The 106,627-nt window shown below is 39.1% G+C and overlaps 1 long non-coding RNA gene across 1 annotated transcript; it reads right to left on the reverse strand.

Moving 5' to 3' along the window:
- Positions 1-5,456: 5,456 nt before the first annotated feature.
- On the reverse strand, positions 5,457-76,886 carry LOC117674603 (uncharacterized). The gene is made up of 3 exons (XR_015731888.1): positions 76,812-76,886; positions 10,352-10,532; positions 5,457-5,766 (listed from the first exon to the last, which is right to left on the reverse strand). It is a non-coding gene; the product is annotated as an uncharacterized LOC117674603 (long non-coding RNA).
- Between the last annotated feature and the right edge of the window lie 29,741 nt (positions 76,887-106,627).

Raw genomic sequence — 106,627 nt, forward strand, 5'->3', positions numbered from 1 at the left:
CTATAATTGATGTTAGTATCTTGATCTGCTCTGTTATGTGAGGGTGTTTTTCTAAGGGGGGGGTGGCTGCCCATTATTGCTACTAATGCTGCATTACTATTCTATTCTATGTTACTTATCAGTGGTGAAATCCAAATTTTTTACCACCAGTTCTGTGGGCATGGCTTGATGGGCATGGTGTGGCTTGGTGGGCGTGGCAGGGGAAGGATACTGCAAAATCTCCATTCCCGCCCCACTCTGGGGCCAGGCAGAGGTGGTATTTGAATCTCAATAATCTGCTCTCGAGAAGACATTCAATGTATTTGTTATCTCAATCTTCTTTTTGTTCAGTTCCAAGGAACCCACATTAACTCACATTAAGGTAAATGTACTAGCAAGACAATAATAACTACAGTTTTCTCTTATCTGATTGTTCTATGTAACAAGTCTACCATTATCCAGCAACTGTAATTTGATTCATTTTAAATAAAGCTCTTAATCTTTTATGTCCACATGCCTTCAACTTTGCCTTGATCCCATCCAAAGGAAAGAAGAAGTGTAAGATGATAACTATGAATAGATCTCAGAAATGCAATTTTTCCTGAAGTAACTCCAGATTTTTTTTTCTATAGAACATTTGTATGATAAATACTTGAGTGGGTTTTAGGGGGGGGGAACTATTTTAAAATTGGTGTGCAGAATCAATCCTATCATGAGACGGAGTGGACTGGCTATCTCAGGCCTTAGATTTTAGGGTAATATTAGGGGTGATATATTGTAGGTGAAGCTCATTTTTGCTATTCAAACAAAATGCTTTTCCTTAGATGTAGCAGAAGAGAATAAAGATTCTTTTCCTTCCCATTAGTTTTTCAATATTGAATGGAGGAAGACTTTGCCTGTCCTGTTCTGATATTAACCTTTGAGTTATTGGGAAGAAAAGCATTTAAATTTTATTATCTCTGCATTCTCTGTGTAATGTAAGTAGATACGGAGTTAGGTTGCTTAAATTCTGCTGCCATCTGGAGGTATGATTAAGAATCAAGGTGTACTTTGATTCAAAAAAGTATAAATTTTAATGTTTGAAATCCCAGTGTTCATTGATTCTAAAGGATCTAAAAGCAACTTATCTTAGGAGTATGTCTGTATGTGTACACACTCACACACACACACATTCTGATATAGAATAGAATAGAATAGAATAGAATAGAATAGAATAGAATAGAATAGAATAGAATAACAGAGTTGGAAGGGATCTTTGAGTCCAACCCCCTGCTTAGGCAGCTACAGCTTTTTCTCCAGAGGTTTCCCACTATGTAGTACAAGATTCTAGGGAACTCATACTTTGAAACACGGGTGAAATCCAGCTGGTTCTGACAGGTTCTGGAGAACTGGTAGTGGAAATTTAGAGTAGTTTGGAGAACCAGCAAATACCACCTCTGGCTGGCCCCAGAATGGGGTGGGAATGGAGATTTTGCAGTATCCTTCCCTTGCCACACCCACCAAGCCACACCCACAGAACCGGTAGTAAAAAAATGTGGATTCCCCCACTGCTTTGAAGCATACCCCACCCTCTGGCCTGGACTCCAGAATATGCACCCACCCATGACAACCTGTCCACCCACTCACAACCCATCCATGGCTCCCACTGACCAGACCATAAATGCCTATGCCCCACCCAATTGCAACACCTGCCAGTCTGCCTGCAATCTCTGTGTTAAAACAACCTTTTGTCTTAAAGAGCCCATGCTCTTTAAGACAAAAACCTAGGGAAGTGTTTTTTTCATTGAGTGGTCCCCATATTTTTCCATATGGGGTCCATGATTGCAAAACTGTTGAAAAGCAATGCATTGGCACCCATACTATGCTCATGTCTCTGAGATCTCACTTAATCATACTATGCTGTTGTCAGACCTGTATTTTATTTGGTTGAAATCCAAGGCTGTATTTTATTTGGTTGAAATCCAAGAACAGCTCAGAAAACTTCATCAAATATAATGGGCACAAAATTTCAGGAACCAGTGATGATAGAAACAGATTTGGGTTAGAAATGTTAAATTTACACAAGCACAAAACCTGAGAGAAAATTTTTATAAAATGTTTTATAGATGGCATTTAGATCCTAAAAAATTATCATGTATGTACCCGAATTTGCAAGCTAAATGTTGGAGATGTGAATGTGATGATGTAACTTATTATCATATATGGTGGACTTGTAAGAAAATCAAGGCATTTTGGATAAAAATTTGGTGGGTGATGCAGAACATCCTGAAAAAAAAGGTTGAAATTTACTCCTCAATTGTTTTTATTGGGTATAACTACGGATTGTACAGCATTGGAGACTAAACTGATTTTAAACTTAATATCAGCAGCTAGGCTGTTGGTAGCGCAATACTGGAAGAAGGACTCTTTGCCTACTATTGAAGAATGGACATTGAAAGTAGCGAATTTAGCGGAAATGGCGAAAATTTCAGCGTATTTGAAGGACTATACACAAGAAAGATATATATCGGAAGGAGATGGATTGATTATATTCAAAATAAGTATCAGACAAGAAAATATCAAATAGCTTATGAATGAATGTTAAACTTTAGAAGTATTATGTTATTTATAGAGGAATTAAGGTTTCAGGGCGGGATTTGGTAGTTTAAGAATAGTTAGGTTAATTTAGCTTATGATTGTTAATTGAAATACCCTGTATTTTGCTCTGGAAAGTCTGGGGGGGAGGGGGGAGGGGAAGGGGGGAAGGGGTGTGGGGGTGGGTGGGGAGGGAAAAAGGGTGGGGGGAATATTGGGGGGGAATTTTCTTTGTAAACTTTTTAATAATAATAATAAAAAAAACTTCATCAAGTTTTCAAGTATAGAGTGATGATAATGTCAAAATTGTCCTTCTTCTCATCTTCTAGATTATACAATTGAGATTTTACAAACAGATGTGCCAGTTGAACTTTGCTGGACTAAGCAAATGATTCAGATAACTTTGGGGTTCTGTTTGAATTTGATGACTTTGGGGCTGTTTGTTTGCTTTTTCAAGAGTAATGGTTTTACCATAAGTTGGCCATACTTACAGTTGGAATTCCCCTTCCTTCCTTTGACTTTTCTTAAATTAGACTTGGCCCAAAGGCTAGAAAAGAGCACCAGCTCTGCTGTATAGTGACTAAACCACTGAGAGCAAAATTAACTTCATAAGTAGTAAATGCAATTATGAAATAGTTAAAGTAAATAAAAATGGATTTTCCCGCCAATACTAACTAAAACAGTGTAAGAGAAAATGACATCAGAAAATAAACTTACTATAGAAAATTATGCAATATATTATATTTCGTAATACATTTATGCAAATAATTCTGCCAAGCAGCTGCTTTAAAAAAAGAAATAAATAAGCAGCTATTCTCCCACATAATATGGGAAATGAAACAATGGGAGTCATTCAGAATAATTGGCATGTCATTGATATTAGCAAGACCAGAATTTAGAATTTCATGTAATACTTATGAAATCAGCAATGAAGCCTGCCCATAAAAATGTATCATGCCCAGGGTCTGATAATTTCAAACCCAAACGAATATGTAACAAGTCTATTGTGACAATTGATTCCTTAAAATGTCCAGTGCAAATACATAGGAAGTGCTGGTTATTCAAATTACTATTTGAAATAGAAAATACATTTTTTACATTTATTGAAAATGGTCTTGTTCAAATATGCCTTTAACTGAACTTTTTCTTCAACAAATATGCTTAAGTGTGTTAAATTACATTACAAATACTTGTGGTTGCAATATTTCAGAACATTAAGTTTGAGAGATTGGAGAAGAAAACATTTTATCAAAACAGAAAATTCTTCTTCAAAATACATATATTTTCTTTTCATTTTTATTTACATCCATTGTTTAGCAAGATTTGTAACCACTGCTAAAATCAATTTCAGAGTTTAAATTCTGCACTAATGATTACTTAATCAGTGGCTCTAAAATGGTCATTTAGGGCAGGGCTGTCAAACTCCTGGGCTGCGGGCTGGATGTGTCACACACTGGCCACACCCATGCCCAATTTAGCAAAGGGGGGAAAAGTCCCAATACGTCACATGATGCTGCCGTGATGCCGTGAGTTTGATGACACCCCTAATTTAGGATATTGTTTAGCTGCAGTAAAGTTGAGACCTTTCTGTCAATTATAATAAATTCCTTGTTTCTGTTGTGGTCCGCCAGTGGCCTGCAGAGCTGGCAGCAGAGTTGGACAGTGAGGAGGTTGGAAAGGAACATGGGCCAGTCCTGGAGTCTGAAGAAGGCTCGGACGAGGCTCTGTGTTGGAGGCAGAGAGGGGGCCAGGGCCATCTGGGAGTTATGTGCTGCCTCTGGAGCCTCCAGAGTCGGACATCAGCAAGGCAGAGGAACAGAAGGAACCTGTTTCCAGTGTGCGCATGCGCAGAGCTGCCAGAAAGCAAGAACAGTTAAGACAAAAGGGACAACTTGGGAGTAGGGCTTGGAGATGATTGGCCCTCCCATAAGACATAAAGGAGGAGCAAAGGCACGTGAGCCTTTGCAGGAAGCAACTTTGTTTGTTCTTGTCGGTTTAAATTCTGAAACTCCATTTTGACTCTGTGCTCTGTGTGGCCTTGCAAAGCCAATTGCCAATTAGGTCTTTGGCAGCCTGTCAACGGAGATAAAGGTGGGTGCTTATCAGCCTTATCCCGAAGGACTGTGGCAGACTTCTGTTGGACTCTTTACCAACTCTTTGTGACTCATTTGGGACTAATCGTGTGCTTTTTACTGTCTCGGGAAGCCTAGGTCAGAACAGTTTCAACATGTTTTTATACCTAAAACTAAGAAAGAACACAAATAGTTTTATGTTTTTACATAGATGAACAACTTTATAAATCAAATCAAATAAAAAAAATAACTAATAGGGCAAATGATAAGTATATATGAATTTTGTATCACTTTTCATATGATTTGGTACTTAATTTTAGGAAATCTATCTGAAACTTTTTTTTTCCAAAGGGATTCCTCTTGTGTTATGTATTTTATGATCAAGGTTCTTGCTCAAATTCTATTTGGTTTTGGATTGTGGATTTTAATTCATGTGTTGAAAAATTTAGTCACTTATAAGTCTATAAGACAACAGTCTCAATATGTAGAATTTTGAGAGCATATTATCAGTAGTCTTACAAAATAGTTGCCATTGATGAGGTGAACAAACACAAAAGCCTATATCCCGGAAGGAAAGCCAAGTCAAAGGCTATCAGGTCTTCTCAAATTTCTAAGTGGCTATTAATGTACCAGAGGAATTGTTGGATATACAATACAGAGACATTTTTACTCCAATGTTGATCATGATTCCTGGGGAAAGAACTGGCTATTCTAGGTATTGTATTTTACATCCTCTTTGCCAAAATTGTCTCTTACACGATGGCCAAATTTTTGCTGTCATCTAAGTTAGGGTGAGTTGTTGTGGATTATAAACATTTTTGAGGCTCATAATGTTATTGAATAATTTAATATTCCATAATAATAGCGTAGTGTAGTATATTGTGTTTGTATATAAATTTAAAAGTAATTGTTTGCTAATTAGTATGGTTAGTTCTTTAAAGTGAATAAAGCATTGTTGTATTTAATTTTAGACATTGTCAATGATCAGCAAATTGCATTGCGATGGTACTAAACCATCACAGCTGCTCAGAGCTCTGTTGGTGATAAACATTAGATATCAAAGCAAAGACATCAGCAGACATCAGAATTGTGAATGACGCAGCACTCTTAGCCTGAATGAGCTCCTCCAGGATTTTGGCTGCTAGGAAACAAAAAGAAGAAATGATTGAATTGAGGTAACTAGGACTCGTCCAGCCGTCTGGGATAATCATTCTCAATTAAGACTTAGGCTATTTTTTGATAACAACAATGACTAATTTAAAGCTGGATTCTTGTCATCACTTTGATTCTTCTAAAATCACTCAGCAACAAAAGAAGTAAAATTCTAAAGTATTTAAATGTAAATGAAATATAATTATAAAAATATTAAGCAATGCCCTGAAATATACCATAAAAGAATATAACAAGGATACATGATAATTTCTAAAATAGCAGTATTTTAACAGATTAACAGAGTTGGAAGGGATCTTGTAGGTCATCTAGTCCAACCGCCCGCCCAAGCAGACCCTACACCATTTCTGACAGATGACAGTCCAATCTCTTCTTGAAAGTCTCAAGTGATGAAACTTCCACAACTTCCAAAGGCAAAGCTGTTCCATTGGTTGATTGAAAGCTTTATATACATCTGCACTTGCATCCTAACACTGCACCCGTTTACTTAAAAATGTGTCTCCTTATCTATTGTAACCAGTTGGGCTTCAGGCCCAGGTACAGCACGGAGACAGCATTGGTCGCACTGGTGGATGATCTCTGGAGGGCTAGGGACAGAGGATATTCCTCTGCCCTGGTCCTGTTAGATCTCTCGGCGGCTTTTGATACCATCGACCATGGTATCTTGCTGCGGCGCCTCGAGGGGTTAGGAGTGGAGGCACTGTTTTATGGTGGTTCTCCTCCTACCTCTCTGGACGCTCGCAAGTGGTGTTGGCGGGGGGCAGAGGTCGACCCCGAGGCCCTCACATATGGGGTTCCCCAGGGGTTGGTTCTCTCTTCCCTTTTGTTCAACATCTATATGAAGCCACTGGGGGAGATCATCCGTGGTTTTGGGGTGAGGTACCATCAGTACGCTGATGATACCCAGCTTTATATCCACCCCGAACCAGCCCAGTGATGCCCTCAACGTGATGTCCCAGTGCCTGGAAGCGGTATGGGTCTGGATGGGGAGGAACAGGTTTCGGCTCAACCCTGTCAAGACTGAATGGCTGTGGGTACCGGTATCTCAATCCGAAGGAGAGGTTCCATCGTTGGCTATAGAGGGTGAAGTTTTACCCCCCGTAGACAGGGCACGCAACTTGGGTGTCCTCCTGATTCACGGTTGAGTTTAGATGATCATATATCAACCGTGACGGGGGGTGTATGCCCAGATTCGTCTGGTGTGTCAGTTGCGCCCCTATTTGGACCGAGATGCTCTACGCAGAGTTACTCATGCACTAGTCATCTCCCATCTTGACTACTGTAATGCTCTCTACCTGGGGCTGCCCTTGAGGACCACTCAGAGGCTTCAGCTGGTGCAGAATGCGGCCGCGCAGGTTGTGATGGGAGGGTCCCGATACTCCCATGTTACACCTCTCCTGTGTAACTTGCATTGGTTACCGGTTGCTTTCCAGGTGAGATTCAAGGTGCTGGTGATGACCTATAAAGCCCTACATGGCTTAGGCCCAGGATACTTGTCGGACCATCTGCAGCCAGCAATGGCTTCCCATCACCTGGTGCCTTCTCCAGGTGCCATCAGCTAGACAATGTCAGCTGGCGGCCCCCAGGATGGATTTATACTAGGTTTCCTACACTGACAGAATGCTTGCCACCTTAGACAAGATAAAGCGAAGGAAGGAGGAAGGACATTTAGACTTGAAAGATTCTGTTACTATAATCTTCTAATACAAGTAGTATTAGCATACATGATGTTCTAGTCTAGTCTGCCTTGAAGAATTGACATTAATCAGTATTAAATTTTAGTAAATAAAATTTACTAAATAAAACTTACAAAACAGATCATACAAAATAAAAGGCATATATCTCTCGCCCCTTCTGTTCAACATTTATATGAAACCGCTGGGAGAGATCATCCGTAGTTTTGGGGTGAGGTATCATCAGTACGCTGATGATACCCAGCTTTTTATATCCACCCCGAATCAGCCCAGTGATGCCCTCAACGTGATGTCCCATGCCTGGAGGCGGTGCAGCTCTGGATGGGGAGGAACAGGCTCCGACTCAACCCTGTCAAGACGGAGTGGCTGTGGGTACCGGCGTCTCGGTTCCAAGGGAATATTCCATCTTTGGTCATGGGGGAGAGGTGTTGCCCCCTGTGGATAGGGCGCACAACTTAGGCATCCTCCTGGATGCACGATTGACCTTAGAAGACCATGTCACGACCGTGACCAGGGGGACATTTGCCCAGATTCGTCTGGTGCGCCAGTTGCACCCCTACCTGGACCGAGATGCCTTACGCATGGTCAGCCATGCACTCGTCACCTCCCAGATCGACTATTGCAACGTTCTCTACATGGGGCTGCCCTTGAAAACCACTCGGAGGCTTCAGCTGGTGCAGAATGTGGCCGTGCGGGTAGTGATGGGAGTGTCCCGATGCTCCCATGTCACACCCCTCCTGCGTGATCTGCATTTGCTACCGGTTGCCCTCCGGGTGAGGTTCAAGGTGTTGGTGATCACCTATACAGTCCTACATGGCTTAGGCCCGGAGTATTTGGCAGATCATCTGCGGCCAGCAACAGCTCCCCATCGCCCGGTGTGCTCACACAGAGAGGGCCTACTTAGGGTCCCATTGGCCAAGCAATGCCGGGTGACGGGCCCTAGAGAGTGAGCCTTCTCTGTAGGCGCACCTACCCTCTGGAATCAGCTCCCCTTGGAGCTCCTGGTGGCCCCTGACCTTCGCTCTTTCCGCCGTGACCTTAAAACATGGTTGTTTCACCAGGCTGGCCTGGACTGAATGGGGTTTTAATGGGAATTTTAGTTTCTTTTATTGTTTGAATTTTAATCTGGACTTGTTGCTGCTTATTGTTGTGAGCCGCCCTGAGTCCTCGTGAAAAAAGGGCAGCATATAAATCCGATAAAATAAATAAATAAATAAACTTCAAATTATTTATATCAATCTCCTCCAACTTGATGCCTTCAGAAGAGTTGGAATTACACTTGTGAAATTTGCAAGAACCATTGACTGTGCTGACTGGTTATTCTTGTAGTTATCCTTTCTATAAATTAGCAGTTTGGGAAGATTTGGTCTGTGTCATATAGAGAGAGAAATATATCCTTATCTCAATATAAAAAGACGACATTTTCTTAAAGAATCTTAGAGAGCTGTAACCATTGATGACATTAGATCAAAACATAATGCAAATGGGAACTTTAGTTCAGCCTGCATTTTGTCTTACCAATCTCCAGTAATAAGCAGGTGGCAGATGTACTTTTGTATTTTTACAAAAGGAATATTAATGTCTCTTCACTCTCCAGATTTAATTCCTTCAATGCATTGCTCAAGGAGAAAAATAAAGCCATGTAAACAAGAGGAGCATCATAAAGAATCCCTGCATTATACCACCAGATTCTTCTGTTCTAAATAATGAGAATCAATTCAGGGCACAACCTGAATCTGCATGCACATTCATTTCACTTCGCAGAACATCTCAGGTTGCTAGTATTAGTGCCTAGTCCTCTCTTGTTTCGATTCTCAAGTTCTTAACGATTTTTCAATCCTTATTTTGATTTACAGAGCTCTGCCATCTATTGGTCCCAAGTGAGATTTAATAATATGAAGCCTTCCATAAATAATAACAACCAGATTGTTCAGCCATTCCTTTGTGTCCAAATGTATATTTGCAGGTGGATAATCAGGATTGCATTTACCAAGCAAGCAAAAATTTAGCCTTTCATGTTACAGATCCCCAGCAACCCAATATAAAATTGTCACCAAAGGCAGACAGCAGGGATTGGTGGGTTGGCCAACAGAGAACATACCAGCCAATTGCATTTGAGCAGGCAGACCAGGTTGCCCTGATTTCAACCATGGAGTGGAAAAAAATCATTATATAAAAGAGGAAAATTCTTGCTTTCCCAAAAGCCAAGAGATGGATTGAGGACAATATACTGTACTCCATTCCTACCTTCCCGAAATGGTTAGTGGCAAGTTATTATGTTGGGGCAAGCAGGAAATATTGATCAGCCCAACTAGGCTAGAAAGCTAGTTCCTGTGATGTGGACATTATGTTCCTGTTAATACATCTCGAAATAGCATTTGCCTTTTTAGCAACTGAATCACACTAATGGTTGTAATTCAACTTGTGGTCTACTAAAACATATTCTTTTGATATGTGCTTCTGTCTAAATTGGTTCCCCCATTCTTCCTTCTTAGTAATAGAGTTTTTGTTCAGTGTTCCAGCTCGCCAACCTTCAATCTATCATGCTACTTTTCTGTTCGGTTCGGTTCAGTTTGGTTCCATTCGGTTCCGTTCCATCCCATCCCATCCTGTTCCATTCTAATCCATTCCATTCTTTCATTTTCTGACCTATAACTTGCTGCATTGGCTGTCTCATTATCACTGTTCTCTTTTCTCCTCTTCTAAACACATTCTTCTGCTGAAAGAGCTTTTATATAATTGGAACAAAGTTGGCCTTGAAGGTTAAAAATCTGTGCCAAAGCGTAATTAGAAGTAAAATATCATATGGAAAGAAAAGACAGCTTTGGCAGAAGCAAGTTCACCTGCTGCAATTTTCCTTACCTGGATTTAAGACATGCTAGTGACTCAATTTCCACTATAGTCCTTTTGTCATAATGTGCAAATTGAAGCTTCTTCCAGGCAGTCATTGTGGACCTTTGTGTCCCAGAGGCCTCTAAAGTGACAATTTGTATAGCCAGGAAATAGAAAAGCAGCAGCAGTTAGATGCACTGCTGGATTGCCTCTGGATTCAGAAGAAAAAGGAGAAAAGAAAAAAAGAATTAAAGATGTTTTATCTCTAATCATTTACATGAATGCACTGAACCAGTTTCACTGGAAAAATGGACACTCCAAGTAAATTCAATGGTGGATTTTCCAGCATGAAAGAAATTATGTGGACACCATACACTGAAGAGGGGGTGGGAGTAGGGTGAAGGTGGCCATTTTTTTCTGCAGTAATCCTGGTGATGCAGTACCATAATATAACCTCTTTGAAAGGCCCTGAACTTTGGTATAGTAAAATAGATTACTTCTATTTGTCACAGCGGGTGGGGGGAGCAGTGTATAAAAGGAAGAAAAGCTTCTCTCTCTCTCTCTCTCTCTCTCTCTCTCTCTCTCTCTCTCTCTCTCTCTCTCTCTCTCTCTCTCTCTTTACATATAAACCCCAATCATACAAATTTAGATGGTATTTCTATCTCAGCAGCTCCTTAACTTTGCACTGGAGAATGAGGCTAAGTTATAAAGGTACTTATCAATCTGGCCTCCCCGCCCAGAAGAATGAAATATTTGGGAGGATATTAAAAAGACAAGATAGAATATTTCCCCTAAAGGAGAAATGGAAAAAAACTTTAAGGGAGGCAGAAACGAGCTCCAATTTCCCTGCTCCAAGCAGAAACTGAGGAGGCCAGTTTATACAAATGCAGATTTGATAATCCATTCAGAAAGATTGGGTCAGGAAGAAACTTCATATAAGCAACACAATAAACAACATAATCAAGCCAGAGGTTGACAAAATTGGCTCAGACAAACACCTAGGATTTGCATTTCCCCTTTCGCCTATAGAGCCAGCCATGACCCCTACATGACCCCATAGGAATCCAGAAGGTACAAAAACCCACCCACTCTAAACTCCATTTTGTCAGCTGTCCCAGAATCACATGTGGCTGGTGGTTCTGCTTCATCAATAAAGGGAACCTTTCTTTCCAATCAGCCTCCAGCCTCCATTTTATTTCCAGTGCCTTTCTCCCATCTTGGAACTGGACCTGGGTATTTCTTCCAACACTATTATATATCAAGAAAGAAGATATGAAGCCTTTCTAAGTTTTGTTTGCCAAATACTAATACTTTTGGTAACAAATCCAATAATTCAAAAGATACAATCAGGGATTACAAATTCACTTTTCTTTTCTGCTTTTTAAGGTCATAATGTCAGCATCTCTACTTCCATAACAGTGAAGAAGTGAATTCAAACTATGGCCCAGAGAGATGAATCACAGAATTAATGTGTGAGTAGGCGTAAGTGTAGGCAGCTGAAATGAGGAGTGAATAACAGAGCTTACAATGTCTATAAGCAGTAGCAGACTGCCATTCACTCAGGATGTTTTGGAACAGAAGCTAAACAAACACAAGCTCTTTTTAAATCTCCCCAGCTACAATGAAAATTATCAGCTAGTTTGCTTTTAATGACAAGATTGGAAAGAGCTCCTTGGTAATAAAATCATGCCCAAAAAGGATTAAAGAAACACTCCGTTTCTACCCAAAGTAAATGCAATCAGCTTGAATGTAAAGGAAAGCCAGATTCATCACAACAATGAGACATACTTTAGTTTCTATTCAGGAAAACAACCATCTGGCGATGATAGCATGGATGTTAAAACAAATAATAGGTAGATCAAGGAGACGAAGACTGTGGTTGAAAAACACTTTGCTTAATTAGATCAGCAAATGTCATGTCAAAATAATCTAGAGTTAGACAAAGGAGATGCCATTTAATTTGAGAAAAGTTTCTGTGTTAAAGATAGTTACAGGCTTATAATGGGAGATTGAAAAAGAAAGAATCAGAATTTCTAATTACCAGAACTTTGAATTGCCATATGTCCAATCTCTTCTGTGTTCTAACCTGAATATATAAATTATCTGTATGGAATCAACCTGGTGGCCGGCCTATTTTGTTTGGCAGTGGTGAGTTGCCCCCGATTCGCACCGGTTCTATAGAACGGGTGGTAAAACTGGTGGGAGACTCTGCCCACTGACCCTCACGTCATCAAAACGCTTGTGCAGAAGAGCGCGTGCGCAGCCCCATTGCAAACCGGTAGTAAAGGTAAGTAGAACCCACCCCTGCTCAAGAGGTATTCATTTTTATTAGGTATAGGACTTTTTAGGCCCAATTCTACACAAAGTGTTTTAAGACAGATTTGTGCAGTTGTGTTGGGAAATATTGTAAGCGCTGCATTAAGGGTCAAATGAAGAATAATTTAAAGAGGTTTTTTTTTTAAAAAAATAAAACTTTTGGGAAATTATAACATAATAAAAAGGGATCACAATTGTTAGGAATAACAAAAAGGTATAATAATGTAATATGCAATGTTTCAACTACTGCAGTCATTTGTTTTAGTTTTAGTATACCACAGCGCCAGTAATATTATGGTTCATGAAGCCTATGTATGCGTATCAGTGGTGAAATCTAAAATTTGTTACTACCGGTTCTGTCGGCGTGGCTTGGTGTGTGTGTGTGTGGGGGGGGGGGTAATATGACTTTGGCAAAGAGGTTGTAAAAAAATGCTTTCAAAAGGCTCTGACAATCCAAGCTGAGTTGCCATATCGGCAGAGGCTTTTTAAAAAACTCAGCTTGGATTGTCAGAGGCATTTAAAAGAAAAAAAAGGTTTTTTTCTTTTAAAAGCCTTTGACGATCCCAGCTGAGCCATGCGATCATCAGAGGCTTTTTTTTTTTTTTTACTTTTAAAAGCATTTTTTCCACTGAAGAGGTTGTAGAAAAAATGCTTTTAAAAGTAAAAAAAAGCCTCTGATGATTGTGCGGCTCAGCTGGGCATGGGATGGGGGGCAGGGATTTATGCTACTGGTTCTCCGAACCACTTGCCTCCATTGCTACCGGATCGAGTGATCTGGTCCGAACCAGGAGCATTTCACCCCGATGCATATACAGAAAATGTGCAAGTGTGTAGTAGTGGCAGATACTTAAATACTTATCAAGGGCTTTATTATTGGCAGCCTATATAAATGGACAGTTGGCAGAGGTGGAGGTCTCGCCTCACAATCAGGAGGCTGTGAGTTTGATCCTAGGTAGAGGTAGATATTTCTCTTTCTGGGCACAATGAGGCTATATCTGCTGAACAAAACTCTGCATTGGTGACAGGACGGGAACCCGGCCAGTAAACACTCAGCTCCATTTAGTTGCCCAGACTCCACCCTGCAAGGGGTTATGGGGTCATTAAAAGACGAAGATTGGTCTCTCTATTATTCTAAAACCAGCAGATATTTATCAGCACAAATTGTCTAGCTCCATCTTGGTTTACTAGCCATATTTTTCTTTTCCATCTCTAGTACTCCAGCAACAGTTCTCCTTTCCTAAGAATTCTGTATGTGTGAATGTATTTATCTATTTCAATCACAGACATAACAAATGTACCACAGATGTAATTTTCTCAGTCTAAGCTTTTCATCTTAATGTACATTTTATGTTCCATGGAGATCACATGGCAGACAGTGCTGAGCTGTATCATTCTATTATACACACTTTATACTACATTTATAGACATCCTAATTTTCCCCTTGATGAAATATTGCAGTATCCATTTTGTAGCAGAATCTGTCCTATTTAGGAAGATGTCTTCCCTGTAATAAGTTGGAATGAAATGGATGCTAAGGTATAATCGTTATACCTTAGTATAGAGAGCTGAGGAGTACAAACAGAAGGCGATCATAACACACTTATGTGCAGAGCTAGGTTTGGAGAAATTCTTAACATTTCTTCACTTTTAACTGATAATGGCAATTTTAGGAAATACTTTACAGTTTTCCCGTGTTTCCTACATCAAAATTGTAGAAAATTATTCTTGCACATTGCAGGATACAGTAATGTTTGCAGCAATCATAGGTCCGTAGGGACTCACATGAGGGTTTGGAGAGCCTGTGGCTTGGGTAAAAAACATCTAGGCTGAACAAACTATAACCAGTTTTTGTTGTTGTTGTTGTTTTTCTATACTGTGCAGGCAGAAGTAAAAAGCAACAAAGTGTCTTTCCTTAACCGCCAGCTAAAAAATATGTGTTCTTGATTATTTGTTGTTAAGCCTTTGGATTCGTTCAAGCTTCAGTACTTCACTTCCAGCTGGAGGGTAACTTATAAAAGAATTGCTATCAATTCTTTTTGAAAATAAAGAAAGCTCCATGTTATATTCGACACAGACCCTGACATAATTTCCGTTCTTTCACGTTGCCTTATCTTGTTCGGCAGATGCTGAACAATTTGTGAAACTTTTGAAGCACCATCAGGTACACACAGAGAGATTGCTATTGAAGTACCATTTTCCCGTGATTTTCTCTCACCTTCCTGCTGTATCTTGATAGCGACACCTGCTCTTTTTAGGGTAGCACTGTGCTAGTTGGGTTTTCAAGTACATAATCTATCTTTAACAGATAAATTTAATGAGGTTTTTCAAGATACAAGCTGACAGAAATCAAATCTCACTGATCTAATTAAATCACTGGCTCATTGATGCAATGGCACCAGAAACTTAATCTTTGGTCTTGTAGTCTGTATTATAAATTCAGAAAAATAATGCCATGACTTATTAATTTCACACTTCGTGACAAGACACAGTCCTAACTGATAGCAAAAGCCATTTGACAATTTCTGTGAGAAGATTTGTGCTTTTGTTGTCTCTCTTCTTTTAAACACCAATAGCTTTCTTCCAAATGTTGATTAGATATACCCCATTGGGATTTCCATTGACGTCAGTGGACTGTATTGTTTGTTTGCTGCTTTGGCTAAACTTTGTCTACAGACTTGCTTTGAATATTATCATATCAATTAAATGTGCAAGCATCCTATGCTGCTGAAGTTAAGAAGGACATCCCAGAGTATTTCGTTAGAAATTAGTACTTCTGAATTCAATGGGACTTGCTTTGTAGAAAAGATTCTTAAAACTGAGCCTAAATTACAAAGATACATCATAAATTAATATCTTTATATTTGCTTCAAAGTGTCTCTATCCATATCTATATGCATGCCCAACCTATAATTATTCCTATATCTCCAATAGGTAGGTAGATAGGTATGTAGATAGTTCTTACCTACCCTCCTAAGGGACATTTAGTGACTCTGAATAAAGGTTTAGGACAGGGGTTCCCAAACGGGGGGCGGGGGTTGTGTGCTCGCACCCCCTGGGGCTGAGAGACGATATTCCAGGGAGTGTGAAAACTTGGGTTTAGAAGTTTCAGAATTATAATGTATATGCATAATAATATGCATATAATTATTTACTTTTATAAGGGGTGCGAGAATATATCAGAAGCATTCTAGCGGTGCAGGGTATAGAAAAAGTTGGGAACAGGGGTGAAATCCAGCAGGTTCTGACAGGTTCTGGAGAACCGGTAGCGGAAATTTTGAGTAGTCTGGAGAACTGGCAAATGCCACCTTGGCTGGCCCCAGAGTGGGGTGGGAATGGAGATTTTGCAGTATCCTTCCCCCAGGAGTGGGGTGGGAATGGAGATTTTGCAGTATCCTTCCCCTGCCACACCCACCAAGCCACACCATGCCCACCAAGCCACGCCCACAGAACCGGTACTAAAAAAATTTGGATTTCACCACTGGTTGGGAACCCCTGGTTTAGAAAATGTTTTAATTTGTTTTGAGATTAGTATTCAATTTAATGCTCACATGATTCTTAGATACAACTGATTAGTATAGCAATGTTGGAAGATACTTTATTTAATACATAATGTTGGTTCAATCACTTCAATATTCTTTATATAAGTCTTTTCTAATTGTGCACTGAAAAAATATGTGGGAATACAATTTCTTTAATTTCCACCAGAATGGGAAATTATTTTTCCCAGTTTTTTAAAAAAATATTTTTACTGACATCACTTCAAACTGGAGTCTTTAACTGGAGATTCCAAGTATTAAATGCAATATCATGGACTCTTAACAGCATTTAACTTCTTACTAGCCTGCATGTTATGATCATTGTTTCAGTTATATCCAATTCCACCTTGGTCTTGTTTCTATTTGAACATCATCTATTTCATTTGGCTTCAAGCCACTGCCTTTAATTTCGAAACAATTACCTGCTAAGTTATCTAAAGAGAACACTCTTCAATAGGGCTATTTTAATGGCAGGCACATTCATGCATAAGATTTGTCCAGCAATATGAACGCACACAACTGTGCCATCAATATGACTGAGACTTGCCAGCCTGGTATCTCAACCCAACACCTACATTTGGAAAAAAAACAAGAACATACACAGTAAATACAATGGCCTAAAAGGGGCGTTGGTCCTACCTGATACGCTCCTTCTCGTTGAGTGGAGACAGCAGCCAGGATGGGTAGCAGCAGCCAATCAGCATGAAGGACTGAGTCTATCAATCACATCAAGTCCCGCCCTTGTTACCGGGCAGACCCGCTTTAGGCGAAGAACTGAAGAGATAGACTCGGCGTGTGGGAAACGAAGAACAGAGTCCAGAAGAAAAAACAAGGTTGAAAGCACCAGACTGAAGAAAAAACACTAAAGGGAGGGTCTGGCTGCTGTCTCCACTCAACGAGAAGGAGCGTATCAGGTAGGACCAACGCCCCTTCTCCATTGAGAGTGGAGACAGCAGCCAGGATGGGACATACCCCAGTTCACTGTCCCGAAGCCGGGGTGGGACCAGACTGGTGCGAAACATCCTCCCCAGAAATGACCTGTTGTAACACCTGTCTACCAAATGCAGCCTCCGCCGAAGCAAAGGAGTCAATTTTATAGTGCCGAATAAAGGGAACAGGTGAAACCCATGTCGCCGCCCGACAAATCTCGAGCAATGAAGCCTGAGTAGACCAGGCAGCCGACGTAGAAGCACTGCGGGTGGAGTGCGCTGTTATACGTGCCGGTCGTGGGAGAGAACGGAGGTCGTATGCCGAAGCAATGGTTTGTCGGATCCAGCGGCCGATTGTAGATGAAGTCACGCGAAGGCCCAGGGAAACAGGCAAGAAGGATACGAACATCGACTCCGAACGGCGAACCCCAGCTGTTCTCTTCAGGTAAATCCGCAGAGCTCGTCTAACGTCCAAAGTGCGCCAACGGCGTTCTCGAGGATGAGTCGGTCTGGGACAGAAATTAGGTAAGATCAGCTCCTGGGAGCGATGAAACACCGAATTGACCTTCGGGATGAAGGTGGGGTCCAGGCGGAGAACCACACGGTCAGCATGAAACACACATAGATCAGAGCGAATTGACAAGGCGGCAATCTCTGAAATACGGCGGGCCGAAGTTATGGCCACCAAGAAGGCGACCTTGCAGGATAACAATCGGAGGCTCGTTGTCCGCAACGGTTCATAAGGAGGACCCATAAGCGAGTTCAACACCAACGGCAAATCCCAGGTTGGATAGCGGTGTAACACCGGGGGAGACATGTTAGAAGCACCCCGGAGGAAGCGGCGAATGAGAGGATGTTGGGCCAAGGATGAGAGAGAACCACAGCGAAGGACTGATGAGATAGCCGCTACCTGGCGCCTCAAAGTGTTAGGAGAAAGGCCTTCCGAGAAACCCTTCTGAAGGAACACCAACACGTCCACAATAGAAGCCTGAAGGGGTGACACACCATGACTGGCACAATACGAGCAGAAGTCACGCCAAGTAGCTGAGTAAACTCGCTCTGTCGAAGGGCGGCGAGAGGCTTGAATAATCTGAATCACGTCGCCTGGAATATTCGCGTCACTCAGACAGCGCCGCTCAACCGCCAGGCGGTCAGATTGAGCCAAGGCAGATCCGGATGGTACAAGGCACCTTGAATGAGAACGTCCTGATCGTGTGGAAGGCGCCAAGGAGGGGCGACTGAAAGAGACACAAGGTCCGCAAACCAAGGCCTCCGAGGCCAGTGGGGAGCCAACAATATCACCTCCGCCCGCTCTGTCAGGATTTTGCGAATGACCCTGGGAATCAGCCCGGTCGGAGGAAAGGCATACAATAGGCCCCGCGGCCAAGGGGATCGCAGAGCATCCGTGGCAACGGCCTGAGACTCCGGGTATCGGGCGAAGAAGAGAGGTAGCTGGGCATTCAGATGCGTGGCAAAGAGATCGATCACAGGAACGCCGAATCGCTGAATCAGACCTTGAAAAATGCGAGGATGAAGCTGCCACTCTGCATTGTCCACATGTTGTCGACTCAGCCAATCCGCCTGAGTGTTGCTGGTTCCAGAGATGTGTTCTGCGCGAATGGAGCTGAGATGGCGCTCCGCCCAGAGACCTAACTTCAGCGCTACAGAAAGCAGGGACTTCGACCTGGTGCCTCCTAGTTTGTTGAGGTGTGCCTTTGCAGTGACATTGTCCGTGAGCACCAGCACGTGTGCCCCGGTCACCAGGTGATGGAAGGCCCGGAGGGCAAGGAAAACAGCCTGCAATTCCAGCCAGTTGATCGGACGGGCGGCTTCTCGGACAGTCCAAGTTCCTTGAGCTATCTGCCCCTGGCAATGAGATCCCCAGCCGAGAAGACTGGCATCTGAGGTGACCACCACTCGTTGAGGCTCGAGGAAGAGGGAGCCGGCCGACAGAGCTGGCGATGTCCACCATCTGAGGGACCTGCGAACAGCTGAGGGAACAGGAATCGGCCTGCTTGATGTGGCCCTGCCCGCCTTCTGAAAAGGTAAAAGGAACCATTGAAGCTCCCGGGAGTGGAGCTGAGCCCAGGGAACAATGGTTATGGCCGAAATCATCTTCCCCAGGAGTTGGGAAAGAACGTAAGGTGAAACAGCCCGACACCTTTCAATTCTAGATATTAACCCTCGCAGACTGTCCTGTCTTTCTGTAGAAAGAAAAACCCTCCCCTGGACAGAGTCAATGAGAGCCCCCAAATGGACCAGGGAAGTACAAGGGATTAAGTGGCTTTTCTCAAGATTAATCGAAAAGCCATGAGAGGCCAAGGTCTCTAGAGTAAGCTGAAGATCTCGAGTAGCCTGTTGTAGGGATGAGGACAGAACCAGAATATCGTCCAGGTAGCAGAGAAGCCGAACTGAACGAACCCTGAGGGAAGCAGCTAAGGCTGCTAGCACCTTAGTAAAGGTGCGGGGAGCAGAGGAGAGGCCAAAGGGAAGGGCCCTGTATTGATAGTGGACCCCCCCATAACAAAATCACAAATAACGCCTATGGGAATGACAAATTGGAATATGCAGATAGGCCTCAGTGAGATCTATTGAAGAAAGGAGATCGCCCCTCCTAACGCCGTCAAGGATGGATTTTAAGGACTGCATCTTAAACTTTCGGTATACTACATACCGATTCAACCGTTTAAGGTCCAGAATGGGTCTCCACCCCCCCGAGGACTTAGGCACCAGAAAAACCCGGGAATAGAAACCCGTACCCCGTTGATCAGGAGGGACAGGTTGGATAGCCCTGATGGAAAGGAGATGCTGTACCGCAGCGTCCATAAGGACACGTTTTTCCGGATTACGAGAAATCGGACAGCAAACAAAGACACTCGGAGGAGGGGAAAGGAATTCAATGGCCAACCCAGATCTTAACGTGGCCAGGACCCATTGATCGGAAATAGATCTCTCCCAAGAGGCAGCAAAGAGGGCCAATCTGCCGCCTATGGGAGGACCGGAGATGCACTTAGCGACGGCGTCGGTAGGAACGACCTCCTCCCCCCCGAAAGGGCCGTTTAGACACGAAGGGCCTACCACGAACAGACCTATCCTGAGAGCCACGGAATCTAGTAAAGTTAGTAGGAGGCCTAGAAAAACCAAAGGAGGAAGACCCACCCGCATCGTTACCTCTAAACTGAGAACGAGGGGTGTAAGGGGAAAAACGGGACTCCCCCCTGCGGAAAATAGGAGCTAAGATCTTCTTTTTGTCTCTCGTTTCAGTGAGAAACGGCTCCAAGGCATCTCCAAACAACCTGGTACCCCCAAAGGGAACCGAGGCTAAGCGCCATTTGTGTCTAGTGTCCGCTTGCCAATGACGCAACCAAATTAAGCGGCGGGCAGCCACGGAGGAAGCAAGAGCTTTAGAAGCGAAGCGGGCGGCAATCAAGGAAGAGTCAGCTGAGAACTGCAGAGCTGCAACAATTTTGTTAAGGTCCTGTTTGATACGTAAATCATCAGGCGACAATTTTTCCTGCAGCTGTCGCAACCAGAGCAGGGTAGTCCGGTTAAAGAATGAAGCTGAGGTTGCAGCTCTAATAGCCCAGGCGGATCCTTGGTGAGCCCGTTGAAGGACTAAGTCCGATCTACGTTCGTCCGGGCGAAGTGCCTCGTCCGGATCCCCTGGAACGTTGACATTAGGCAGTAAAGCGACGATGGGCACGTCGACAGAAGGGATTTGGAGGATGGAGTCCAATTCTGTGGCCACCTGGAAGTTCCTTCGGTCATTGGCCGAGGGCAGGACGGTTGAAGTAGGAGAAGACCACTGCCGCTTCACTGTGTCCAAAAAGAGAGGTGGGGTTGGCACAGATGTAGTTGGTCTGGCAGGTTCGACAAACATGGGATCCAATGAGTCAGCTGGAGATGCGGGCACAGGATCAACGACTGGAGAGGACAAACGAGCCGTAGAAACAGCTTTAAACAGAAGCGACTTGAACAACGATTGCGGAAACAGCCCCGTAAAGGAGGGCTGGTCCGGAGGAAGATTCTCATCATCTGAGAGACCGGAGTCGCTATACTCAGCATCCGCCAAGGTTGAGGGCTGAGTAGAATGAGAGCAGGACGGAGAATCAGGAGCCCTGCATTGCCTCTTTTCAGGAGTTGGCCGTTCCGGAGAAACGGGCGATGCTGACCTCATGGAACCCGCACGGCTGGAAAGGCAGGAATGAGCGGCTAGAGACTTCTGCACCGCCGCATCAATCATGCGTTGTATCTGCTCCGGAGAAAGCTGGCCAGGAACCTGAACAGGCCCAGGTTCAGGATCAGAGGCAGTCGGAGGAGGAGACAGAGAAGAGACCTGCGCAGGATCTGGATCCGAAGAAGCAGGCTGACCAGAGGTCTCAGCGCCCCAGAGATTTGTGGTAGAGATGGTCACTGGACAATCCTGGAGTGACATCTGATCCGGAGTGTCTGGGCGAGAAGGTATTGAGGGTGCTGAGGTCACCCTTACTGCAGGAGGCTGAGAGACAGTGCAGGTAAGATCAGCGCAGGCCTTGTCACATAATTTTTTCAACACTTTGTCCCTCCTTTTTTCAGCTCTGGACATCAAGACCTGTTTATCAGGTCTATGATGGGCATGAGGCTCGTGCAAAACTGGGGATGGCTCCTGAGAGGCCTCCCAAGTTAAAGGTTGATCAGCAGACTGAGAGCCTGAATGCTCACTTTCATTAGCCCCGGCCCTACGGCCGTGTTTCGATTTTGACAGCGCCTTAGGCATAATGGCTGGCAAGGGGCTCACGTGCAATAGCAAGAGGAGCGTAGGAAACTTCACAAGGTCACAAAGTCAATGTGAGCAGGCCAAGACAATAAGGGGGGGCGTGGACAAACCCCTCTGATAAACGTCTGCAAAGTCACAGTGTAGAAGAGCCAGGGGGCGCGAGAGCTCCACAAAGGCTAGTAATAATGGGCAAATTTTAGTCCAAAGTGGCACTTGATGAGGTAATAACAGCTAGGTAGGAAGTACAAAGGAAGTCCAAACAGTAAGGCCACTAAGTGGAATCAGCAGGTCCACTATTGTTGAGATCCAGCAAGTCCAGTAACTTTAATAGTCAAACAGAGGCAGAGCAGAATAAAGGGAGATTTTTGTCAAATTGAGGCCAGAAACGACGAAATTAGCAGTCAAAATGGCCGCCGCCCTCACTTCGAAGTTAAACTTCCTGCTGGCAAGCAGCTTTCAATGTGGAGAGAAGCAAACAAAATGGCCGCCGCCCTGACTCCGAAGCTAAACCTTCTGCTGGCAAGGAGACGTCAGGGGAGAAAGAGCAAACAAAAATGGCCGCCGCCCTGACCCAGAAGCCAAGACCTACTGAGGGCAATCAAAATGGCCGCCGAAGGCTCCGACGATGTAAAATTGCAGAGGGCGAGCGAGGGAAAATAAAATGGCCGGCGTGATCTGCCGATACAAGCAATTAGCCGCCCAATTTGCAACGGGGGCTAAAACGGCCGTAGAGTAGAGCCAGTCCCTCTGGGAAGCCTCCCAGCCCAGGCAAATACACCAGGAAGACAAGCGCCCCCCCCCAGGGGTGCTACAGTTAGAAATAGTGTCCTATCTAGAAGGGCAGTAAAGGGCTGAACGATACCAGAAAGTTGTTAGAAGTCCGAGAGTCGATCCAACTGTTAAGGGGAAAAAGCGGAAAACCGTAGTCTAGAAGTCCGAAGTCAAAAAGCCAGAGAAAAACATCCAAATAAGCTAAATAGCCAGAAACGAGGTAGAGCTAAAGACCCACACGCCAGATCAAGCTGAAGGACTGAGTCTAAAGCGGGTCTGCCCGGTAACAAGGGCGGGACTTGATGTGATTGATAGACTCAGTCCTTCATGCTGATTGGCTGCTGCTACCCATCCTGGCTGCTGTCTCCACTCTCAATGGAGAATGACTATAGTACTACAGGCTTTGAGAGACAAAAGTTGACATCTATCAATTATGCTAGTCTGATGGTAACTTAAATCACTGGATAGATTCTGCAACTTTGCACATTTTTGAATTCCTTGTCACTGGTAAAACACCACAAATCTAGTTCAGCTTCTCATCCAGTGTTCTCCCTATATAGCAAGCTTTATGGATCAATAAGGCTGTACACAGATTATATTTGGATTCCGTTTAAATGCAGTTTGATAGAATTCCCAGACTGAATTGATTTTCCAAACTGACCACATTGATCTATTCCTCAAATCGAATTGAATACCTCCTATTGACCTGACAATTCAGAAAATCAAATCAATCTGAATCAAGTATTTCTTTTGCATTTCATCTTCTCATTTAAAAATGCAGATAGTCTATCTGGAGGACTGTCCATTAATAAGACAGTGGCAAGTGAGGAAAGGGAATTTAATTATTTGTTCTCATGCTATTTTTGTGACAAAGTCACTCCTTTGAAACTGTTCTTTATATTAGGAGAAAAATCTGCTATAATTCCAATCATTTTTCACAATCCCAAAATGTGTGGTTACTTGCATTTCCAAATGTGCAAATCAAATGAAATGTGGACATTTTTTGAGATAGTGATCAGTTTCAGCAACTCAAGGGCTTTAGCATGTTTTCTCTCTCTCTCTCTCTCTCTCTCTCTCTCTCTCTCTCTCTCTCTCTCTCTCTCTCTCTCTCTCTCTCTCTCTCTCTCTCTCTCTCTCTCTTTTATTTATTTATTGGTTTGATTTATATGTTGCCCTTTTCCGGAGACTCAGACTGCTTACAATATGTTAAGCAATAGCCTTTATACTATTGTATATACCTGCTTGGTAGGGCTTTCGGGGGGCCCCTAAGCGGTGTTCTTTTTTATACAAAGTCAGCTTATTGCCCCCACAATCCAGGTCCTCATTTTACCTACCTTGGAAGGATGGAAGGCTGAGTCAACCTTGAGTCTGGTGAGATTTGAACTTGCAGTAATTGCAGGCAGCTGGCAGTTAAGTGCTACTTAACAGCACTTTAGTCCGCTGCACCACTAAGGCTCAGATGTATATAATATCTGAGTGTACATTGAGAATTATGCTGACACATACTAAGATTTTATCACAAATATTTGTATTGGTAGTCTCATGAGATTACCAATGTGCACTTTGATGTACAAGAAAATCAAAAAGTAATTTCATGCTAGAGTTTCATATTGACCCTTCCTCTGCGTACGATGATTGAGAATAATGTGTTCCACCCTTAGTAATGTAGCGTGGAATCAATCCAATTAGAAAGGGAGACATTCCTTTCTTAGGCAATTGGAAGAAAATGAAGAGTTCCTTGTTGTTTGGTATTTAGAGCATCTATGTTTATATACAAATAAAACAGAGTTGCATGTGGCATACTGCAAAGTAATTTGAATTTCCACGATGTGCCACAGGATGGCGCCATACTATTAAACCATAGATTTGATTAATTGATTCCTCCCCTGCACTTTTAGACTGGACAAAATATTTTAATTTTTAGTTTCCAATATTTTCTTAAATTCTGAAAAATAACTTGCTGAAAAGAATGAGGAATAGTAGAGATCACAAACTGATATACTAGATAGGAGAAGCTACATATTGACGATCTACATACAAAAAAAAATCAAGTCTACATATGAAGGGCAAGAAAATTTTATCCTGATACATTAAATGTAACTACCCAAGTTTCATAATACTAATGAATCCACATTTTTAATATATCCCCATTTAAAAAAACAAAAGAAAACAAAAGAAAAAGAAAAACCTTGCATTCTCAAATAATGCTGTTGATATATAAACTAAGTTCAAAATGATTTCAAATCTGTTTTTTATGGCATCCTCTGTCAATCTGAAGTCACTAACATATGTTGGGTCCACAACTCCTAGAATTCTTTCCACCATGACGTAGAGTTCTGGGAGTTGTATTTAAAGCACATCTGGATGTTATCTGGTTAGGAAAGAGTGCTTTGGATCAAGGATATTTCAACTGGGATAATCTGATCCGGGATGCAAAAATCAAGCCAACATCACAAGGCAGCAAGAAAATACAGACCATACTAACTCTCTGGTGTTATAGTTTAATCATCTGAATGTCTGAACCCCATATATGATAGCAAGGTTCCAAATAATATTGACCTATCTGGGATTGGAGCAGAAATTGATTTTTCAGTAAAATGAGGAACTAGCCGTAAAGCTTAAGTTACAGAGAATCAGCTACCAGTAAAGTCAATGAAATACTAGTTATATTATTCACTGTCAAAAAGAAAAGAGGTGTACAAATTACTGTCAACCTCACCAATATGAATAACAATCTTAAATCAGAGACTTGTTGGCAGATAACTGCTTCAACTAGTGCATATTTTTCCAAAACTAGAAGTCTTGAGAACTTAAATTCCAGAGCCACTGTCTGAGATTCAGATTCCTTTGGGCAGGGTGAAGCTGGTATTTCATGTAAAGAAGGCAGGTACCCTTCCACACTTCTATGGATGCCCAAAAATACATGAGCCCAACATATCTCCTAATCCAAATGTATTATCAGGGATGCCAACGTACAATGTAACAAAAGTGTCAGCGTTCCAGAAAGTCTCCAACTCCAAGTAAAAACTCCAAGGCAGGCATTTCTCAAAGTCCCATTTTATTACAGTAGGTATACTGGCACAGTTGGGACAACTCGAATCCGAGTGTTCCAGGTTTTCCCTCAGTAAATCAAAACCCCAAATCCAGCCCCTTCACCCATCAGTCTGTCACATGGTCCAATCATCATCCGTCCCAACTTGAGCCATCCCTGCAACCAGTGGTGGGATTCAGCCAGTTCGCAGCACTTCGGGAAAATTGGTTGTTAACTTTCTGAGAAGTTTGGTGAACTGGTTGTTGGAAGAGATCATTAGGGCAGAGAACCGGTTGTTAAATTATTTGTATCCCACCACTGCCTGCAACCACTCCTTCTCTAGATGCATAAACACCATGACCTTGACCGAAGGGAAGAATGCTATTATGTCTAACTATATTCACCCTCCTAAATCCCCCCTCCTACTTTTCCAGGCTCATGGAGTTGGCAGCGTGGAAGCTTCTGGCGCTTCCAAAGCTTCCAAAGCTGGCTTCCAAAGCTGACAAAAAGAAATTACCAGAAAGTTTGGATGTCTACTTCTCATCAGGAAGTAAACAATACCCCAATCAAAGAGCTAAGAATACAAACAAACTAATAGTAAATAACAGTCTGATCAAGGAACCACTAAGACCACTCCCATCAACACTGACAAGTATAGCCTCTAATCTAGTATATATAATAAGAATAAATCCCACTCCCTTCTAGCACTGATGATGTTATCTAGTTTGGTAATGAAACATCCGCAAGTAAACAACCAAGTTGAGAGAGCACTAAGGTTCATCAATGAGCTACAAATATTCTCTTCTATTGGAATTATGAAAATCAATCCATGTTAATCGAGTGTTCCGTTACCAAAGTAACAACTCAGCATCCTGCAAAAGAAGCTGTGTGAGAATATTATTTAGACAAATACAAACACACTGCAGCAACCCGGAACACCAGAAAAAAGAAACAGATCATCTGTATATCATCTTTGACCAAAATGGATACCAGTGTAACTTTATCAAAAAGTGCTTGACCACTGTAGCATCACCAACACAAGCTATGAAAAGAATAAAACTGCCATACATAGAAAACACTGCAGAAAACAACAGAGTTTTATAATCACATGGCATCACCAACCAAAAGGCTCCAACATATCTTAAGTAAATCAAAACCCCAGTAACTCAGGAAGAAAATACAGTATTACAGTAACTGCAGTTGAAATGGTGTAGGACAAACAGGCAGAAAACTAGCAGAGTATATCCAGGAGCACCAACCAGCAGTCAGAAGATACAATGGAAGTCTCATATTTTCACAATTCATGGAAGACTGGACCATAGTTTCAACTGGAAACTGTGAGCATTCTAGACCAAACCAAATCCAAAATTGCTAGGGAATTCCTGGAAGCTTGCCATGCAGACAAATCAGCCACCAATAGACTCATAAACTACATTTACACAGTTTTCAAAAGAGATAATAATAATAAATACAAAAAAGCTAAGAAAGGAAACAAAAAGACCAGAATACATCCTTGCCAGTATCCAACATCCAGAAAATCAGGGATTAGGACCAGTTGATCCAGCAGAGAACAATAACTAATCAAGGAACTACCAAGGAGAAAATCATATTCTTCACTAACATCGGTAGGACAAGCTATAGTATATAAACAGTGATCAAACTCTACATTCAGTAGTCAGTAATGAAATCTCTGCAGACAAACAACCAAACTCAGAGAGCACTAAGGACTCCACAGTCTTTGCTATCTAGGCAAAGGCTTGTCTATGCTACAACCCCTACATGGATACCTCCTTCTGCCGCATTCTTAACTGCAATAAGCCTTTTGAGATCTGGCTTTGATCACATTTCTAAACATTTTGCTTGTGAATCAGTGATTTGGCCTAACTTGACAAGGAAAGCCATATATCACTCCCTGTGCGTGCGTGTGCACATGTGTGTATAAAGTTTCAAGAGCAGACATTAAATACAAACAAACATAAAAGGGAAATAGAATGACAAAACCCATTAAAAGTGCCAAAAAATAATACATCTAACAAAATAACAAAGGTAACCTCTATCTTTCTTTTAGTTCAGAGATGTTAACAACCCAAACACCCAGTGGTGAAATCCAATTTTTTTTACTACTGGTTCTGTGGGTGAGGCTTGGTGGGCATGGTGTGGCTTGGTGGGCGTGGCAGGGGAAGGATACTGCAAAATCTCCATTCCCACCCCACTCTGGGGCCAGCGAGAGGTGGCATTTGCCGGTTCTCCAAACTGCTCAAAATTTCCGCTACCGGTTCTCCAGAACCTGTCAGAACCTGCTGGATTTCACCCCTGCAACCACCTCTCTCTAAGTCTAAAGAACTAATGCCAATTTATAAAATATTTAAAATACTAAAAGGTATTCATAAATGTTCTTTCCTTAATTTCATCTAAAAGATGGCAAGTTATCAAATGTAAATAACCTTGTATTTAAAAAAGCTATAATATTTCTACAGTCAACTCCAATCTAATCTAAAACCCAAAGTCAAAAGATTATTCTTTTTATCCTGTAAGAAATCTATCAATGGCCTCCAGGTTGTGTGAAATCTAATCAAATTATTGTCTCTAAGCCAAGCCAGAGTAGCAATTTTCAAGTGCAGAATTGCATTTATAATACAGTTCACAGGCTTTGTTTGTCCTACTTGTTTTGTTTCCTTCTAAACATGAATTCTCAGTAATAAATCCGTGGCAAGGTTTAGAAAAGGATAAATATGACATTCAGGGGAAGATGGGATATTCCTATGTAAATAGAAATCATTCACAAAGCAGAGTCCTTCACTTCTTTCTCCACAATGGAGTGGCTATAAAAGGGTCAGCTTATAATGAAAAAAGCAGCCACAAGAATCCAGTGGTATTCAGATGCAAATCAGAAGCAAGGCCCTGTAGCCAAGTGACTTAATACTAGTGTGCAGCTAATTTAAGGAAGAAGCAGGTTGATGGAAAGAAGATGACATTATGTTTAAGGAATGTTGAGACTTTTATTCTTCCCCAGCCTCTTCTGTACTTCTGATTTAAATTGCCTCACACATCGCTGCTGCATTTGCGTTTTAGTTCCTTTGTTCTTCCCCTTAAAACAGATAATTCTTCATGCAGAGTCCTGAGCTCTTGGCTTTTCAGAATATCACAATTTTTAAAAGAGGTACCAACTCTCATTAAGGATGAAGCTTAGTAAGACTTTTCCATTTAGAGCCGGGGTACAATTTTAATTGCATCAAAAGGATCTTAAATTGACACCTTTGTGTAAAGGTTTGGTGGCTTGCACTTCAAAAACAAGCTAACAGTAATCATTAGGTGCTAACTTGTTAAGACAGCATCATTCTCAATAAGCATAGTAGATCATCCCAGCCAGTGGTGGGATTTAGCCAGTTCGCACCACTTCGGGAGAACCGGTTGTTAACTTTCTGAACAGTTTGGTGAACTGGTTCTTGGAAGAAATCATTAGGGCAGAAAACTGGTTGTTAAACTATTTGAATCCCACCACTGCTCCCAGCCCTTCCCAGTCCACTTTTTATAGATTTAGCTACATCTGGAAAAGTGATATAGAGAAAACTATGTCCTTAAATCCTTCTTCTGACTTCCATATTTATAATTATAGCTTGGCTTAGAGAGAGGAAGAGACTGATAAAGAAGAGAACAAAAATCATCTTTCCACCTTCTTAGTCCATTTATAATAGCAACAGCTGATACCATGAAAGTATGTCCAAGAAAAACTTCCCAATATATATCTTCACTTAAAACAATTCCCTTGAATGTTTAAATGAAAGCTGCTAGATTGGAAGCTTTGTCACGCTGGACTTAAGTGTGCACTTAAAAAGTTTTTGAGGGGTGAAAGGCTGCAACAGTTAGTGCAATGGTGTCACATGAATGTAACACTTCATCCTTTTTGGAATATGGGTGTCAGGGGCAATTGAAATAAAACATTACATTCTCTTAGGAGCTACCCTACAATATTTGGGAGTCACTCCCATCTTCAAAGTGTGAAAAGCCATGCTGCCATTCCGGTCATAAAGTACAGATAGTCCTTGGCCTACAACTAGTTGCTTAGTGACTGTTTAAAGTTATGATGGAATCCCCGCTATCCAAAAAAAAAAAAAGGTACTTACCACCCAGTTCTGAAGAGCTCATGGCCACACCTCCCATGGTCACATGACCACATTTCAGCCACTCAGCAACTGGCCTGCATTTACCGTTATTTGCAGTCATGTGCAGTCATGTGACCATGATTTATAATGTTTTTGCCAAAAATGGCATTTATTCCTGGATTTTGGCAAAAGCACCTCATTGTTCACAATGGGTTCACTTAATGATTACAGATTCACTTAACAACCACCACAAAAGGTCATTAAAATGGGGTTGATCATGTGATGACCCACTTTATAACCATCACAACTGACCATAATAGGCAAGCTCCATTGCAGTCATAAATTGAGGACTACTTGTATTGATGTTACAGAAACAAAAGTCAGGGGGCCCATGGCATTGACTTTTTTTCACCCTGATATAAATTAATGATTGTCTGCTGAAATGTGCTAAGCCAAGAAAAGGATTTCATGAATTGATTCTACAAAGCTCACCATGCTGCCCAAGGAAACTCCTGTTTTTATCTGCACCATCATTTTGTGAAATGACTAGGATGACAGAAAGACATTGGCCCAATTGGCTTCATAGCTAACTGGAGATTTAAACCAAGGTCCTAACTTGATCCTTTAACCATCACAACAAACTGGATCCTTAGAGATATCCAGAAATTGTTAAGAATAGAAGCAAAAATATATTCTCCAGAATGTTCTAAAGGATGTAAATGTACTTTCTCCTCTATTTTTGTATCAACTCCATCACTCCAAGATATGGGATGATCTCATTCCTGACTACCTTTTATATTTACAATTTCTTTGTTCACTCTGACCTTTTCAAATCCTTAGATCAATTGTCCCCAAGTTGATATTCCCCAAATATATTGACTATAACATTCATCATATTTGACTATGTGGCTGGGATAATAGGAATAATTGCTCATCATAGAATTGTAATCCAACACAAATCAAGAATAACAAATAAGAAAAGGCTCTAATTTAAATTGTTGATTTAATGTTTCTTACCTCTCACCATATTCTCATTTTCTCTTCTGTCCAATTTTAATAAAATTAACTGACAATGTTATACCCATTGATTATAATAGTAGCTACATTTGCCATCAGAGACTTTCCTATAAATGTCCTGCTGTATTTAATGGCCACATTATGAACAAAACATCCATGGTGACATTGTGGCATGAATAAGGGTAGATACATACTCATGCCATATTGTCTGTATTAAAGGACATGTAGATATGCTACATCTGCTGACTGGTATAGAAGAAACGTTGAGTGTTAATCAGGATTTGTTTTCCTTTTAGCCTTGCTTTTATCTTAATTTGTTTTTCTGCGTATGTTTGCTACTCCAGTATTCATTTTGACTGGTCTCTAATTTCCTATCTTTGTCATCAGTATCCTGGGAGGCTGCAAGCAGAGATCTGTTTCTCTTATTATTTAGTGGAACATTTTGCACATTCATCAGCATTATATGAATATATATTGCTATTTGTTTGGACTTGTGCCCAGATTCATGTTGTTGTATATTAATCTGGGCAAATGACCAACTTGTGCTTGCATTTATAAGATAAAAAACATAATTGTATCAAGGATTGCTTACAAAATGGTGCTATACTTCTTGTAGAAGAATCCTGATCTCTTCACTACCTTCAGGTGTGAAGTGAAAGTGATTTCAAGGTGAAAATTAATTCTGCCTCCAATCTTAATTATACCGAAGAAGCCAGATGTCAATGACATAAATAGGATTTGATAAATTTGATAAATGTGTAGTGATAGCCATTGCTTTAAAATATGTGTTAATGCAATAAAAAGAGCTACATCTATGATGAGAAATAACTGATAATATTTTTATCAAACTCTTCAGCTGTAACAGACGGAGCAGTAAAGTCACTAACATTTTAAATAATTCCTTCCTTTTCATTGGCAATACCATAAATATTGTGTCACTTGATTTGCTTAACATAAAAGCAATATAATTCATACTATTTGAAATCTCAGCAGGATCATGCATAAAAACCCACTCCTAATTGCAATTCTCATAATCAAAGAGCTGCCAGAAGAAAATGTTTTTGTTCCCTCCTGATAAAGGAGATCAATAGATGGATGGTTATTCTTCTCTCATACTATGATATATTATTCAAATTGAGTATTAAAATTAAATGCAAACTATCCCATTAAATACCCTTAAATGAATTGTGGTTTTCTTATATTGGGTTGAGCATAATCCTGTTGTAGCCTGCCATTTACTCTAATTAGAACTCTGAAATCTCTCTATATTAGTTCACTAGATAATGTGGACTTTAATTCATGATAAAAGAAAGTTTAGAAACCCTCCCCAAAACCCTCCCAATGACTTATGTGATTGATCATTCCCTACCATAATCTCCTCCTAGCTGTACTTAGAGGGATATTAACTACAGGCTACCATTAAACCATAGCTCTATAAAGAGTTACTCCATTTATAGGGTTAAAGCAAGAATGTACAATATGAAGTCCTGAAATTTTACTGAATCATACCTGGAGGAAACATTAAGCCTTCAAGGCCACTCCGTGCTCAAAACAGAAATCAAATGTAAAACAGCTCTATCAGGTAGCTGTCCAGCTTTTACCTGAATACATCGAGTGATTGGGTTAAGCCACCACCTTCCTAATATCAAACAATAGCCTTGTGACAGGCAATCACTGTCAAATTGCCCTGTTAGGTAGCTTTTCATATCGTTAACCAAAAACTGTCCCCCTCCCCTTTTCTAACTTTAGGCTGCGTTTTGTTTTTTGGATGAAAGAGAATAGAACATGCTGTTTTTCCAGGTGACACTGCTTCAAAATCTTGAACAGACTTATCATAACCCCACCCCCCCTTCTGCTTCCTTTTCTCAAGGCTAAATAATCACTTCCTCAGTCTCTCCTAACATGAAGATTTCATTCCATATCAACCTGGTTTATTTTATTTTTTTTAATATATGGTATCCAGAACTGAACAGATTATTGAAAGTAGGAGGTGATCATGGCACCATAACTACATCCTTTGATTTGACTTTTTTTAGTGGCCACCTCACATTGTTCACTCATATTCAGCTTAATTCCAAGATCCTTTTTCCATGTTTTGTTTTCAGGTGAAGCCTTCAGTAACTGGGCTTCTGATTTCTTTTTCCCAGATAATGAACATTTTCTCTAATAGATTTCTTTATCCTACAATGAGGTTTCTTCCCTACCCTGTCAAGATTTATTTTTAAAATTGGGTGGGGGTTTCTTTTCTAGAAAATGCATTTTTATAAGGTCCACCATATTTCAGTTGCAAAAATCTTTGCAAAAATTGCTGCATCATTTTTATATGGCAGCAAAAAGAGAAAGAGAGAAATGGCTCTTTATTGCCATCCAAAAAAATTTCAGCTCAAACATTGCAACCCTTTAAAAGAAGTTTCTCAAACCCAGAATTCAGATTGCAAAGGGTTTCAGGATGTCATTAGTTTGCTTTTCTCTGACCCCACCACAAGAAATCAAGCACAGCTAACCTTTGCCCAAACATATCCTGTAAAATTACCAGAATGAAAGATTCTTCTTCTTCTCCTCCTCCTATCAGGCCAAAAGGACAGGATGAGGTTTCTGGTGGTGGTTGCTTATTCAGCCTTCACTGAAACTGAGCTAAGAAAGCAAATAGCTAACTATGTTGTCTACAAGAAAGCTTATAGAAACAACTGAAAAAGAGGAATCTGGCGGATTGTTAATATAGCAGCAGGCATATAAATATAAATATATTTTATACAATAGGTATACCACCATTCTCTAAAGACCTCCTTCCAAATAAACTCAACTGATTGCACTCTGAAAGTTTCACACAACTCAGAAGGTGGGTAAAAGTGCATGCATATAATCCTTGATTTAAAACAGTTCATTCAGTGACTGTTCAAAGTTACAATGGCACTGAAAAAAGTGACTTATGGCCATTTTTTCAGATTTATGATCATTGCAGCATCCCCATGCTCACACGATCAAAATTCAGATGCTTGGCAACTGGTTCATATTTATGACGGTTGCAGTGTCCTGGGGTCATGTGAACCTTCTTTTTGCAACCTTCTGACAAGCAAAGCCAATGGGGATTCACTCAACAACCGTGTTACTAATTTAACAACTGCAATGATTCACTTAACAGCAGTAGCTGGAAAAACAGATGGAGTTAGCAGAGATGGCTAAATTGACTGTTTTGATTAAAGAAAAAAAGCTCAAATACCTTTATTTCTACTTGGAAACCACTTCTGGACTTTGTGCTTGAGGTGGAAAGAAATAAAACTTTGATTTTGGGTTTTACCAATTAGATAGATTTGTTGTTATAGAAATGGCTAGTTTATATTATTATGTAAAAGTAAAAAGTTGAGGGTAGATGTTAATGCCTTATTTTACTAAACCAAAGGAGTCGGAAGTCAATGCCTTTTTTTTTCTTTTTCCCTTGCTTTCCTCCAGTACTCATTTCCCTTTTCCTTTCCCTAATTTCCCTAATATTTACTTTTGTATTCTCTTTGTATGTCTTATTATAAACTAATAAAAACTATAGATTAAAAGAAAACAGTAGCAGGAGAAGTCATACAATGGGGTAAAACGTACTTAGCAAATGTTTCACTTAGCAACATAAATTTTGGGCTTAATTGTGGTCATAAGTTGAGAACTATCTTTAATAACACTACCATTCACTGCTTCCTTATACTTGTGTGTTTAAATAAACTGTACTCCAATTTCTTTTAAATTTTGCATTAGGATGATTTTTTAAAAATTATTATTCAGTTGGCTTGTTTGACAGATGAAGCTGTCAGAAAGCAAGTGCTTAGAGAATGGATTGGTGGGCATGAGTGTATCATAGCAACTGTTGTCTTGCCATCTCAAAATAATATTATTCATAATAAAATGCCCAGAATAGCCTCTACAGTCATTTTCACATAGGATTTTCATATCCAAATCCTGTGATCATAATTTGATGAAAATGCATTGTCACGGGATAATAAATAGTTATTTACTAAAGGGGTTACAGTGATCTATTGTACTCATCATTGATTTGAATATCTCATATAAATGCCCCTTCAGAGTATTTGTCACATTTAATGGATGTGACAATATTGGCATGTGTTAATAGAGGACAAAAGCATTTATGATCCCTACATTATAATGCACAACACTTGATTAACTGACTTCTGGTTCTGAATTCTTTGATCTGACAAGTTTAGCACAGAGCATCCCAATTCTCCAGTTAGCAGTTCATAATCCTTGGGTTAATGGAGTTAAGATCATCATCATCATCATCATCCATCATCTCCAATCTGACTCCCAGTACCTCTGGGTAATTTACAAATTGTTTAAAACATTAAAAAAGAAGAAAAACAATAAGAAACAAAAGAAAGATAGAGATGGGAGGATGACAAGATGGGAACAAAGGAAAATATTCCAGGTTCAAAGGAGGTTCAGTCATTCTCACCAAAGTCCTGGGCAAAGAGCCAGGACTTCAAGGACCTTCAAAACACTAGCAGATTGGGGACTGTTCAAATTTCAAGAGCAACCTCCTTTCAGGTGCTGCTACAGTGAAGGTGAGCTTCTAGGGTTCCCATAGATGTATTGCTTGATAGAAAGAATGCAGAATATGCCAAACCTGCCAGACTGAACAAATTAGGCAGACAGTAGGGAAAACAGGCAGTCCTCAAGTAATCAGGCACTATGGCATTTTGGACTTTACCAGAACCTAAAATTGTACCCGGACGAAAACTGGCAACTAGTACAGGTTACTAAACAGAGATATTACATGGGCATACTGAAGTATGACTATGACATCACTGACAATGCCACTGTAGTCTGGATAATTTGAAGCTTTTGGGTGGTCTTCGAAAATAACCCCATGTATAGCAGATTGCAGTTGTCAAGCAATGAGGTAGCTAGGGCAGCAGTGACTGTTTGAAGGGCCTCCTGATCTGGGAAAGGACATACCTGAAGCTGAAGCTGTGCAAAGATCTTCTTGACCATAGCTGCTGCCTGCTCATTGAATCACAGGTAAAATATCTCCAAATTGAAGTGAACCAAACATTTGTTCTTGGTGAGATTGAATTGGATTCTCCCCATCAAATCCTCAGTCTCCACGCACTGGGACAAAAACTCAACAGTCTCACTAGGCCACTCCAGGGTTGAAAGATATAATTGGGTATTATCAGTTTGCTGATGATACCAAATCCCAAGAAGTGGCTCAGACAGCTATTGTGATCAATGATATCAAAATGCTGCACCACCATCTTGGCTCTACCACCAGTTATCTACAAACATGATCAAACTTGTCTCAGTATTAAATATCAGCCTGAAACTTATCTGAAATAGCTATAGATAATCCATTTCTTCCAGGGTTCTCATCAGTTGCAGACCAACCACCTTCTGAACAATAGAAGGTCAATTGTTATCAGAAACTGTTCAGTTCAAGATGGGTTCTTGAGCAGGTGCCTCACCACCCAGGGCCGGATTTAGATGAAAAGAGGCCCTAGGCTATTCCACTTATGAGGCCCTTTCACCTATAGTGAAAGTGTAATTTTAATTTTGCTAACAATTTGAATGTAGGCCCCTCTTGATCTTGAGGCCCTAGGCTGAAGCCTAGTTAGCCTATAGGAAAATCCGGCCCTGTCACCACCTCTTCTAAAAGAGGAGTGATTAACCCCCTCCATCAACCATAGCATGCACCCAATCATAGATCACCTTCCTGGCTGTTTTCCAGTAAACAGGTGACTGAATTGACAGCATTAAGAGCCCCGTCCACATCCTCAGGAGTCTTTTTTTTTTTTTAATTTGATTTATATGCCGCCCTTCTCCGGAGACTCAGGGCGGCTTACAATGCGTTAAGCAATAGCCTTCATACTTTTGTATATTTATACAAAGTCAGCTTATTGCCCCCACAAACTGGGTCCTCATTTAACCTACCTTAGAAAGGATGGAAGGCTGAGTCAACCTTGAGCCTGGTAAGATTCGAATCTGCAGTAATTGCAGGCAGCTGTGTTAATAACAGGGTGCTTTAGACCACTGTACTACCAAGGCTCATTAACTCAAACTCATCCAAGATCACACCACAAAACTATGCCCCTGCCCTCCTATTCAGTCAGAATTCAAGGCAGATTGGATCTGAGCAATATTATCAGCAAGATAGCCTGAATAATCCTGATAACAACCCAGCAAATATTCTGAGAGGCTCTCCCTATCTACCGCGTTTTCCCCAAAATAAGACCCTGTCTTATATTACTGAACCCCAAAATAAGTGTTTGGCCTTATTTTCGAGGAGGTCTTATTATTTTGGGGTGCATGGAGCAAGACGGGGCTCCTCTTGCCATCTTACTTGATTTCCAGCTCTGTCTCCCTAACCCTAACCAGAGGAAATGGCGGGGACAGGCTGTGCATGCTTTTAAATATTTTTTGGGACGGCTTATTATCAGGACGGACTTATTTCGGTGCATGCGCTCAAAAGCCCAATTGGACTTATTATCTGAGGAAGTCTTATTTTGGGGGAAACAGGGTAATACAGATGATATTGCCTTAAACAAGGCTGCTGAATTAGCAACACAATAACTATGCAGAAATACTGTCACTTTGCCACCCTTTTCACCACAAGTTAATCCATAACATGGACTCATGTTTCATCAGATTCCTTCAAGTCTTCTTCCAATAGTATCCTAAGCATCTCTTCTGACACAGACAGAGCTCCTTAGAAAAATAAGGTGCTATATGAGCAATATGACCACCCATCCATTCCAGGCAGCAACTAGGATCTCAGCTATAATTGCCCACCACATTCTCAGAAAACACCCCAAATTCTCTCTGAAACTCCATTCAGTCCATCAACGAAAGGTTTATGCCATTGGGTTGAAAGGCAACCAGAAAGTGTTCTGTCTATGATAATAGGCTGATGCTAATTTCCTCTACAGCCAGATCACCTTTCAACTGCCCTGAGAGAAAATCAGATCCATGCCAGTTGGTGCTCTCATCTAAGATAAGATCAATTTAACCCAAGAGCTTTCCATTTGATATTTGTTAGGATTACAGCTACCTGAAATCTTTCAATGGTCCACATCATTTCAAGTACTGAAATAGTATTGGCAACCTAGAGCTCTCTCTGCCTTGATCAAATGGAAGCCATAAATCTCTGAACTGTTTCAGAGGGTGGGTTTCTGTTGGTCCCACTGCTTCAGCATCTGGTTTATGTTCTTATCTGGTTCACACATCACACTAAATCATAGTGTGGCTGATCTGGCTTTGGTTTAGCACATATAAAGTCAACCATCATGGTTTGCAATTCATAGTTATTATGACTTATTGTTCTTGTGAATTTATGCAACTGTTCATTTAATAAATTTATTAAATGATTTATTTAACATTACCCATTAACCTAACCCTAACATTACAAGTTGACACCATATGGAATGAATGCTTATATCTTATAATTTGCAATTGTGGCTTAGTGTGTTATAGAAGTCAGCAAATTGTGATTTATTCAATAAAGCCTGACAAAGTAAACTATTAGGATGTGGTGGCTCAGTGGCTAAGACATTGAGCTTGTTGATCAAAAGGTTGGCAATTCAGCGGTTCGAATCCCTAGTGCTGCATAACTGGGTTAGCTCCCATTGCTTGTCCCAGCTTCTGCTAACCTAGCGGTTCGGAAGCACATAAAAAATGCAAGTAGAAAAATAGAGACCATCTTTGGTGGGAAGGTAACAGTGTTCCGTGCGCCTTTGGCATTTAGTCATGCTAGCCAGATGACCACGGAGACGTCTTTGGACAGCGCTGGCTCTTCAGTTTTGAAACGGAGATGAGCACCACCACCCCTAGAGTCGGGAACGACTAGCACATATGTGCGAGGGGAACCTTTACCTTTACCTTAAGCAAACTATTGGGTAGCATAATATGTAATTTTAGTCTTTGGTTCTGGATCATGCTTATACTTCATATCTACTTTCCTGATTGCTTCATAGTCCATAGTCTGTTCCTCCTAATCTATCATACCAGAGAGCTGTTATTATCATTTCTGACATAGAAAGAACAGTTATTTTACTCATGAAACATGGTAACTGGGCCACATGGAGATCCAGACATATCAATAATATGGTAACTGTCTCACCAAGAAGACCAGAATATTTGTCATGCCATTGTCCTAATACATTAAAATATATAATTATTATGAGACACTGAGGGATCATAAATGCATGTGCTTAGTGCAACCCAACAAATGACAAATATATCATGAAATATCTTCCATGTCAGCTTGAGAGAGATTTCTTGATATCTTAAGGAAGCTGTCTTGGTCGACTTTTTTGTGGATTTCAATTTTCTTCATTCACTGTATGACACAAAAAGGGATCCAAGCAAAAACCTACCTATTGTTAATGCTACATCATGAGGAGGAAATTATCAACAGTGATTTTGCAGAGTCTGATCTTAGCAAATACAAACCCAGAAAGTAATTTTTATAGATACCACTCATCCATAAATGGATGCAGCAGCCTCCACACAGCACTTGAAGACTAAAATAAAGCTCAACAAACCATCTTTGCTCCTCCAATCCATTGGCAGCAGTGGTGGATTGCTCCTGGTTTGATCTGGTTCTATAGAACTGGTAGTAAAACCAGAGGGAAGCTCCGCCCACCCACCATAATGTCATCATGGGTGATCTGCGCATGTGCAGAAGTGTGCACGCATGCGCGAGCGAAGCAAGTGCACGCACGTGGTCACATTGCAAACAGGTAGTAAAGATAAGTAGAACCCACCCCTGATTGGCAGCCTTGCAAAGTAGACTATTAGCAGACACACAAGTTCAAATATCATGCACCCAGAGCTGGGTGGATGGGACAAATAGCTTTAAGGGAGATAAAAGGATGTAATTCCTATTAGCAATAATATTTCAGTGGTAAGAATAGAGGGGTATAAAGCTCTTTACACTGTTACACTGATCCTTCCAAAAATAGTAAGCTAAAAACAGACAATAACCATTAATAATTAATTAATAATTAAATACATTAATAAAAGATAAATACAATATAATTAATGCATTTTAAATATTAAATACTACACATAAATGTTATAGATATCGTACAGTAGCATTTCTGTATTTTTTCTGCCTGTTTCTATGTGTATTTTCCCTTCACATAAAACAATGTATCAAGGCAGCTAAGGACCTATTTTCCATTTTATAATTATTAAAAAATGTCAGCCATGCACAAAAAAATTAAAAAGTCAAGGCAAGCAATCTTAGTTGAAAGCAAATATTACTACCATTTATCTTTGTTGTTGATGGTATTCAAAAACCAGTGAACATTTATTGTCATTTCCATCTTTCCTTTAAAAAAAATTGAAAAGAACACAGCTGAATAGGATGAAAAGCTTATGATATAGAACATAAAACTAAATGATCAGAAAAGGCCAAACATAGTCTGGTTTATTAAAAAATGCCTTCAAGAAGATCTATGAGGTAGAATAATCTCACAGGGCAAATGATGTCTACGGTATGACTCTGGTGATTTAAATTTAATCAGGTTTCCACAATAAAAATCTACAACATTTGAGATGGCAGGCCAAATTCAGAAGTTTATTTTTGTAAGCTCTTGCAATTGGCCAACTTTCTGTGACTTCATATCAATTTCCACCATAAGTGGATTTCAACTATTTCATTCTGTGAAATAATTATTGATAATTAACTAAAAACAAGTACTATGAAATGTTATTTGGAAGGAAAATGCTTAAGTTTATATACAATACTGTACATACTTCATGGATCAAAGTGACCGTGCTCACATGTGAACGAATAGCCCTGGAATTCAAACATTACTAATTAGAGATTTACAGTTGTCAATATAAGAGGTTTTTTTTTTTTAATTTGATTTATATGCCGCCCTTCTCCAGAGACTCAGGGCGGCTTACAATGTGCTAAGCAATAGCCTTCATCCTTTTTTTTTTTTTTTGTATATTTATACAAAGTCAGCTTATTGCCCCCACATCTGGGTCCTCAATTTACCTACCTTAGAAAGGATGGAAGGCTGAGTCAACCTTGAGCCTGGCGAGATTCGAACCTGCAGTGATTGCAGGCAGCTGGTCTTAATAACAGGGTGCTTTAGACCATTGTACTACCAAGGCTCTTGAGAGAGCCTTGAGTTAAGTTACAGAGCCTTGAGTTAAGTTAAGAGTTAAGTTACAGTGCACTTTTGTCAGTGGATCTTGAAGCTCCAGGTAATTTGGATTTATAGTAATTTGTTAGGCATTTCCTTACAGCTAGATTAACTTTCCTCAGATTGGCACTTTCAGATATCAAACTCCCAGAATTAATAGCAAGCACGCTCAATGACTATGGTACAATTCAGTTCTATGAGCAAAGCAAGAGGTAAAATGAGGACCCAGATTGTTGGGGGCAATATGCTGACTCTGTAAACTGCTTAGAGAGGGCTGTAAAGCACTGTGAAGTGATATATAAGTCTAAGTGCTATATTGCTAACACATATGGACTTCAAAAATAATCCAGATGACCACTAGATAGCAATAAAGAGATATAATAATAATAATAATAATAATAATAATAATAATAATAATAATAATAAGACTAATTGTCTGCAATTAGTAAGTTCGAATCTCGCCAGGCTCAAGGTTGACTCAGCCTTCCATCCTTTCTAAGGTAGGTAAATTGAGGACCCAGTTTGTGGGGGCAATAAGCTGACTTTGTATAAATATACAAAAGTATGAAGGCTATTGCCTATCACATTGTAAGCCGCCCTGAGTCTCCGGAGAAGGGCGGCATATAAATCAAATTAAAAAACAAACAAACAAACAAACCATGTAGTGGTCATTTATTGTGTTGCAGAGGCTACCCTCAGTTCTTTCCTTCGATTTGTTTCTAGGAGTAGACTCTCTAACAAAAGACCAAACAACATCCACCACCATTTTTTCCCTCAAAATTCAATTAAATTTATATCTGTCTCAGGGGCAGACTTGGAAATCATGATACCAGCTGGTGCTTTGCTTTGCATCATGCCAGTTCTCTAATTGTTTATTTAAAATGTTTGGAGAGTTTGATGGGCATAAAGGAAGGTCTCCTTGGGCTAATGGTCCCATGCTTTAGATGACAAACTCAGATTAGACTGCTCTGGTTCTTTTACACACTGGAAGCAAGGGTAGACAATTCATGGTCCCTGAATCATTTGCATGCTCAAACCACAATTGTGAGCCCACAGATCATCCTCTGAATGTGCCAGTAAATCTGATATAGTTTCCCATTCCTTCAAACTGGAAAGTACAGATTTAAATGGGTTAACAAAGTTTTAAAAAGAAAATAAAAATATCTAATACCCTTCAAACCTAGAAAGAATGGATGATCCCACCCTGCCCATTGTAACATTTACAAACAAACAAAAAAAGTCTTCAGCAGCAGCTATCCCACCCTTGCATTAGCATGTGTAGATATCTCTGAGATGAGGAAAATCTTTACAACTGAATTGCAGAGATTCTTTTTACAAACTTTCCCTAGGTTGGCCTGGTTCTATTTGCCTTTTTTGGATGGAGATAAAGAGAGGATCTATACGAACTAAATAAAAAGGGAAGGGAAGGGAAGGGAAGGGAAGGGAAGGGAAGGGAAGGAAAGGAAAGGAAAGGAAAGGAAAGGAAAGGAAAGGAAAGGAAAGGAAAGGAAAGGAAAGGAAAGGAAAGGAAAGGAAAGGAAAGGAAAGGAAAGGAAAGACACTTAGCCATTTTAGATACTGATAATGTGAACTTGTGGATCTCATCCAATGAGGACAGGGTTTTGATTGTGTAGTCACCATCTTGACCTTTTGGGCCCCTACTGAAACTAGTCCTGTATTCAGTGTGTCCAGAGCTATATGAAGGCATGGCAAAGTGTGTGTATCTGACATAAACAACACATCCACCTCAGGGGTGGGTTCTACTTATCTCCACTACTGGTTCGCAATGGGAGCGTGTACGCATGCTTCTGCGCATGCGCAGATTATCCATGATGATGTCCGGGCGGGTGGGCAGAGCCTCCCGCCGCCTTTATTACCAGTTTGCAAGTACCGGACCAAACCGGAAGCAACCCACCACTGATCCACCTTCTTTTAACTTCAGTTAAGTTTAGGATTAATTTACCCCAACTCAGCAGTAGCTGTAAAGAAAAGAACAGTAACACAAAATATGAGCTGCAAATTGTGTGTAGATCATGTCTAAGCAACTATGGAGCATGTGTGTTGATTCCAAGTGGTTACTATCTGTGAGGCCTCTTTTTCCCCCTATGTTGTAAACAATGAATTCTGCACAAAATTAACAGAAGAAACATGAATTCTGATATGAGAGAGGTTCTTCTTTCTTGTGTGTACTTCAAGGTAGACTGTATAAACCATTCTTATTCAGTCTATTTAAAATAGGAAGAAACTATTTGACAAAATATGACACATGCTGGATGCCAAATGCTGGAGAAACATAGATCTTGACACAATTTTTAATGTTTTCAGAAGCAACAAGATTTGAGATGTTAGTTGATGTGTTGCTACACTTCCCTGGAAATAAATGGCTGACTCTCTTCCAGTTTTGGACTGTTTGGCTCACTGAAAACATCATATTTCAAATGGCAGCAGCAAGTGGTATTAAATAGCAATTAAGTGTAAAACATTCTCATTGATTGCAAAAGCAACGAAGAATTTTTAAGGAGTAACCTACAGCTATAATGTCAAGATTTAATAGAGATGGGGAAAGTCTGCTTGATTTTTTTTTCTCTCTCTCTTACAGGGGCAGGAAAATGGGATGGAAAAGTCTCAGTGGAGACTGCATTATGTGCATAGCCTTGCACAAAGGCTTACAAATTAACCATTCGGTAAAACCTCAGATTTATGATGATTGATTTTTTTAACGGTGTTCTCAGAATTGGGGGAGGGCTCCTATGGGAGAAGCAAGAGCTTAAAGAAGGAGTATACGTGGCATGATACATGGGCAAGTTCAGTGTCTGCTTTTCTAGCTGAACAAATCTGAAAAAGCCAGGGAATTGGGAGTGGTGATGGATTTTTCTACATCCAGGATTGTGCAAAGAGATTTCCACTCTCACAACAGAAGTTCTTCCCCCTCTTTTCCTCACCTACAATTTCTCCACATAACCGATGCCTGTTCCATGGAGCCCTCTATTTTCTAAAACAAATTTGGCAAGGTGTGGGAATGGAAGAAGCAAGCTATTGGTATCTGATCTGCTGCCAGACATACACCACTGGAGACAATGGGGTCTCTGGAGAGCTACTGCCAATCAGAAGAGATAAACCTATTCTGTTATCCTGTTATTTTATTATTCTTGTTATTCTGTCATTCTGCCATTCTATTATTCTGTTATTGAGTTATTCTGTTATAAACCTGAAATAGATGGACAAATAATTCAAGTAGTGCTGACATTATTTCCCACATTCTTATAATAGAAGAAAATCTGCCTTTAAAAAACCAACACAGAAGAACAATGTGTTTAGTTTAAGTTCTCCCATGCTCCAAAGGTAGCATTACCAGACACAAAGATGCTTTGCTCATAATAACACAAGGAAATTATTGAGACTAATTTATTTAGTGGGAATCATTAGTCGCTCCAGATAAGGGAATTACTATATACACCAAGGCAAGCTCTTCAATTTGGACATGACTTGTAAGCTGTCTTTTTACCTTTGAGAAGGAATACCCGGTGGGGATCTGTTTCTTCAGAGGGACGTAGCTTTCCATTATAAACACAACCAATTTCCCGCTTAGTTTATATCATTTTCCCCTCTCATTCATTCTAAAAAGTCTATTGTCTGATAACAGGTAGGAGAATTCATGATTATGCAAGGAGGCATGTAAAGCTACTCATGCTGTTAGAGATAATCTCCTAGAGTTTAAAAATGATTGTTAATTTAGACAGTGCCTATGCTGACAGTGTTTGTCACTTTACTTTTATGCTAGTCCTTCCTTGTTTCTTTATATTTCTGGATTGTTCTTGTCCCTTTGCAATCTACATATGTGAAGACTAATAGAGGGAATGCTTGTAGGATTCCTGGCTAGGATGCATACTTGAATACATAATTGCTAGCAAATAAAAGTGCACAACTACTGTTTGAAACAAAATATTAGACATCTCACAAGACTTGGTCCCAGCATTTGTGGGCATCTTGGCAAGATATCCTTCAGCAATTGCTCATTTTTAGTAAATCAGTTCCTCCCTTCTGCAACTTTTTTTTTTTACTCTTCACTTCTTCAGCTACTGTCCCTATCCACAATCTTCCCAGAAAATGCAAGGTTTCTGTCATTGCACACATATTTGGAAAGACAAAATGAAGGTTAACAACAGCAATATGAAAGAGTAGCAGGAGCATCAGGTTTGGGGAAGTGAAAAAAGGATCGTGCAAGGATGAGCACTTCAGACAAATCATGTGAATGATGTGAACACCTGCTTGCCTTTCATCCAACTGCAAATTAATTTCATTATCACCCTGACTTTCAAAAGATATGAACACGAAATTTCAAGCAGCAAAATTTATGAAGTGTTGCAGTTATCGAAGTCCTCTATAATTAGATAAACTGATTAGACATAATAAATATTATATCTTAAACATTAGAACTCATAATGTTTCTCAAGACTTTAAGATGTGTGGACTTCAATTTCCAGAATTCCCCAATCAGCATGCTGGCTGGGGAATTCTGGGAGTTGAAGTCCACACATCTTAAAGTTCCTGAGCTTAAAAAAACACTGTAATTGATTGAACGTTCATATATAACCGAACAATGTTTTTCCAACAGAATTTAATTAACACTGTTCTTAGCTATTTCTAGGTGCAATATATAGTGATAAGACTTGCTATTGGAAATTATCCTCCAGATCTTATAAATCTTTTCAATACTATCCAAAAGATCACAGTAAGGTAACAAATGCTATTGTGTATTAAAAGCAAAAACATTTTAGGAGTAGATTCTGGGAAAAGCTTGGAAAGTCATTAATGAAGCAATGTTCATCTTCAAGCAGTGAAAGGATGAAATTGTCGATGAAACACAGAGAGTTTTTGTATGTGGCAGGAAATGAATCAGCAAGATCTGGTAATTTTAGAGACATTTTCTCCGTTTACAGAAGGAATGCTTGGGTAAGAATGTTTTAAAAAGAGAATGCCATTCTTGTACTAAAAGTGGGTAGGGGGACCCTATGAATAACTTTTGGTTTTGGTTTGGGTCCCCCCCCTCATTTCTCTTACCCACTTTGGTCTGTAATGTGAAAGAAGTGGCATAGATGGCTAAAAAATAAATTGTTTATTGAAAATGTTCCTAATCAGCTGAGAACCTCTTTCCTTGAAAACACTGTGATTTGTTAGATCTCACATATGTTGCTAATGTATATTTATCAATATATAATTTTAGAATTTATCTTGTGCCTTCCTGATGATATTGCCCAAGACATATAAATATAAATAAAATAGAATCCAATAAAAGCAGTGTAACATCAGAGCATTTGATGTAATGCCAGAAATGGCAGAAGACTCAAATCTAATTTAAAAAGGAAATAATTTCACCAGTTTCCTAAATATATCAAATATTTGCTTAGCAAACTTGATTTTCATTTAGGGGAGAATTTGAAAAGGTTAGTGCAATGACTAGGAAAATGTGCATATTGCCTTTTTTCAGTTAAAGAATCATAGACATGGTAGGGCAAAAGGTCACTTGAAGATTTTAATCAAACTATGGCATTCATCTGAGACTTCATGTGATGACCGAAGTATGCAGTCAATTAAAGTGAAACCTTTCATAGTCTATCTGAAGTCTATCTAAGATGGGTTATATTCTTCTGATTCTTGGACAGAACCCCAGGAAAATTCATCTTTGGGATAGCTGATAAATTACAACATGGTCTTCTGCCCATTGAGACTTAATAATGGATAGGGAGACTTCAATCAATTCATTTATTTCACTCAACTACCTGCCATCTGAAAAGAGCTTTAAAACAAATAAAGTGGATTATTGATGCAGTTAACCCAAGCGTAGCTGTGTGCATTGATGTGAATCCTTTCCAATGCACTTAGGTCAGCATTCACCTTTCTACAACATGAATTCTAGTAAATTTTGAATGAACTATGGGAAAAATATGTTCCCACTATCCCCACACCACGACCGTCCCGTTGTCAGTAGTTACTTAGAAGACTGGTTCCTTTTCAATTCATCTCAGCAGATCATCAAAGAAGAGTCTTCCTCAGTTGTTTCATCTGTGTTGGTGAAGAACTTCTTATTTCTGAAGCTCATTAAAGAGGATTTAGCATAATAGGATGGCAGTATCCTCATTAAAATAGGAAAGGGGAAAGGACGATCAGGGGTATTTATGGAAAAGGGGAAAAATATTCCCGCCATTCAGTGTTGCCAAAGAAAATTCAGCCTAGCAAATCCCCAGAGGAGCACTATGAATTGGCTGTGTGGTTTATGACGATGTGTGATTGGTGCAAATGGGACATGCTGAGCTGCAGCACATTCCTGTATTCTTAGATGTCTCATTACAGCATGTGTCAATATGGCAAGGTTATAACCACCAGGCACACGGAGACAATGACACTGACAGAAACCATGATCACAACAGCAGTGTGCAAGCAGTCTAAATATTTAATATGACAATTGCTTTTTTAACCCTTTGTACGAAACATTCTTCAACACTCTCCTTTGCTATGACTGAACAAGGAATTTTGTTGAATTCACCTCAACATAGTGGTTCTTCCCATTTTAAGTAAGCGCCGTATTTGGAGATTTATAGACACAACAGGGGAGTTTCTAAAGAAATGGAATTGAAGGAAAGAAATCCCATTTTGCATGCTTTGATCAAATCCTGTAATTTTCTTTTTCTATAATTTCTAGGGCTTTTAGAAAGAGAAACAGAAAGTATACACTTTTTAAAAGGATATAACCAAAAGCAGGCTAACAGTAATCTGCAGTATGGCAATAAAAGTGTTTCTAAAAAGTGTCAGATTTTGCAACAGCTGGAGTGGCTAAATAGCAACATTTAAAAGATGTGTCCTATTATGCAAAACAGTGGCATCATTAACCTCTTTCTAGTATCAATCCATTTAGAGGCTAATAGTCTCTTGTAAGCTCTGGTTGTTTTAAGTGCAGATTGGAGTAAGCTATATGCAAAACAATTAGTTTAGGAAATTAACTATACATGTCATTTATGACTATTGTTCAGGATTCCAAGTTATGTTATGCCTTTTTCCACCTCACCTACAGTTCTTACATGTATTTATCTATACTTGAAATTTTCTGTACAAGTCTGGAAACTAATAAAGCTATTAAAGCTATTAAAAAAATAAAGTCTTTGATTAAATTCTTAAATTTAAAATTAATTTCTCTCTCCTTTTCATAATGCCTAGTGGAATAAACATAGCATTTAAAGAGTAAATGTAATCATTCTTCTGCTTTTTAATAAAATTATTATAATACTGCAAGATCAAGATATAAACTAATAGTCCATGTGGTAAATGTCATATAGTAATAGGAAACTTAAAGTGAGGATCCTCAATTATGTAAGAATAACTTCTGAACTGAAAATTCATTTAGCTATTCTGCTTACATAATTTTCTGCTTTAATTCCACAAGAAACCTAAGAGCACTACCTGTCCATATATTATTCACTAACTTCAAAATATGGAATTCTGCTAGTAAAAATAATAATTATCCTAGGATAAATGACTTTTAATGATAGATCAAGTAAAGCTATTTGAACTGTGCATGAATTATACAGTATTAGAGTTTTGGAGAGAGAATAAATAAAATCTTTCGGATGCTATGTCTTTAAATTAATTTATGTTTAACGCAGTAGGTACCAGATTCCGTTCTAGTTGCCATAGCAACAGACACTGAAAATTTAAACATCCAGTGGCAGGCTGAATTCTTCACAAAGATAGCTTTTTATATTAAAATTATATACTGGTGAAACATTAACCATATCTACATGCAAGCTAATTTTTTTTAAAAAAAAAAACAATAGATAGTTCAATAATTTCTTCTAAAGAGTGAGCATTCGCATAGTGTACACATTTGCTTTAGTTTCTGTAGATTTAAAGAGAGAAAATCTATCTTACGGAGATCAAGCAGCCAATTATCAAAAGATAATGAGGAAATACACATTAAAAGATGGTATTTTAAATCATGGTATGATCATGAGTCCATTTTACTTGCTAAGAATGATGGCAAGCTATATATTATGCCGTTGTGAAATTAAACTGATACATTTATAGGATGTAGGTTAAATGCACTTTGCTAATCTTTTCGGAATGTGCACGTTAATTTACGTTCTAAAGCTCGACGATGCATAATAATTTCTCAGATGGTTCTTTAACAAGCTATAAACTCACAGGATTTGTGAGTGTGTTTTCAATCTCTCCATGCAATTTTTATGTATCTCTGCCTCATCTGTTTCCTCAAATATACTTCTCTGCTTACTTGCAGACTTGGGAATTAGTAGTAATGGATATAAGCCAAATGATGAAGTAAGTATGTCAGTAATTGCTCTTCAAACAGTATCAACAGATTCTGCTGTGCGCTGCCTATATAATTTTGTGTTCTGTGATTTTACTTTATTGCTCAACATTGGAGCTGCCTGAGTGTCTGAGAGCTAGTCTGAATGTGGACACTGGGATTTCTTTTATATTTGGGCATATTAATTTAAGTGCTTGCTCTGCAAGTAAGATTGTATTGGAACAGAACATTCTCTATGGATGTGGACTTAAAAGGCCAGCACTCTGCTATTGGGGAAATTGGTGATGATACAATTTTGTGGATTCCGTTGCTGGATTTTTCTGTCTCTCTCTCTATTAATACTATTTCACTATATCCATTTCTCTTTTGTCCAGCGACCAAGCTATTAGAAAAACCATGTGTCCTACTTCTAGAGAAGAGAATCTTCACTTTGAAGTCTTCTTTATTTGGAACACTGTTCAGTTCAAATTTGATAAAAATAATCATAGTAATTTCACAGAAAGAGTAGTAGAAGTAGTGGGTCAACCAACAGTAACTGAAGCTAACCAGACTTGGGATAAACACATGTCTATCATCCAACAAAAATAAAATTAAAAATTAAAAAAAACCTCAAAGGGCAGACTTTATGGACCATTAGGTCTTTTTCTGCTGTCAGTTTTCGATGTTTCTATAGTCTGAAAATCCTAAGAGCAGCAGTTGACTGAAACTGTCACTCAACAATTACAAGTAACAATTACTTGTAATCTGTCTCACATGTCACCTGTATCTGCATAACCAACCTGTCTTTCCCCAAACCACTCTTCTATCACCTCAATTTAAATCCTATATAAGTCCAGCTATCCTATACTGTGCATCTGATAATATGAGCTCCAGAGCACAAAACCTTTTAATAAGATTCATTGGAAAAGGTACTAGTAGGTGGCTACTGATTCTTTTTATCAAACTAAAAAGTCACAAAGGTTATAGTTTTTCTTTCTGTGCTAAAATGGATTACTGCGTTTCTGTTTGAATTATTGCAGTGGTTATTAAATTGAATCAGTGTATGAATATGTTGTGCATACCTGTCTTCCTTTTTTCTATTTTTGGATGACACATTTCATCATTCTGAGTGATGTGCAGATGGTAATCCTTGAACAGTATTCGCTGTTGACAAGTAAATTCCTGATTTTGATATTTTCTTTCAACAAACTACAGTTCTGAGAGTCTGGCCAAGTTGCACTACATATGAGCTATTAAAAAATTAAAGTGTAGAAAGCATCCTCCTATGACCATCCACCCCCAGGACTGCATTCCCTTTTAGATTCCCATGTCAGTTTGCAGAGTCAGATCTGAAGGTTTTTTGAAGGCCAGGAGAGTGGAGTAAAATGTTCTAACTGGTGGGAGCAATGACAGAGAAGACTGTCTTCTGTTCCAGCCAATTGAAATTTTTAAATTGATAGATTCCCAATCAGATCAGGTGGAATGGTTTAAGGTGATAGGGATGAGATGGTTCCTCAGATAACTTGTTCCTATGTCATGAAGTGCTTTAAAGTTGTTAACTAACACCTTGAATTGAATCCAGAAGCAAACTAGCAGCTACTTTATTACTTCATATCACCACTGCATTGTTATATTAATACTAAAGTAGTGATCCTCATTACTTTGGCCACCTAATTAGAAGGAAGGATTCACTGGAGAAGAACCTAATGCTGGGGAAGATTGAGGGCAAAAGAAGAAGGGGATGACAGAGAATGAGGTGGCTGGATCAGAGGTAGGTTGCCCCCGGTTCGGACCAGTTCTTGCAAACTGGTAGTAAAACTGAGGCAGGTTCCGCCCACCCACCCGGATGTCATCACAGATGATCTGTGCATGCGCAGAAGTTCGGCACACATGCAAGCAAAGCAATTGCGCCACAATCCCATTGCGAACCAGTAGTAACGGTAAGTAGAACCCACCCATGGGCTGGATAGAGTCATTGAAGCAGTAGGCATGAGCTTAAATGGACTCCAGAGAATGGTAGAGGACAGGAAGGCCTAGCAGAACATTATCCATGGGGTCGCAATGGGTCGAACGTGACTTTGCAACCAACAACAACAACAGTGATCCTCATAAACATCAAAGAATAACAAAACCAATAAAGTAGGTAATCAGGGCTATAGTATATATTATGCTGGAGCAGAAATCTATTGTAATTCACAGGAGGTCCAAATTATGTTCCACTGTCAGTCTATTTTCTATTACTTTCTATAAGCATCAAGACTTGGACAGTTAAGTATTTCAAGAAACTTAAACTCTGTAGTATCATGTATAATCTATCTTGATATGAATCAGCATAATAAGAGAATATTTACCTGTCATCTACTACTCTCTCTCTCGATAGATAGATAGATAGATAGATAGAGATAGATAGATAGATATATAAAACAAATAGTAAATTTATAGAAGGATTCCACTAACCTAACAGATCCAGACTCAGTTCTATTGTAGTTGTATTTTCAGAACCCTGTACATTTTTTTCAAGAACTAAAATCCACTAATTTTATTTCTCCAATAGATTAGATCCATGCTGGCTGTGGAATTCTGATAGAGGAAATCCACAAAATTTCAAGTTGCCAAACTTGACAAACACTGGATTAGACAGGTCTGTTCCAGTCCAATGCCCTTCAGGTATATTGGATTTCAATTGCTGGCTGGTAATAATTGGAACTGTAGTTCAGTACTTCATTTTGAGTAGGCTCAACTAGAAAACTAGATTTACAATAAGAAAGTTCAACCACCCATATGCCTTAAACTGTTTTTAAGAAATATAGATTGAAGAAGTGTACAAAAAAATGTTCCCTGGTGTTGGCAACTTGCAAGGGTTTTGTTGTTTAAAGCATTTCCACTATTGAATCATTTGAATTAACTTGCAGGATAATGTATTGTCAAGGAATAAGAATTCATTGGTATAATCACTTTGATTGAAAAAAATAATGCCCATGATTAATGAAAATATCTTTTTTAAAAAGGGGGCAGGGGACCTATAATACAAGTTCTTGTTGGGGAAGAAGGGGAAAAGTACCTTTTGGATATCTATCGACATTTTCTACTGATTTATGATTGTAAAATTCCTAGTACAAGTAAGAAAAAAATGCCTATTTTCCAGATAAACACAGAATGCTAATAAAGTTGGAGATACTACATATGTAGTACATGGTAAAATGAGCACTCCAGAAAAATCTTCAGAAGTTTGATGCTGGATCGCATTTGAAAATAACAGAATGGTAAGGTAGTGGCTGAAAATGGAAGTGATGGTCATTTACTACAACTGTTGGAAGCTATTAGATTTTAAAAATAAATGGCAGATGATAACTTAGCTTTCTCTGCCCGCTCCAAAAAGAATTCATAATCTGATTTTCACTGCCACATATTTTAACTATTTTTATAACTCCAATGAAATATAAAGTAAATAAATCTTTAACTCATAATACAGCACTCACTGAAAAAAAAATATACCTTACTAATGGCTTTAGAAGTGAGGTTTTCAGCCAAAGGCTCCTATAATAATTGATAACTCTTTTTGACTATGCAAAGTACATATTTTATCATTTGGCCCTTTAAAAATTTCTCTTAAATTTTTAGAATGAAAAAGAACAATACAGGTAGTCCTTGATTTATGATCATAATCAGGACTACAATTTCTGTTGCTAAGCAAGGCAGTTTTTAAGTGGGTCATGCCTGATTTATGACCTTTTCTGCCATGGTTAAGTGAATCACTGTTGTGGCCCATCGGCTGCCAGCAGAGCTAGCAACAGAGTCTGATGAGGAGAAGTTGAGGGAGGGCCTGGGCCAGCTTCAGAGTCTTTAGAAGGCTCTGATAAGAAAACAGCGTTGAAGACAGAGACAGAGCTGGGGCCTTCCATCATCCCCCAGGTGGAGAGGCAGCTGTCTTCGGGGCCTGAACTGAGTGAGGGAGAGGAACAGAAGGGGCCCATCTCAGATGCACAGAACGGAAAGGAGAGGAGAGCAAAGGAAAACAATAAGCTGGTTCTCAGGGAAGGGCAGACGCAGACACTAGCCAGCGCCTCCCTGGCTGGGAAATAAAAAGGAGGGGTTTGGGAGATGCCAGTTGTTACAGACAACCATTCATTTCTAGTACACAGCAAGCAATTCAGATTCCTTGGCTAAACCCAGGTTTATTGGGACTAATTATGTTTGATACTTTGTTTATCGCTGTGAAGAAAAGACTGTTACTGCCCTATTATAAAAACGGGTTTTGTTTTACTCATGAGTAAATGGCTTATCATTATTTGTGAAGGCTGTGTCAGAACAATCACTGCAATTATTAAGTAAATCATACAATTGTTAAATAAATTTTATTTTGACTTTGATTTTGCTGGTTGGATGCCACCTGGGAAGGTCACAAATGGCAATCAAATGATCCCTTAATTGATATTTAAATGATAATTAAATGATCTTAAAAACATGCCAGTTGCCAAGCACCTGAATATTGATCATGTGACTAACGGGATGCTGCGATGGTCATAAGTATGAGGAGGACTGGTTATAAGTTACTTTTTTCAGTGCCATTGTAACTTTGAACAGTCACTAAATAAAAGATTGTAAGTCACAGACTGCCTGTACCTGAAACAATTCCCCGTATATTTGGGACGACATGTTAGCTGTTCAAAAATAGATGAAGAAGAAAGCTAAAAGAAATGATATGTCTAGAATGTAAATCTGCCTTCCGTTATTCTGCTTCTGCATTGTGAGAGACGGGGAACATATTTTCAATTATTTTTTTCTGACCAAAAGAGAACATATTCCTTATGAGCTAAAGGTGGAAGTTAAATGGCTTTTTTAAAAAAACTGCCGCACAAAACTTTGTCAGTTTTTATCAAGGGCTACTTGTTTCAGTTGACTGTGTTGGGAGGAATTTTAGCTAAGACATGGGGAGAGGGAAATTAGTGGGTAGAGCAAAGTGCTTTTGTTCTAGTGACAAACATTTTCTTTCATTTCAATAATACTGCCTCAAAATCGGTAATAAAGAAAATAGACTTCTTGGGCATATTTGGAAGGAAGGAAGGAAGGAAGGAAGGAAGGAAGGAAGGAAGGAAGGAAGGAAGGAAGGAAGGAAGGAAGGAAGGCATTGTCTATGGAGATTCTCAGTCATCCGGGTCATGATTGTCCCAAAGGTGCTTTTTCTATAGTACCTATATATATTTTCTAGATATATTATAGAATATGAATTTCTTAGAAACAGCTGTTTCAGCAGGCTTTCTGGATTACTTTTATCTCAGCTGTTAAAAACATTTATAAAAACTGTATATTTAAGAATGGGTTCCTTCCAAAGGTGCTTTTTCAAGAGGCAGCATTCTTGTTTTCCTCTGAAGACATTTCGCTTCTCATCCAAGAAGCTTCTTCGCCTCTGTAGAAGCTTCTTGGGTGAGAAGCAAAGCCTTTTCATAGAAAAATAAGGCAGTCCAGTTGCCTCTTGAAAAAGCACCTTTGGAAGGAACCCATTCTTAAATATACAGTTTTTATAAATGTTTTTAACAGCTGAGATAAAAGCAATCCAGAAAGCCTGCTGAAACAGCTGTTTCTAAGAAATTCATATTCTATAATGTATCTATTATTATCATATATTCATTTCAAAGATGACATTATTATAAGGAATGACCCCAATGTATAGAAATCTGGAAAAGACAGGATCTAAGGGCTAAGATATAAATAATAAGATTGCAGTATTCCTGGGCTACATTTTATTCAAGAAGGACAGTGATATAAAATATCAGTGACCAAAATAACAATATGTTCAACTTGTTTGTCTGGACTATCATATTCTATGCCTGATTTATTTGCTTCAAACATATTAATTCCAGATGGAAGAAGAGAAAGTTGTAATCTTGCTTCCCAGACATTGTTCTTACAAGATAAAGCAGCTAAGCTAAGATCTGAGGTCAGTAAGTCAAACTGTTTTAGTCTACAAAGCAAATCCTATTGATGAAAATATGACTATTGGAAAGTGTAAAAATCAATTTAATCTGAATGCATTATGGCATTATAAATATGGGCAGTAAAGCCATCGATCATATTTGAAAAAACTTATGAAGATCCATAATGCTAAGAAAATGTTTGGTCATATGTTGTATACTTGTCAATAAGTCTCTGGCAATCTATACCAAATTTATGGCAAAGCAGAAATTAGATTATTCAATAAAGGCCAGCAGGTTTGTGTACTCCTACCACTAAGAGGAATATGTGGCTTCAAAATCCAATTTTATGCTGAAGGATCAATAAACATACTAAGAGAATTAACCTAGAATAGGAAACAGAAAAAAAAAAGATAAGAAAAAACATGTTCACCATTTCATGTTAGATGTGAATCTACAAGAAGAGAATACAGGATGAACCTGGACATAAAATAGTGGGTGAATAGTTCAAAGAGATTTATAAGCAGATCAGTCACCCTGAAACTGCTTGAAAAATAATCATTATTTATTGCTATGCAAGTTAATCAGCCCATTTAATAAATAAAATGAATAAAAATATCCCCAAGGAGATATCCTAAAGTTTTGAAATATGTGTGAATTATGGAGCAATATTAGTAGAATTAATCATGTCAATTTTTCCCCATCTGGTGTTTCCTTTCACTTCCTAAGCAAGTAATTATTATGACATGCAACTGTTTTTGACCAAGCACTTCCTATAGCTGAGTGCATATCAGAACAACAAAAGTACAAATGATCATCTGGAAAAGTAGTAATACAGATTGTGTCTTGATTCATTAACCCCAATAACACAAATCCCCAGATACTTTCCAGGAAAAGTATTTCATGTTATTTAATGACATGTGGATTCACAAATATAGTGTGTAACATTTCAGTATCAACAGATCAACAGATTTTAAGGAATACAAATATTCTATCTAAAGATGTAGTAATTTTAGAAAGTTAGCCAAGTGTAACTGGGTTTATTTATAGAAAACGTATTATATTAAATAACCCCAAACTGAAATTCTGCATGCTCAACTTTGTCTTTGTTTTGGTCTTCTGGGTTCCAAGACTAGCAATGTTTCCAAAAGATTATGATTTATCCCCAAGGCTCCACATAGCTTGTAATAATATTTTTCACTTTTGGCAACGTAGCCATAAATCTGGATTTAGTTAGATGAGGAACACTAATGGTGAGTGAATTGAGACCACAGAATGAAAAGATATTATTGCACTATGGACTTTTTAATCTTTTTTTTTTTTTTATCCCACTGAACTTCCAGGTCTTAGTATCAGTGTATCATAAACCTGATTAAAACAATAAAAATTGATATCACTTGTGGAAAATAAGAAACTCATCAGTGATTTTAATATTCCTTGGGAATTTCAGAATATTGACTTTATCCGTTTGGAGATCCTTCTGAATTGCCTATCAATGCCCAGCTTGAATTTCAGGCAGCTAATAGTAACTTGGATTTTTCAAACTATCAGCTGATTTGGAATAGCAATATAAGTGCAATAGTTATACAATATTTATTACTGAAGTTTGGATTCGTCTCTGTAATCTCTATCATCCATAAAATTGTTATGGTTATTCCTTGAGAGTCAGCAGGAAGTTAACCTTGAACTTTTTTTTCAACTCAGCAGGAAGTTAACCCTGGGCTTTCTTTTCAACTGTTTTTTGTCTGATGTGCCAATGAATGCCAAAAGGCTGGAGGTGGGAACCATTGCCATTGAAACTTAAATTTAAATTAAGTTAAATTAATGCATAGATCTAGCCTTGCTCAAGGGCAATTTAGCTATTCCTTGATCCAAGCACTCTTTTTTTTTTTTTTGCAGGCATCTGTGTGAAAGGATTAATGACAGAAGCAAAACCTGTCATTTCTTTCACTTTTTGCAGTGAGAGGTTATTTTTTCCCTATTTCCTCATAACCCTATTATGAGATTTTCATGAGAAAGGGTTAGTCATAATTTACTGTCTATGAAATGTAAATCAACTGGGATAATTGTTTATAGATGTTTATACACATTTTAAATTAGCCTGCACACATTTAATGTAGATTGTGCCTACTTGATCTATGCTCCAAATTCAGGAATCTAGCAATATGCAATGGGTAGATAATATTTCTTTGGGAGGAAAAATTCTAAAGAAAACATTGGGCTGTAGCCATTCATTAATTTTGTTTTTTTTAAAAAAAAAAATGCCCTTGAGCTTAGTAGTTTTAGAATTCTTGAGAAGAAATTTCATATTGCTGCAGGCTGGCATTTTACTTTGCACCATGCTAGCATAATTAAATTATTGTTAATTTTAAAATACTTTGTAGAAGCCAAATGTGGCACCAAGCATCAAGAGTGATATATATGTGGGCATGATTATTCCAACTGGAATTACTTTGCCACCTCTGTTCTAGAAATATACAACATAACTTCTGGATAATACAAAGGCTTTGATTTAATTAATTCTAAAGTCAAGAATTAATTTCTTCCCCAATTTCTTTTTATTCCAAGTCTTCATTCCAGTCCAAGCAACTCATCATAAAAACCCTCATCAGAATAATACATTTTCCAGATTCCAATTTGATTACAGAGAAAGCTGCTGTTTTATTTGGTTAAAAAAATCACCAAAGATGGCTTAGTATTTACATAAAGAGTTTCTCACACAAATGTGCCTTCTGAATTAGGTCAACTCTGCAAGCTATCTGTCTGAAATGTTTTATAAATCCAATAAAAGTCATTTAAAAGATTGTTTTAAAAAAATTTTTTAGTCCTCACTAAGTTATATAATTAACTTATATGTGATTATATATGTTTATTCACACTCAAATCTTATTACACATCCTAAACTATTGACTAAATAAATTGTTGAGAAATGTCTCCAGGATGAGAGAGGGGAAAAGTCAAGATGTTGACCAGAGCCATATGACTGAAGCTCCATCTTCTTATGTGTGCATCAGGACACCCCTGAAACTGTTAAAAATCTAAAAATTAAGATTAGACAGCATGGCTCTTGAATTTATGTCAAGATCTAGCCTGTTGGCTTGGATCTTATTTCATTTAGAAGAGATACATAGATCTAAAATACAGAAAATGGTTAAAAGAAAAAAAAAACAGAAACATTGAAGAAAACCTGCCACGTGGAGTCTCAAAAATGTTGAAAAATCAAATTCTACCATAGAATGACATGATTTGAATAGCATTAAAAAATAATTGTGGTGCTTTTACATAAAAAGAAAGTTTTAAATAAGAATGGGGTCATCAAAGCCAAAGAACTGACGGACCTGGAACAGTGCTGCTGATTAAGAAGTGGCCAATTTAATTTCTCCAGGAGTATAAAACTCCAGCATGAATTAATTTACTTCACGCAGAGACCTGCTGTTCACTCTTCTTTTTTCAATCACTATTTACTTCCTAAAATCACCTCTTACCCATCTTTTTTTGATTATTTAATTTCAGATGGATTTCCTCGCTCAAAGCTCTTAGTACAGTTAAGCCTTACTTGGCACTTAATATTGAAAAACAGTACTTAGTTTGAAATTCTGTTGTTTTAGCAGTAGGGCCTCTTTTTGCACAGAGATCATACACAGATCAGCTATTCTGATATCTTACAAGCTAATTTTTCTCTCTGTTCCCTTGTAGTGTGTGAACTGTCTCTTCATCTGCTAGAACTTTACTTTACTTCTTAGGCAAAATTCTTCCTAATTGTCTCTGAATCTGATTGCTGATTCCCTTTGTTTTATTTCTCTAAACTGCTTCATCATGTATACACATTTTTTTCTTGATATGCACTGTTGAATCCACAAGATCTAGAAGTATCAAACTCAATTTCATTGAGGGTTGTGTTTGACCTCGGAGAGCTGGGGTGGGTATGGCCAGGATGGGCATGGCCAGCTCAATGTCACTCATGTCACGGGCACCTGTGGTGGCCCAAGCACTCTGCAAGCGAAAATGGGCTCCCAAGCTCTGTTTTTAGCTGTGATGGCCACTTACAACCCCCTGCCAGTGAAAACAGAGGCACCATTTTTGCTGGTAGAGGCACTGCGGGCCAGTCCTTCGCTGTTTCCAGGGCGGCCCTGCAGGCCAGATCTAAGCACCCTATGGGATGGATCTGGCCCACAGGCCTTGAATTTGACACCCCTGATCTAGACTCTTAGGATCTGAGTTTCCTCCATAAGTAAACCTCACTTTTATGACTGCCCTGTTTTAGTGACTATTCAAAGTTATAATGGCACTGAAAAGGTAATTTTACAATCAGTATTGACAATATACATATTTTATATTCAGCATGTGCCAGAAGATTACACAAATTAAATATAAATAATGAGATAACACAGTTACGAGTCACTGTAATATCTGAAAAAATCATCATGTACCAATAATGAAAAATTGATGGAAACGTAGAGTTGAAAAAGTAATCAAAATTGACCAGATTAAAATATTGTGGGACTTTCAACTATAGACTGCTAAAGTCTTTACTCATAACACACTAGATATAACTGTGTCTGAAGAAAAAGAAAATGCAGATGTTTGATGTGACAATACCAGGAAACAACAGAGTAGAAGATTTGGAGAAATTCACAAAGTATCAAGATCTGAAAATTGAAGTTTAAAGATTATGGCATAAACTGCCCATGATGGTCCCAGTAGTTATCAGCATGTTGGATGCCATATCAAACAAAAAATTGGATTGCATTTAGAAAATCTGCATATTGATAAAATTTCCTTTTGTCAATTACAAAAGGCCATACTGCTCGGATTCCCACATATACTATGCTAATATATTATGACATCCTAGGTTCTTGGGAAGAATTCAATTCATATGAATTAGAATTAGAATTAATTAGAATTAGAATTAGAATTACTTAGAATTCAAACAGACAAGCATCTGTTACAAAATACTCCAGACTTTACAACTGTCGATAAAAAAACAAAAACGTCTGGATAGTGGGACATGATAGTATTTGGAGACCTCAAAATAGAAGAGAAAGATCTGGAGAAGATAACGAATTTCAAAAAACCTGCAAATGGAAATAGAATGACTGACAAAAGAAAATAAATATAGTACCTCTAGTAATAGGTGCCTTGGGTGCAATCCCAAACAACTGGACCACCACTTGAAATACCATCAGCATTGAGAAAATCATCATCAGTCAATTGGAAAAGGCAACTTTACTTGGAACAGCTCATACTTTGTGATGATACCTTTAACACCAACAAACAACATCTGCCTATCCCAGGAAAGGACTCAATAGGTGAATAAAAATGCCAAATCCAATTTAAATATCTGACTGTTGAACAAATCCCAATAATAATAAATTAGTATGTAAGTCACTCACAACAAGCAATAAAAATTACAATAACATGAATAAAAGATAAATGATAAAAGATGGCAAGCATGATAGACCAGATCAAATTAAGCGAGGGGATTCACTTTTCCTCACCAAAGGCCTGGGTGAACAGCCAAGTCTCCACAGCTCTTCTAAACAGCAACACAGTGGTGGCCATTTTATAGAACTGAGAGGACACCATCTGCACAATGTAGCAAAATATTAAGTTCCCAGTATTTTAGCCTTTGCCATTTTTAAACTGTTAGCACTAGGCATTTTGCGTTAGTGTATTAATTATTCCTTTAGATAGAAATAAAATGTTGTGATGAAGGTTGGAAAATAGCTGCATAACAATGAGCTAGGGACTGCTGTTGTTTTATTCTTCTATGTGAATTACCTCTCTGAAATAATAAAAATTATGCAAGGCTGGTGGAAAGATAGAAAAGTTTTATTATAAATCTTGGGAAGCCAAGACTGCATCCAGAACTGAAATACCAGGCATATTTGGGGCCTCTAAATAGCCATTGGTTTAGATTACATTGCTTAGGTAGTAGATCTCTTGGAAAGCTACAAAATTTATAAGGAATTTAGGTGCTAAGTTTATAAGAGATAGATCATAGATGGTCCTTCAGACTATGATTTTTTAAAATAATTATTTTAAAGAATGATCTCATTTGTAAATTGTCCCATAAAAATATGTATAAACACAAATAACCTAATAAATCTTAAGATCAAAGTTCACACAAACTTTTAACCCACAATGACATTATCTCATTCTGTTTTGTTTGTTAAATACTGTTTTATTTGAAATGTCTCAGCATATTGATATACTGGATAGAGTGTGATACTTCAAACATGACTCAGATGTTCAATTGTTTTAGAAGTCATAATATTTTTAATAAGTCAACTCATTGAGGCAGCTGTACCTTTATAAACATGACATTTATATATCCTTTGCCAACAAGAAGTCTGAAGAACTTCTTTTGGGTGATTTTTGAAATATCGAAATGATTTCAGTTTTGATATATTGATGCAGAATTTTATGGAATCTGGCAGAGCCAGATCATGGAGTTCTTAAAATATTTGGCTGTTTTACAATAGCCTGTTACGCATTGTGATAATATTGCCATTTGTCAGGTAAGAGATTAAATTGTGTGGGTTTGTAGTTCTTGAATGAATGAACAGGCATGATTTCATTCCAAAATGTTTAGTATTTGTCTCATTTAAAACCAAGATTCACTATGAATTAAAGCATGTATTTCTATGCATATGCTTTTTGTCCCATTAAATGACCAAACTTTGCAGTCTTTGTCCATGGACAGATGTTGATTGCTGAAATGCTTAACACTCCAAAGGGAATAAAAAGTCACATTTGCAATACCCATCCAGATGGTTAGATTTTACATGAGCCCATTAGTCCTGTCTTGTTATCCTATGGTGCCAAGAAAGCATTTCTCTCTTGATGAAGGGCAGTTTCTACAACTCCTGTTCCTACTTTTAGTTCCAAGTCCACATTAGTTTAATAATCTAGGGTAGGCTACTTAGTGCAGCCACATCTTGACTGGAATTAATCTTAATAAACAAAAAAAGGAAGCATGCACACAAATCTAACACATGCCTTGCTCACAGCTCAGTCCTCTTTGTGATAAATAAGACTGAAAAATAAGTCCCACCAAATTTAATAAAACTTAAATGTTTAGAGTGCTAATGACTGGAATACATTCACTTGTCCTGCATAGCTAATTGAAACTCCCCCCTTTTTTTAAAGGGAAGGGGAATCATAAGGAAAAAATTGTCATACTAAAGAATTACTGTAACTCATGTGGGTATAAATTAGAATTGATTGAAGCCAGGAGGCATCAAAATAAATAAATAAGAAATGAATTAAAAATAAGTAATCAATATTAAAAATATTATCTTGGCACATTATTTATAAGTTCTAGAAACATTCACCACAACTTAAATTTTAGTGAGATAGGGAGATAGGACACCAAGTACAAATAAATAAGACATGAGTTAAAAAATCAGTATTTAAAATACTCTCTCAACACATAACTGTAAATTCTAGAAACAATTACTACTAATGAAACTTTAGTGACATAAATAACTAGATACAGAGAGAGAAGGTGTATCAAAAGTCAAACCCCACAAAGTCAGACAATTTATTATATGAATTACATTAAACATTCAGATTGGTAGCCATTTTCTTCTAAAGGATTTCTTACATGATCTTTGAACATTCCTAAGAACAGTAACAATTCCTCTGGTAGCAGTAGTGGGTTTCAATTCAATTTCAACTGTGCTACCAGTTCACTTGTGTGCATGCGTGCACTTGTGTGCACATGTGACATTTCTGCGCATGTGCAGAAGCATCTGGGTGGGTGGCAGGAGCCTCCCGCCACCACCGCTGCTACCGGTTCACCAGATCCAGGGCAAACTAGTAGCAACCCATCACTGTCTGGGGGAAAAAAAAAACAATTTTGGCCTACAGGCCTGTCTGATTTCCTGCCTGCCTGCCTGCTTGTCTATGTTTGTCTCACACCATGAAAAAGACTTTCATTTTCACATTTCCAGGACAATGGGAAGACATCACTGCTAATAAATTATCTTCTGTACCAATTGTTAATACTCTGTGAGAACATTTGTTCTTGAACTTTAGGGATGCTTTCCCAGCCAAAAAAATCTAGGGCAATTATGATGGATGCATCTGCTTCTCTGAAAAGATGAGAGTTATGAATCAAATGCCCACTAGCAAGTCATTAGATCTATGCAGGAATATTGTTATTGGCTGATCAGTTTTCTTTTCTTTCTTTGCTAAATGGAAAAAAAGAAAGAAAACCTTTGTGGGGGAATATTTAAATGCTCTCTTAATATCTCTTAATGAAGCCCCAGATCAAGTGCTTTAAAGAAACCCCAGACAGATACAGTAAAGCAGAGGTATCCAAACTTGGCAACTTCCCCAACCAGCCATACCAAATTTTGCATGGCTGGCTGGGGAATTCTGGAGGTTGAAATCTACAAGTCTTAAAGTTTGCCAAGTTTGGAGACCCCTGCATTAGATAATCTCCAATACTTGCTCCAATGTCTACTGGGATATTGTTTTTGTCATTTGTTATTTTTACAAAAGAAAGTCCTTGAGGAAAAAAATGAGACAGCTAAATGATTATAAGGTTTAAATTAATTTGAAGTTTAAGAACTTAGGAAAACATGAAATATAATTTCTGAGATGTTGTATAAAAAAGTGATGTTGTTTCAGAGATCTCAGTGACCGAGTTATACCCAGAACCTAACCTGAAAAACTTTTCAATATAGAAAACCCATATGTTAGGTAATTTTCCTTCTTTGTGTAATTTTTTTCAGTTATTGAAAACCAACCATACGTTCTTTCTTAATGCATGTTACAAAACAGGTGGTAAGCTAAAGCAACATTCAAAGGGAAGTGGCAAAGAGAACGTTAAACTTGATTCTGCAATCATTTTAGTCCATAGCATAATATAATTAGTGGATATAGTTTTGCATCCTGTTTAATTTCATTTCTCCAACTGACAATGAATGTTGAATCTATAGGTGTCTATATATTCAATGTCATGCCTTTATAGGTTTTTCTAATTTCCTGTCTTCTTTATATAACTTAAAGAATGTTTTTTTTTTCTCATGAGGAACAGGCAATAATTAATATGTAAACTCTTTGTAAAACTTTTTTAAGATTAGGAAAAGATAAATACCTCCAGAAAGAATAGCAGTTTATGGATGAAACACCTATGGGATCCAACCTTTTTGAGAACTTTTCAGAATTTATATGAGTTCTCCCATAAAAAAAACCCCACCTGTTACATAGATGTGATTAATCAAAACACACATTTACCAGAAAAATTACATTTTACTATCTTCAGACCTGTCCTGTTGCTTCCTGATACCTGTCTTTTTCATCTCTTCTTTCCTTGAACTTATAGGAAAGCATAAATTATAGTACCATCCTTATTGTTTTAAAGAATGTATTCAATGGATTTAACCCTAGGTTTGTTTCTCATTCCACTCATTACCTGCCAGCGTTAAAAGCAACCACGCTTTCTCATCTTAAGTCTGGGAACACGAGGTGAACAAGTAAAGATGTCTCCTTTTAAAAAAAAAAAAAAAACCAAACCTACTCTCTCAAGGTAGGATAGAAGAAAAACAATAGATTATTCATAATATGGCCATGGGAATGACCCATGGATTATACCTGTGGTTAGATCTTACTTTAAGGGCTATCATTGCTGGGAACTGAGATTCATCAACTCATAGAGAGCCGTTCATTCCCTTTGATTGTTTAATATTATTACCTGTTATCTATTACAATGCAGCTTTTGGTTTGTGACACAATTTTATATATTTCTCTGTTTCGTTCGGTTGTTTTGAATTATTCTGCAGTGATCCCATGTTTTTATTGTGGTTTGCATTGATCTTCATATTTCTAGAAGAATTGATACTTTATCAATTAATAATCTAATGTAATGTTCATTATCTTATTAGGCCAAGCTCTTCCAATTTAAGACTTGATAATACAGCATCAGATTATTTACACACACACATACACACACACACAAAGACAGATATGTGCACACATACATACACACTTAATTGCATTTGATTGAATGATGGTTCACCTGGGGAAAAATAATTTTGGCAACTAAAACTGCAATGTATTCCTCTAACTCTGATATGTTGGTGTGTGCTCATTTTTTTTAAAGCTTTATCAGATGTGTCATCACTAAAATAAGAGTCATTCTGAAACTGTTTTACAACCAGAACAAATAACACATTTTTGATTTCTCTTCAATTTGTCTTTGTCAAATGACAGATTAGCCTTAACTGTTACTTGGGTTTAGTTAAAAAAAAAGAAAAAACACTTTATAGAACTGCATATCCAGTTTATTTATTTGGATTAAACACATTGGTCCAGGACATATCTCCTATCATTCAATAGAGATTATCAAGGGTGTTGACAATATTTAATATGCTGAAATTGGAATAAATCAGATTCTGCCCATGGCATTATTTGATTGATGCATAAATGCAGAAGCCCTGGTCCAGAACTGCATTTTTAGGTTTGTCCAGGGCATAACCTAGGAACGAAACTATGTCCACACTTATTAACAGTGTCTGGAAAAAATTATTGTTTTCTATATATTCATCTCTTTCAGGCTTAATAATGATTGTCAAAAAGATTTATTGGACAGACAGTTTTCCATTCCTTCTGTACTGGAGAAATGAATGACAGGGGAGACGTGCTGTTTCTTAAGCCCATTCCTGGATGCTTATCACTGGAGATTTTTAAGAAGAGACTGGACAGCCACTGAAATGTTATAGGCCAGGGTCTCCTGCTTGAGCAGTAGGTTGGACTAGAAGACCTCGAAGGCCCTTTCCAACTCTGTTATTCTGATAATCTCACCTGCCTTTGGAGGATAGGTGTAGAGCTAAAACTGGTTCCAGTTCCTCCCTCTGGTTGTACAGAAAGAAAAGAATTAGACAAGCAAGTCCGAGTAAGCTTAAAAAAATAAAGTACATCTATGAAACAGAAGTTTGTATGTGTTTCTTCAGGATGAAGACATGTCAATATTGTATTCTAGTAATGTTTTTTCTTATCTCTAACTTTTGGCAATCCTGAGAGTAGATATGAACAATAAAAGTGCAGAAAGGGCAATCTGAAAACATTCATGATGTGTTGGAAATTGTGAGAAATGTTCATCTGTCTGCCTCAACATTAAACATTCAGCCAGTTTGGCCTAGTGCAGTGTTGGCGAAACTTGTTGGTACCAAGTGCCGAAACGGGAGGGCGCGCGTGCTGGAAATAGAACAGCAGCTGCCCGGTGCGTATATATACCCCGGGAAGATGATTGTCCAGTTTCTGGTGCGCATGTGCACGTGAAGATCAGCTGGCTAGTGCACATGTGTGTGTATATGCACACCAGGAAGGTGATCTTCCAGTTTCTGGGGCACATGCACCACATGAAGATGCACCACTTGAGGCCCCTCCTCAAGAAGTCCTCTCTGGATCTGGCTGTTTTGGCTAACTACCGTCCAGTCTCCAACCTTCACTTTGTGGCGAAGGTTGTTGAGAGTGTGGTGGCACGACAGCTTCCTCGGTACCTGAATGAAGCTGTCTATCTAGATCCGCTCCAGTCCGGCTTCAGGCCTGGGCACAGCACAGAAACGGCATTGATCACGTTGGTGGATGATCTCTGGAGGGCTCGGGATGGGGGTTGTTCCTCTATCCTAGTCCTGTTAGATGTCTCAGCGGCTTTTGATACCATTGACCATGGTATCATGCTGCGCTGGTTGGAGGGGTTGGGGGTGGGGGGCACCGTCCTACGGTGGTTCTCCTCCTATCTCTCTGACCGGTCGCAGTTGGTATTGGCAGGGGGCAGAGGTCGACCCCGAGGTGCCTTGTTTGTGGGGTGCGCAGGGGTCGGTCCTCTCACCCCTTCTGTTCAATATTTATGTGAAGCTGCTGGGCGAGATCATTCGTGGTTTTGGGGTGGAGTTCCATCAGTACGCTGACGATACTTAGCTGTACATCTCCACCCCAGGCCATCCCAATGATGCCCTTGAAGTGATGTCCCGGTGCCTAGAGGCCCTGCGGGTCTGGATGGGGAGAAACAGGCTTCGACTCAACCCTTCCAAGACCAAGTGGCTGTGGCTTCCGGTGTCCCAATATAGCCAGCTGGTACCATCGCTGGCTATTGGGGGTGAGTTACTGGCCCCACGGAGAGGGCTCACAACTTGGGCGTCCTCCTGGATGCACGGCTGTCTTTAGAAGAGCATATGACAGCTGTGGCCAGGGGGGCTTTTCATCAGGTTCGCCTGATTCGCCAGCTGCATCCCTTTCTGGATCGGGACTCCTTATGCACAGTCACTCAGGCACTCATCACTTCCCGCCTGTACTACTGCATTGCTCTTTACATGGGGCTCCCCTTGAGGAGCACCCGGAGGCTCCAACTGGTGCAGAATGCAGCCACGCAGGGGATTATGGGAGCGATGGGGCGCTCCCATGTGACACCCCTCCTGCGCAAGCTGCATTGGCTTCCGGTGGTCTTCCGGGTGCACTTCAAGGTGTTGGTTACCACCTTTAAAGCGCTCCATGGCATAGGGCCTGGGTACTTACGGGACTGCCTTCTGCTGCCAATAGCCTCCCACTGGCCAGTTCGCTCCCACAGAGAGGAACTCCTCAGGGTGCCGTCAGCCAGGCAATGTCGGCTGGCAACCCCCAAGGGGAGGGCCTTCTCTGTGGCAGCACCTGCCCTCTGGAACGACCTGCCCCCGGAGATACATAGGATATCAGATCTCCGTGCTTTTCGCCGTGCCCTCAAAACTTTTCTATTTCATCAAGTGGGCTGGCGTAAACCCCCCCCCTTTAGATATTTTTAATTGTAAATGGATTTTAGTCGGGAGGTTTTAAATTTGGGGCCAAAATTTGTTTAATTCTTTTAAAATTTTAAATTTTGTATTGGGATGTTTTTTATTCTAGGCTGTGCACCGCCCTGAGTCCAGCAGGAGAAGGGCTTTATAAAAATTTAATGAAATAAATAAATAAATGAAGATCAGCTGGCCATTGTGCATGTGGCACCGGAAACTGGAACAGCAGCTGCCCAGTGCGCATGTGTGCACTGGGAAGATGATCTTCCAGTTTCTGGCATGCATGCACATGGAAAGACCAGTTGGCCGATGTGCATGTGCATGCCAGAAACCGGAAGAGCAGCCACCCGGTGGGCATGCGTGCACCAGGAAGATGATCTTCCGGTTTCCAGCATGCACATGCGCACCAGCCAGCTGGTCTTCGTGCGTTCATGCATGCCAGAAACTGGAAGATCAGGTGGCTGGTGCGAATGCGCATGCCAGAAACTGGAAGAACATCTTTCCAGCGCACTCATGCTCACCGGGCAGCTGCTCTTCCAGTTTCCGGCGCTCCTGCATGTGTGAAGACCAGCTGGCCGGCTGCTGGAACCTGGAAGAGCAATGGGTGATGGCCCGCATTCCCGGAGAGATGGCTCTGCATGCCACTTCTGGCATGCATGCCATACGTTCTCCATCACGGGCCTAGTTGTTGAGGCCAGGCTAGAAACCAGGATACTGTGTGTTCAAATCCTGCCTTAGCCATAAAAGCCAGCTGGGTAACCTTGGGCCAGTCACTTTCTCTCTCAGCCAACCTCACAGAGTTATTCTTGTGGGGAAAATAAGAAGAGGAAGGAGTATTAGATAGGTATCCCAGGATTGCAACGCTGAAGGCTCGGAATGGAACTCCTTTTGTGAAAGGCAGGAAAACAGGGAAGGGGATTTTCCTGCCTGTCATCTATTTCTCAAGCTCAGCACAGTCTGAGGGAAGGATGGTAGGCAGGAAAATTCCCCTCCTCATTTTCCTGCCATTCACGACAAGGAGTGGCTGGGAGGGGAGGGGCCAGGTGAGGTGCTCCTCAACGTAAGTGATGTCAAGTTGGCCATGCCCACCCAGTCACATGACCCTCCCACCAAGCCACACCACTGGTCAAAAGCCTATAACTTTTTCTTTAGCTGGTTTTTAGGATAATCCCATTTCAAGATATTGAATGTTTTCCTAAATATCAATAGTGATACATTTATACTTACATACTGCCCCATAGTCCTTTACAGAGTTCTCTGGTCGGTTTACAATGTCAACATATAGCCCCAAACAATCTGGGTCCTCATTTTACCAATTTCGGAAAAATGGAAGGCTGAGTCAACTTTGAACCAGTCAGGATCGAATTCCTAGCAATGGGCAGAGTTAAGCTGCAATATTGCATTCTAACCTCTGCACTACCAGGGTGGACATGGGGGACGGGGGGGGGATAGAATTCAGTGGGTAAACTGACAGCAAAACTGTTAATCTTGTGCTGGATTTCCATTCCCTTCATCTTTTTACATGACCTATACTGTCTCCACGGCTGTTCTCTGATAAGACTTTCCTTATGCAATCTGACAGCACTAATAGGCTTATGGTAGTGAATACATGCTGCCGATGCTTAAGGATGTTTTATTTTATTTTATTTTTTGTTATCATCATGTTTATTAGACTAAATGGGATGCCAGATATGGTCTCTTTTTTTGGGCTGATGGGTATTAGAATGAGGGCATAAATGTTATTCCTTCTCCCTCCAGGGACTACATAGCACATACATTTGGCATCTCATGCATTTGTTTGTCATGGCTGAGTGGCTCCAGGCACATTCTGTAATGTGAAGCAGCAACTTATGTAACTGTGTCATTATCACTAGAAGTTAGTCCTCAACTCACAGCAGTTCATTTAGTGACTGCTCGAAGTTACAACATCACTTAAAAGCGATCTTCCCACTTACCACCATTGCAGCATCTCCAGGGTCATGAGATAAAAATCTGGATACCTGGCAACTTGTTCACATTCATGACAGTTGTAGTGTACCAAGGAAATGTGATCCCCTGTTGCAACATTCTGACAAGCAAAGTCAAATTCATTTAACAACTGTGTGACTAAATTAACTGCAGTGTCTTCACTTAAAGGCAGAAAATGGGGTAAAATTCATTTAGCCACTGTCTCACTTAGCAACGTAATTGTTAGGCTCAATTGTGGTTGTAAGTCGAGGATTACCTGTAGTCACCTACAGGATTCCTCCCATTTAGAAATAGGAGATAGCATTGGTTGCCAACTCCCTGATCAAGAAAATGAACTAGTGCCAGAATCTGACCCATGGGACATTCTTGATATCAACCATTTCATGCCTATACAATAGAGGCAGTCCTCGATTTACAACAATTCTTTTAAGGATAGTTTGGACTTACAACAGCACTGAAAACAGTGACTTTACATTTACGACTAAAGTCCACGGGGGATCCAGATTCACTTAACAACCATGTTACGAACTTAATAACTACAGTGATTCACTTAACAAATGTGGCAAGAAAGATAGTAAAATAGGGTAAAATTCACTTAACAATTGTCTTGCTTAGCAACAGAAATTTTGGGCTCAATTGTGGTCATAAATTGAGGACCATCTCTCCAGGTAAATCTTTTAAATGAATGACTTAAGAACTGACCTAGTATCAGTTATGTAGATAGATTACAAATGAAAAGAAGCACAGAAGTTACCTATGTTTAGCAGTGGAGTGAAGGGCTTTGAGACCCTGCTAGTCTCTGTTACCAATAAGTCACTGCCAGTATAACCATTGGCTATGGATCATAGAAAATAAAATCCAGCACAGTCCTCAGTCCTGAATTAAGGCACATATTGGCCCATTGAATAAGCAATTGCTATGATGGTAAGTTTTCTCCACTTCAACTTCATGAACCATTTGAAGGAAAACTTCTACTAGTAAGGCTTACAGATAAATCTCTTTCACATTTCTTTAGCTAGCATTTATGACATATCACAGTAGCCATGTTTTCTTAACAGTAGTTCGACTGGATTTGCATATAGTGCAACACCATAACGGAATTTGTTGGGCTGTTGTTTAACACGGTGAATCCATATAGCCCATTGTGATTATTCAACAAATCATGGTGTAATGGCAGTTTATTGGACTATTGTTTAACACAATGGATTCATGTAGCCAATTGCAGTTATTCAACAAATCATGGTGTAATAAACCATATCAGTTCATGGGCTTTCGACTGCAGGTCAGCTCTGGAAACAAACTCTAAATGTAGGTATGGTCATAACCCAAAGTGGGCTTAATTGTGGAGGAGGGTTTAAGATGTTTAGATGGTGAAAATTAATCATTTATAATGTTTACAATTTAAAAGGAAAAAAAATGCTAAACGGTTTGATTCTAACAACTTTGGTAGCCCCAAGGTAGACCTGGTGATGCAATAGTTAGAATGCAATATTTTAGGCTAACTCTGCCTACAGCCTGGAGTTCGATCCTGATGGGCCTCAAGGTTGATTCAGCTTTCTATCCTTGCAAGGTTACCCCCAATATGCTGACATTGTAAACCACACAGAGACTGCTGTGAAGCACTATGGGGTGGTATATTAGTCTAAGTGCTATTGCTATTGTTGCTCGGTTATCTCTAGATTGTATTTTTGCACCCTTCCTGATTGCAATGTAGAATTCAGCTATGAGTTTTGCTATGTAGATTAATTGAGATACATTTTAACTTTCTACATCTCCCATTTCATGGATATAAAGTATTTAGAAAAAATCCTTTGTTCTCCTTCACAAAATATTTATGTTCAAAATTCTAAACCAGAACAAAAGGTGAAGGATATCACTAGAGAACTGCAACCTTATAACTGGAACCACAGAATTTTACTGAGAAGAAATATCAGACAACCAGAGGACAACAGCCATACAGAATGACAGCCAAAATCTACACATGGGCCCTCAGAAATAATTGATGTTGTTTTCAAGGAAATTGGCTGATGCAGTGTTTCTCAACCTCAACAATTTTAGGATATGTGGATTTCAACTTCCAGCATTCCCCAGCCAACTGGCTTATTTTGGGAGTTGAAGTCCACACATCTTAATGTTGTTGAGGTTGAGAAAAGTCTAATGGCCTAATGAAATAATTGACTGAAATATGGGTTGAAGAAAGCACATTTGCAGGAAACAGTTATTTCACGCTAAAACCAAATAGATTGCTGCAGGACTTTCAGTTTTCTGAAACAGGAAACAAATGGTATACTATAAAGAAGGAAGGCACATCTCTTATCAGGAGTTTCTCAATTTTGGCAGCCTCAAGATCAGTGGAACTTCAACTTCCAATTCTTAACCATTGCCAATTCTGGGAGTTGAAGTCCACATAGCTGGAAGTTAGGAAGATATGGGAAACAAGGAATCCTTTCTTCCAGGGATAACTCTAAACCTACAAGAAACATGTGCTGCTATTCTGCCCTTTCCTTCCTTAATCAATCCTTCACAGTTGGAAAAAAAATGGGCAAATATATATCTGCTATAACTGGCATGTGATATGAATTGATGTGCCTCCTCCCTCACAAAAAATATACCGTATAAAGAGGCATAGCAATTGCACATAAAAAGCTTTGTTCAGAATCACTGGCATTTGAACAAAACAGATTTGCCCCCCTTGTAATCTTTTTTTGTTCAACGGTTTTGTTTTAATTGGGTAATCTGGCTTTTATTTTGTTTTATTTTGCATGGTTGATTTGGGAATATGTGTGTCAGTGCATATTTCTCTGTGGTTTTGTTTATGAAGGATTTGATTGGCTGCTTCTGGACATAAAAGGTCTTTCTGAGCGTTTAGAGACTGGCTCTTGTTGATAAATATTCACAGAGTTAGACAGTGACAATGGCACCTGGGACTTGACATAGATTGTGAGCAAAGAGGGAAAGAAGACTTTATATATGCTATTGAATGAATAATGGATGACATGAGGTTAACTTAAAGATGAAAATAAAGAAAAAGAAAAAGCAGTGGATTGGAATCATGTTCCACTGCAAACAAGAAATTTTTTGTAAAAACACCAAAGAAATCTTAATGTATATCTGCTTGAAGAAATCAAAAGCAAAACACGATTGTCTGGATTTCTGCATAATTAAGTTAGAAAGATGGCTTTGTAATATAAAAATATACTACGATTCTGGGCCAAATTGTGTCTTTATTCAAAGACTCCTTTCAGCTGCGGACAGTGCAGCTACTAGAATTCATGCTAAAACAAAAAAAGGATAAGGGTCACGGCTATTTAAATGATCCGCTCCGCACACCCAGCTACACAGAAAGACACTAAAATCCTCTAATATCCTGAATTACCAGAATAAGAATAGCTTTGTAAAGTTGCCCAGAGATCTTTCAATATTTAGAAAGGGCAAGTAAGCAATGCAATATTCTTAGAAAAATAAAAATGCCCAAACAGTTTATCAATTGGTGTTCTAAGGATCTGACTGGGAAATCTGAAAATTTCAGGCTTCCTGATCCAAAAAGTCCTATTGAATTCAAGGTGATGTACTTTTGAGCAAATAGTCTTAAACTCAAATAATAGTGTTCCTGAAACATGATTGATTTCCTTTTTCTTCATCTATAACTGCTGGGTAATAGCTAAAATAAATGCAGTGGTGGATGTAGCTGAAGTCATTAACTATAATATAAAGCCTACAGTGCACAGAACACTGTTTTTACTACAAACAAACAAAAAATATCCCCTCCCTTTCCCTAACAAGGAAAAGGCAGTCTTGCCCATGTACTTAATGCAACCATACTGAATTGGCAGCATTGTCCTTTCCATTGCAACTTCTTATGTTCTATAAAATTCCACCTCCCAGTGATTGCCGGCGTCATAATTCTTTTGTTTAAAAGATTTATAACAGCGGTTATCAACAAACTGCCTTTATGTGAATCATTCTATTGTCAACATAAGCTTTTAAGAAGCATGCAAGCCACAGGTCAGCAATGCAGCATTCATGGGAAACAGAGGACAAATGCTCAGATTAAATAAAAAGTTATTTATTTATTTATTTTTCTTTCCTAAAATAGGTGAGATGGTTTTATGAGATCTCAAAATCTTACAAAACGTGGTAAATTTGAAAGATCTGAGCACATTTATGAATCAATTACTAATATTTCTATTATTAGGGACAATCCAGTTGTATCACAGGTTGGAGATCATTGTACTCCAGGTGTGGCCTTTTCTGTACCAGGAAAGGCCTTGCTCATGATCACTCATGTCATAGTTATCTCTTAGCTGGATTATTTCAATGAATTTTACATGGGCTGCTTTTGGACGTTATCCGTGGTTCAGAATACAATGGTTTGTACAGTACTGAATCCCCATAGGTTCAGCCATGTTACACCTTTGTAGCATGGGTTGCACTGGCTTCCAGTTTTCTTTCAGGTGCATTTCAAGACCTTGAAAAAGCTACATGGCACAAGACATGGTTATTTGTGGGACAACTTTTTCTCTAAGAATATCTGCCTGCCCCACTAGATCAGAGAGCATGGACATGGTCCAGGTCACCTCCTTGAAATCTTGTCATCTAGTGCAGGGGTGAAATCCAACAGGTTCTGACAGGTTCTGGAGAACCACTAGCAGAAATTTTGAGTAGTTAGGAGAACCGGTATCCCACCAGAGATTCAGCGGGTTCCCTAGCCTTTCAGGAGGCCATTCAGACTTCACTTTTTACTGAGGTTCTGGGATTATATAAGTATGGAAGGAAGAGCCAGCTGGGCATTGCTCTTAAGGGGGACAATTACAGTACAGGATTCGTATTTGTGATAGTTTTATTTATTGGCTTTATGATTGTTGTAAGCAGCCCAGAGTTGCTTAAAATGCATGGCCATATAAATCTGTTAAATAAATAAACATACATGGGGCTTCTAGTGATGTCCCCAATTATAGAAATTGATTTGTTATATCCTTTTAACAGCAGCATTAGCTACTTATAAACATTGTTATGACAGTTCCACATTAGAGTGGGAGTGTCATATTCGTTACTTCATTTTTATAAACCCTAATAATATTAACAATGCATTACATTCCAGTGTGTTATGTGTCACCTTTAATATTCTTCTTGTGTATACAATTATATATACAATTTGTTGGGGCAGTGGCCCAGATAAAAATGGAATAACAATGCCACTCTGTCATTTGCAAACTCAAAAAATGATATTGCGAAGGTTTTTATATGCCTAATTGGAAGCTTCCCCTTTTGAAACAGATAATTGTTTTGTCTGTTTTGTTTCTAATGAATTCCTGAATTGTCCCTTTGTTACCCTCTAATGTATCATAGAAGGATTGTAGAAGGATCTTGCCCAGACAACAAATCTATTATTACAGGTTATTACAGAATACTGTTGTGGATTTCTCCTTTTATTTGTCAAATTATTTTATACATTGCTAATCTGAATAGGTTAAATTGGGCTGGAGAGAAACTTATGATAGTATTTTACTTATTTCATATTGCTTATAAATATTACTAATTCTAGAAAGATTATAGTGCAAATTCAATCTCATTTTGTTACTACAACATTTGTTCTTTGTTGAATAATAACATAACTATAGGATTTTCTCATCCACGGATCTTAAGCAGACAAAACTTTAAGACATTAAATTATCCCTGTGCTTCATTCCATCTTCTGAAACAGCTACATATCAAGCACAATGACTGAATACTGTAGTAATTTAACATGATAAATGTTATTTCTAGCTAAACATATCCTGGCATATACTTTGAAATGTGACTGAAGTCAGGGTGTGTGAATACCTATTTTCTGCATAGTTTACCTATGGGGCTGTTCTGAGGTTAAAATGCTATGCCATGCTTGAGGAAAAATGAGATAGTTATGAATAATAACCTGCAGATCCTTTAGAGTTTAAATAAATGGAAAGGAAATAGATAATAGCCGCTATCAAAATATAATAACCCTTTGTCCTCTAGTCCTGTCACTAAATTTTATGCCTGGAAATTGTATTGTGTGTGTGTGAGTATGTGTGTGATATAGCAATAGCAAGAACCCTGAAATGTAATGTGTTGCTGTTGAACAGGGAGGCAAAGTGCGTGCACACACAAAAGCAGGGAAATAATCAAGCATGCAGAGGGGGAAGGGGAAATCCCCAACCTATGTTTTCTTATGCCCCTTTCACCTCATTTGTCCCAGAAGGCCCATTCAAACAGATAAGCTCTGCACCACATACAGAAGCCCGACTGATTCAGGCTATTTGAGACCAAGAGAGAAAATTAAATTGAGTATTCAGGGCCGCTGCACATATTCTTGCTTTAATTGACTCTATTCCATGGAGTAAACTAATTATGGACCCCCAAAACTTTTGAGGAATGTCAAACCTTTAGGTTAGATTATTGCTGAATCTTACCAAGAGTTTATCTTTAAGGAAAAGTCTGTAGATAGCTACTTTCACCTGGTACTCTCTAGATCTGTCAGCTGCTAGCCAGACTCTTTCTATGCCGCCCATTATGAAAACTGTAGTCCAACACAACTACACGACCCCAGTTAGAGGAAGGCTCCTGTAGCACTATTTAGCAGCTGCCTTAAATCATTCCTAGTCTACTTCATGGAGCTAGTGAGCTCAAGAATCATTCTTTTAGAGCTGGAAGACCACACAATGCTATGCTCAGCTCTTAGTCCATATAAGCTCTGATTGATTAGTTAGTTTATAAAAGTTTGTACCCCACTTTTGTTGTCCCAAAACAAGAAGTGAATCAAAGTAGCTTACGATTAAAAAAAAAGAAATAATAAAAAATTGTAAGTATCCGTTGCTAAAAGATACATAATCAAAAGAAGCAGTATACACAGACACATAGATGAGTATATGACAAATTAAGTTGATTTTGATATAAGTACCTCATTCTTAAAGATCTAGGAAACAAGGACTTGCCTACATAGCCCAGAATTTACAAAAGTGCTCTCAACAGCTGTACACTCCAGCCAGGCTCCTGCATCTAAAACTCAATCTATCTGTGTTATACATTTAAATTGGTTTCATTATACTAGATTGACCATTATGACTTAACACAAAGAATCCTGGGAACCTTCATTTAGTAGGATTCTGAGCGTTTCTGCTAGAGTTCACTCTTCTGGGATAGACAATCAGATGTTTTTCTAACATTTCAGACTACAACATGCTTCCATTCGTGTCCTCTGGGACAGACTGAAATTACTAGATCACCTTTTCCTTTTGGCCTATCCGCTACCCAATATTTCCTGTGAAAATGGAATTTATCAATAATTCAGTTTAAATCTGGGATGCTCTATTAACCATCAGCTGCTACACAATGTTTCCTTTCTCCTCTACTGCAGTCCTTTCATAATGAAAATATATGGCAACCTTTTCCAATATGGCAACCTACTTCATGTGTGACATTCTTAATTAGGAGTTAAAAATCTTCTGAAGGATTTTGAGCTGGATAATGTTGATTTATACTGTTAGGAAAAATGGCAGCCTACATAAGTGACTGTGGTTATTATTAAGGTTATTATCATCGCAAGCTGTTATGGCAGCCATTTGTTGATTAAGGAAGGGAAGAGAAAATACAGGTAGTTCTCAAATTATTACCACAATTGAGCCCAAAATTTATGTTGCTAAGTGAAACATTTGTTAAGTGAGTTTTGCTGCAATGGTTGTAAGTGTGAAAAACAGTCATAACTCACTTTTTTCAGTGCCATTGTAACTTTGAATGGTCTCTACATGAACTGTTGTAAATAAGGGTCTACTCTATCTGAAAGAGATGGCAACGAGTCCTTCCTTGTTTCTGTTTCATTTTGGTTTCATATCTTCCTACAGACTATTCCAGTCTCTTTCAAGGATCAAAATGAAGGTGATATTCCAGTTATTACTTATGTATTTACTGTTTATCATTATATGATACTGAACAGAAGATAACTTGCATAGTACTAATGGTTCTTTGCTCATAAGATTGAACTGCATGAGGAATAATATTATCGCATAATAATAATAATAATGCTTGTGCTCACAGATCTGCATTCAAGTTCATCTTGGGAAATTAAGACAGAGAACTTCTTTGAATTTGAAGCACAATTTTGAATTTGAAATTTGAATTGAGATTATCAAAACCTTGCTTTTGAGCTTATTTTCACTAACACAATTCTGAAGTTGAATTATGCTTCTGTTTGGCAACATTACCTTGTACACATTTTTTTAATATACCTACCCACTCACTCACCCACACATACATACTCAATTTGTAAGCCAAGAAGCCATCTGAATTTTGCTGGAATAATATTGTATAGAAAATGGAGGAGGGGAATGGGGGGGAGATTTTATGAAGTTGTAAGTCTATACTGTAAGAAATATAGGTTTAGATTAATTAAATATTAATTAATCATCATTGGTTCAGAATAGTCTTATTTAAAAAATTAGGTGTCAGGTATAGGATAAGAAATATCCAAGGACTGAGCTGTGTGTACCCCAAGGCCAAGCCAATTCCTCTCTATGCAGCCACTGATCATTGATGCTTTCTGGTATAATCACTGAGTCGAGGGAGTCCTTCAAGTTACTCTCAGCAGAAGCTTCTGGCAATTCTAGCTACTTTTATTAACATAATGGGATTAGACATAGAAACAAAGCAGTTCCTAAGCAAAGTTTACATGCTGAATAGAAAATAGAAGGATGGGTGATACATGGGAAGTTCTGTTTTGGAGCATCTATATTGTTGCTGACTAACTTTAGGGTCAGTTGTCAAAGAGGATCCATGCAGGAGAAGATGTCAGGATGACTACAATTAATTAAAGTTTATTAAATAAATTCTAACACTCATAGCACTGGAGAAATTCTTCCTGGACCACCTGCTGTGAGTCAAAGTAGCAGCAAGGAGAAAATTCCATTGATTGACTTACAAAGGGATTATTTTCATTGGGCAAATTTTATAGCCCTTCAACCTCTCTCCCTGTGACACCTGGAGTTGCTTAGTTTAGGTATAAAAAGAATAGCTTTATAGCAATAGCAATAGCATTTAGACTTATATACCGCTTCACAGCCCTCTCTAATAGCAATAGTACTTAGACTTATATACCACTTTACAGCCCTCTCTAAGCAGTTTACAGAGTCAGCATATTGTCCCCAACAGTCTGAGTCCTCATTTTAGCGATCTTGGAAGGATGGAAGACTAAATCAACCTTGAACCTGGTGAGATTCGAATTGCTGAATTGCAGTCAGCCAGAAGTCAGCAGAAGTAGCCTGCAGTACTGCATTCTAACTACTGTGCCACCATAGCTCTTATGTTAAGTGTCTAGCAGATATTGGGTGGAAAATAATGATCTAACTAGGGTTAAAGTGGGAAGTTTGTTATCTCGCAGCTTGCAAACCAAATAGGAAGCACTTGCTCTCTTCATAGTGTTAATTTAAAAAATAGATCACTCACAAGATATCTATTTAAGTCATTTTCCAGTTTTGTCCATTGGAGATATTGGTTTACAATGTGTACTTGGGAAACACATTTAGATGTAATGTCTTCCGGTATCCAATCATGCTGTTTCCTTTGGATCTATCCAAGTGAATCTGAAATTTAGCAGCCATTCTGTGAAAATCAGAAAAAGCAAATTTAAAAAAAAGGGGAGGGAGTTTACAATGCAAGATTATCCCCAATCCATCTTTCTCTAGGAGAAGTGACAGAATGAGGCTCAATGTGTTTTGCAGTTTTGACCCATCCACTCTATGTATTTCAATCAAGCATTTGCTCCTTCTCCTCTGAATAAGAAAGACTAGCTAAGCTATTTTCTGTGTTTTGTCTTCACACTAGTTAGTGGTTGCATAATTTATATTTTTTGCCATTGACAAACTGATTCCTCATTATGCCAGTGTCCTGAAATGTGTTTAACGCCATGGGTCTATCAAGTAGCATTGAAAAGCATCAGTTGTCTTCTATATCAGAATTCAAAATGGATGCAATCTTGAACTTCTAGTCGTCCAGTAAAACATAAAGAAGAACTTTACATTCCTTCCATGCAAGAAAATGAACTAATTGATAATTGGACAAATCAACCCAGAATTCTCACTTGAGGCAAATTGAACAGACTCAAATTATCCTACTTTGGGCACATTATGCAAAAACTCAGCTCCATGTCCTAGCTATGAAGCATTACATTAAGCCAGGCTCTCTAGGGAAGGCTAGAAGAGAAGAACAAAATAGCAAGCTGAATGGACTCGGTTACAGTCGTGGTAGAATATTGAAAGACCTAAAGGATTAGGTTAAAATAGATTGTCATGGGAGAAAAAAATCTATGTGGTTGCTAAAAGTTGACACTCACTTGATGGCACATAACCAATCAATTACTATACATTCCTTTTGTCTCAGAGCATCTGCTAAGGTATATTTATTTTTGGTGGGTTTTGGCATTCTTTTTAGCAGTTTCCCCTTTCTCAAATGAGATGACATGTTGACCATGATGATCTTCGATTTGCCAGAGGATAGTGTCACACCTTAGGAGCTTCCTGTCCAAAGCACAGATTGTTTAGAGGGCCCACTAAGACAGAGATTGCTTAAATTAAGCCATGAGTCCATAATATCAACGTTTCATGCTGTGAAGTGGACTTGTAATTGCAGAGCAGGTAAAGAGGAATTTCACTGGAAAATACATAGCTTCAGCCAAACACTTTTCTCTGTTCCCAGGTTTGCTGGCTCCCTTTAGGGCACTACACTGGGGTAGGCCCATGCATCCATTGTCAATCAGCAAATCCTTGAAATTTCATCAGGACATGAAATGTATGCTGATACCTCATTATGAGATGTTTTCAAATAACTTGCCATTGCTTATGCTTTACTTATTATTTAGGCACATCCTCAAGGAACTTTCTTGTTCTGTAAGTGATTTCCACAGATAGTAGCAATTTTAAAAATGAAAAATATATTCTGCAGTCATGACATAAGCCTAAGACTGAAAATCAGGTTTGTCGGATGTTACATCTTTTCTATCCTGCTCTACGGAGTAGAGAATTGGTCTCTGACAGAAAACCACTTGAAGAAACTGGAAGCATTTGAAATGTGGATTTACAGACAACTGTTACGTATAAACTGGGTTAACAAAATCACAAATGAGAAGGTGATAAGCCACCTGGGAAAGCAAAGGGAAATAATCAAAGCCATTAAAAAGCGAAAGTTTTGGACATGTGATGCGATACCCAGAAAAATACGACATCCTTCATTTAATCCTCCAAGGAAAGATTGAAGGCAAATGAGGTCCAGGCAGAAGAAGAACATCATGGCTTCAAAACCTAAGGGACTGGTTTGGACAAAACTCAGCAGAACTTTTTCATATGGCTGTTGACAAAAATAGGATTGCCAACATGATCACCAACGTCCAATGATGGATATGGCAGCAGCAGCAGCAGCAGAAGAAGAAGAAGGAGGAGGAGGAGGAGGAGGAGGAGGAGGAGGAGGAGGAGGAGGAGGAGGAGGAGGAGGAGGAGAAGGAGAAGGAGAAGGAGAAGAAGAAATTTGAAGGTTCTGTTCTGCATTTAATTGCTAAGGCAGGGAGTTGCAATCTGGATGTGACAAAAGAGAAAAGTAACTTCACTGCTCTGTTTATTCTTTAAGGTGTCACAGAATTACTTTGCTAGGTCCTCTCTGAAGGAGCCCCTGATAATTCTTATCTAGAAAGCAACATACTGGCTACTGTGTTGGTCCTTGTGGTAAAATCTTGGCAGCTTTGGAGTAGAAGATACTGTGTGAATGACCATGCAGTATCTTCAAAGTCACCTTATTTTGAGAGCCCTGTTCTTCCTTATTATTACAAGATGTAGAAAGTGTCATTAGGAGCTTGTCAGGGAAGCTAAGCTGTTCTTTCAGCATGGATGTCATTACTTTGTTAGCTCTATTTAAGGTGATTTTCAGGGCTGCTGAGCCACAGAACATAACATCTATTCTGAGGAGCAGATGACATCTTTTTCTGAAGCAGTGTTTTGCCAGTGTTCTGGGATGAAATATTTTACAAATTTTACAAAGATATTCCCACATTCCTGATCAAGCCTAGAAAGCTAGTGAGTCTATTGGTGATGTGGGGTCTATTAGAAATTCTGTCAAAGGTAGATTGTAAATAATTCTATAAAAGTGCCAGATAAGGAACAAAAAGAGGAAGGGTTATTAAGGATATCATCTTGCGGCCTTGTCTTTGTTAGTAAGGCAGAATGTTTTGATGTGTAACATTTTCCATGGGTCATACCAGAATGCTGTGTTCTTTGTTTCCTAACACTGTGGGGAACAATATGAAATATAGAAACACCACGAATAGTTTGGTACTATGAGCCTGCCTTTCACTCTAGTGGTCTAGTTTCCATAGAGAATTTGCTTTTTAGAACAGCAGTAGCATACCGGTATATGGAATTCTTAATTTTAAGGAAAATTAAACTAAGCAGAGTCAAGTATATATCTTGGGTATTATTATTTTTAAAAAGTGGACTTTAATCAACTGAAAGCAATGATAAATTTGATGCTGTGGTAGGAAACAATAATGGTAAAATGTGCTCAAGATAAGTGGGAGTTCCAATGAAGGGGATATAAAAGCACACTTCCAAATAATTCCAAAGAGAGAAAAAGTGGAGAACAGTCGCACAATAAAAAGGGCAAAGTGTTAACAGATAAGAAAGAAAAGGGAAATTTACCCTACTACTATTCAGATCAAAGCACTATGAGTTCTATCTAGAAATTGAGAAAGGTAGAATGAATAGTCATAAAACTTACAATCGATAATATCAAGGTCAGAGAATAGTTGTTTATTTTAAATTAAGTGTAAATCTTCAGAACCAGCTGAATAGTGTATCCCAGTACTGAAGGAACTATGCTGGTGGCAAATAGCTATAGGATGAATGTAGGATGAGAGTGGAGGTTCATTCTCCAAGCTTATGAGTTAATTTCCAAATCATTTGTTACCAAGCTAGGTACATCACCACATAAACTCCACTGAAGATGTTACCTAGCCTGGTAACGAAACATTCAGAAACCAATTCACAGGCTCGTGGAACGAACCTTCATGTTCACTGAAGGAATTAGCTGGAATTGAATGAAGGAATTGGCAAATCCTAAATTGGGATATGGTGGCTCAGTGGCTAAGACTCTGAGCTTGTTGCTCAGAAGGTCGGCAGTTCAGCGGTTTGAATCCCTAGTGCCGCATAATGGGGTGAGCTCCCATTACTTGTCCCAGATTCTGCCAACCTAGCAGTTCGAAAGCACGTAAAAAATGTAAGTAAAAAAATAGGAACCACCTTTGGTGGGAAGGTAATAGCGTTCCGTGCACTTTTGGCATTTAGTCATGCTGGCCACATGATCACGGAGATGTTTTCGGACAGTACTGGCTCTTCGGCTTTGAAATGGAGATGGGCACTGTCCCCTAGAGTTGGGAATGACTAGCGCATGTGTGCGAGGGGAACCTTTACCTTTACCTTTACCTTGGCAAATCCTTACCTTTGAGAAATTCTGGCCTCAAGATCTGGTAAATTGGGAAAGGACTAGAGAAGAACAAATAACTTTATTTTTAAAAATAGGGGAAAGAATTTCCAGCAAACTAAAAATGAATCAATCTGATGATGATACCAAAGACCATAGGAAATAGACTTAAGATGTAAGATACAGGAAAGGACATTCTGATAAAATAAAATCGTCAGTAGATTTGAATGCTTGTCAGTTATTCATTGGGGCCATTTGGCCTTGCTAGTTACTACATCTGTGTTGTTCTTATTTGACAGGCAAAGACAATTGTCTCTCTTTCTCTGGCAGCATCCTTTCATAAGGTACTTGTAGGGCAAATCCATGATTGTGACCTAGAACTTGTTTTTTAAGGTGGAACCAAATGATGAAGTTCAGGGCGAGTCTTTAGCAAATACTGGTTCTCATTTCTCCAGAACTTGATATATGGTCTTTCTGCACAAAGCTTGTTAACTTGGTCTTCTCAGTGGTAGAGAAGATTTCCCAGAAAAACTTCTTGATCAATTTGTTAGGATATTCATGAGGGGTTGGATAAATGGTCAAGGCCCAGGGAAGCCCCACCATGACTGAGCCAGACTTTGGGCAAACCTACCATATTTCACATAATCTAGATAATGGAAAATCAGTTTTTCTAGCAGGAACAAAAAGACAGAAGGGAAACCTATACAGAGTGTCCAATGGCTTCCCCATAGCTTGAGTAATAATGGTTTGGAATGATATGGTTTGAAGTACAACTGGGGACAACCAGGTTGATGATTGCGGGTTTACATTTCATATGAAGATCTCTACACATAGTTTCTAATCCAAAAGGAATAAAATTCTTCTTTATGATTTTTTTCTATTTATCTGCCATGACCCAGATGTAATCTTTCAGCACTGAAGAACTATCAGGGAAATCTGCAATACAGACATACCTTGCTGTGAAAATTTCTTTTCACCACTGGATGAAGTAGAATTAGTTACGATGGAAAGCCATTCTACTGTGCTTAACCAATGCTAGATTCTTTTTATAATTGCAGGGCGGTAATCTATTTTTATAGAGAGCCACACAATGTTAGTTCAAACAGCATTTCAACAATCCACGCCGTCTATATTCCAAAGTGTTTTTACAATAAGAAAAGCAAAACTCACAAACTGAGAGGCACTGAAAAGGTCAAGATGGTGCTTCTTACTGGATTAGCTTCTTAGAAGAAGTAAAAGCAAGTTAATTGGATCACTATCTAAGCATCTCAAACTAACATTCTTTCTGTGTTTTCAGCTTTGAGATGCTAATGAAATAACCCTATGGCACAGTCTAACTCATCTCTTTTCAAGGTTTTGAATGTTTGATTGCAGAGGAGGAGGAGGAGGGGAAAGGTTTCCAGGTTTTTTTGATATTTCAGTCTGTTTTATGCCTTAGGGAAGCAACATGGCAAAGATGATGTACATTACTGACATATTGATGAAGTAGATAATGATCAATCTGAATCAATTCATTGCCATATGAAAGCCTATTTATTGAAGGTTATAGATGGCAATCTACTATGTTGGGTCCATTGATAGGGGTGTGTGTGTGTGTGTGTGTGTGTGTGTGTGTGTGTGTGTGTATGTAGGTCTTTGGTTATTCGGGTCTTCTCCCATGTAAAATTGGAAGTGTCTTGGCCCCACCCAAACAGAAGAGAACACACCCCCAGCCAATCAGAGCACAACCAACCCCCCAGCCAATCAGAGCACAGCCAAGCCCCTAACCAATCAGAACACACCTCCACCCAATCAGAAAACAGCCAAGTTCCCACCCAATCAGCTCACACCCCCACTAGCAGTTAAAAGGAAGAGACAGCTGCGATCTCACATTGCTCCTGGAAGCACAAAGCCGAGAACACCAGCCTGAAGATGACGAATGAGACTTCGTCGAAACGTCGCCAAGACACTTCCAATTTTACGTGGGAGAAGACCCGAATAACCAAAGACCTACATACAAACACCCGCGAAAACCTGAGAATATATATATATATATATATATATATATATATATATATATATATATATATATATATATGTATGTATGTATGTATGTATGTATGTATGTATGTATGTATGTATGTATGTATGTATGTATGTCTTTGGTTATTCGGGTTTTCTCCCACGTAAAATTGGAGGTTTCTTGGAGCATTGCTCCTAGAAGCACGAAGCCAAGAACACTAGCCTGAAGATGACGAATGAGACTTCGTCGAAACGTCGCCAAGAAACCTCCAATTTTACGCAGGGGAAAACCCGAATAACCAAAGACCTACATATATATATATATATATATATATATATATATATATATATATATATATATATATATATATATATATATATATATATATATATATATATATATATCACATATTGCTTCTAGAAGCACGAAGCCGAAAACACCAGCCTGAAGATGACGAATGAGACTTCGTTGAAACGTCGCCAAGAAACCTCCAATTTTACACGGGAGAAAACCCGAATAACCAAAGACCTACATACGAACACCCGCGAAAACCTCAGAAAACAAATATATATATATTTGTTTTCTGAGGTTTTCATAGGTGTTCGTATGTAGGTCTTTGGTTATTCGGGTTTTCTCCTGCGTAAAATTGGAAGTGTCTTGGCGACGTTTCAACGAAGTCTCATTCGTCATTTTCAGGCTGGTGTTTTCGGCTTCGTGCTTCTAGAAGCAATGTGTGATATATATAAAATCACATAACATGCTTTAAAATCTACAATAAAAATGCATTAATATGTGCAGAATTTCAACAGCATTAATTAAGATCGAGGACAAATACAAGAAAAATGGAAAAGAAAGAATACAAAGTCAGTAAATTGCAAATTGACGTAAAAGAACTGCGCAAGACCACATCTTGTGGACTGTTTGGTCTAGAGGCTTTCATAACTGACATTTCATGATCATGAGACAATATTATTTCTGTGGTTACCAGGTGGAGAAATCTTGGTTTCCTTTACTGATCAGGCTATTTGTTTTATTTAGTTGAAAACTGAAAAAAAAAAAAAGCCTCAATGTGATGCTTTGATCTACGGTGTGGTATTCATGGGCACTAATATATCCATTAATGCCTTTGGCATCTACCAGGCTCTGCACACTATGCTTTGTAATGCTATTGCAGCCATCCATCCTTTTTTCTATTCATCAGTGGAATTCTGTGGAAGCTATACTGCAAATTTCATTTGTTTCCACTGCCTCAAGAAGTCCTAGATATAGTGAATTGGATATAAAGGGGTGTGAGGGGATCCTTAGCATTCTTACCAACAGACAAGATAAACTTCTTTGGGGGAGACATATCTGTGAAATTAGTCTTAAAAATCTAAAGAATCAAGCCTCTAGTTTTATCTGCAATAGAAATTTAGAAAACAGAGTGAGCAGAAGCAGTGAAAAAATGGGGCTGATGGCGCATGGGGGCCAGATTGATTTTGTCACAGATGCAGGCTACATAATGTCTTCATTCCAAATTCATACCAAGGTGTGTAAGTGGAAGTCAGCTTAAAAGAATTGAGGAAGCTTAGCCCTGCCTTATCACCTGTGCTAATTTTCATCAAACCAACCATACCTCTCCCAGGGGTATTGCTTCCAACAGTGGAAAACAATTATGAGAAAAATGCTATGGAACTTTTTTTTTTTTAGCAGATAAGAAGTTTTCCCCTGTCAGGTATATACTTTAGCTTTAAACACCACCCATACTACCCTCTTTATATAAAATAACCTAATATGTATACAGTGAACTGCTGGTCTGATATCTGATTTCTTCTTCCATGCCTTATTTAAATTTGTGGTCACCATTTATTTATTTATTTAGTCAATCAATTTGTATGGACACCTATTTCAAGTGGATCACTCTCAATGCTCACTACTTTAATATAGGATGCATACAAACAAGTATAAAAAATTAACAGAGAATAAAATGCACAACTACTGGAGATTGAAAAAAGTTCTGAAGATAATCAGGAGATGGGCTCCATCCCACACCTGGAGTTCTAGGGAGAAACAGTCTTGTAAATAACCTGGCCCCAAACCCCAAAGGTAACCAACCACCAGGACTATGAATTGCACTCAGAAGCAAACTGGTTTGTGGACAAGGAGCAGGTAAGTCACTCTGCAAACTAACAAGAGTAGCCAACTACAAAGACATTATGAGGAAATACTACTAAAAATTTTCAACTGCACAGAAATTGATAGACTCACCTTGGAACTCAAGGATAAAAGCAAAACATCGTACTATAAAATCTGGACAAAATTCTACAAATGGTCAGATAAAAGGAGGATAGCCAAGACAAATGTGTAGTGTTAGACTAGAAATATATACGTTATTATAGATAAATGTGTATATGAATTGTATGGATAGGTACAGATCAGGAGTGAAATGCTCCCGGTTCGGACCAGATCGCCCGATCCGGTAGCGATGGCAGCGAGTGGTTCGTAGAACCAGTAGCAAAAATCCCTGCCCCCCCTCCCATGCCCAGCTGAGCCGTGCGATCATCAGTGGCTTTTTTTTTTTTTACTTTTAGAAGCATTTTTTCTACAACCTCTTCTGCCGAAAAAATGCTTTTAAAAGTAAAAAAAAAGGCTCTGATGATCACACAGCTCAGCTGGGATCGTCAGAGGCTTTCAAAAGCATTTTTTTTACAACCTCGTTGGCCGAAGAGGTTGTAGAAAAAAAAATGCCTTTAAAGCCTCTGGCGATCCCAGCTGAGTTGCCTGATCATCAGAGGCTTCTAAAAGCATTTTTTTCTGCAACCTCTTAAGGTTGTAGAAAAAATGCTTTTAAAAGTAAAAAAAACAAAAGTTGGCCATGCCCACCCAGTCACATTAACCCCCCACCAAGCCACGCCCTCAGAACCGGTAGTAACAAATTTTACATTTCACCCCTGGTATAGATATATAGATATGTATAATTGTATAGAAATAAGGTATAAATTATTATTATTATATTATGTTTAAATAACGTATAAGGTTTAAGGAATATATTAGTATATTATCATTAGTATATTATGTATTAGTTTAAAGTGTTGGAAGATGCTTGGCACCAGTGATGTCATATCTTTGTCCAATGTTTTTAATTTTGAATTATTAATAAAAACATTTTATTAAAAAAGATATTATGATTCAACTAGTTTTATACACAGCTCTGTAGACTTAAGAACAGGTTTGCAGGTATATCAAAGTACCTAAAATTTGCATGTGGCAGTTCAAATTATTGCAAAAGACAGGACACTACTTATACAATTACAGCTACTTGTGGATTTTTTTAAGTAAACACCATGCATGGCAATTGATATGAAGGCCCTGATCTTTTTATTATTTTTAGAAAGAAAACTTCTAGTCATATCAGTGTAAAGTTTTTTCCAGTATAAATATCAAGCATGGGATATCTGATCAAGTCTGGGATTATAGCAGAGAGTAATGATTAAAGCCTACGAGGCAAGCTCTTGGTTCTCAAATTGTTATGTGCTTGTTAAAGAAAGCCTTAATACAAATACTTTGCAGTGTGGAGTGAATGGTGTTATGTCATCATATTATGATTTTTAAGAGACTCTGAGATGTTTCTCCAACGTCAGAATTTCAGGCTCAAACAAGACACGAGAAATGCATGATCAGTTATCACATTTTATCACATAATTTAAAGGAATAATTGGGGATTGTACTATGTTGTGTGAATTTAAATATAGGGTTCAAATTTTAGGGAGGGAAAATAAAAATTGAATCATATCAGGATTAGAAGTTAAGATGAAGGGTAATATTTTTCTTAAAATTAGAGAGAATAAATGTTACGATAAAAATTGAATATATAAAATTGTGTTAAAGATGAACAAAAATTTGTACAAATTTAAGACCCGGCCAATATTCTGTTCAGAAAAAGATGTATTGTATGTTTGTTTGTGTGTTTAAAAAATAAAAAAAACTTTACAAAAAAAAAGACACAAGAAATGCATGATCAGTTATCACATTTTTCATTTTCATGACATCAAGAAGACATGAGCAATTAAATCCCCTGATATAATGTGATTGAATTATTTGTTTATTTATTAATTTAATTCAAAATATAAGCAGTATGCAATAATTAAAATATAAGAAACAATATAATATTAATGCAGTAAAATGATAAATAATATCTGCACATTCATGCACTGTTCAACCACGAAAGGCTTCTTGGGAAAATTAAGTCTTAAGAAGCTTCTGGTAAACCATGAGATTAGAAGCATGTCTCTCTCTCTCTCTCTCTCTCTCTCTCTCGCTCTCTCTCTCTCTCTCTCCCTCCCTCCCTCCCTCCCTCCCTCCCTCCCTCCTTCCCTCTCACTCTCACACACACACACACACACACACACACACACACACACACACACACACACAAATAAACTGTGGCTTAAAACAATTATGATTTTAAAATAGAGAAGATGTGAACTGAGTCAAAAACCAAACAAACAACATTATGGTTTTAACACAACGTATGTTAACAACAATATCATGGTGCAAATATGCTTCTTCGTTTGTGATGTGAATTTCCTTTATTTTTTTTCCACTTAGGCTGGATGCTGCTTCGTTTGTACTGAAGTAATTTAAATTCCTAAGAATCAGTTCTATAATCGGTATGTGGCTTAGTTTCTGTCATCATTATCTGTAAACTAAGTCCTGATTCACAACAGTGTTTATTACATTATTCTGTAATAAGAGATAAAGGCAACAGTTGGGTCTCTCTACTGCAATAGTATCACTGAAGTATAAAACATCCTCTTTTGCTTCAAATGGTCCAGTGAATTCTTTAATCTTTGATATAAATTCTTCAGGGATGAGATTTCAAAGGACAAAATGCACCTGGTGGCATTCATGACAAACACATAAGAAGAAAGTCAGTTCTATTCATTTTATAAATGAAGGTACAATATTTTTCTTGATCTGGAGGTGTGGGTTTTTTGGTTTTGTTTTGTTTTGTTTTTGGTCTTTTGCATGGGGATTGTAACATCACCTCTTATTTGTGCCTTGATGTTTAAAACTTAATCACTGAAACTTAAAGCATTTAGATAATAAGAAAGTCAGAAATCAGAAGATGAGAAAGCAGAACTTTTGTTAAAGGAGGTGACATTAATAAAATTGATTGGTTGATTATGTGCCATGTCTTAGTGACCATATAGATAGGCCTTTTAGATAATGATCTTCCCCAAACTGGTCCTTCAGATCTTTCAAAAGTGCACCCACCTCCATTCATCTTGCTGCTGGTTGTCTTCTTTTTCCTTCCATCTTAGAATTATAGACTTCTCCAGAGAGCTTGGTCTTTCCATAATGCGTCTAAAGTATGTTACTTTGAGTTTAGGCATTTCTGCCTCAAGTGAGAACTCTAGATAATTTGTTCTATGATCCTTTGATTTAAATTCTGCTATCCATGATATTCTCAAGAGTCTTCTCCAACAACGAAGTTCAAAAGCATGAATACATCTTCTACATTTCTTCAGAGTTCAACTTTTGCTTTCAAAGAGTGTCACACAGAAAACTTTTGCCTGAATGTTTCTGATCTTTATAGATATAGACACATTACAGCATCTTTTCCAAGGCCTTCATTTGTATTCTACCATGTGCTAGTCAGCTGCATATTTTCTAACTACTGATTCCTTTGTTATTAGTACTTTACCCTAAAAATCAGAAGCTATCCCACATTTCTATATCTTCATTGTTCTACCATTGCTATTAGTTTGGTCTTCTTTATATTTAATCTTAGTTCTAAGTTTGTTTGCTTGTTGCTGCGCTCCTTGATTTTCAGGATTAAAGATTCCAGATCATTTGCGTTTTCAGCTATCAAAGAAGTGTCACCAAGATACTGTTACTGATGTTTCTTTCCCCAATTTTAAAACGATGCTCATCTTCCAATCAGCCTCCCTCTGTATATAGTCAGCATAAGGGTTGAATAAATAAGAGAATATTCGGCCTTGTTTCACTCTTTTGTCAATATGGAGCTAGTCTGTTTTGCCGTGTTTGTCCAGACTGTCTTCCTGTCCTGTGTATTGGTTTCATATGAAGACAATGAGATGTTCTGGGAATGCCATTCTTCTACTGTAAGTACATTCCATACCTAGATATAATCAACACAATCAAAGACTTTCTATAATCACATTAACACAACATGAAAGCTAGTTGAGAGGCTTTGTTATTTATTTACTTATATCCTGCTGAATAATAAAGGCAGGTAAATAAATAACACAATTGATAGGCTTTCTATAATCAATGAAATATACATTGAGCTCTTTTTGACATTCTAGTTGTCAACCTTCTATTTTACAATATGTAATGAAGTTCTTTAGTATCAAAAGGATTGTACAAGATGGATTTCTCACATGTTGGTGACAGAGAGGAGTCTCTGGCAAATTTCAAGAGTTGAAATTGTGACAACCAACAAAATGTCAGCTCATCATTATGAGCTAGAAACAGTCTTTGGACTGACAGAACTTTACCTGAGGGGGAAAAAATTCAAAATTCAGGATTCAGCAAGAAAACTCATAGTAACACTGAGGGGATATGGATGCATTATTCACATGGGTTTCCTTGAACCTGGCACTATTATCAACTCAGTGTTACAACGCAATATTCAAAACTTTGAAACAACAAGTAGAGTTTGGGAACCTGAAAAGGAAATGTTGCTGCAACATGACAATAGTAGAGCTATACCACATGGTCCACTCAAGAGACGCTTATGAAGTTGGGTCTCACCATCTCATTCCATCAACCATACAGACAAGGCTTGATACTGTGAAACTTCTATTTCCAAAATTGAAGAAATACTTTTATAAGTATCTACTTGACTTAAATGAAGGGATTGGAAAGACTGTTAGGACCTGGTTGAAGATACAAAAGTGAGGAGTTCTTTCAAGAAAGCTTTTAAAACACTTAGGAAAAAATATGTAGTGAAAGATGATGGTTATGAGAAGTAAATGCAAAGTTCATTTCATTTTTTTTTTGTTTCATTTATTAAAATATCTCTATCTGAACTATAGTTATTGAGGTGGAGGTATTCCTTTTCATTCAAGTTGTATAATAAATTAATAAAAATAACAAAATGAGGTGTTTCAGAAGCACAAGGAATTCCAATGTATATATTGCAATATATATATATACATAAGAAAATTGAGGGAAAGGGAGAAAGTAGAAAGTACTAAGAAAAATCACATTAAAGCTAAGTGTGAATTCAACCACAAATCTGGTTTATTTATTGTTTATTATTAGTTTTACATTTCAGTTTGTCCTCTAGGAATAAAATATAGAAAATAGATTTCCCTTCAGTTTTCCTCACAACCAGTACCTGTGAAGTAATATGATCAGATAGTGGCTTATCTAAAATTACCAAGTTGAAACTAGACTGTTGATTTTACTTCAAATATATCTTCTAAAAATCCAACAGATTCAGGTACTTCTAAAACTCTTAAAGCACATATGCATAATGATAAAGCCTAAATTTCTGCATTATGTTCTGTATCCAGTGGAACTTAAAGCTTTCTTGTTTTCATTGGATCAAGGTTTAACTATCATGCTACACTGGCTTCCAGACTTACCAACATTTGTAAATGTCTTTATAATTAGGACAAAAATGGGGAGCTCTTAAAATATATGAATGTGAAAGAAAGCAAAGCTTATTGATTTGGCCACTATGCAGAAATCCCAAGATCATGGCTCTTTAGATTCAAATCCCTGTGCACTCAGCTATATATGTGGTATGTCCTCTTGTTATTCTGATAAGGTGCTTCTGCTTTAACCTTTACATGGTAAGGAATACATCATGGGGAAAGACCATACTTACCTGGTAGAAGGACAAGCTTTCTTGGACGTGCAGGGAGCTTTTGACATTGGCTGCTAAGAAGACAAAGGAATGAAGAAGAGGTGCCCATGGCTGAAAACTTAACTACTGTAACCAGGAATGCTTTCAAGATGAGTTTAAAGGATAGCCATTGCTTGTGCGGAGCTGTTCTCCTACTGAATGTAACATTTCTTCTAATGCCCAAGCAGAACTCTTCTTTCTTATTCTGACCATTTCTTCTTTCCCTTTCCTTCTCTTTCTAGAGCATTCACCTCATTCCCCATCATCCCATTTTGGGGTATGAGATTGATTGGAGAATACTAACTGTATGCAGATGAATTTTGTAAATGCTATATCTTACTCTATGGACACTTGCATTAGTAGTTATGTGCAACATAAATTTATGCTTACCCTACACACAGGGGTGAAATACTCATGGTCCGAACCGGATATCCCGATCTGGTAGCGATGGAGGCGGGTGGTTCAGAGAACCGGTAGCAAAAAGCATTTTTTTAAAAGCATTTTTTCTACAACCTCTTCGGCAGAAAAAATGCTTTTAAAGTAAAAAAAAAGCCTCTGATGATCAGGCAACTCAGCTGGGATCATCAGAGGCTTTTAAAAGCATTTTTTTACAACATCTTCATTGACGAGGTTTTAGAAAAAAATGGTTTTAAAAGTAAAAAAAAAAAAAAGTTGGCCATCCCACCAGTCACATTACCCCCTCCCCCCACCAAACCATGCCCACAGAACTGGTAGTAACAAATTTTAAATTTCACCACTGCCTACACATCAGGGGTGAAATTCAAAATTTTTCCCTACCAGTTTTGTGGGCGTGCCTTGGTGGGCGTGGCAGGGGAAGGATACTGCAAAATCTCCTGCTGAATTTCACCCCTGCTACACATGTGTTTGTGACTTTTGGCAAGAATATGTGTATTCATATCATATGTAGGTCGTCTGTCACATATAAGTGAACATGACAGAAATCTTCAAAGTTGCTTTCAGCTGGAGTTGCAGTCCTGATTTGACAAAGTGGGAAAGCTGAACACTGGACAGGACTTTTATCTGGATTTATATATACATATTTCTCTGCCTACTCATCCTTTTTTGGAAAGATTGCATTAAGTTCAGGTTCCATTCCAGAAAACATGGTGATAATGATACTTCATCCTATAGGAAGGGTAAAAGTGCAAATGTTGTTACAACCCACCCCTCCCCAAAACAACTAAAATTCAGCTTTTAGTTTTGACTGGACATATTTTGGCAACATGAAAATAGAAATGATTAAGTTCATTCCACTATAATGCAAAAGACTCACAAAAAAGAACATAATGGAGATGTATTCAACATGACAGACAACATGCAACTAACTTTGTGTAGGCAGTCAATACATATTAAAATACCACTGTTCTGTTCCACATATTAGGAAGGGAATTGGATACAGCTGAAGCTAACTCTACATTTTGGTTTTAGTGGTAATCAATGAAATTGTAGGAAATCTGAAAGAGTTTAATGAGCAAAGGATAGGCAAGCCTAGAAAGAAGAAAACTGAATCTTTATCACCTTTACAGGTTAAAAAAAAAAAGCCCCAGATCATTGCTTTAATTGTATTGGAAGGCAAATTGGCACTATGACCAATTTGAAAAAACAAATGAAGGTAATGTGAGTTAATTGAAGAACACTTAGTTGTAAAGTTTTCAGATGTTATAGTAAGAATATTTAATCTTAAATAGCAGGTGTGTGCACAACTTTCCATGGATCAAATGATGAACCAGGTCACAGTGCCATACTAAAAACTCTAGAAATGGGCAGGAACAGATCCTATCTTAGGTATTTAAAGAGAACTTATCTGGACAATGTTTGGTCTTGCTCTGAATAAAGGAGTCAGCTTCATGTCCTAGCTATGACTAAGAAAAAAGCATTGAGTAAAAAACTAATCTGACAGCTATAACTAATACTCAGCAGACCTGAAATGTAGTCTTGAAAGAACTCTTAGAAAAAAACCTGATGCTGCCATGGCTGAAAATATAATGTAATGGCAACATATATTATCTTTTTTTTTTTATTTGATTTATATGCCGCCCTTCTCTGGAGACTCAGGGCGGCTTACAATGTGTTAAGCAATAGCCTTCATACTTTTGTATATTTTATACAAAGTCAGCTTATTGCCCCCACAATCTGGGTCCTCATTTTACCTACCTTAGAAAGGATGGAAGGCTGAGTCAACCTTGAGCCTGGTGAGATTTGAACTTGCAGTAATTGCAGGCAGCTGATGTTAATAACAGCACTGTTAATAACAGTGCTTTAGTCTGCTGTGCCACCAGGCTCTTTATTTACTCTGTTTACTCTATATAACCCAGGAAATAAATATTAATTCAAGAGCAAATGGCCAAAGTAGTGTGGGAAGGTCTGTGATATTTTGTTGTCTTTAGTAGAAGGCATGACAATATGCCATTCCATCATTCTATATATAAAAGGAGTTCCAACTGATAACTGAATCATTATTCAACATCCTTCTTGACACTTAAGACAGCAGGCTAGGTTATGAGATGCAAGATAAGCACACATCCAGCAATGAACTTCATCACTTGGGGAGCATGTACAGGATAATGGGATGGATACAGTTGGTAGTGGGACTCAGGAGAAAAAAAACACAGCCTTAGTAGAATAATGTTATAATATCTCATCAAAGGTAACTTACTCAGCATAACAGCAGAGCTGGATCTGCTGAAGTGCCCTGGAAGGGGAAGCTGTTCCCTGAAAGCAACTCTGTGGCTATCCAACTACCAGAGCAGTTGTTGGCAGGATGGAATGGAAGTCTCTTTGTTAAATCAGGATAAAATTGGCATGGTAAAGCCAAATGTTTGACCCTGACCAGCTTAAGCCAGCATGGTGTCAGGTTTTAGATGGTTGAGTTATGTTGGGTTTGGGGAGTCTGAATGCTTAGCTACTTAAATCTGTCTCCTGAATTTAGCCTCCTATATTGTGAATCAAGGAATAGTAGAGTGCAATATGAATTTCCATGCCTTTACAAATGACAAAGGCAGGAGGAGGTTATGTGCTTCCCAACCTTTCTACTACATTGCACAATGCTCCCTCCTTCCAGTCATGCCTGCCAGCACATCTAAGTGTGATCCTAAACAAGATGAGAAGCAACATTGTCAAATTTACCATTGGCAGGGCCCTTAAGACTGTTAAATCCATATTTAAAAATAGACAACCCGACAGTGGCAGCATTGCATTTCACCACACAGCATGCACACACATACACCATGTGTTGTCAACTGTTTTTACGTATGGATTTAGTGTTCTCAGGGTTGCTGGCCAGGCAAAGTGGATAATTGTGACCTTCTGAAACCTGTTTAACATCACACCAATCTTTTCCCCTTTAATTTCCATTTCCAGCTAAAGATAAAGCTGAAATCTTTAGATATTATCTTACTTTCTCACTTTTTTCAACTGCTTTTTCAACTGCTTTATATTTAGCATCATGTCCATTACTACAATTTAAACTGTGAACCTTCTTGATGCATTGCAAGAAAGACAACATATCAGTATGTAGTCAAAATAAATAATTAACTCCTTCCTTGTATGGGTTTGAATAAATGTTCCATGAATTATTGCATTAGATATTCAAATTATATGTTTATGTTCACAATCCAGAAAGGTTTTTTTAAAACCTTTGGATACTCTACTTCTGTTTTTTAAAAAAATATTTTTTAAAATCAAAAATAGCATCTTACACTCAGAAGTATTGTAAATTATTCAGTACTTCAAAATTCAGTGCACACGAGCCAAGTTTTGGAGAATGTTGGACTAATCAAATAGGATGAGGAAAGGGGAAAGTTCTATTATTACAAATCCTCTACAAGATGCTAAACTGATCAGTAAGCATAGCAAGAAGCAAATAGTGCAACCCATTTTAATGGATACAGGCCAAAGAGAATTTATTGAGTACAAAAATAGAAAGAAAAAGAAGATTCACAGTTTGATGGTACCTTTGATTAAGGTAGGCTATGGAGCAGACAAGTGAAAGTTTCAAAGTCATGCCATTTCTGGAGAGTTTTACATTTATATGATACAAAAAGAGTGTAGCAAAAGTATTTCTGAATTACATATTTGTTGCATTGATGAATACCCCACCCAAATGGAAATGTAAAAGTATGCACACATGCATGCAAATGCATAAAATCTAAAGAAAATACTAGTTTACAATACATTAAGCACAATATAATAATAAGTATATTGAACATAAAGCAGTGAGCAGTATTACTTATCAAATCACAGGAAGAAACCTGATAAAAATGAAGTGTGTCCATATACTGTATAGAGCAAAGCTGTCAGATGTCTTCAAAATAATCTTAACTCAAGTTTACTTGACTTGATCCACAATGGGTACATGTTGTTGTTGTTCAATTCAGGACTGACTCTTTGTAACCATATGAACCATAGCACACAAGGCCCCCCCTGACTGTCTCCTGAGTTTGCCCAAAGACATGTTCATTGCATTGATGATATCATCTAACCATCTCATCCTTTGTCATCCCCTTCTTCTTTTTTATGTATGCCCAGAATTCAGAAAGCACATTTAACGTGACCTTTATTTGAATAAAATGGTTCTGTTGAGACCTACGTATGTGGGACTGATCAGGGTAAATTGTAGGGGTGACTCAGAAACATGGTATTTTATTCCTTATTTTATTCTTTTCATTTAATCTGTGTTTGTTTGTTTTTTGTATTCCATTTTTACATATGGTTCTATTGTGTAATGTTTTATTTTGTATTTTGATAAGGCTATGGGCTGATCAGTACCAATAAGGTAAATATTATATTATACTCCACGTTTCCCTGAAAATAAGACTGGGTCTTATTTTCTTTTGGGCCCCAAAATAAGCACTAGGGCTTATTTTCAGGTGGTGTCTTATTTTTTCTTCCATGTACGGGAGGCCCACTTCTTCTGCTTGCTCGTGGTGGGACAGGAGGCCACATGGTACACCAGTACCGTTGCCATGAGACAGCTGCCCCACGCACCCCCAACTGGCTTACCTCAGGTCTCCCACATCCAGACCTTCCATGCCCCGACACCTGCCTCGCCTCGCAGCCACAGCACCATCACTCAGTCTCCACAAGCAAGCAGAAGTGGGCCAGTGACCAAATGCGCTCCTGCTGCACATGGCTGCTGGTGCTGCCTCTGCAAGGCAAGTGTTGGAGCATGGATGGTCTGGCTGAGGCGGCCCTGAGGTAAATTGGTGCAGGACACGTAGGGCAGCACCACCACCCTCCCACCTTGCGCCGTAGCACTGTGAGCAGCCAGATGGAATGAGGGGATGGTTGGCTGTGCAGGCTCTTAAGTAGGGCTTATTTTGGAGGTAGGGTTTATATAGGTGCATGCATAAAACATGCTAGGGCTTATTTTCAGGATATGTCTTATTTTTGGGGAAACAGGGTATTATGTTATTTTAGGGAAAATCTAGTTATCCAATTTTGTGTTTATCCCTCAAAATAAGCTAGCCTGTGAATTTTGCCTACGACTTTCTAATTAAGCATATGATTAAATGAAGATGCCTGGGTTTCTCCAGTTCAGATAGCTAAAACTGAGGTCTAATTCCAAATATCTTACTTATCTTATTTGTTTCACAAAATTATAGTTTGCCTACTTTTATAGCTTCTATATGCCAGTTTACTGGGCAAAGGTCTTCGCAGCGAGTCCCATAACCCCATTTTGTAGCATATGATAAGGGCTGACCTTTACCTACCAGTTCCCAAGAATTCTTCTCACTAATTCTCATAAGTTGGGAAAGGAATTGGGTCTATAGATTTCATCCTGTACAGTTAACATTTTATGCAATTTCTGTTTATTGAACAATATTCAGAGAGAGGTTCAGAAAGGTTAAAGAAAAGAAGATAAGAATGAACTTGTTCAGCAGTGTCAAATTCTGTTTTGCAAATATTTATTTATTTATTTAATGTATTTATATGCCGCCCTTCTCCAGAAGGACTCAAGGCGGTGAACACAAGTTAAAAACATGTACAACAAAATCCCATTTTAAACCAAATTAACTAATAAATAATAAATAATAAAACCCAGAATCAGTCAGCCTATTTGCTTGAACAGCCAAGTCTTCAGGTCCAAACAGAAGGAGCGGAGATCAGGAGCCGTCCGGAGCTCAGTAGGCAACTCATTCCAGAGGGTGGGAGCACCCACAGAAAACGCCCTACTCCTGGGCTCCACCAGACGACTTTGGCTCACTGTTGGAACCCTGAGGAGAGCAGCCCTATGTGAGCGAACAGGACGGTGGGAGGCAGACAGGAGAAGGTCCTGCAAATATCCCAGACCTAAGTCATGTAGGGCCTTATAGGTGAGAACCAGCACCTTGAAGCGGACCCGGAGAACCACTGGTAACCAGTGCAGCTCATGCAGGAGAGGTGTTATATGGGAGTAACGAGGGGCTCCCATAACAACCCATGCGGCTGCATTCTGGATAAACTGGACTCTCCGGGTGCATCTCAGGGGCAGGCCCATGTAGAGGGAATTGCAGTAATCCAAGTGGGAAGTAACCAGGGCATGAGTGACAGTGCGAAGGTCATCTCGGTCCAGGAAAGGGCGCACCTGGCGCACCAGGCGAACCTGTGCAAAGGCCCCCCCTGGTCACGGCCGTCAGGTGGTCTTCAAGGGACAGCCGAGCATCCAGGAGGACACCCAAGTATCAACGGGGGCACGTTTTTCCCCACCCATCAAAAGTGATGGGGTCTCTGAAACACGAGATGCCGGCATCCACAGCCACTCAGTCTTGGAGGGCTTGAGTCTGAGTCTGTTTCTACCCATCCAGGCTCGCACTGCCTCCAGGCAACGGCACATCACAGAAAGGGCATCTCTGGGGTGGTCTGGGGTGGAGATGTATAACTGGGTATCATCAGCATATTGATGATATCTCACCCTGAAGCCACGAATGAGCTCACCCAGCGGCTTCATATAGATGTTAAAGAGCAGGGGGGAGAGAACCAACCCCTGAGGCAGCCCCCAATTTAGGGGCCTTGGGATGGACCTCTGCCCCCTGCCCATACAAACTGCAAGCAACCTGAGAGGTAGGAGGAGAACCACTGTAAAACAGTGCCTCCCACCCCCAACCCCACAAGTCGCTGCAGTAGAATACCATGGTCGATGGTATCAAAAGCCACTGAGAGGTCAAGTAGGACCAGGATGGAGGAACAACCACCATCCCGAGCCTGCCAGAGATCATTCACCAGAGCGACCAATGTCGTTTCCGTGCTGTGCCCACATCGGAAGCCCGATTGGTACGGGTCTAAGTATTCCATTTCCTTCAGGAACTGTGGGAGCTGTTGTGCCACCACAGTCTCAACAGCTTTGCAATGAAGCGAAGGTTGGAGACAGGACGATAGTTATTAAGTGAGTCTGGATCCAGGGAAGGCTTTTTGAGGAGAGGTCGAACCACCGCCTCCTTAAGAGAGGCGGGGAAGACCCCCTACTTCAACGAAGCGTTGACAATTGCCTAGATCCAGTCTCTAGTCACCTCCCTGGCAGCCGAAACCAACCAGGAGGGACAAGGATCCAATAAGCAAGTGGAGGAACCAAGTTTACCCATAATCCTGTCCATTTCCTTGACAGAAACAGGGTCAAACTCAACCTAGATATTACTCTCAAGACCTACCCTAGTCTCCCCATTGGATTCTGCCCAGTCAGAGTCCAATCCAATCCGGATCTGAGCGATTTTATCATGCAGAAACTGTACAAAATCCTCAGCTCTGCTCTGTAAAGGGTCTTCCCTCACTCCCTGATTGAGGAGGGAGTGGGCCACACAAAACAGGGCTGCTGGGCGGTTTTCTGCAGATGCAATGAGGGCGGCGAAGTAATCTCACTTCGCCGCTTCCATCACCATTATATAAGACCTAATATGGGTTCTTAACTGTGTTCAATCAGATTCAGACCGGGAGGACCTCCAACTCTCGTCTAGGCATCTTTTCCGATGTTTCATTTCCCGGAGCTCCATGGAAAACCAAGGAGCGACCCAGGATCTGCGTCAGGTCAGAGGCCGCAAAGGTGCAATTCAGTCCAAGGCATTGGCAGCCGCCCATTCCCAGGATGCCACCAGAGCCTTAGCCGAATTGCAGGATTGAGAGGTGGAGAATGTCCCAAGCTCCGTCAAGAACCTCTCTGGGTCCATCAGGCGCCTGGGGCGGACCCATTTTATGGGTCCCACCTCCCAGCGGCAAGGGTTGGCAGATTGAAAGTCCAGTCTAAGGAGGGAATGGTCAGTCCATGACAGGGGGGCGATGGAAAGTTCCCCCCTACCACGACCATTTATCCACTGCCCAGAGAGAAAAACCAGGTCAAGTGTGTGTCCTCCCCTATGAGTTGGGTCCTGAATAACCTGAGTCAGGTCCATGGCTGCCATGGAAGCCATGAACTCCCAGACTGTCTCAGATAACTCGCCGATCGAAGGCAGATTGAAATCTCCCACAACCAAAAGGTTGGGGAGTTCAAGTGCCACTTCAGTCAAGACATCAAGCAGTGTGGGCAGGGCTGTGACAACGTAGCTGGGAGATAGGTATGTGACCAACAAGCCCGACTGAACTCCAGGGTCCCACTTCAATAGAAGAGACTCACACCTGCCTATCTGAGGGACAGTGACCTCCTTAGGACTAAGACTTTCTCTAACAACCACCGCCATCCCTCCGCCCCTTCCCTGGTGTCGCTGCTGGTGCAGCACACGAAAGTCCGGGGGGCATAAATCAGAGAGAGGGATTCCCCCCCTCCTGCCCCAACCAGGTCTCCATGATACAGGCCAGGTCCGCACCTTCCTCATCAATAAGATCTCATATGAGGGGGGGCTTATTCACCATGGACTTGGCATTCACATACACCAGACGGAGACCAGGGTCCCTCGCTCTTGCATCCCCAGGAAAGCAGGGTGAGCAGGAGGCATGGGAGCAAGTCACCACCCAAATGCATCTGGTGTGATGCTCCCGATCCCTACTTCCATTTCTTCTGCCCCATCCCACCATCACAGGTATAGAATGTCCCACCCCTCTCCGAACATCCTCTACGACTCCCAATCCCCCCAATCCACCGGGATCGTCAGAATGGCATGGCTGCTGAGCCTTAAGAGAACCCCCAGTCTCATTTTTGTTGTTAAAAACCACCCTCCTCCCGGATCCCCTTAAAATTGGATCTAAAAATCTATTTTAAAAAACCCAGATCCTCCGTTTTTTAGTGTACCACCTCTCGGGGTTCCAAAACCCGTCATCAAGGGTGGCCCTCGATAGTTGATATTTACCAGTTGTTGCTTCTGATCTCATTTCTCACTCCTTTTGAGACCAACATTGTTGTGGAATTCAGGGACCACTGAATAAAGTCTAATTAATAAGGAAAGAAAAATAATTATGATATTGTAGGGTTTGGCCTGCAAAAAGTTGACAGGGTTAAAATAGGTGTAAGGAAAGCATGATATAATGCATCTATTTCGCTATTTCTATTTCCAATCTGACATACAGTATATATGGTTACAAATAACATATATTGCCAATTTCTCCTATATTGTCCCAACAAAACCTTACATTTTAAAAGGGATTGCAAGATTCAGTGTTCTTGTGCAAACTTTTACAAGATCTTACCAAAAAATCATAGAAATGTCAGAGATTTCGAGAACTTAGTGGATATAAACTTTTTCTTAAATATGTGCCCATGGATACTCTTGGCTTTTACAATTAATCCAGGTTTTTGCCCCTAGAATGCTTGAAATTTATCTGACTCTCTTGGTTACTCCAATTGCCTAATGGTTGCCTAGTGGGAGCCAATCAGACTTTTGCTATATGATGATCGGCTATATAAATGCTTAAATAAATAAAATAAGGGAATGCTTCATGCTTTGAAAGTAAAAGGTAAAAAGCTACCGTATTTCATCTTTGGCATCTTCAGTTAGGGCTTGAGAAAATCTGAAATGCTGGATAGCTGATGCTAAGACAATATGTAGCTCAAAGGAACTCACTACAAAGCCATTCCTATTGGGCTGTCCCGCTCACACACATACACATGCCATAGGTGTTAGGAGTCTTTATAAAGGCTTCCAAGCCTGAATTAGTATTCCCCAGAAGTTCCCTTTGCCAAAGTCAGTGCACCCCCAATGAGTTCAACAGGCTACTCAAGACAAGCCAGGGCCAGTCCACAGCACAAAGGCAAGGCAAGTCCATTTGCCACAGGGCAAAACAAGTCACGAGGCAGAGTTCAAAAGGCACAATCTAATGTTCAAGGGGCAGAATCCAGGCAAGAATCACAACGGCTGAAGAACACACAGCAAGGAAATGAACACATTGTTCCCAGCGCTGTTTTACTCCACTTGCTGAGATAAATAGCCATTTCCCAATGCAGCCTATCAAGAGGGGCATAGCTGCTGCCTGGCAAATATCCTGGCTAACTTTTGTTGTGCCTGCCTCCTCTCAGCCCTACGTGCTCTCAGATTGGGAGGAGGAGGCAGTACTTTGTCATCTCCACTGACTAGCTGCATGCCCTCTCCACCCAAAGCCACTGGGCTTCCCAGCTGCAGCATTGCCTCTCATGTCCCTAGCTCAACCGGCTGCTCAGCCGGTTGCTCCACTGTGCTCAACCCCTCCACTCCTGGCTCATAGCCTCTGGCAACCTCTGGACGTTCCTCCACATCCCTGGGTCCTACTCTTCCTCATCCAAACTAATCTCTGGGGAAGTGGCTAAGGAAGTCATCATACCCTATGTTCTGCCTTATGACAATATTCCAGGCTATTATTTTCCAACTGAATAGCTTTGGCCAGGCTTTGTGCCTAGAATCTGGACTAAGATTTCATCCTTCATTTAAAAATGAAGCAGGGAGCAACTCAAATTTTAAATATGGAGTTGGAGTTATTCTTTTCTAAACTTAACAGATTTTTTTAAAATCAAATTAGTCAGCTGTCTTACTGTCACTCACGAAAGGATCTCCCAGAGAATATAAAATATACAGCTATTTTTTTTAAGCCAACACTTCTAAAATCTTTTTTTAAAAAATCATTATTTAAAAAAAAACAGCTGAATTTGCAAGCATTCAAAGAAATGCTTTAAGTGTAAAATAAACTGGGAGTCTAAATGCTTAGTAAAAGTGGAAAGCCAATAGCAAGGAAATGATGGCAATTAGAAACAAAGTAAAGCAAACAAAAGAAGACAGGTAGTATAGCCTCCTGTCAACAATACCAAAGGGAGGTGCCAGGTCATCCTGGGCTACAGTGCTCACTGATTTGAAAGTGTATCTCTGATCAGAATAGAGTTAGCATTAGTTTCAAAGTATGGATTTTTCCTCTAAATTCAGGAGGCAATAAGAAGGAATTTGAAGACTTAGTAAGCAGTTGTGCTGCTGTCTGCAAAACTGAAATCTGGGGGGAGGTGGCAGCATTCTTTCTGTAGTCTTAATAGTCAGTGGCATGGCTGGGTTAAGGTCCAGTTCATCAATTGATTTCAAGCCCATTTAACCAATTGCAAACTGAATTAGAGGGGAAATTAAATAATAATAGAAGCAACAGAAACTTGTGGCAGATCAAGAGATGATTTAAGAGAACCAACCAGCCCAAAAGAAAAAAAGATTCCAGCAGCTCTCCACCAGTAATCAGCATTTAGATCAGCATAGATTAACTCCAAGGTGAACTTCAGACCAACAATCAAGTAAGTGATACCCCAATCAAGAAACTGCCAAAGAGCCATTAGTAAACAACCCAACCAAAGAATCTCTAAGACTCCTTCCCACCCACCCCCATCCCCATCCACATGGACAGGCAAGATACCAGAATATAAACTGACATAAAACAGCATTATGCTACCTAGTTAGGGTAATGAAACGTCTACAAGAAAACAAGCAAGAGAGAATGAAATTCTGAAGTAGAAAGAAGAAATCCTTCATAAAAAGAGATTGGAGTTGCAATAATGTTCTTCCTGCACCAACTTGGAAAGCTTAGACTGTCCAAAGAGCTGCTTATGCAGTTCTATAGAGGAACTAATGAGTCTGCGATTTGTACTTCTATAACTGTCTAGTTTGTATAGCAATCAACCAGGATAGACACAGACTTCAATGGATAGGTAGGACTGCAGAAAAAACAATTGCAACCAGCCTCCTTTCCATTTAAGACTATTATGCTGCACAAGCCAGAAATAGGGCTGAGAAAATATCTACAAACCTCTCACATCTTGGACATAAACTGTTTCAACTCCTCCCCTCAGGACGCCGCTATACAACATTTGCATGCCAAAACAACTAAACACAAAAACAGTTTTTGCCCTCATGCCATCACTCTGCTGAACACCAAATTCCCACAGCACTGTCTTACACCTAAAGATTTACCGCATGTAATAGGGCTGTATTGTATTATCCTTCTCATTTTTCCTATTACCTTCTCCTATTGGTATCTTATGATTTATCACTTTGTTGTTTATCTTCTGATTTGTGATTGTATCTTACGATTTATGATTCATCACTTTGTTGTTTGTATGTACATTGTATGTGCTTATGCACCGAAGGCAAATTGTGTGTCCAAACACACTTGGCCAATAAAGAATATTCTATTCTAATAGCAGGAGGAGGAGGAAATGCTGGTATGGAGACAGCAAGCTGAGCCAGAATCCTGAGGAAACGCTGCAGACAATACTGTGAGGGGGAAAAAAGAGAACTATTTGTGATTTTTTGAAAAAGAAACCCACGTTCCAAGTGTTTAGCATGAATCCAATCTTTACGCATAACATATTGGTGAGAATAAGCATTCCAAAGAATAGAGATCAGAAGGAAACAATATGGCTTGTGGAGGAGGAATTTTGCAGAACGTTTCAGAATTAGAAAAGAGAAATCAGGTTTGGGGATGGATTCAACAACAACAACAAAAAGGGGCTATTTCAAAAATGGGAAATATCACTGTTCATTTCTCTAATCCTACTTTCTTTCCAAACCATTTCTTCACCTAATGAGAGTCTATTCTAGATTTCTACAGATGAACCCCAAATTTTGTTTGAGACAGTGTAACACAAGAGCTAACTCTGGGTCTTGACCCTCTCTTCCTTTTCTTTTTTAACCATCTTGTCTGGTGAAGATTTCTCCTCAACCTGAATGTGAACTTTATCAGCTGGAGAATGAGGTAATCAATATTTAAATCAGGGCAGTATTTTGTAGGCAAGGCTGCACATTATTAATTTTTACTTGTAGTCTCCATGAACTTCAGGGACCATTGTCATGGTATAGAAATATTCTCAAGAAAAGCAGATCGTTCCCATTTCTTTCTTTTTTTTCTTTTCAGCATTTGTGTGCATAAAAAGGATAGTTAAGCCTACCAGAGTTTTAAAACAGATATTTTACTTTCTTTGTTTAAAAGCTGGAAACTTATACTTAGAATATAAGCACAGGGGATAAAAAGGGGAATG

This window comes from Pantherophis guttatus, chromosome 2, assembly GCF_059756535.1.
Source record: "Pantherophis guttatus breed Tessera chromosome 2, ASM5975653v1, whole genome shotgun sequence".
Classification (NCBI taxonomy): domain Eukaryota; kingdom Metazoa; phylum Chordata; class Lepidosauria; order Squamata; family Colubridae; genus Pantherophis; species Pantherophis guttatus.